General features: G+C 38.6%; 5 protein-coding genes across 14 annotated transcripts; 4 read left to right on the forward strand and 1 right to left on the reverse strand.

The window, feature by feature from the left end:
• Positions 1 to 20,629: 20,629 nt before the first annotated feature.
• Positions 20,630 to 40,691, reverse strand: rps6ka5 (ribosomal protein S6 kinase, polypeptide 5). The gene is made up of 17 exons (XM_056393527.1): positions 40,423 to 40,691; positions 37,112 to 37,183; positions 36,717 to 36,935; positions 36,436 to 36,551; positions 36,221 to 36,322; positions 35,839 to 35,922; positions 35,573 to 35,676; positions 35,326 to 35,476; positions 34,971 to 35,132; positions 33,486 to 33,611; positions 32,058 to 32,191; positions 30,973 to 31,066; positions 29,853 to 30,023; positions 29,342 to 29,533; positions 27,283 to 27,442; positions 26,900 to 27,063; positions 20,630 to 26,063 (listed from the first exon to the last, which is right to left on the reverse strand). The coding sequence occupies exons 1-17, from the start codon at positions 40,490 to 40,492 to the stop codon at positions 25,758 to 25,760; spliced, it is 2,427 nt and encodes an 808-aa protein (XP_056249502.1). The 5' UTR covers positions 40,493 to 40,691; the 3' UTR covers positions 20,630 to 25,757.
• A 2,227-nt stretch (positions 40,692 to 42,918) lies between these two features.
• Positions 42,919 to 50,587, forward strand: hadhab (hydroxyacyl-CoA dehydrogenase trifunctional multienzyme complex subunit alpha b). Its single transcript, XM_056393348.1, has 20 exons — positions 42,919 to 43,071; positions 43,805 to 43,846; positions 44,000 to 44,070; positions 44,153 to 44,286; positions 44,431 to 44,569; positions 44,663 to 44,782; positions 45,361 to 45,463; positions 45,626 to 45,748; positions 45,858 to 45,976; positions 46,189 to 46,245; positions 46,338 to 46,447; positions 46,743 to 46,877; positions 47,703 to 47,874; positions 47,979 to 48,065; positions 48,158 to 48,298; positions 48,554 to 48,622; positions 48,781 to 48,976; positions 49,113 to 49,227; positions 49,494 to 49,639; positions 49,814 to 50,587. Exons 1-20 carry the CDS (start codon positions 43,005 to 43,007, stop codon positions 49,957 to 49,959), a joined length of 2,292 nt encoding a protein of 763 aa, XP_056249323.1. The 5' UTR covers positions 42,919 to 43,004; the 3' UTR covers positions 49,960 to 50,587.
• Positions 50,588 to 50,717: 130 nt separating this feature from the next.
• On the forward strand, positions 50,718 to 57,287 carry LOC130180049 (kinesin-like protein KIF3B). The gene is made up of 8 exons (XM_056393347.1): positions 50,718 to 52,490; positions 52,594 to 52,695; positions 52,919 to 53,041; positions 53,436 to 53,554; positions 54,313 to 54,429; positions 55,231 to 55,345; positions 56,061 to 56,239; positions 56,392 to 57,287. Exons 1-8 carry the CDS (start codon positions 51,090 to 51,092, stop codon positions 56,540 to 56,542), a joined length of 2,307 nt encoding a protein of 768 aa, XP_056249322.1. The 5' UTR covers positions 50,718 to 51,089; the 3' UTR covers positions 56,543 to 57,287.
• A 155-nt stretch (positions 57,288 to 57,442) lies between these two features.
• Positions 57,443 to 71,534, forward strand: asxl2 (ASXL transcriptional regulator 2). Of its 3 annotated transcripts, XM_056393344.1 has the most exons (12): positions 57,443 to 57,624; positions 59,033 to 59,115; positions 60,100 to 60,208; positions 60,407 to 60,548; positions 61,866 to 61,984; positions 63,009 to 63,129; positions 63,437 to 63,496; positions 63,973 to 64,133; positions 64,365 to 64,461; positions 64,606 to 64,711; positions 65,597 to 66,329; positions 66,797 to 71,534. In XM_056393344.1, the coding sequence occupies exons 1-12, from the start codon at positions 57,568 to 57,570 to the stop codon at positions 68,621 to 68,623; spliced, it is 3,615 nt and encodes a 1,204-aa protein (XP_056249319.1). In that variant the 5' UTR covers positions 57,443 to 57,567; the 3' UTR covers positions 68,624 to 71,534. The 3 variants fall into 3 exon arrangements, with proteins under 3 accessions (XP_056249319.1, XP_056249321.1, XP_056249320.1); XM_056393346.1 differs by lacking the exons at positions 57,443 to 57,624; positions 59,033 to 59,115; positions 60,100 to 60,208; positions 60,407 to 60,548 and adding an exon at positions 60,923 to 61,129; XM_056393345.1 differs by lacking the exons at positions 57,443 to 57,624; positions 59,033 to 59,115; positions 60,100 to 60,208; positions 60,407 to 60,548 and adding an exon at positions 61,482 to 61,607.
• Positions 71,535 to 71,626: 92 nt separating this feature from the next.
• dtnbb (dystrobrevin, beta b) lies at positions 71,627 to 108,093 on the forward strand. Of its 8 annotated transcripts, none has more exons than XM_056393349.1 (20): positions 71,627 to 72,964; positions 75,248 to 75,293; positions 77,049 to 77,116; positions 77,401 to 77,481; positions 77,587 to 77,800; positions 79,862 to 79,947; positions 80,257 to 80,411; positions 80,523 to 80,628; positions 82,002 to 82,168; positions 84,976 to 85,100; positions 91,989 to 92,063; positions 96,441 to 96,531; positions 97,897 to 97,985; positions 98,453 to 98,566; positions 100,391 to 100,487; positions 100,898 to 100,918; positions 102,553 to 102,712; positions 102,969 to 103,058; positions 103,259 to 103,312; positions 103,942 to 108,093. In XM_056393349.1, exons 3-20 carry the CDS (start codon positions 77,050 to 77,052, stop codon positions 103,965 to 103,967), a joined length of 1,818 nt encoding a protein of 605 aa, XP_056249324.1. In that variant the 5' UTR covers positions 71,627 to 72,964; positions 75,248 to 75,293; position 77,049; the 3' UTR covers positions 103,968 to 108,093. The 8 variants fall into 8 exon arrangements, with proteins under 8 accessions (XP_056249324.1, XP_056249327.1, XP_056249326.1 ...); XM_056393352.1 differs by having other exon boundaries at positions 84,979 to 85,100; XM_056393351.1 differs by having other exon boundaries at positions 80,526 to 80,628.
• Positions 108,094 to 113,533: the final 5,440 nt, after the last annotated feature.

The following is a 113,533-nucleotide window of genomic DNA, read 5'->3' on the forward strand; positions in this document are numbered from 1 at the left end:
AGTGAAAAACTGTCATAGTATAATTAGTCATAAAAACGTCATAATATAGTAAGGCAAAAAAAGTCATGAAAACGACATAGTATAGTAAGGCATAAAAAGTCATAAAAACATCATAGTATAGTAAGGCATAAAAAGTCATAAAAACGTCATAGTATAGTAAGGCATAACAAGTCATAAAAACGTCATAGTATAGTAAGGCATAAAAAGTCATAAAAACGTCATAGTATAGTAAGGCATAAAAATTCATAAAAACGACATAGTTTAGTAAGGCAAAAAACGTCATAGTATAGTTAGGCATAAAAAGTCATAAAAACGTCATAGTATAGTAAGGCATAAAAAGTCATAAAAACGTCATAGTATAGTAAGGCATAAAAAGTCATAAAAACGTCATAGTATAGTAAGGCATAAAAAGTTATAAAAACGACATAGTATAGTAAGGCATAAAAAGTCAGAAAAACAACATAGTATAGTAAGTCACAAAAAGTCAAAAAACGACACAGTATAGTAAGGAAAAAAAAGTTTAAAAACCAACATAATATCGTAAGGCCTAAAAAGTCATAAAAATGACATAGTATAGTGAGGCAAAAAAAGTCATGAAAACGACATAATATAATAAAGCATAAAAAGTCATGAAAACGACATAATATAGTAAAGCATAAAAAGTCATAAAAACGTCATAGTATAGTAAGGCATAAAAAGTCATAAAAACGACATAGTATGGCATAAAAAGTTGGAAAAACGACATAGTATAGTAAGGCATAAAAACGACAAAGAACAGTAAGGCATAAAAACTGAAAATAAGGTCATAGTATAGTAAGGCAAAAAGAATAAAAAAAACGACATAGTAAAGTAAAGCACAAAATTCAAAAAAATGACATAGTATAGTAAGGCGAAAAAGTCATAAAAATGACATAGTATAGTGAGGCAAAAAAAGTAATGAAAACGACATAATATAGTAAGTCATAAAAAAAACCCCGATATGTTATAGTAAGGAATAAAAAGTCATAAAAACAACATAGTGTATTAAGGCATAAAAACAACATAGAACAGTAAGGTATAAAAAGTGAAAAACTGTCATAGTATAATTAGTCATAAAAACGTCATAATATAGTAAGGCAAAAAAAGTCATGAAAATGACATAGTATAGTAAGGGAAAAAAAAGGAAAAAAATGACATAGTATCGTAAGTCCTAAAAAGTCATAAAAACGACATAGTATAGTATGGCATAAAAAGTTAGAAAAACGACATAGTATAGTAAGGCGTAAAAAAGACAAAGAACAGTAAGGCATAAAAAGTGAAAAAAAGGTCATAGTATAGTAAGGCAAAAAAAGTTAAAAAAACGACATAGTAAATTAAAGCACAAAATTCAAAAAAATGACATAGTATAGTAAGGCGAAAAAATGACATAGAACAGTAAGGTATAAAAAGTGGAAAAACGGTCATAGTATAGTAAGGCATAAAAAGTCAGAAAAACAACATAGTATAGTAAGTCATAAAAACTCAAAAAACGACATAGTATAGTAAGGAAAAAAAAGTTAAAAAAACGACATAATATCGTAAGGCCTAAAAAGTCATAAAAATGACATAGTATAGTGAGGCAAAAAAAGTGATGAAAACGACATAATATAGTAAGGCATAAAAAGTCATAAAAACGTCATAGTATAGTAAGGCATAAAAAGTCATAAAAACGTCATTGTATATAGTAAGGCATAAAAAGTCAAAAAAACGTCATAGTATAGTAAGGCATAAAAAGTCATAAAAACTACATAGTATAGTAAGGCATAAAAAGTCATAAAAACGTCATAGTATAGTGAGGCATAAAAATTCATAAAAACGACATAGTTTAGTAAGGCAAAAAACGTCATAGTATAGTAAGGCATAAAAAGTCATAAAAACGACATAGTATAGTAAGGCATAAAAAGTCATAAAAACGTCATAGTATAGTGAGGCATAAAAATTCATAAAAACGACATAGTTTAGTAAGGCAAAAAACGTCATAGTATAGTAAGGCATAAAAAGTCATAAAAACGTCATAGTATAGTAAGGCATAAAAAGTCATAAAAACGTCATAGTATAGTAAGGCATAAAAAGTCATAAAAACGTCATAGTATAGTAAGGCATAAAAAGTCATAAAAACGACATAGTATAGTAAGGCATAAAAAGTTTAAAAAACAACATAGTATAGTAAGTCATAAAAAATCATAAAAACGACACAGTATAGAAAGGCATAAAAATGTCATAGTATAGTAAGGCATAAAAAGTCATAAAAACATCATAGTATAGTAAGGTATAAAAAGTCATAAAAACGTCATAGTATAGTAAGGCATAAAAAGTCATAAAAACGTCATAGCATAGTAAGGCATAAAAATTCATAAAAACTACATAGTTTAGTAAGGCAAAAAACGTCATAGTATAGTAAGCATAAAAAGTCATAAAAACGTCATAGTATAGTAAGGCATAAAAAGTCATAAAAACGACATAGTATAGTATGGCATAAAAAGTTGGAAAAACGACATAGTATAGTAAGGCATAAAAACGACAAAGAACAGTAAGGCATAAAAAGTCATAAAAAATCATAAAAACGACATAGTATAGTAAGGCAAAAAGAATAAAAAAAACGACATAGTAAAGTAAAGCACAAAATTCAAAAAAATGACATAGTATAGTAAGGCGAAAAAGTCATAAAAATGACATAGTATAGTGAGGCAAAAAAAGTAATGAAAACGACATAATATAGTAAGTCATAAAAAAAACCCCGATATGTTAGTAACGCATAAAAAGTCAGAAAAACAACATAGTATAGTAAGGCATAAAAAGTTATAAAAACGACATAGTATAGTAAGGCATAAAAAGTCAGAAAAACAACATAGTATAGTAAGTCACAAAAAGTCAAAAAACGACACAGTATAGTAAGGAAAAAAAAGTTTAAAAACCAACATAATATCGTAAGGCCTAAAAAGTCATAAAAATGACATAGTATAGTGAGGCAAAAAAAGTCATGAAAACGACATAATATAATAAAGCATAAAAAGTCATGAAAACGACATAATATAGTAAAGCATAAAAAGTCATGAAAACGTCATAGTATAGTAAGGCATAAAAAGTCATAAAAACGTCATAGTATAGTAAGGCATAAAAAGTCATAAAAACGACATAGTATAGTATGGCATAAAAAGTTGGAAAAACGACATAGTATAGTAAGGCATAAAAACGACAAAGAACAGTAAGGCATAAAAACTGAAAATAAGGTCATAGTATAGTAAGGCAAAAAGAATAAAAAAAACGACATAGTAAAGTAAAGCACAAAATTCAAAAAAATGACATAGTATAGTAAGGCGAAAAAGTCATAAAAATGACATAGTATAGTGAGGCAAAAAAAGTAATGAAAACGACATAATATAGTAAGTCATAAAAAAAACCCCGATATGTTATAGTAAGGAATAAAAAGTCATAAAAACAACATAGTGTATTAAGGCATAAAAACAACATAGAACAGTAAGGTATAAAAAGTGAAAAACTGTCATAGTATAATTAGTCATAAAAACGTCATAATATAGTAAGGCAAAAAAAGTCATGAAAATGACATAGTATAGTAAGGGAAAAAAAAGGAAAAAAATGACATAGTATCGTAAGGCCTAAAAAGTCATAAAAACGACATAGTATAGTATGGCATAAAAAGTTAGAAAAACGACATAGTATAGTAAGGCGTAAAAAAGACAAAGAACAGTAAGGCATAAAAAGTGAAAAAAAGGTCATAGTATAGTAAGGCAAAAAAAGTTAAAAAAACGACATAGTAAATTAAAGCACAAAATTCAAAAAAATGACATAGTATAGTAAGGCGAAAAAATGACATAGAACAGTAAGGTATAAAAAGTGGAAAAACGGTCAAAGTATAATTAGGCATAAAAACGTCATAGTATAGTAAGGCATAAAAAGTCAGAAAAACAACATAGTATAGTAAGTCATAAAAACTCAAAAAACGACATAGTATAGTAAGGAAAAAAAAGTTAAAAAAACGACATAATATCGTAAGGCCTAAAAAGTCATAAAAATGACATAGTATAGTGAGGCAAAAAAAGTGATGAAAACGACATAATATAGTAAGGCATAAAAAGTCATAAAAACGTCATAGTATAGTAAGGCATAAAAAGTCATAAAAACGTCATAGTATATAGTAAGGCATAAAAAGTCATAAAAACGTCATAGTATAGTAAGGCATAAAAAGTAATAAAAACGACATAGTATAGTAAGGCATAAAAAGTCATAAAAACGTCATAGTATAGTGAGGCATAAAAATTCATAAAAACGACATAGTTTAGTAAGGCAAAAAACGTCATAGTATAGTAAGGCATAAAAAGTCATAAAAACGACATAGTATAGTAAGGCATAAAAAGTCATAAAAACGTCATAGTATAGTAATGCATAAAAAGTCATAAAAACGTCATAGTATAGTAAGGCATAAAAAGTCATAAAAACGACATAGTATAGTAAGGCATAAAAAGTCAGAAAAACAACATAGTATAGTAAGTCATAAAAAATCATAAAAACGACACAGTATAGAAAGGCATAAAAATGTCATAGTATAGTAAGGCATAAAAAGTCATAAAAACATCATAGTATAGTAAGGCATAAAAAGTCATAAAAACGTCATAGTATAGTAAGGCATAAAAAGTCATAAAAACGTCATAGTATAGTAAGGCATAAAAATTCATAAAAACTACATAGTTTAGTAAGGCAAAAAACATCATAGTATAGTAAGGCATAAAAAGTCATAAAAACGTCATAGTATAGTAAGGCATAAAAAGTCATAAAAACGTCATAGTATAGTAAGGCATAAAAAGTTATAAAAACGACATAGTATAGTAAGTCACAAAAAGTCAAAAAACGACACAGTATAGTAAGGAAAAAAAAGTTTAAAAAACGACATAATATCGTAAGGCCTAAAAAGTCATAAAAATGACATAGTATAGTGAGGCAAAAAAAGTCATGAAAACGACATAATATAATAAAGCATAAAAAGTCATGAAAACGACATAATATAGTAAAGCATAAAAAGTCATAAAAACGTCATAGTATAGTAAGGCATAAAAAGTCATAAAAACGTCATAGTATAGTAAGGCATAAAAAGTCATAAAAATGTCATAGTATAGTAAGGCATAAAAAGTCATAAAAACGACATAGTTTAGTAAGGCAAAAAACGTCATAGTATAGTAAGGCATAAAAAGTCATAAAAACGTCATAGTATAGTAAGGCATAAAAAGTCATAAAAACGTCATAGTATAGTAAGGCATAAAAATTCATAAAAACGTCATAGTATAGTAAGGCATAAAAAGTCATAAAAACGTCATAGTATAGTAAGGCATAAAAAGTCATAAAAATGTCATAGTATAGTAAGGCATAAAAAGTCATAAAAACGACATAGTTTAGTAAGGCAAAAAACGTCATAGTATAGTAAGGCATAAAAAGTCATAAAAACGTCATAGTATAGTAAGGCATAAAAAGTCATAAAAACGACATAGTTTAGTAAGGCAAAAAACGTCATAGTATAGTAAGGCATAAAAAGTCATAAAAACGTCATAGTATAGTGAGGCATAAAAATTCATAAAAACGACATAGTTTAGTAAGGCAAAAAACGTCATAGTATAGTAAGGCATAAAAAGTCATAAAAACGTCATAGTATAGTAAGGCATAAAAAGTCATAAAAACGTCATAGTATAGTATGGCATAAAAAGTTGGAAAAACGACATAATATAGTAAGGCATAAAAAGTCATAAAAACGTCATAGTATAGTAAGGCATAAAAAGTCAGAAAAACAACATAGTATAGTAAGTCATAAAAAATCATAAAAACGACACAGTATAGAAAGGCATAAAAATGTCATAGTATAGTAAGGCATAAAAAGTCATAAAAACGTCATAGTATAGTAAGGTATAAAAAGTCATAAAAACGTCATAGTATAGTAAGGCATAAAAAGTCATAAAAACGTCATAGCATAGTAAGGCATAAAAATTCATAAAAACTACATAGTTTAGTAAGGCAAAAAACATCATAGTATAGTAAGGCATAAAAAGTCATAAAAACGTCATAGTATAGTAAGGCATAAAAAGTCATAAAAACGTCATAGTATAGTAAGGCATAAAAAGTCATAAAAACGACATAGTATAGTAAGGCATAAAAACGACAAAGAACAGTAAGGCATAAAAAGTGAAAATAAGGTCATAGTATAGTAACGCAAAAAGAGTAAAAAAAACGACATAGTAAAGTAAAGCACAAAATTCAAAAAAATGACATAGTATAGTAAGGCATAAAAAGTCATAAAAACGTCATAGTATAGTATGGCATAAAAAGTTGGAAAAACGACATAGTATAGTAAGGCATAAAAACGACAAAGAACAGTAAGGCATAAAAACTGAAAATAAGGTCATAGTATAGTAAGGCAAAAAGAGTAAAAAAAACGACATAGTAAAGTAAAGCACAAAATTCAAAAAAATGACATAGTATAGTAAGGCGAAAAAGTCATAAAAATGACATAGTATAGTGAGGCATAAAAACAACATAGAACAGTAAGGTATAAAAAGTGAAAAACTGTCATTGTATAATTAGTCATAAAAACGTCATAGTATAGTAACGCATAAAAAGTCAGAAAAACAACATAGTATAGTAAGGAAAAAAAAGTTAAAAAAACGACATAATATCGTAAGGCCTAAAAAGTCATAAAAATGACATAGTATAGTGAGGCAAAAAAAGTCATGAAAACGACATAATATAGTAAGGCATAAAAAGTAATAAAAACGACATAGTTTAGTAAGGCATAAAAACGTCATAGTATAGTAAGGCATAAAAAGTCATAAAAATGACATAGTTTAGTAAGTCATAAAAACGTCATAGTATAGTAAGGCATAAAAAGTCATAAAAACGTCATAGTATAGTAAGGCATAAAAATTCATAAAAACGACATAGTTTAGTAAGGCAAAAAACGTCATAGTATAGTAAGGCATAAAAAGTCATAAAAACGTCATAGTAAGGTAAGGCATAAAAAGTCATAAAAACGTCATAGTATAGTAAGGCATAAAAATTCATAAAAACGTCATAGTATAGTATGGCATAAAAAGTTGGAAAAACGACATAGTATAGTAAGGCATAAAAACAACAAAGAACAGTAAGGCATAAAAACTGAAAATAAGGTCATAGTATAGTAAGGCAAAAAGAGTAAAAAAAACGATATAGTAAAGTAAAGCACAAAATTCAAAAAAATGACATAGTATAGTAAGGCGAAAAAGTCATAAAAATGACATAGTATAGTGAGGCAAAAAAAGTCATGAAAACGACATAATATAGTAAGTCATAAAAAAACCCCCGATATGTTATAGTAAGGAATAAAAAGTCATAAAAACAACATAGTGTAGTAAGGCATAAAAACAACATAGAACAGTAAGGTATAAAAAGTGAAAAACTGTCATAGTATAATTAGTCATAAAAACGTCATTATATAGTAAGGCAAAAAAAGTCATGAAAATGACATAGTATAGTAAGGAAAAAAAAGTTAAAAAAACGACATAATATCGTAAGGCCTAAAAAGTCGTAAAAATGACATAGTATAGTAAGGCATAAAAAGTTGGAAAAACGACATAATATAGTAAGGCATAAAAAGTCATAAAAACGTCATAGTATAGTAAGGCATAAAAAGTCATAAAAACGTCATAGTATATAGTAAGGCATAAAAAGTCATAAAAAATCATAAAAACGTCATAGTATAGTAAGGCATAAAAAGTCATAAAAACGTCATAGTATAGTAAGGCATAAAAAGTCATAAAAACGTCATAGTATATAGTAAGGCATAAAAATGTCATAGTATAGTAAGTCATAAAAACTTCATAGTATAGTAAGGCATAAAAACAACATAGTATAGTAAGGCATAAAAAGTCATAAAAAATCATAAAAACGACACAGTATAGAAAGGCATAAAAATGTCATAGTATAGTAAGGCATAAAAAGTCATAAAAACATCATAGTATAGTAAGGCATAAAAATTCATAAAAACGTCATAGTATAGTAAGGCATAACAAGTCATAAAAACGTCATAGTAATAGTAAGGCATAAAAAGTCATAAAAACGTCATAGTAAAGTAAGGCATAAAAATTCATAAAAACGACATAGTTTAGTAAGGCAAAAAACGTCATAGTATAGTTAGGCATAAAAAGTCATAAAAAGTCATAAAAACTTCATAGTATAGTAAGGCATAAAAAGTCATAAAAACGACATAGTATAGTAAGGCATAAAAAGTCATGAAAACGACATAATATAGTAAGGCATAAAAAGTCATAAAAACGTCATAGTATATAGTAAGGCATAAAAAGTCATAAAAAATCATAAAAACGTCATAGTATAGTAAAGCATAAAAAGTCATGAAAACGACATAATATAGTAAGTCATAAAAAATCATAAAAACGACATAGTATAGTGAGGCATAAAAAGTCATAAAAAATCATAAAAACGACACAGTATAGAAAGGCATAAAAATGTCATAGTATAGTAAGGCATAAAAAGTCATAAAAACATCATAGTATAGTAAGGCATAAAAAGTCATAAAAATGTCATAGTATAGTAAGGCATAACAAGTCATAAAAACGTCATAGAACAGTAAGGCATAAAAATGTCATAGTATAGTAAGGCATAAAAAGTCATAAAAACGACATAGTATAGTATGGCATAAAAAGTTAGAAAAACGACATAGTATAGTAAGGCATAAAAACGACAAAGAACAGTAAGGCATAAAAAGTGAAAATAAGGTCATAGTATAGTAAGGCAAAAAAAGTAAAAAAAACCGACATAGTAAAGTAAAGCACAAAATTTAAAAAAATGACTTAGTATAGTAAGGCGAAAAAATGACATTGAACAGTAAGGTATAAAAAGTGGAAAAACGGTCAAAGTATAATTAGGCATAAAAACGTCATAGTATAGTAAGGCATAAATAGTCAGAAAAACAACATAGTATAGTAAGTCATAAAAAGTCAAAAAACGACATAGTATAGTAAGGAAAAAAAAGTTTAGAAAACTACATAATATCGTAAGGCCTAAAAAGTCATAAAAATGACATAGTATAGTGAGGCAAAAAAAGTCATGAAAACGACATAATATAGTAAGGCATAAAAAGTCATAAAAACGTCATAGTATATAGTAAGGCATAAAAAGTCATAAAAACATCATAGTATAGTAAGGCATAAAAAGTCATAAAAACATCATAGTATAGTAAGGCATAAAAAATCATAAAAACGACTAAGTATAGTAAGGCGTAAAAACCACATAGAATAGTATGGTATGGAAAGTCATAAAAACAATATAGTATAGTAAGTCATAAAAAGTAAAAAAAAATGACATAGTATAGTAAAGCATAAGAAGTCAGAAAAAATGACATAGTATAGTAAGGCATAAAAAGTCTTAAAGATGTCATAGTATCTAAAGCATAAAAAGTGAGAAAAGCCACATAGTATAGTAAGATTTAAAAGTGTCATAGTATAGTAAGAAAAAAAAGTCATAGAAAAGTCATTATACAGTGATGTATAAAAAGTTAAAAAACTATATAGTATAGTGAGGCATGAAAGCGCCATAGTATAGTAAAGAAGAAAAAGCAAAAAAAAGACATAGTATAGTACAGCCTAAAAAGTCATAAGAACATCATATTATAGTAAGGCATAAAAATGTCATACTATAGTAAGGCAAAAAGCATCATAGAATAGTGAGGCATAAAAAGTCATAAAAACAATATAGTATAGCAAGACATAAGAATTTATTAAAACAACATAGTACAGTAAGGCATCAAAAGTCATAAAAACATCATAATATAGTAAGGCATAGTATAGTAAGGTATACAAAATGACATAGTATAGTAAGGCTTAAAAAGTCATAAAAACAACATAGTATAGTAAGGCATAAAAAGTGAAAAAAACGTCATAGCATAGTTATGTATAAAAACAACATAGCATAGGAAGACATAAAAAAGACATAGTATAATAAGGCATAAAAAGTCAGAAAAACAACGTACTATAGTGAGGCATGAACATTTATTGAAACTATATAGTACAGTAAGGCATCAAAAGTCATAAAAAGGTCATAGTATAGTAAGGCATAAAAAGTCAAAAAACGACATAGTATGGTAAGGCTTAAAAATTTATAAAAACGACATAGTATATTGGGCAAAAAAACGACTTAGTATATCAACGCATAAAAATGACAGTATAGTAAGGCAAAAAAAAAAGTCAAAAAAAGGACATAGTATAGTCAGGCATGAAAAGTCATAAAAATGACATAGTATAGAAAGGCCTAAAAAGAACAACATAGTATAGTAAGTCATAACAACTACATAGAACAGTAAGGTGTAAAAAGTGAAAAAAACATCATAGTATAGTAAGGCATAAAAACGTCATACTATAGTAAGGCAAAAAAAACATCATTGAATAGTGAGGCATAAAAAGTCATAAAAACATCATAGTATAGCAAGACATAAAAATGTATTAAAACAACATAGTACAGTAAGGCATCGAAAGTCATAAAAACATCATAGTATAATAAGGCATAATAAAGACATAGTATAGTAAGGCACAAAAATAGAAAAAAACGACATAGTAAGGAATAAAAAGTCATACAAACAACATAGTGTAGTAAGGCATAAAAATAACATAGTATAGTAAGGCATAAAAACGACAGAACAATAAGGCATAAAAAGTGAAAAAAACGTCATAGTATAGTTAGGTATAAAAACAACATATTATGGTAAGGCGAAAAAACGACATATTATGGTAAGGAATAAAAAGTCATAAAAATGACATAGTATAGTAAGGCATAAAAAGACATATTATAATAAGGCATAAAAAGTGATAAAAACGTCATACTATAGCAACGCATAAAAAGTAATAATAACGTCATAGTATAGTAAGGTATAAAAAGTCACAAAAATTACACAGTATTGTGAGGCATAAAAAGTCATAAAAACGTCATAGTATAGTAAGGCATAAAAAGTCTTAAAAAGACGTAGTATCATAGGGCATAAAATATCATCAAACCGTCATAGTAAAGTCAGACCCAAAACGTCTTAAAATCGTCATAGTACAATAAGGCATAAAAAATCATAAAAAAGACATAGTATAGTAAGGCATAAAAAGTGATAAAAACGTCACAGTATAGTAAGGCATAAAAAGTAATAAAAACGTCACAGTATAGTAAGGCAGTAAAAGTCATAAAAACGACACAGTATTGTAAGGCATAAAAAGTCATAAAAACGACATGGTATAGTAAGGCATTAAAGGTCATAAAAATATCATTGTATAGTCAAGCATTAAAAAGTAATAAAAACGACATAGTATAGTAAGGCATAAAAACGACATAGAAAAGTAAGGCATAAAAAGTGAAAAAAACGTCATAGTATAGTTAGGTATAAATACAACATATTATGGTAAGGCGAAAAAACAACATATTATGGTAAGGAATAAAAAGTCATAAAAAGGACATAGTATAGTAAGGCATAAAAAAGATAAAGTACAGTACGGCATCAAAAGTCATGAAAAAGTCATAATATAGTAAGGCATAAAAAAGACATATTATAATAAGGCATAAAAAGTGATAAAAACGTCATAGTATAGTAAGGTATAAAAATTCATAAAAGCGACATGGTAAAGTAAGGAATAAAAAGTCATAAAAAAGACATAGTACAATTAGGTATAAAAACGACATACTATAGTAAGATATAAAAAGTCATGAAAACGACAAAGTACAGTAAGGCATGAAAAGTCACAAAAACGACATAGTATAGTAAGGCATAAAAATGACTTAGTACAGTAAGGCATAAAATATCACAAAACCGTCATAGTATAGTAGGGCATAAAAAGTAAAAAAAACGAAATAGTATATTAAGGCATGAAAAGCAATAAAAACGTCATAGTATAGCAAGGCATAAAAAGTCATAGAATACATTGTATAGTAAGGCATAAAACCACATGGCATAAAAACGACTTAGTATAGTAAGGCATAAAAATGACATGGTATAGTAAGGCCCAAACAGTTAAAAAATGACATAGTATAGTAAGGCATAAAAAGAAATAAAAACGTCACAGTATAGTAAGGCAGTAAAAGTCATAAAAACGACACAGTATTGTAAGGCATAAAAAGTCATAAAAATTACATGGTATAGTAAGGCATTAAAGGCCATAAAAATATGATTGTATAGTCAAGCATTAAAAAGTCATAAAAACGTCATAGTATGGTAAGGCATAAAAAGTCATAAAAATGTCATTGTATAATAAGGCATGAAAACGAAATAGTATAGTAAGGCTTAAAAAGTCCGAAAAAAACGTCAAAGTATAGTATGGTATAAAAAGTCATAAAAAAAACAGCATAGTATAGTAAGGCATAGAAAGTCATAAAAAGTCATAGTATAGTACAGCATTAAAAGTCATAGTTTAGCAAGGCATGAAAAGTCATAAAAACGACATAGTATAGTATGCCATTAAAAGTCATAAAAATGTCATAGTATAGTAAGGCATAAAAAGTCACAATGTAGCATGGCATGAAAAGTAATAAAAACGACATAGTATAGTAAGGCTTAAAAAGTCATAAAAACCTTATAGTATAGCAAGGCATTAAAAGTCAAAAAAACGTCATCGTAAAGTAAGGTATTAAAAGTCATAGTTTAGCAAGGCTTAAAAAGTCATAAAAATGTCATAGTATAATAAGGCATGAAAATGACATAGTATAGTAAGGCTTAAAAACATCAGAAAAAACGTCAAAATATAGTATGGTTTAAAAAGTCATAAAAATGTCATAGTATAGTATGGCATTAAAAGTCACAATATAGTAAGGCATAAAAAGTCATAAAAACGTCATACTATAGTAAGGCATAAAAATTCATAAAAACGTCATAGTATAGTAAAGCATAAAAAGTCATAGTATAGTAAGGCATAAATATTCATTATTAAAATGACATAGTATAGTAATGCATAAAAAGTCATAAAAACGACATAGTATGGTAAGGCATAAAAAGTCATAAAAAAGTCATAGTATAATAAGGTATGAAAACGAAATAGTATAGTAAGGCTTAAAAACTCAGAAAAAACGTCAAAATATAGTATGGTATAAAAAGTCATAAAAATGTCATAGCATAATAAGGCATAAAAAATCATAAAGTCAAAAAATATCATCGTATAGTGAGGCATCAAACGTTATAAACATGACATGGTATAGTAAGATATAAAAACAACATGGTATAGTAAGGAATTAAAGGTCATAAAAATATCCTCGTATAGCAGGGCACAAAAATATCCTTGTATAGTGAGGCATAAAAAGTCATAGAAATGTCATTTTATAGTAAGGAATGAAAAAGTAATTTAATGTTATGGCATTAGATTCACTAATGAACCTTATCTGCATATCTTTGGACCGTTGGAGGAAGTTGGAGTATCAGGAGAGAACCAACTTAGGCACAGGGAGAACATTCAAACTTTTACTTCTCCATACTGGTATTTTAAGTAAAGGATCTGAGTACTCTTTCTATGACTGTTTATCAAATACCTGAGAAAGATCAGTGATGAAGCTTATCTGTTTGAGACCACCTCAGATTTCACGGGGCCAAAGAGCCGCACAGAGGAAGGACAAGTAAACTGGCTCCGTTCTTTACAAACACTAGAGTGGCCATCCTCCCACTGCCAGTCCCTCACACAGAACCACAATTAAATTCTTCGCCCTCTCATTCTTCTCCTCTTTTTTTGTCTCTTGAGAAGACACCTCACTTGAGAAACCACTGTGGCTGCTTTTTAAAGGTCCCTGTGTGGCAGGGTGACAGAGGACACCACTCTGTGCCTTTTCTCTCATTTGGAAAGACTGGGTGAAATTGAAAAGGGGGTCCTCAGCTCCCTCCCCGAAGACCCTCTCTACCCCTGATCCCCCCCACCCCACCCCACCCCAAAAGCACCCCACTGTCCCCCGCCTCGGCCTGGGTGGACTCCCCTGGTCGGTTCTCAGACCTCCCCTGTCTGTGTGATACCAACAGTATTGTGAGAGGCTGACAAAGAACAGGAAGCCTGGGGGTCGGCAGGGCAGGCCTGAAGGTCAGCTCAATCAGTCTCTGTATGATGGATGCAGTGTGGGGGCCAGGTCACCTGAAAGTGCACCAAACAAGCTTGCCTAATGCATGCTCCCCTGACCTGTTCTTTTTGCAGCTCGTACACTCTCTCTCCCTCTCTCAAATACACACATGTACTGTCACTCTGTCTCTATGGATATATGTAGTTTTAAAAGATACTGTATGAGGGGTTTTGCTGGTGCACCTACATTTCTGAGCCACAAAACAGTACAACAGTACACAAATAGTGGGACAGGGACATTTGATTGCATTTTTTAGCCAAACAAATTGTTGTATATTTCAAATAATAAGGACAAAAAAAAAAACTAGAACAGACGTTCATAATAGTGATTTCAATGCACTGAAGTTTTAGTGATGTCTTTGACTTGTAAGTCACTTTGGATAAAAGCATCTGCCAAATGAGTAAATGTAAATGAAAATGTAATTAGAGCTTTTCTGATTATTAGCAAGCAAACGGAAACTGAAATATTAACACATTATTTATAAAACAAGCAGAATTAATTGTAGGACCCACAAAATAAAAGGGGAAACTAACATCAATCTGATCCAAGAGACACACTGATGTAAATTATGAATTATGAGTGTATCCTGTGGGCATCCCAGCAGCCTCTGCACTGTGTCATTGTGTGGGAGTGTGTGTGTGTGTGGGAGTGTGTGTGTGCACTGGGGGGTGTCCACCATCGTCATGGAGACCCCTGTGTGTGGGAAGCAGTCCAAACATGACAGGGCTAAGTTTACTGACTCAAGGTGACTGGGCTGAGGGCACAACAGCACACAACAGGGGGACAATGGCCGCCCCATTAGTGCTAATGGAGGACACATGTAACAGGATTAGGGTGAGGACACCTGGGGAGGGGACCACATGGGGAGATGGTACACCAGTCCCACCCATCCCCATCCCCAACCCCTCCCTGTCCTGTCCCACTCCATCAAACTTGCACAAAACTAGGAGTCAGCTGTAGTGGGACGGCCGCCTGCCCACCATGATGTGTGACTTTTTTACCCTGCACAATGTGTGTCGATTTTTCTGTGAGACCATCCAAAGAAAACTGCAGGGTTAATATAAAATTAAAAATGATGAGGCAAGATACTATGCTTCATTTGGATTTAAGAAACCATTTCAAAAGTAGTTAACACTTAATAGTTTGTGGAGAGGCTTCTTATATATATCTAAGACTTCATGTTTTTTTTGTGGCTGCACCGTTTCATCAAATGCAATATTCCAGATGTCGTGTGCATCATTTTATACAGATTTGCCTGGCACATTAAGTATATCTGTAAAGAATGTAATCATTGATAAACCTGCAGTTTCATCTCTTAAATCTCTATGGTTATTGTAGCAGTGTTAAAGGATTTACTGTAACATCTGGCCCATAAACAGTAAAATTGAAATGAATAAATTAATGTGCAGTGGATGACTTTTGGAAAAGCCTTCTTAATGTGTCTGTGCAAGTTCTCATTCGTCCAGGTCATAGTTATCTCTTTCTCAGATTAAATCGAAGGCAACTGGACTTGTATTTGTCTGTGGAAGACGTTTCCTCTTATCCAAGCGGCTTCATCAGTTCTTATGTATTGGTCTCTCTAGTCCGCACTAGTCTGACCAAGAAAGTGGAGTAGGACCCAGGTATTGTTGTTTTGCCTTCTTAATGTGCGGCATAGCCTGAAATCTTTAACAATGTGCTGACCAGCTGGCCTCCAGATCTTAACAGTAGATGCTTTTGCCCAAACAGAAAAGCTCCTTTTGCCCATCACTACCACAGTCACCCCCCTCGCAGCAATGTAAATCAAATGGAAATAAATCTGAGACAGAGGTCAATGAATCTCCATTGGTAGACTCTGAATCTGCCCCACTCGTTCTGCCCCTCCATCCCTCTCAGCTCATCCCTCATCCCCACTTTTCCGTCTCCCCCTTCTGCAAATTCCTGTACTCTGCCCAAGACGCCCAGTCAATTAATAAGACATTGTCTCCTCCCCTTGGAGCCCCTGCACAAGAGGCCACCCAGGAGCCGGCAGGCCTTCCTTCTAAAGCTGCTTCTCTGGTGGCCCCCAGGAATGCCAATCGCTTTGGGAACAGTCAGAACAGGGCAGGAATGGGGGGGGGGGCTAGATAATAGAAACAGCCCCATCATGCTCATGTGCTGGAGCAAGCCAGTCAAAAATTGGAGGGCAACAAAAGGAAATGCGTTCCACTCCCAAGGATTGGCACTTCACCCCTCTACAGTCCAGCCTAAACCCCGCAATGAGAAGCACACAAGCAAGAAGACACACACAAACAGACACACACACACATTGCCTTACATTCACTTCTTGCTGGTTTACAATAAACGTACCCCTCGCCCTAAAGCGTTGAGCCTAAAGTCACGATAGATCTGACCAAAACTTATACACAGGACTATTGGATTGTCAGGCCCTTGGGCGTCCCCATGCCTAAAGAGTTTAAGATGCTGACAATTTAACCGCAACATCCTCAGTTCAAGTCCAGTTGAGAAATTATAAGCTTCCTAGACAACAACAACAAAAATAATGCTTAAAAAAAGTCCTCCATCAACATTTTGTATTCATCTCTCAAACACAGCTATCCTCTCTGAGGAAACACCCCCTGGGAGGAGCTGTAGACAACTTTCCCTATGGCTGTTTGATTCTTGAATTGTAAACCTTTGGCACTTTAAGGGAGCCTTAATTATTGCTTTTAGGGTTATGGCTAGGGTTAGTTTTTTGGGTTGTCCCTCCCTCCATCCTCCATCTGTACATCCCATTGTTGTGAATATATCTCAGTAACACCATGAGGGAATTTCTTTAAATTTGGCACAAACATTCACTTGGACTCAAGGATGATTAGATTTTGGTGGTCAAATGTCAAGGTCACAATGACAGATTGTAGCCTTATTCTGATTGGTTGATTTTTAGCCGTGCTCTGATTGATTGGTTGGTAGGTGTATTTTGATTGGTTGGTTGGTAGGCTACCATCAGAATAAGGCTACCAATCGACCAATCAGAACGCGGCTACGAATTGACCAATCAGAATAGAACCTCAAATCAGAACGTGGCTTCAAATTGGCCTATTCAGAACAAGGCTACAAATCGACCAATCAGAACAAGGCTACAAATCAACCCTCCAAACAAGGCCACCAAACCACCAATCAGAACGCGGCTACAAATCAGATAAAAGCTATAGCACCATACAGGTAGCTAGCTAGCAGTCATGGGAAATCCATGCAGGTAACTTTTGCCGAAAAACAGTATTTCCGAACCTGACCACAAAAGACAGTTACAGAGTAATGATGAATGAAAAAACATAGTGTAAAAGTAGAACAAATATAAAAGAGTCATACAGTCAGGGAACAGACTCTGTGATTTCCATTACACAGCAATAATAATAATAATATAATAAAGTTAACTAACATTAGCCACATTAGCTAACAATAAGTCCAGACCATGTAAGTCTGTAGCAGCATTACATCAAACAAGGCTATGTTTTGTTGCTTCAACTGAATTTTTCATTTGTCAAAGGAAGATTGTATCATTTCTTCTGGAGCTGCAACAAACAACACATTTTAATCACTGAATGATCTGCCAGTTATATTTTCAATTGAATAATGAATGGTTTTGTCTATAAAATCAGAGTGACAAACTCTCAGCTCCAAAATCCCAAAATATTCAAATTACCCTAACACAAGACAAGGAGAAGCTGCAAATTCTCACGTTTGAGAACCTGGAACCACCAAATGTATGTCTATCTAAAATATGACCAGAACGATTAATTGATGTAATTGCAGATACATTTTTTGTCCATCGAACAATCGATTAATTGATTAGCCATTTAATCATTGCAGCTCTAATTTCCTCTTTTAGTAGTTGCATATGGTCTCACTTTAAAGCCACAATACAGTATGACATTTTCAACTATAGTTTGTTTCTGGCTTTGTGGCGGCAGGCAAAGAGCTGTTCATTTGCATTTCCATGGCTTCTTCTTGATGTCACAGTTATACATTTTGAGTGCCAAGTGCACTAAAAATGCCAAGTGCTTTCAACAACACCTTGTCAGAAAATAGGCAGACTAAGAGAATTTGTGAGTGTGAACATGAAAGAATGTTACTGACAGATGTCTTTTGGAAATATATAATTAAATAAGTTGACATGGATTAAAAGAAAAGTAAAATTGCCTCAGATTGTTGTCAGTGCTTTGAAGGACAAAAAGGGGTCTGAATTATGCTTCTAAGCAAAACAAAGGTTTTTTTGTTTTGACTTTTTACTGTTCCTTGAAAAAGAAAATGTTTTACAGAATTTTTTATCTTTAAATTTCAAAACTGCCTGTGTATCATTGTAGGTAAGAATTAGACTGTAATATGAGTAAATGAACTGACCACATCTTAGACTTCCTTTTGAGACTGAGGTAAAGGATTTTTTCAAATGTTTTTTGTCCTGTGTGTATTTTTGTCTTTCTTGATGTATTAGCTGACAGCCTCCTTCTAAAACTCTCAGCGATGGATTTTAGAGTGCAGAGCCTCCATCTGAATACTTGACCAAAGTATACAACACAATGTTTAGTAATGGATAGCATGTTAATGCAGAGAGATTTCAAAGAAAATAGGTATCGTGCACACAAACACACAAACACAGAGGACACACTGTATAATGAGTTTCTTCCTGCTGAAGGTCCATATTGATATCCGTATGGCAAAATTAGCCAAGCGAAAGTGCTCTGTAAGTGCACCATCTGTACTGTTGCATATATAAGCAATTGGGGTGAAACCACAATAAGTGGACTGAAAGCCATGCATAAAAAATGAGTTTTGTTTTTTAAATATTGTGCAGTAGTACGGTATCAACCTGCATACATCAGAAGCTGTGCAAAAGCCACCATACGCTTGGAAACATGACCTGCCGACTGACCTTTGTTGAGGTTACATCAGATTTGTGGATGGAAGAAGTACAAATAACACAGGGTTAAGGTAAGAGTATCACTTAAAAACCTATAAACAAACAAACAAACAAACAAACAGACAAACAAACAAACAAACAGATAAACTTCAGATAACAAGGGCAAATAATTCAGTGACATGTTTAACTTTAAATTAATTTACAATCAGACTGAATTGAATAGAAAATAGGATACATTTGCCATGCCTGTTTTTGATGCAACAGATATTTGGACAGAACTTTACTTTCTGTAACAGATGACCCCTCACCTTTTTGATGTATTGATTCAGACCCTCTCTGGTGACTACCTGACCAGGTCTTACAAGGAAATGATAGCTTTGGTTTCTGCATATCATCAGTTTTTTCTGACTTATAGAAAACAGTAGTGGGAGTTTCCCTGTTGTGTGAGACCTGCTCAACACCTATAACTCAGTTTTACCTATTTATGTTATTTTTGAGAACAGATTTATTTAGACTGATTCAGAACAGATGGATTTGAAAGTAGTGGTCATAGCCCAGCTGACCGTGAGCCAAAGAGCCTCCTCTACTGTTCGTATATGGTAGTACACAACAGCTAAAATTACTTGAAGCTGTACAGTAAATTGGTGTAAATAGAGCTCTAACAGTTAGATAATTGATTAGTGGACACAGAAAAGTAATCAGCATTTACTTGATAAATGTTTCATTTCTTTTTTCATTCCTTATTTTTTTGAGCAAAAATTATGAAGATTCGCTGGTTTTAGTTTCTCATATGTGAAAATCTACTGGTTTTCTCAGTTTTTCTATGATAGTAAAATTAATGTTTTTGGGTTTTGGGGCTGGTTAGACAAAACGAATAATATGAATAAGTCAGTTTTGGTTTTTTGATTCTCCACACAGAAGATCAAACCATTAATTGATTAATAGAGTAAGTAATATTGAAATTAATTGTTAGTGAAAATAATCAGTTGTAATAGCCCTGGTGGAGAAGAAATGTAATGTTTGATTTTTTTATTGCAACATATGACAAACAGTTCAATATTTTCTGAAAAGATTTAAAGACCCTAAAGCCCCTAACTTATAAAATAAAGATTTCTTGACGGATAAGACATTGAAGAGGCATAATTTGCAAACACAATGTTCATTCATAATTTCTCCACAAACAATCAATAAATCCCTTATTAGCTAAAGAGTTCATTCATAAAGACAATTCCAAAATCTCACAATTGTGTATTTGTTATATAATCTTATAAACAGATTGATCTTCAAATAAAAGAGACAGGAAACCTTTTGTCAGGTCCACTGCATGTGACTATTTTAATCAGAGCATAAGATTAATATAACTGGACATTTACAGTACTTACACTTAACTTTTTAAGTCACTAATAATCTTAATTTGGTTATAATATATATATATATATATATATATATATATAATATATATATATATATATATATATATATAATAATGGATTTAATTGTCCTGGTACATAGACATAAATCTATACTCCTGCTAGACAACATGAAAAATTATCTTTTAGGTTTAAAACAAATATATTTGACTCATCAGTGGATAAATCATAGAGGCTGCACAGGACATGTTCTCCTAGCGGTACTTTATTAAACGCTGCCATCTAGAGGTCTACTGCTGAAATGAAGTCTCCATGCCTGCTGACATGCCTTTCAAATTAGAGTCTGATTTTTAAATATGAAAAGGTTTGTACCTAATTTACTAGTCAAGACCAATAAATGAACAGGAAATCGTACATTTATTGTCCTTCTGACAACTCATACACACAAATCCTGGTATCACAAAATATCTTCAGTAATGATTTAAATACACTTGAAAATACAATGAAGCCAAAGATCTATTAAAAGACTCATCATGACTGGTTTCAGGTTATTAAATGTACAGATGTATTCAGCCAGCAAGAAAAGCATTTACTGAAGCAAATCAAGGTTTTTCCTCGTATTATCAATGGTGCGCCTGAAGACCTGAATGATGATGTTCACAGTGCCCTAAAAAAGCAGGTATGCACATGGTGTACCCTTGCAATAAGTAAAAGTACTGTCCGGTGTTGAGGTTTATATTAGATCGTATTGGAAATATTGGACAACAGCCATCAATAGAAACAGACATCTGAACCTGCACAAAAACAAAGTGGACATTCTTTTCTTTTATAAAAAAAATCAATGGCATGATTAAAATAACATACAAGTGCAAAGTTTTGCCCTTATAGCTTGATTGCGTGTTTTGAAACAGTTAAATATTGACCAATCTAAAAGGGTTTTACTGCTACAGTACTTTTTGACACGCCTCAGTAACAATACGAATCAACAAAGATTGAAACATTGACCCGAATCAAGCGGTAGCACATGCATGATGGTGACGATGATGGTAATGATGATGCCTATGGTGGCAGGTTGAGTACGCAAAAGCATCAGAAACTGAAACACTAAAACTTTTTCATGTAGCATTAATTTCTGTAACCAACATTACATAGATCAATAATGGCAGAGTAAACTAACTAAAAAAAGCTCAAGAACACCTTTGACCTCTCTGGACGGGGTGACAAAAAAAAAATTTCTGCATACAGAAATTCTGTATGCAACAAAACAGACAAAAAAATAAAATAAATAAAATTTCTCACTTACAAATTCTGGTCTAGCTTTGGCTTTTTTGTCCCAGCTTGTGAAATATCAGTCTATGAAATTTCTTCTGCACCTCCTGTATAATAGGAAAGAATGAAACTTTCTTAGTGGTGCTCGCATCATTGAAAATTTGTACTAAAAAAAAGGCAGAAACAGTGTCCCAATTACTCTGGAAAATCCACACACCACACTGTAAACAGTTATCATTCAAACTACTTTCTCGCAAAGAAGAAGTTACTGTTTACAGCATATTTTTGTAATTTTTGTAATCTGAGCAAACCGACCCTTTAGAGCAGTGGTATTCCAACCTTTTTTGTCTGAGTACCCAAACATTAATTATTAATCTGGATGTTATTTTACACTTCGTATGTTTAAATTCTGATACAAGACATGATCCTGCAATTGTTGATGTTTAGGCTTCATCTTACAAGTTTGTAGTTCTATTTGTGGATTTATTTCCCTCCTAAGAATTCTTTTTCTTTTTTTTTCAAATTAGCTGAGCTACTTTAGTAGTACCCCCTGAGGTATAAGTACTCCTGGTTGGGAATCACTGCTTTAAGGATCATATTATTATAACTCTTTGTGGAAAACCTTCTGTAGCACCACCAGGGTTTTGGCCATTTCAGCACCACGGACAGCTCCATATGATCCCATACCAAAAAGACCCACACCAGCCACATCTGTTCAAAATCACTTTCAAAGACAATAGCATACACCTCACTAAATGGCATGGTTTCCCATGCAAAATGTCACTTTCAGCTTTGGCAACCACATCAGTCTCTTAAAGCACATACATGAAACCACTCACAGAGGTACAGAAGCACACAGGAGCATCCCAAGCCTGATTCATTGACTCTCAAATGTACAACAGCAGTCACTGGTTTATACAAAACAGTTAACACTACCAGCCCTCTAATTAATGTTGCGAAAAAGTATAAAGTTATAGCTCATCAACCGGTGTGCTTTCAACCTTAAAAAAAAAAACAGGAAGCCCTGTAAGCAGACAAAGAACTTCCAGGGAAACAACACAAAAATGTATCAAAGACAACAGGACCTCAGATCAAAACTGGTCTCCCTCCCTCTTTCCTCAGAGTGGCAAGTTTGAAAATCAGCCACAAGAGACGCTGGTACTAAACCAACCCTTTCCTGTGATACACTGGTATTTTCCCTACAAAGAAAGTGAGCTGGGTCCCACAGAGGCAGTGAGTGGAGTACGGTATTTTCTTTGGAACAAACAGCACTGCAGCACATCAGCTAATAGAGCCTGGCTCCCAGAGGGGAGCTCAATATAGGACACTCTCTTTCCTCTTCCTCCACTTGAGCTATTAATACACCCAAACAAAAGAAAAGAGGCTTAATGAGGCAGCAACGGGGAACTCATGCGAACTAAGTTAGACAAGAGCTTTGTAGTGTTTAGCTCCAAGAATTCAAGCTTTTCATACGGGCAATGGATCCTACTTTGCTATATCTACTGTGGCTGATGCTATTGGAGTAAAAGTACAGTACACACTATGTACATCGCATTACGCCCTTTTAAGCACTACATTTGAACCCATTTTGTGAGGTCTTTTTTAAAAATGGCAAAAGCAACACAACAGTGAAGAGATGCATAGTTTTAAGCATGATAATGTGCTGGATATGAATATTATATATCCTGTGAAGAATATCTGAAGAGACACACTGTTACAAAATTATCTGTGCTAGAAACATCTAGAATATTTCACCAGTTCGACAAAACAAACACAAAACGTGATATATGACGCATTTTGTTGCATATTTGCATGAAAGGAAATATCTCATGCAGCTTAGAGCAGCTACCTTGAAGTTAATGCTTTGGTTCAGATTCAGAGTGCATTAAAATGGAAGAAGATGAGGGGGTGTGTTTTAATGCACACACTAGTCCAACTAAGAATTTGTATCCTAACCGAGCAGGAGAAACTGGTTCTGGGCAGCTTCACATGTTGATCACAAATACCCCTGTACAACAGAATACAGTATTTCAACTATTACCATGGATACAGACGAACACATACTTGCAAAAAACAATTAACAGAGCATGGCATTGTAACATAGGACATTACAATATTCAGCCTATTGTAAAAGGGGTTTTGGTGTTTACATCCATCACACTTCAAAGACTAAAACTTCAAAGTCCTGAATTAAATCAGGGATATTCAAATATGCAAGTAAAAAACTCACAATAAATCAAGTAAGAATCTGTTTTTTCAACAAAAGAAAAGAAGAGGCTGATGTTTCAGTTCACATCATGCACTGGGGACTTAATACTAACCGGATATCTGCCTCAAAGTGAGCGCTGTCACACAGTGCAAAGATCACCATTTCAGTCATGCAGTACAATACGGTAAATAGAGCAAAGGACAGTGTTGAAAGTAAAAGGTTTCTTTTTAGGCCTGTCCTCAGAAACTTGATGTTTTCTTAAAGGGTAGATGTTCTGAAGTGGTTTTAAGACTTAGGGCAGTGACACAAGGGGCAACTTTTTGCACTATACTGAATTAAAATACCCTCATGTATCACGTTCCTTAAACTCATATAGGCTCAATAATGACCCTTACTTGACTAAACTGCATTTTTTGGCACAAAGACTTTTCCCTTTCTGAATTATTTTGTCATCAGTCTGAAAAGCCACTTAAAGCTGCCCTTTGGCATCCTGGATCTCAGAAAACTCGACCTCAAACTTCTTGACGCATTCACCTCGCACTAAGCTGATCTTAATTTTCCAAACGGAGAATTCAGCTCAATCCAATTGGTCGTCTTGATAATCAGACAATTAAGTCTTCTACCACACAAGGCAAATCCACTGTTGGGCTAAATACTGACTTGAGGATCAGACCATGTGGAACAGCAGCAGTGCTGAGACTTGAAGCAGTCACACTCCCACATCAGAGGCAAAAATAAGTCTAAATATAGCTCTTCTTGTAGGGTTACATCCCCTCAGGCAGCTGTATTCCCCATACAACAATAAAACCACAGATTTGGCTGAACATACTAAATCCACATTTGGTTGTTTCTAGAAAAAGATGTTTACACTTTTGCTTCTTTTAATCCTTATACGTAAGGAAATTGGCTTTTTTTGACCATTGGACACAGATGCAGTTGAATCCCAAAATTCTCCAGGCTCCATAAATATTTTTAAAAGTCTGTGACACAAATTCAACAAACCATTAACCAGTGGCTAATGGTGTACAGCTCTTCTTGGCTATGATAATCTTACAATGTCTACATAACTTTGTCTCAACAACTGACTAGAACTGACTAGAAGCATTGATGTTTGAAGATTACAAAGAGATATGAACAACCATCTGACTACATGGAAACAGTCTTTTGAGCTGATAGGGAAAATAACATACACACATACACAAAATATCTTCTCTTTTTTTTAAGATTCACTCTATCCATTATTTCTTTTCAGATGGGTCTGAACCATAAATAAGTTAACAATATAGCTTATCATAAATAAATTTCAGTCTGTAAAATTCACATATAAATACCCTGCTCCATCTTGCAGAGACTTCCCAGAAAAGAGAAGTGGACCCATGTCACGTTACGCTGCAGCACACTGCATTTCTTCTCTCCCTTTGACAAAAAAATACAAAGCGTCCATGGTGTAAACACTACGACTTTCCCTTTAAAACCTCTGGAGGCATCGACAAAGACAGGTAAACAGAGCAGACAGAGCTGTGATCTTATAATGAGACTAAAGGTGTCTCTCCATTGTCTGTCTGGACCTGCGGCAGAAGGGCAGCCCTTTTCATTTTGGACACCGGTGACAACTTCTTCCTCGTCCAGTCCCTGATTCATACAGTCTGTGTGGGAAAGTGAAAGAGAAAGAAAGGGATAGGCTATTGCTAGTGATGATTGATTGATTGATACTGAGGTGACGGTTGCTGTTCCTGCTGCATGCTTGGTTTTGGAGACGTGCGGACGTCCATGCAATTGAGCCAGAGGCAGAGAGCTGCCAGGGACAGAGAGAAAGAGAAGAGAGCTGTCTTTACACCGGTCGGAGGCTTCCTGCTGTTCATGAAACTGTCTGAATCTCCCTGATCCTCTCCCTATCTCACTGTCCTTCTGAGAAGTGAAAGGCTGGATACGCTGGTTGGAGCTCAGAGTCCGTTCCCAGGGTCACGGGTGTGTTGACAGGGGTGATGAGAGGAGTGCTGCTGGAGGGCCGGGGGTTGGCGTCGCCCTCTGGAAAAGTCTTCTCCTGAGACTGGGAGGAGGAGGAGGAGGAATGGGTGCTCTCACTGGAACTGCTGCGGGTCTCTGTGCTGGTACTTGTCTTTTTCATCTTCCTCCTCTTGGCTAGAGGCGCCTTGTCCACTGTCTGCAGGCGGAAACCCTCCCGCTTACATTTGTTAAATGCCTGGGAACAAAACAAAAGGGGGGGTTGGTGAACCAGTTAAGATTGGGATTCACTAATCCATTTCTATCAGACCACAGACTACTGTGGCATTAAAAACAGCAGCCCACTGTAACTGAATGAATGTAGGGGTAGAGGAAACACAAAATGTTTATGACACTGACATAGAAACTCTAATTAATGTGGATTTTTTCCACCATGGCCCCCAATCCCCTTCATAAGGTCAGTATCAGCGCTAATATCATTGCATCACATCATTTCCCCATCTTCTCCACACAGTTTTAACTATATTTTGTCTCATCAAGTGAGTTTTTACCAAAGAAACATTTTTTCATGCATAAAACACTGATTTGAAACAATTCCTTCATCAACAGATGCAACAATTGATTATTTTCATTATTGACCAAATTAGTTTCTTGATTAATGGACTAACTGTAGTGAAAAATGCCTTCTGCAATTTCCTAAAGCCATAGCTGTTATTTTTCAAATAGCTTGTTTTGTCTGACGAATAGTTAAAAACTAAGTGATTATCAATTTATTATCAAATAAGACAGAGAAAAGCATCAAATCTGCAGCTTGAACTAAGGAATGGCTGGTATTCTTACTTAAGAATTTACTTAAACAATGAATCAAAATAGTTGCAGATTAATTTATCCTGTCAGTTGCCTAATAAATTAATCAACTAATCATTGTCAGCTGTACTTTGGGCAAATCTCCCAATATTGTTAATCTCTTTATTTTCTTTCAGGTTGATCAGTTTAAGAGCTGTACAGGTCATGGGCAGCCGTACGTTGCCAGTTGAGAAAGCCTGATCGACATGTAACAACATAATTTCTTACATTGAAGGTAGCTTTGACGTAAGTGTGGACGGAGGCAGTGGAGGAGCCAAGAATGTCTGGGGTCATGAGTGGGTTCGAGGACAGCTGGCTGTCGTCCTGGAGCCAGGCATTGTAACGGAGACCGCACATTTTAATCCTCTTGTTTGGGTCCACCGTCAGCAGCTCTGCAGGAACAAGACACAGATAATTACCTTTAGTGCTCTAAATACACCAGTGGAAAGGTGAGCCACAAGTGAGCCACAGAGAGGAAGTGATTTCCTCTTCGAGTAGTTCAGCCACTGTGAGCTACTTTGTGAGATAAAGGTTTAATCTTTGATACAAATGCTGATGCGTCATAGTTGAACCCACTGGGTTTGACAGTGAGTCACCAGTTCCATCATTACCTTGTATCAGGTCCTTGGCCTGCTGGGATACGTTTCTCCAGGCCTCTCCTTCGAAAGAGAAGTCCCCCTGTTTGATTTTTTTCATAATTTCCTCAGCACTGGTGTGGGTCAGGCTCTTCTCCTGACACTGAAAAGGCACCTGGCCTGATAGCATGGTGTACTGCAAACACAGCAAAACCACACTATCTGATATCAACACAACAGGAACACACACAGTTTCCAGGCTGAAATATCTACAGTGTAAATATGATTTACATTATTTGCTTGGTCAGTGTTGAAACAGAAAATCATGTGTCCTACAATGAACTGGGAAAGTAAGGAGGCATTAGTGTTAAAATGCATCTACTCTTTGAAAAAAAAAAAAAAAAACATGCTCTGAAAGAGCTCTTGACCAATCACGACTGTCCACGTTTCTCCATTGTCATGCTGCATGTTGTTGACCATGGTTGAACCAGCACTAAAACAGAAGAGCGGTCTGTGCTCAGCTAAATGAACAGGGTGCTCTCACCTTGGCCTGCTTACATCTGGCCCTAGATTTCTCATTAAAATGACAGTGGTTGGGAACAGCCCTTTTGGCAGTAGAGGATCTGTCGTGCCCTGATCTCGCCCCCCTCCCACTCTGTCTCGGCACACTTTGCTTCCAGGGCATTGTGCACACAGCTTGTCAGTAATCATTTCATCAAAGCTCCATGAGGCACACTACTCCCATATACCCCCAGGGGGCGACGGTGCGAAGCAGCACTACAGAGACCAGTCTCAATACGGATGAGTGGCCAACTACAGAAATCTCTCTCTCAACTCTCCACCCCCCCGTGTACCCTCTCCTCCTCCTCCTTTCTACCTCTCCTTTTAATTTTCCTCCTCTACACAGAAAAAGGTTGAATTAGGATGACATTTCCGCTACCAGGAAGCAACGTTTCATATGAGCTTTAACCAGCTCTGAGCGCCGGGGCTGGTGGCTTGTCATTCTGTGACAACAACACGTTTAACTGTGTCAGCTCACCACAGGATCCTAAAGGGTTGTAGCACTGAACACAAGAGGGAGATGAATATCATGCAAAACAGATTAACCAGAACATGCACACATATGCATTCATACATGTGCTCATGCATACACACAAACACACACACAGCCAAAATCAGTTAAAATAACAGCTGATTGCTTCATCAGAATGGCCCGCAGCAAAATGTTTAATCCATAAACTGGATAACATCAACAAATCAACTTTGTATGGAGCTCATGATTAAACATGAATTTGGTTTTAGAGAGGCTTCACTTAAAAAGTATTACGAAAAACAACTTTTAAAGTGGAGCTTGGAGCTGTGGATTTTGAAAAGACTTTTATAAATGGTAAATTTATATAATCAGGTCACTTTCCTGGGGCATTGTGCAAGGTGAGAGTCTAAAGTATGTTAAGATCACGCAGTCACAAATAAGGATGTTCCTGAATAGGGCTAATCAATGATCTGTTATTTAGTCCGTATTAGAGCCTGTGAGAGGCATCAGTGCCATCAAAGTGGAAATTTAATTTTGATGTGGAGCATAATTCTCTCTTAGTATCCCATAACTTTTATCCTTGTTATATCAAATATTAAATAGTGTGCTGTAAACATTCTGTTTCCTGGGTTCAAGGGTTAAAATACACTGAATTATTTGCCAAGACTGAAATTCTACAGCCCTGGTACTACTGTACTTTCTTTTTTCCGACAGACAGACTCCTGCCAATGTTCTACTTTAAAAGGTAAATCCGATTCTCCTTCCATAAATGTTTGCAGATTTGGTACATTATTGATTAACTAATAATTTCAGCTCTAACTTGAATCACCACCATCATTTTCAGGCAAAAGCATGTGTACAAGACATTATACACTAAAATACATTTACATTTTTTCAAGCTGAGGTAACATGAAATATCTGTCATTTTTAAAAAGCAGAAGTGTTGATATGTTTCTTTCCCCTCAGAATAACGTTGAGTTGAATAATGAATGTTTCTGCGACAGTTCAGCCACCACTATTTTGTTTTAACCTGAGCAGGTCTGTCATCCCACAGCCACTCACCAGAATGACCCCCAGACTCCACAGGTCACAGGACTCATCGTAGCCGTCGTATTTGAGTATCTCTGGCGCAGCGTACTGCAGGGTGAAGCAGGGAGTCTTCAGCAGCTGATTGTCTGGCGGTTTGAGGCGAGCAAAGCCAAAGTCTATGATTTTTATCTCTGAGTTCTCACTCTCGTCTGTGAAGAGTAGGTTCTGCGAAGCAATTCGAGACACGGACAGCAATCATTTCTTTCTGCCAAGCAAAACGGGTGCACTCAAGAGCTTACTAAATTGGACATCAAGACTTGTCTGGCCAGGTACTTTTGACCCATGTTAGGGTGAAACAATTTTACTCTTGTTTTGCAGAAGATTGCAGAGTCAGAATGACAATACGACAGATCATACAAAGTTCAGAAAAACACAGTAATTCTCTTTCAAAAGCTTATGATCCAGTCTGTCTGTATTCGTCACAAAGTCGCAATGTGTTCAGACACTAAAAAGAATTTCTACTCCCTGAGTGTACTTCCAATACCTCCGGTTTAAGGTCCCTGTGCACCACTCCTACGTCATGCATGTGACTGACGGCGGACACCAGTTTGCGCATGATGCGGCTGGCCTCTGTTTCACTGAAATGTTGCTTTCTGCGGATCCTCTCCAACAGCTCACCTCCACCAAGCAGCTCCAGAACCAGGAACGTGTGCAGCTACAGCAAACAGACACACACACATGCACATTTCTCATCAATCTCTGTTACACCCATTCCCAGCCTTTATTCTCTGACTTGCTCTGAAATAGCACAATGGGAGCAAACATTCCTTTAAGATTTGCAATAAAACAAATATTAACGAGTTTGTGTTAACCAATGTATCATCAATCTTGGTTTCACAGCCGGGATGTCAAGTTGAAAACAGCTGAATGTTAACATGTGGAACCGTTAGGATTTTTTTTTTTTGTTGTTGCATAATAAGTACAGCAAAAACAGACCATTCCCAATCCCATGGGGGTAAGATCAAACCATAATGGTGTTGAGTAAAAGTGAAAGGAGCCAAACAAAGTGGGAAGGGAATAATGTGTCTGGGCAGCGGGGTAGAGTTTCTCATTAGTGCTGGGTCTAGGGAACAAAGGCAGGACTCGGTTGAGGCGAGGCGAGGCAGCGCCGCTTTGATCTGGGTCACAGGCCTCTGAGATACAGTAATAACCCCACTGAGCTCATCAGGACTAAAGTGGTGCTCCTGGGCTTGAAGAGCCAGGGCTAATGAACCTGTACACAGTCAGACACACGGACACACCTTCCCCATAACTGAGGTAAGCTACATTTTGAACATACGCACGCTTAGTTTGTGGTTGAGTGTCTGGCTCAATTAGCAACACGAGTGAATCTACGTTGTTTTTATTCAGTAGTACAAAATGGGTGTTTGTACAGCTGCAGTTTAAAAATACGTTTGGTGCGAAATATCGAGCACACGTAGAGATGTTTATGGGACACTACATGAAAAGATAGAGAAAAGACCTCGAGGGCTTCCAGCATCCCCATTAATCTGCCTTGTTCCAGTTCCAGGACTTAATAAGGCTGCAGTCCCCACAGGCTCCAAAGAGGACCATGCAAAAACAGAGTTTCTGGTGGCAAATGTAACCGCTGCGATGAACCTCACCTGGTCGTGGTAAATTTCATGTAACTTGACAATGTTAGGGTGGCCATCACACAGCTTCAGGGCTGCTATTTCCCTCTGAGTTTGTGCTTCCATCCTGAAGCACAAAGAAGCAGAAAGGCAGGAAAATGTCATAAAATACAACATAAATACACACATGCAGAGTGAGAAAGTGACTTTTCAGAGGATTCTCCTTTAACAGGTTTTCAATTGGTCCTAACTGACTTACATATGAGTCAGTATAAGGCGCCAAGATTTTCTTTAAGCAAAGCAGAGACGAGAGAAAGACGTAGAGAAGAAAGTATCCCCAGCCATCCATCACCTTTTTTACTTTTAGAATGATACTTGTACAATACAATTCTTTGATAATAAAATGGGTTGTGTGGGGTTGGTATTTTCTTCTGCTTGGCTGTTTCCCAGAAACCACTTTTTCCTTTCAGAGACATTTATATAAATTTTTCAGAGCAGTTTTGCTCTGCAACCCCACACTGCTTTTTGACACAGACATGGAGAAAGTATAACTAATGCATGGTTAGAAAACATACTGGTGTTGTGAGTGAAGTGTGATTTACTTTCCTAACATCCCGTCTGGATTTGAGGAACATGTGTTTGTGTCAGGAGGATTGCCCCGCTGAGGCTCACTCTTACTAGAGCCATAATATTTGGTGCCACACAGTCAGTAGAGACATGTAGGAGTGTAGTGTAGGACTGTTGTCAACACACATGATTAAAGCTTATTTTGTAGCAGTTGCCAACAAAAACAACTCGCGTTGTGTGGGCAGAGGTGTATTTACATTTATTTGTATTTAACCATCATCTGACAACTTTACACAGTAACAGGGCAAATAAAATCTGAGAAATTATGTAATTAAGTCAAATTATGAAATAGTTTGCCTTCATTCGTTTCATAGAATATTTCTAATATCATACTTTTTGTAAAATTTTGTTCAGAGTCGGTTTGACAACAGTCCAATTTCTGCCATGGAGAAGAGCAGGGTGCCTGTCAGATGTATCCAGTCAAACTGTAAACACTACACAGAGCCAGAAGGATCTATGATGACAAACACGTCTGAGTGAGCAGGCTGTACCTCTTGCTGACAATTTTGACTGCATATTTCTGTCCAGTCTTCTTGTGTGTGCACCGTCTGCAGATGGAGAAGCTACCCTCTCCTAGAGCGCTGTCCTTCAAGTCCATCTCATAGCTCATATAGAAGGGTGAGTCCTGTTATGGGAGACAGTGGACCAAAAGAAGATCAAGTTCTGGTCAAATATAAATTTTCACTGACACCAAAATGTCCAATACTTGCAAATGACCTAGATGTTACTATGTCTTTCAAGTGAAATGTTTTCCTCGGTGTGATATATATTGATATGGGTAAATATAATCAGCTCTGATACACTCAGATCAAATTAATCCACAATTTATTTGAATATGATCTCAGCTCTCAGACAGCATTTATCTTCTCCATGGAGAATACTTTAATGTAGGCCAGTGGTACTTTGCTTGCTGGCCAATAGAGAAATCATGTCCTCAACACATTATTCTTATAGTACCATGTTAGTTCTTTCTCCACATAAAGACACAACTTATGTAGGTGTGTGTTTTTTAATGACATCAGGTTGAAACATCCAAGCCAACCTCACTCTTACACCCCCATCAATCTCCTGATCGTTGTGTTTCTGCTTATACATTAAATATTCCCTATTCAACATTCAACACGTTTTATGACGATAAAAAATGTTTGCTGTTTTAAGGTTATCACCACAGAGTGATCAGCAGCACTCTGTGGTGATAACCGTTTTATGAGGAACCCAGTAAACTTCTCCTGTTGTGTAATGCTATCAAAATGAATTTGAATTCTTTCCAGGTATGAATAGAGAACTTGAAAATTACCACAGAACTAGACAGAAAGTTTTTTAACTGGCTTTCTGTTTGCGACAGGAAACATCATAAGAACCAATAAAGCACAGTGAGCTGAAGTGTTATTGGAATTCTGAGCCCCTTTTGTTGCCTGATTGCTCAGCTGAAACTTCCTCTTTCTAAAGTGCGTAAGCATTAGAGGATGTAAGCCAAAATTATATATATATATATATATATATATATATATGTATGTGTGTGTGTGTGTGTGTGTGTGTCTTTAACACTATGATGATTATTTATAACAAATATTGAAAACAGTTAAGTTTGTGAAACAGCTCTACTTGATATCACTTAAATCAACAGAACATATCTACACCAGCAGATACAAAGGATGTTGATGAGAAAGCCTGAAACTAAATGAGTGCAGATAAAGCAATGCACTGCTACCTTCTCAAAAAGCATTATGTTGCAGGTAAAGGTTATGAACAAAATTCAGTAAATCATCAGGCTGAAAACTGAATCTGAGTGTAGTAAAACAAGTACAGTAGAAAAATATCTAGTGGAATGGAGAGGAAGGAAAAAGCTCATCTGTCTGTGACAGCAGCCATTAGCTTAAGTGTGTTTGTGCAGGGGGATCCAAGTCCATTTATCTTACCTTCATCATGGCGCTGCGGGCCACCGCAGCAGAGCCCGGCCTCTCAGAGCCCCCACACAGCTGGACAGGGTCATCCATCACCACATTCCTCTTGAACAGGATGGAGGGGGCCATGAAAGAGTAGCCCTGCACAGAGAGACACATAAACTCTTGATGTTTAAATTTCACTAAGACATAAAGCGAGGGCTGGAGTGTATAGACAGAGGAAAAGGAAACTTCTATTGATGCAGTTTGCAGCCTAAGAAAAACTGCAGCATTTCTATACCACATGTATAGACATTAAGTGTCTTTTATATCTTTCCATATTTACTTTGTAACTTGAAACTGTTGTGCATTTTTACCCAAATGTATCTTTGCCAAACCAGCCTGTCAGCTCCACAATAAGCCCAATTCAGTTAATTTATGAGTGACAGCGGCTGTCCAGCTGTTCCTATTGTTAGACCTGTCATTGTGAAGCGCTGCCTGCATAATTCCAGCTGTGAGAAGCCCAGAGCTTTGAGCTGGCATTAATCTCTCTCTCTCCCTTTTTCACTGACACACACACACAGCTGTGTGGTATGTAGTGACAGCCATGGATGGACGGAAGGATGGATGCTGAATGAATGAGATGCCCTAAATTGCCGGGCTTGAATATTTGATTGCTCTGCTGTGAAATTACATCTTGGCGCTCTTAATGCAATTTTAATTTTGTTTTGTGAGGCACTGTGGGGGAGCAAGTGCACGGTTTAAAATTGGGATTGCTGTCGTTATCTCAGAGATTGCTAGGCTTGCAAATTATAAAGACCACAAAATTTCAGACTATGTGAATGGCAGCTGAGAGCGAAAAAAGCCAAGATGAAGTTGGCAATCAAAGACTGAAGGCGTAACCGAGACAGACGTGGTGATGCTCTCAAAGTGTAACCTTTTATTCCATGAGAGAAGCCCGTTAATGGATCTATTGATCTACCGAACTCAAGGATCCAGAAGGCAATCAGAGTTGAAATTTCATGCAATACATCAGACAGCCATCAGCTGGCACGGAGCTGTGGGCCATATTATGGTTCAAAGCTACATCAAAAATAGTCATTCACATCTGTTACTTCAATAAGAGCTGCATATGGCAGCAATTACTTCAATAAAAGACCCTTTAGTCAATTTGAATACCAATGCACACAGACAGACTCATGTTGACTTACAGCAACCTTTTGAGGACATTCAAAACTTCACTTGATTACTTCAATTGCTGTGGAGTATGTCAAATATAGTCACAGACAAAAAGTGGATAATGTATAATGCAATTTTTCATCCGTGTCAACATTTCACTCTGCCTGCACCCAAAGCCCAGACAAACATCAGCACAAAACGGATGCAAATATCAATGTTGTCCTGTGCAATGACCTGTGAGGAGAACAAAGGAATATTCCTGTCTGTAAACAACAAAACCATGAGTCACAACGTAAAAAAAAAAAAAGTCTGGTTTTCTAACATCCCTTTCTTCTCTCCCACCTGGAAGATGCGGTCACAGTTCTGAGGCAGAGCTGCAGGGGAGTAGGTGGGGTCCATCTCTGTGAACTCGTCTGCAAAGTTGCTGACGTCCAGCTCATCCCGAATCACTGGCTTGAACGGAGCAGGAACCTTCTTAGCTGCCAAGTCCTCCCAGTTAATTTTCTAAAGTGAGTTTAAAAAACGAAAAAATATTGGTCTGGTCAGTCCCAATCCTTATTCACATAGTTTATACAAATACTCAGATTTCCTAAATGCCGCTCAGTGAAAGAGGCCCCATTATGTAAAGTTACAGCCCACTCTGCTATTGGGTTCTTCTAAACATTGTGAAATATTCGAGACAGGCAATGAGATCCACCTGGTAAAAAGGGTGTTTCTTTACATTCTCTGCTCCATTAGGACCTGAACCTAATCTCTTCTTTGGATCTTTGATGAGGAGTCGCTGGATGAGGTCTTTGGCCAGTGGTCCCATATCTTTGGGGAAAGGAGGATCCTTCTTTGAAATCCTCCTGTGATATGTGAGACAGACATGGTCAGTGCTTGTAGAGCGATTATAAATATGGGCTAACTGAATACTGTGGCCGTTGATCAGGGAGAATCCATACTTGGCAATGTCTGTGTGTGAGTTCTCATCTCCATCAACTGTGAAGGGTGATCCGCCAGTCAAAAGCTCGTACATCAACACGCCGAGGCTCCACCAGTCCACTGCCTGGAATGCATGAAAGCACCCACCCGTGACTTAGACTTAACAGAATGAAAGCCAAAATCTCACTGGAGAGCGCACACATGCAGGAGAACAGAGGATGGGGGAGTGTGGGCTGCTTGATTGGATCGAACAGACGACAGCATAAAACATAAAACTACAAATTACCTTGTCATGTCCAGATTCTCCTCCCTCCACAATCTCTGGAGCCATGTATTCAATGGTGCCACAGACAGAGAAAGCCCTTTCCATCTGTTAAAAAAAAAAAAAAAGAACACACACACGAATGCATCGATGGACACATTTCAGAAGCCAAATATGACACAAAATAAATAAAATGCCTGCAAGTGACCAGGACTATGACAGAACTGTCCATGATCTCAAATCAGAAGTGTTTCTCTATATTTTCAGGGCCTTTAAGGGAAAAAGAAAAACCTCTTTTTTCTCTTCTTTCTAATAAGTCAGTTTGAATTGTAAATTTGGCTTCCAACAGCTTTTGCACTCCTTCCTGAAAAGTTTAAGGATCAAGAACTGCGTTGACATACTGTACCTGATCAAACTCCTTACTAAGGCCAAAATCTGTGAGAACTATATGACCATTTGAATCCAGAAGAATATTCTCAAGTTTCAGGTCCCGATAGACAATCCCCAGCTGCAGCAAGAAAAGGACAGAGGGGTCATGATGTGTAAAAGATAAAGCATGTAAGCAGTACATAACTTCTGAACAGACAAGAGAGGTTGATTGTGTTGAATTTACAGGGTTACCTTGTGTAGATGCTCCAGTGCTGACACAATCTCTCCACTGTACAGGGCGACTTCTTGTTCCTTAAATCGCACCCTTTGCACCAAATGTGTGAAGAGCTCCCCACCATTTACGTAATCTGAAATGAAAGATATCATGTATGTATATAAATTGACTTTTCCACTGGTTGTTTATAGAGATTTATTCAGCTGCTTAAAATCACTTTCTTTCACTGACAATCAATAACTATTTATTTTACAGGTATAAATATAACACAAAGTGGAAATGTGAAAAATATGCTCACCGAGAATGAGGTGCAGCTTGGTATCCGTCTGGAAGGCATAGTGAAGTGTGACGAGGAATGGAGATTGGCGGATGTGCTCCAGCACTTGCCGCTCTGTTCGTGTGTGTTCAGCAGTCTTTGCCTTTTGCACAATAGTGGCTTTCTTCAAAACCTTCATGGCATACAGCTTTCCTGCATCATGACCACTCACTTTCCTCACCAGGAACACTTTGCCGTATGCTGGTAGTTAAAAAGACAGAGAGCAAAGCTCAGTATAAAGCAAAGGCTTGAAGAGAAATGACTGGTAAGACATGCTTTTATCTATTCTAAAAACCCACAGTATTGGATGCCAGACTGTCATGCACAGTCATGTGAATGTTATATTCTGTTCAACACAGACAGACAGTTTGACTCACCTCCTGTGCCCAGCACCTTTAATAGCTCAAAGTTTTCAATGCCCACCCGTTCTACATGGCCTGTCAGGTTGGCTGAAGTCAGGGCAGAGAAAAAAATGTATGCTTTTTATTACTCAGTTCACACAACAAGACAAACGTTGCTTGAATGACAAAATACACAGATAATCTAATAAATTCAAATAACAAAATAATATATCAGCAGATTGCATTTATGGCTTTAAAGGTAACTTATATTTTACATATCTACAAAAAGATATATCTATGAGTAACTTGACCTGGAAAAGTCCCTGTTCCACATTAGGTATTAGGTATTTTACCACTGACTGACCACCTCAGGCTAATCTGGGACATGGGAAATTTCATGTTTATATTCACTGCACTGACAGCAATGAGCATGTTTTTGACTGCAGTTGCTGTTTGCAGTTGCATTATAAATCTGCCACCTACCATGACTGGTGGCACATTAGACAACTCCCAGGGGAATTAGCATAACTTACAAGCCATTCACTGATAATAGTGAAATACTATGTAGTAAAACCAAGACATTAAAAACCTGCAGAGGTACAAGTTGTAAATGCAGGCTGTACTATAAAAATACTAGTACTATAAAAATATAGGGTTCATTTTTAAAAAATAAGGTCTTTAAACCTCCTTTAATCTTGGTCCTCACCAGTACAGCTGTTCCTGCTCCTAAATGATAAAAGGTGAAAAGGTGCTTGGTTTAACCAGTGAGCTAATGAGCTGGCATTTCAGCAATAAAATGATCAGCCTGTGGTCAAAACCAAAGAATACAATCTCATTGTCTATTCAGTGCTGTTGAGATAGCCAAGTTGAAAACATGTTTGAGACTGATCACCTGTTTTTAGCTGTTGTTTCCAACAGCTGCGGACCTTGCATGCCCACCAGAAGGCACATTACATCACCTTATATGTCTCTATACTTTTTGTTTTGGAACTGGTGCCTACCCATTAATTATGTATTCTTATATTTTGATGCAAAGAGAGTCTCACACATGTGGCTTAGCGCAAACTTAAAACTAAAAAGGTTGGACAGGAATGCTTTAAACTAGAGGATCAGCAATGTAATACACTGGGCCATTTAAGAAAGTCTAGGTGGTTAAAGTGAATGCATGGTCAACATCAGCACACTGGTAGCATTGGGCATCTTGGAATGGTTAAATTACTTAATAGTCAAAAATGTGCAAATACTGCAAGGAGCATGTGCATAATCAGTAGACTTCCTTCATGTAAACAAAGATTAAAAAAAAAAAAAAAAAACAAGTTTTGAGCTAAAAAAGCTGACTTACTCTTCTTGACTCTCACTCAAATTTGCAATAGTATAAGACAATCTTCCATGCAACTGCGAGCAAACATGCTACATTAACCAGCAAAAGGTCATTATCTTCCATCAAGATACTTTAGTGAATTCAGCAAACACTGTCACTGACTTCTTGTGTCTTTCTAAATCAAGGTCTACCGGTTCAGTTGACTGAGCATAGCACGCTCTTAGACATGCATATCCATTGTAGTGAACACGTTCCTTCTGTCTCACACTCTGGAAATAGGCTACTGAGCAATTAAAGCGGCTGATTTCATCTATGCATGTCTCTCCTGTTACACGCAGGAGAAGAAATGCTGAAACTATTAGGTAATTCAAGTGGATACTGTGTCATTTCAAAACAACAACACTGTCCTTCAAATTTATGGTCAGAGGTTCAGATTGCATAACACCCTTGTCAAGCTCACCCTGCCAAGGCCAAGTTTGATTTCGGTGTTTATTAATAGACTGACAGAGGTGTCAAACCAGATGATGCCTTACTGCTTGACAAAAGGAACCTCTTCCGTTTACAGGAGGGAAAAATCTATGTTCCTCAAAATAAAAAATTTCAACAAACTACCATCCTTTAGGAAAAATTTTATCAATTTCTATTGTGTAAAGCATTGACAAGACACTATAGCGATTATGTCCACTGTGGTATACTTTTACAATTTTGCAAACACAAATCCTTGATATCTTGCAGGAAGATTAGCACAGAAAGGCATACTGATCCCCTATGTCTTGATATTGCCAATTTGCTTGAAAGGATGAACTTGTTGGCAAAAATATGTTTTAAAAAAAGTCCGACCAGTTCTGAATGGGCTTAGTTTGTATGTTTGTTTTTATTTTACTATATTGTCTCCACTGGGTCAAATGCTACTGCAAGGGTTCAAAGTAAGGTGAAGTTGATACAGCGGTTAAAATGCTGTGTGAAATTTATCACAGAAAAACAAGTGCCAGTGACAACTAGACAGACTGCATATTTAGGGCAGGGCAGTAAATGGGGGTGCAGCATATTCATGTTGCAGCCTGAAGAGCAGCACTGTGTTATTATAAACCAGTTACAGCTGAAGCAGTGTCCAACTTCATTCAGCAGCTCTCTGCATTAAATCAGGAAGACTCACCACTCTATTCAACACAACCACCCCCCCTGAAGTCTCAATTATAAATAATGGGAAATTATAACAGTAACTTAAACTGTGTTTGCTGTTGATTCTTTTTAGAGTCATGTTTTGAGATGGTGCTGCTACATGTCAACACTACTCCTCGTACCACCATTCAGCAAACTGATTCCAGCAAAAACAACATTCAGCACAACCGTCAGTTTCACCTTGAGGATGATATAGATTGAATAGTGTAAAGTTAACTAGGCTAGACAAGAGACAAATGCATTTACCTGTCTGTCATTATTACACGAGCCCCAACAGCTGAGGTACACCTCTGTACAATGTGCAGACTGAAATCAGGGTAACGTTAGCTTTTGCGACTTGACAGCACTGCAGCTGTGTCTGCTCTGCTCTCGCTACGGAGAAGTTAGCTGTGACCGCTAACAAATCCAGGCAATAACAGGAAAACAAACTCATTTAGTAATTAATGCTAAGTTAAGGCGTTGACAGTGGCATAAACTTGGTGAAATCTCTGTCGATGGTCGGATTTTATCTTACACGTTAACAATTGGCTTAAGCTAATGTTATTACCTGGGTTGACCACGGTTATTAAGTGGCAGTTAGCTAACGTTATGGAAATGGTTAGGTAACAGAGTTAGCAGTAACGTTACAAGTAATGAGGACAGTCGGCTAACGTTAGCCTTCCTTTGCCATTTTTGGACTTGAGTAACGTTAATGTTAGCGCCCACTATGAACGCCCATTGACAGTGACAGTTTGCTCTTCCGAGCTATCCAGCTAACGTTTCTCCCCTGACACGTGTCTCCAAAAGCTAAATGCCAAATGAAATGTACTGCATTAAGAGTTTATCCAGTTCGCAGCTAACTTACCATTTTTCAGCTCATGTTTCACAGTAAACAGGTCACCTTCTCTGGAAGATCCCTCCATCGGGGATGGCATCGTAATTTCGTGCTTCAAATATGCTTTTCAGACAAGGTTAGGATCACCTCGCAAGCTTTTTTGCAATAGGAACATGCAGAAACTAAAATACACAGCAAGAAAATTAAACGCCAGTGAGTTTTGTGCCAAACTTGACAAATATTTAGGCAGAATGTTGTTACCAAACCTAGCAGCCAGCAAGCCCAGAGGAAACACTTGCTTCTTCCAGCACACCACAACTACCACTACCTTCGCAACCAGGCCAGTCCCTCTTCGCTCATTGGTGTTGCTATGTGAAAGTCCGACCCCTGATTGGTTATTTTCGTGGTAGCGACACATAATCCCGCCTTCCTCAAAAGACTGGTGCTGCCTTCAAATGTGCCTCGTACAACATTATGTCAAAGGTCAGAAGAGTAAAAATTATAGTGCAACCAATTGCACATAAAAAGATACTTCCCAATTCGAAAAGCCTCGTAAATATAACAAAACAGTGCTTTGGTGTCTTTTGATTTATTTCTCAAAGTACGCTAAAAGTGGTATGAGTATAGTGCTGGCACATTGGTGCAAAGTAACTTCACTGAAGTACAGGGGCGGAGCCAGACATAGTAAACATTTGGGGCTTAGCCCCAACTTCAGTCTCTATGCAGGGGACGTGCTCCCCAAGGGAAATTTTTCCCCAGTCTTAGCAGCTACATGCATTGTTTACTGTATCAAGCCTTTTGTACATCATTTGGGGAAAACATAAAAGTTGCCCAGGAAAAAAAACATCAAGAGCTTGTATCATATTTTGAATCTATAATTATTCTCTGTCTCCATCCTTCTGAAACCATAACACAACAAATTTTGACAATGACTAATTTCCACAACTGCCACACGAGAAGAGGCACAATGTCTGATGTTACTATTTTGAATTTACATGAGGTGGGGAATGAATTAGCATAATTCACAATTCACAAATTTAATGTTTAGATGAACTGTAATATTATCCTGATCACTGTTCTTATTTCCTCCTCTTTTCTTCTTCTTTCACTCTCTTAGCTCCACTCATCTATCCCTGTTCTCCACTTAAGGAAAATATAAATGTCAATGTCCTTCCCTCAAATCTTGACTGGCTGAAGGGTGGGCCTAGACCTCCAAAAGTCGATCACCACCTCCTTGGTCTTGGAGGTGTTCAGAAGGAATACTTCTATATATATTTACTATAAGATTGTATATGGTGGTAGTTCTTGTTACTACTCACCAAAACAAAAATTATACAGTAAATGAGTGAATAAATAAAATGTCATAACAATAAAATTAATTTTCATGGTGTAGTCTCATCTTGTTATACAACCCTCTGTCAAAGGATAAATACATGAACCTTGTAACATTTCCTTTATTTAGTATATATTATGATATATTCCTTAATATTACCACCTGTAAGAGATAAATTGGCTGTTCCAGTGACTGTACAGGACTAATGAAGATAACTGCCAACTGATTATAGCCAACGTGTAGAAAATACTAATTATGCTGAAAGCAAATGGACTGAATGATTACAATAAACTCAATGGAAAAGAAATGACAGACAGCAGTTATCTCTTTATAGGTTGGATGGGTATGAAATGTGCTGTATTTACAATGCATTGTCCCAACCCTGGGGACAGTTGCAACACGGATCAGGGATGGTTGCAACATACATTAAAAAAATACATTTAATTTCACTAATTAACTTTTTTTTGTGTCTATAAGCATAGTATTCTGAAAATATGCATTGTTTTACAGTGATATTATAGTGTTATTTATTTATACAATAAGAGTATAGTATTTTTATTTAATAGTGTACTGTAAGATACATTTCTTACAAGAGAGGAGAAGAGGTCTGTGTAATGTAGTTCACCAATTTGTACACAGGGTGTCACCTTTGTGCTGTGATCAATATAGAACATATACTAGGTCACTCAGCTGCAAGCTATTGATAGATGGAAGGTGCAGGAAAAAACAGTTTTAGACAGAAAAGGACCACAAGAAAAAAAACCTGAGGGGAGATTATGAATAAGTTTGAAGCTGAATAATGATTTTGAGATACAGTATAATTTTATTATTATTTTATTGCTTTAATGTTTGAAAATGTTGAAGTTTGATTTCTGCCTCCACCTTGTGGTAGTATGCTGCGATTGCTTTAATTTAGTCTAATAATTTTTTTTTAAAATTAGAACTGTAATGACAATAGTGTTTTATATGGAATAAAAAAACACAACTTCAATGGCACAGTCTAACAAAAAAGAGTTTACATTTAATTGCAGGTTAAGGAAGTGGGCGGGCTAAGAAGCATTTTGTGGTGCTTGAGCGTCCAATGAGCTGCGAGTTTTTCCGCGTTAGCCAATGGCATTCGGGTTTTTTAATGAACACCAATCAGCGTCTGGTCCGATTGAACCGGTTTTCAGGAAGTAGCGCACAGTCACCAATCTTGCTTTCTTACCAATGATAGCACACTGACACCAAGCTAGTTAGCTTCACTTCAGACCGCAGCTGACTGACCTCCGCTCCCAAGATGGCTGGTGTTCGAGCCCTTGGTGTTCTTTCCAGATTGTCATCAAGGAGATATGCTCTCTTCATAGGTAGAAATTGCATGTGGTTTGGTTTTAAAGTATAAAGAAAAGCAGCGCGTGGGGCGATACGGAAAGTACGGCGTATGCCAAGTGTCGTAGAGGGGTGATTAGCTTGTTAGAGTAGCTGTTAGCTCCGAAGTATGTTATGCAGACATTTGTGACAGTGCACCATAAAACACGGTCGTTTTGTTTTTTCAGCAAACGTATATCTCAGTGAATGTTTGTTTGAAATAGTCATTGACAGTTGTACTTTTTATTGTACATCTTGTTTGAAACTTCTGGGAAAACTTGCTATCTATGCTAGCTAGCTGGCTGCTATGGATTCACGTAACTTAAGGGAGGGAGGGGTGACTCTGGAAATAAAAGTTTTAAACCACACTTTTTGCTTGTGCTTTCGTCTGTACGGTGTACCTGTCAGGGCAGTTTAGACAGGGTTATGACAGTTCAGATAAGGGTTTGAAGACTCGTGCCATTCATTCGCCATTGTGATGGCCACAGTGTGTCTCTGTGGTAGGCGGAGAATCTAGGTGAAGGGTCGTTTTCCACTGGATTACTCAGTATGGCCGAGACCGGCTGAGGTCAAGGCAATATTATGTGCACGTCTCATTTACATGTCATTTATGTTGTATAAGGACATTTTTTTGGTTATATAGTGTTTAGTGTTTAATATAATGCTCTTGAATTACTAAACATGTTAAGATATTGACTGTAGTTGTATTGATTCTCATTTTCCTTTTTACAGGCAATAATTTTCGCACCTTCTCGGTAGCTCCTGCCATGCAAGGTAATCCAAAAATCACCATACATTTATATAGTATATGTTTAAAAAAAGGTCACCCTGTCCAATAATGACTACTCTTAATATAGTATATGTTAAAAATAAGTCACCCTGACACAATTATTTTCTCACTGCACATTATCTTCCCTTTATTTTTAGCCCGTACACATGTGAACTATGAAGTCAAGGGCGATGTTGCTGTTGTACGGATCAATGATCCTAGCTCCAAGGTGGGAGCTCATTTAAAATGAAATCTGACAATTTTCACTTCAGGGTTCAAATGTGAACCTAATGGTGATGTCTTCCCTTCAGGTTAACACGCTTTCAATCCAAATGCAAAAGGAGATGGCAGAAGTAATGGATGAGGTGTGGGGCAACAATGCTGTTCAAAGTGCTGTCCTCATCTCCTCAAAGCCAGGATGCTTCATTGCAGGAGCTGATATTAAGTAAGAGAAACATCCTTAAACTCACTGCCTGTTTTGAAATGTGCGCCATTAATCTCTTTCATAGTCTCTGAATGACATGCCATAGAGGTTTGTCATGTCCTGGATTTTCTGGATGTCTTTTAATACACTCTCCATCTGTTACAGTATGATCCAGGCCTGCAACAGTGCAGAGGAGGTCACCAAACTTTCTCAGGAAGGGCAGAAGATGTTTGAGCTGATTGAAAAATCTCCAAAGCCTGTCGTTGCTGCTATCAATGGCTCTTGCTTAGGAGGAGGCCTAGAGGTAAACATTTCGGCAACCAACTGTATGTTTGACTCCACTGGAAATATTTGATTGATAATAATGTGCTATCTTATCGTTCGTTTTACATTTCAGTTTGCCATTGCCTGCCAGTACAGAATTGCAACAAAGAGCAAGAAAACAGTTCTCGGTACTCCTGAAGTAATGCTGGGTCTTTTACCTGGAGCTGGTGGTACTCAGAGACTCCCCAAAATGGTTAGTACTGAAATTCTATTCCTATACTCCCTCAATTCAAAGAATATTTGCACATTGTTTTTTTGCAACATTTTTACCATTATTGATGAGTGTGTGCGCGCCTCCCAGGAGATTGCTATTCCTCAAAGTTCCATTACTTTGCCTCACTGTTTTAATTACTTGCTCTTTAATCAAGTACAAAAACCACAAAGTATGTATGATGATGATGCAGAGTATGGTGTGTGAAAGCATCCTATAGTAGTCATATTATGGTTAGTTACATTAGAATAACACTTCAAATGGCTGTAATGCCAAATAAGCTGGTTAATGCACATAATTGGTTTAAAATGTTTACAAGCATCTTTAAGACCCTGCAAACAGATTATCCCCCCCTGCCCATCGTGTCCAGTTTTCAACAACTCTGTCCTTCGAAGCAAAGGATTATGACTAACTACAATATAACCTCGGTTCAGAATTTGGAAAGAAAATCACATTTTTCACTTTTTTCATCACACACTTTTTTATGGACTATACACAGCACAACACTGTCTTAATTTTGATAAGAGATCAGTTTACAGATTTTCTTTTATTACCTTTAGGTTGGGATACCCAGTGCCTTTGACATGATGCTAACGGGAAGAAATATCAGAGCAGATAAAGCCAAGAAGATGGGGCTCATCGACCAACTTGTGGACCCTCTAGGTAAAAAGTTAGTCTTAACTAAGCACTGAACTGCCTTAAATTGGTAGTTTTTAAGTATTACCACCTGTACATGTTGTAATCTGTGCACTTTGGTCAGTTTGTACTGTGCATGAGTTGGTATTTAGGATCAAAATGATTGTGTTATTTCTTCTTGTTTTCTAGGACCTGGCCTGAAAAGTCCAGAGGAAAGAACAATAGACTACCTCGAGGAAGTTGCCATCGAATGTGCCAGAGGAATCGTCAACAAGAAGATCCCTCTCCGCAAAGAGAAGGGCAGGATGCAGAGTAAGTTGGTTCTGCATTTATTGATTATTTGACTCTTTTGTAGTCATTTGAATTAGTTTTGTGATTAATAATAATAGTACATTAAGGAGTTGATGTTCTTTCTCCATAGAAATTCAAGACTACATTATGAGCTTTGGATTTGTCCGGAATCAAATTTACAAAACTGTCCATGGTAAAGTTATGAAGCAGAGCAAAGGACTTTATCCTGCACCCCTGAAAATCATTAATGTAAGTAAAAGCTCCATCTAAGCAATAACTTCATATTTGAAAATTTGGATGCCACTGGGAGAAATTTAAGAAATGAGCTTGACTTAAAATTTGTAGTAAAAGGAGAATAACTTGTTTGGGAAATCCTGTAGTACACTTCCTGTCGCTTTTCTTTTCTCTCATATTTCACATGACTTTAAATTTAAACGTCATTTGTTACCGTTTTCTCTCAGTGTGTGAAGACTGGAGTAGAACAAGGCCCTGTTGCTGGATACTTATCTGAGTCTCAGGTAAGGTTTGTCGCCCTGTATCATTTGTAAATTTGGTATTTACAGTAGTGCCCCGTGTAAGTGAACATCACCAATTTCAATGTTTGTCACAGAATTTTGGTCAGTTGGCGAGAACCTCAGAATCAGGGGCCCTGATTGGTCTCTACCACGGTCAAGTTGCGTGCAAGAAGAATCGCTTTGGAACTCCTGCAAAAGAAGTGAAGTAAGCCACTTTCACATACAGAGCTTGTCTGTGATTTGGGACAGTTAACACATGTTCAACTTAAACTTGACATTTCAGGCCAGTTTGTTTGGTCATAGTTAAATACTTAGTTGTCAGAGATACAAATCCAGGTCTGGTACTCATGTTGACACGTCTACGCTTATGTCAAACAGTATCGTGCATCTTTGCTTTGGTCTAAATGAAGTTTAAGGATCAATCTTCATATGGTTTAATATGTTCTATACCTTTTTTTTAGGTGGTAGATGAATTGTCTGTCTTTGTTGTTTACCATCAGGACTCTTGCCATCTTGGGAGCAGGTCTGATGGGAGCAGGTATCGCCCAGGTTACTGTGGACAAAGGTGTGCACACAATCCTGAAGGACACCACTATTTCTGGACTGGCCAGAGGAGAGCAGCAGGTTTATAAAGGGTGGGTTCTCTGACAATGATTTATCACATCCCACACCTAAATATTAGTTGTTCTGGTCATTAAGAATGTTACTTACAACAGATTAAGGACCCTATTGAACTTATATGAACCTTTATGTTCATTCATCATATGCAAATGACACCAGACTGCTGCAAAGTAATCTCATACAATACTAACCGCATCAGACTGGTCCACTATGACTCAGTGTTCTCTAGTTTAAGTGGGAGACATCAGATTACAGCAGCTCATTAATTGTGTTTGCCTCCTTTACAACTTCCTTTTTAGGCAAAAACAGCATTTCATGTTTTATTCCTGTGAACCCTGTTATGGTGCAAATGATGTGTCACATTTTACAGTATGATGTGAAACAATAGAAACTTGGAAAAAATAGCATTCTATTTATTTGGTCATATAGAGGACTTCAACCTTTTTATTATTATGTATTTCTCTCATCATTGTAAAGTTGAATAAAAACCCACAGCACCTGCCTCAATCATCTCATCCTTCGATATTTCACCTGCTGCAGCCCTTTGGCACTTTGTGCTGCTGCACCTACATGAACCAAAATAGCAGGTGTGCTTGGAGATGCCTACGCAGTCCATGCGGCTAAGACCTGCTGCTTTGCATGTGTTGTTGTGCTTGCATCGATAAAATGGGGCCATCCTGACTTTAAAAACGGGTCTCTAAATGCAGTTACAGGTCTAACGACAGTAGGTAAAATATGATAGTTGTAGTTGTAAATTTTGTCGCATAAACATGTTGGAACCATAAATGTGTATGCATGTTTGTACGCTGATGAAACATTTTAATTTTATTCCTAACAAGGCTCAACGACAAGACAAAAAAGAAGAGCATCACGTCATTTCAGAGAGACTCCATACTGTCCAACCTGACCGGCCAGCTGAATTACGGCGGCTTTGAAAAGGCAGACATGGTTATTGAAGCTGTGTTTGAAGACATTAACATCAAGCATGCTGTCCTGAAGGAGGTGGAGGCTGTAAGTGTGACCGAAGAGGCTTAGGCCTTAATTACAAAGAGAATGTACCCACAATAGTTTCATAGTTTAGCTGTGACTTTGAGCTAACAAACATCTGCCCGCAGGTGGTCTCCCCTCACTGCATATTTGCCAGCAACACCTCTGCTCTGCCCATCAAGGACATCGCTGCTGCCAGCAAGAGACCAGACAAGGTTTGTACTTAGGAGCCTTGTGATTTAAAAATCCCTGATTGCTTCTAAATGAAAAGGCACTGTGTTGCTGAATATTTTCTCTGTTTCCTCAGGTCATTGGAATGCACTACTTCTCTCCAGTCGACAAGATGCAGCTGCTTGAGATTATAACCACTGATAAGACGTCAAAGGACACTACAGCCTCTGCTGTGGCAGTCGGCCTGAAGCAGGGCAAAGTCATCATAGTTGTTGGGGTCAGTGTTTTTTTTTTTTTTTTTTTTTTTTTTTTTTTTTCCCTGTAAAGTGACCTTGTAAGACTTTTAAATCCCTTATTAAATATTCACAAAGAGACAACAAATAACTAACAATGAAGTTATAAGTGGCTGAGGGTGATTCAGCCAAAATACTGATCACAGCTTGAACTAATGACCACCATGAGTCACGTGTTGATGCATGTTAATTGTACCAATATTTCACAACAACAACATTTGACACAAATGTCTTTGCAGGATGGACCTGGATTCTATACAACAAGGTGTTTGGCTCCAATGTTGGCTGAAGCTGTACGAGTACTTCAGGTTGGTAGTATTGCAGTACAAAAAGCAGCTGTGAATGAGTATTTATGTACGCTGTACGTATGTATGCTAAGTTGAACAAAGCATATACATACCTTTTAGGATATCTGTTGTACATACAGTATACCTAATTTAATAATCTACCCATGGTGCATTTACAGGAAGGGGTTGACCCCAAGAAGTTGGATGCACTCACCACGAGCTTCGGGTTCCCTGTGGGTGCAGCCACACTGGCTGATGAAGTTGGTATTGACGTAGCCGCCCATGTGGCAGAGGACCTCGGCAAAGCTTTTGGCTCTCGCTTCGGTGGTGGAAATGTGGAGGTTCTGAAGACCATGGTGGACATGGGATTTAAGGGTATGGGTGGTCACATTGAAGGATTGTGTCACACTTAAGGTTGGATGAAGTATTTCATCCATTAATTAATGTGAGCATGTATTGTATTTAATCCTTGCTCCCTCACCCCCACCCCACCCCCCCACCCCCCACCCAGGCCGGAAATCAGGAAAGGGTTGCTACATCTACCAGCCAGGACTCAAAGTCAAAGAAGTCAACCCAGACATCGGAGACATCCTTGAGAAGTTCAGGATAACACCAAATCCTGCTGTGTAAGATGACACTGGACAATTGCAGAACTAACAACGCAGCAGTTGAAGTTGCACTATTAACCTTGTCTTATACAAAACTACTATTATTAGAGGAAGTCTAAAAGCACATGCTTTTAACCTTAAATTTTTTCTTCAGTTGTTACTCATAAGAGGTGGAGGTGACAAAACACAACCCACAACCTATTGAGCTTTTGATTATATTTTGTTAAATTTTTAATCGTTTAACCATTGAAATACTCTGTTCTTGCATGCGAATGTTTTTCCAGCTCGTCAGACTCCGATGTGCAGTACAGACTCGTTTCCCGATTCGTCAACGAGGCTGTGATGTGTTTGCAGGAGGGTATTTTGAACAACCCCTTGGAAGGAGACATTGGGGCAGTGTTTGGGCTGGGATTCCCTCCCTTCCTCGGAGGTCAGATTTCAACCTTAGTCATGGTCATCTGAGCAGCTTATGCTCAGTGTCTCTATACTCTTGTCAGTGGAAAGAGCATTACCTCCCCAAGGGCTCTCCTTTTGTTCTATGTTTCATGTTTCATGTTTCATAGCGTGTTCTATCTAATCTAATCTAATATCTTACTGCTTCCAGGACCTTTCCGTTTTGTTGACACCTTTGGTGCCGACAAACTGGTGGAGAAGATGAGGGCGTATGAAGCTGTCTACGGAAATCACTTCACTCCATGCCAACTCCTGCTGGATCATGCAAAGGATTCTAGCAAGAAATTTCACAAGTGACCGACTCACCGCGCGTGCCAGTAGCTCATAATAAAGCCTGCCACATGAGTGGAGGCAAACATACTGGAGATACGCTCAGTTTCCAGTTTATTAGGTACACCTAGCTAAAACTAGTATCATGCAATCTGTCTTTATAACATTCAGCATTTGTTGAAACTGTTTCTACTGTATGATCATTTTGCATGACGCAGAGTGTGGTGTTGTATAGCAATAACATAGAGGTGCCTCTCTTATATAGCCTCCAAAGTGACTGTACAGTTGAATCAACAGACTCTCTAAAACAGTGCATTAGTTTTAGCTGGGTGTACCTAATAAACTGGTAACAGAGTATATTATCTGCAGAAACATGTTTTTTTTATTGTACTTTAACATTATTGATTTACATGATGGTGTATAGATTAAGGAGCATAAGAAGCCTAATTATTCACGCATTGCATTTAAAGACACTGCAGAGACAAAGGAATTAAAATATTTTCCAACTGGCAAATAATTTGTCAGTACTGATGAATGTCTATCAATATTCTTCAGCAAGTGTCATTACTTTTTTGTACATTAAAAGATTTTCTGGCCTGGTTTGAACGGTGATGTAAATGTGAAGCTTGAATAAATGTTTTGTTATTGAATCAAATTTGGTTTTCTGATACTTTTTTCCCCCCCTCTCTTGGTGCGTTCAAGTGCTGCTTAGATGTTGAGGTAATATATCAAAGATTACATTACATTAGACCATCGCTGAGGACCAGGAGAAGATTTGCTCAAATCCAATTCGTCGCGCAGGTCACATGTCTGGTTTCCATTGTCCGCAGAGCAGGGTGTGTACCGCGGGGAGGCTGTGTGGGCTGGGCCGGGCTGGCTGGGTGTTTTTCTCCAGCAGCATCCCTATTTAACATCCTGTGACATCGCATCCTTTTCTGGAAGATGCTCGGGGCGGAGGAGACGCCGGTTCGTGTGGATGATCTAAGCGGCTCAGAGTGGCTCACATGAGGTGTGTATGTCGCTCTCTGCTGCACCTGTACAGAGAAGGAAAGGCGCTAAATTGTAGCCACCGCCCGAAGATGATGATGATGATGATGACGGTGGCCTTTTTAATATGGTGAGGATAGTTATGCTTTTTCTCTCATTTTTGACCAAAAATGTCTAAAAGCAAACATTGCGAGGCGGTCAGGGTGGTGGTCCGCTGCCGGCCGTTCAACAGGAAAGAGGAGACAGCTCAGTGTGAAAACATTTTGGACATTGATGACAAACTGGGGCGGATCACCATCAGGAACCCTAAGGCACCACCTGATGAGCCGATGAAAGTGTTCACGTTTGACTCTGTGTATGGCTGGGAATCAAAACAAAGCGACATTTATGATGATGCGGTCAGACCTCTGGTGGAGTCCGTGCTGCATGGCTTCAACGGGACTATATTTGCCTACGGACAAACGGGGACAGGTAAAACATTCACCATGCAAGGGGTGTCAAACGACCCAGACAAGAGAGGGGTTATACCAAATTCATTTCAGCACATTTTCACACAGATCTCCAGAACTCAGAACCAGAAGTACCTGGTGAGGTCATCGTACCTTGAGATCTACCAGGAGGAAGTGAGAGATCTGCTGTGCAAAGATAACAACAAGAAACTGGAGCTTAAAGAGAATCCGGACTTTGGGGTGTATGTGAAAGACTTGTCGTCAGTGGTGACAAAGAATGCCACTGAGATCGAACATGTGATGAACATAGGCAACCAGTCCAGGTCTGTGGGGTTCACCAACATGAACGAACACAGCTCTCGGTCTCATGCAATTTTTGTCGTAACCGTGGAGTGCAGTGAGGTAGGGCCAGATGGCGAGGACCACATCCGGGTTGGGAAGCTGAACATGGTTGACCTGGCTGGCAGCGAGCGCCAGAGCAAGACAGGAGCAAAAGGGAAGAGAATGAAGGAGGCAACCAAAATCAACCTGTCTCTCTCAGCGCTGGGGAATGTCATTTCAGCTCTGGCGGATGGCAAGAGCACCCACATCCCGTACAGAGACTCCAAACTGACCCGCTTGCTCCAGGATTCGCTGGGTGGCAATGCAAAGACTGTCATGATAGCAACAGTGGGGCCTTCGCAGAAGAATTTCAGTGAATCCCTGGCCACACTCAGGTACGCCAGCAGGGCCAAGAACATAAAGAACAAACCTCGGATTAACGAGGACCCCAAAGATGCCCTGCTGAGAGAGTTTCAGCAGGAGATCGCACGCTTGAAAGCCCAGCTGGAGGAGCAAGGGATGCTTGCAAAGGAGAGGAGGAGGAGGAGGAATAGTAGAAGACTGAGTAAAAGTATGGCTGGGATGGAAGAGGAGCTCCTTAAGGAGAAGGATGTGGAGGATTGGAAGGCTGTGCAGGAGGAATCAGATTTGAAACAGTACATGAAAGAGGGAGGCATCCCCAAGAGTCTGACCTGCCAGGGAAGCAGCGAGAAGTTAAAGCCCCTGAACGAACACAGGAAAAGTGTGGAGGACATGCAGTGGGATCAGGATGCTTTGGAGAAGATCATAGAGAAATATAAGGTACCGTGCCTTGTTATTAAACAGCACAGTGGCTGATAAATGTGACTCCGGTGGAACAATAAAAAATTTGCATAAATAATTTATTGTGTTTCTTTGTTCACAGACGATGGAGAGCAAGCTGTTAGTCGGAGGAAAGACTATAATTGATCACACCAATGAACAACAGAAAATGCTTGAGCTGAAGAGGCAAGAGATTGCAGAACAGGTAATTTGCAGTTAATCAAAACAATAATGATTTAAGTCATTCTTTCCCAAAATTAAATGATATAAAGTACATTTAGTGTTACTTTTCAGCTCAAGTTTAAACAAGTATAATTGTGGCTAGTCTGAAGTTACACACAAAGATGTTTGGAACCTAGCTGGATTTTTAAGGGCGTACTCCTTATATTAAAATTGAATTGAGCTACACATTTGTCTGTGATTTGCAGATCAGACGAGAGCGAGAGATCCAGCAGCAGATGATGCTGCAGGACGAGGAGGCCTTAGAAATGAAAGAAACCTTCTCCTCCCTGCAGCAGGAGGTGGAACTAAAGACAAAGAAGCTGAAGAGGGTAAGATGACTCACACACACCCATGTGCTCCGAAGTCATCATTACAAAAGCTCAGCCGCTGATGTGTTTTAAGGATTAAATCATTATTTAATTAGTTAATCTTATTTGGAAACAAGGATCTTTTTTTAGAGAGACGTCACCAGGAGAGGCGGCACTTGTGAGTCCATGTCTCTCTGGACAGACCTCTTTTTTTCTGGTGTTTGCGAATAATTTCATTTCTCATTTCCAGTAGGTAGTGAACATTTTTTCCACTTGCGTCAATTAAGTTTAAATTGTTTCCATGAATGCCTTGTCAGTTTCTGTTACAGCTCCACACTCTGACTCATGCAAACATTTGTCCCCTACTTCTTAAAATGACACACACTAGTAAATGATATGTCCCTGCTGTGTACAGTTGTATACCAAACTCCAGTTGGTGAAGGGGGAGATAAAAGATGTCATCGATGAACACGTCATGACCAGACAGGAGCTTGAACAGACACAGAATGAGCTCACCAGAGAGCTAAAGTACAAGTAAGTTCACTGCCCACATCGATAAATCCACACAGGTACATAATGTCACGTCTTTCGCATTACTGTGTGGTTTTCCTATTTCAACATAATAATGCACGATACATGTTGCACATATTCATGCCCACATCGTGGTGTAGGTTCATCACATGCAGGGTTTAGTTCATATATTTTGAAGACTGCCAAGAATCCAAGTAAGGTTCACCCAACACTTGCTATAATGATTCTTTATTTGAATGACAACACCTTTCATGCAAATAAGTGAAGCCTGTTTGCCTTTATCCAAGATTATAATAATTCATGAATTTCCCCTAGGAGATAAATAAAGTATCTATCTATCTATCTATATGCAATAAATTACATCGTGGTACAGCCGAGATGTATATTAACATTAAAATATTAAACTTTTTAAACCACGTCTGCTGTGCGCTGAAATATTTTTCAAGAATTCAAGAGGCATAACTACATAACTCTGAGTATGTGAGAGATTCTTGCCTCATCAGGGTGGGGTGGTGGCATGAAGCCGGGAGGGATCTGTAAAGTGTAACTAGTCAGGCACAAACTTCTAATTTGTTCAATGGGCTGTGAGGTGGCATTGTTCAAAAAATCTCTTGCTATTACTGAATTTGTTTACGTTTAATTGTGATTATTAACATGTATAATTCTGCAGAAGTTCAATTTTTTCTCAATACTTTTCTTGTGGTATGAATGAAATACTGCGGCTGACCTCAGATGACACATACTTGTATTGCATATTGCAGATATCTCTTAATTGAGAATTTTATACCTCCCGAGGAAAAGAACAAGATTATGAACAGGCTGCACTTTGACAGTGAGGAGGATCAGTGGAGACTCCAGCCGGTCCTTCCATCAGAGAGGTCAGTGAATCCATCTCACATAGCTGACATAAGATACTGCAAGTGGTACATTAAAGACAGACAAAAAAAAAATCCTCAAAACCAATTGTAAATCTGTGACAGATACAGCCATCTAAAAAGACCACAATGCAGCTGTAAGGTACATTTTATCAGGTGTTAAGTCAAGGGTGCATATATTCCTCCTTTACAACTGGAAAAACATTAACTCTATTACAGTTCTTTTGACCTCCATGTATCACACCTGAATGCACCTGCACTTTCCTGCTGTAAGGGCTGTCAGTCAACTGGGAAATGTAGGAAGGCAGTAACAGGGGTATACGTAGATAAAGCTCACTTGAAGACCTTCAATAAAATCACAGATAGATGATACAACAATTTATGTGATTATAGGATCTTTCAGATTGTTTTAAAAAATAAAGTTTTTTGCGTTGTAGTAAGATGCTGCCACCAGGGGATGGCAAAGTCAGAATTTATGAGACTCACATTAACAGACTGTAAGCTTACATAATATGGATAATTTATGTATTTTGCTTTTCCAAGAAACAGATATCTTCTTTAATCAAAGGAGACCAGGCAGCCTGGCCTCCCTGGTTATTTATTTGTTTTACTGAAACACTTGGAAAGCTGAGTTAAACATGGCATAGGGAAGATAATAGGAGTGTTTTTTTTCTGGTGGGAGCTGATCCGTTGACCAAATATAGGGCCTTTGGGGTTACAGAAACTTGTGTCCGAACCGCTAAGCAAAGCCTTAAGTGTATTTAACTGAATCCAAACCCTTCCTTTCCCATGTCTTTATCTCAGTGCACCCACTCAGGTCAAGAGAAGGCCTCTCTCGGCTGTGGGATACAAGAGGCCAATCAGCCAATATGCACAGATGGCGGTTGCCACGGCAACTGGGGCCCCATCTAGATACCAGGTCAGTGCTCGGGCATTCACGAGGACAGTTGGGAAAAGTACAGCAAGAGATGTGAAATATTAGTCTCATTTCCATGTTCAAAGACGCCTTCTTAGCTGGAGGATGTGAGGATGGTTGTAGCCATGGAAACCTTTCACAGTTTAAACTATTGCATCTTTTGTTAGTGAATAATCAATGTAATGTCACAAAGCAGATACTGTAAACTCTCAAATAAAAGGCAGCACAAATAATAGAAAAAGGATTAAGTCTATTCCAATAAATAAAGGGGAGGGGGTTGACAGTAGTTACCTGTACTAAATTGGTTCATATACAGTAATAATATAATTGTAAGTGAATGTAGGATCATCTGCATTTTAACAGCATTGTTTGTGACAATAATAACAATGATGTACCCATGCTTTGGTCCACACTATGTTGCTCTGAGTTTAAAAAATTCAGATCGAGCTTACTTTGCAGTGTGTTGCTGAAGATGTTTCATAATAGATGTTTTAAGGAAACGGAGCTGATTATGCACTGGAACAGATGGAAGAGTTTTGTTTGAAACTGGTTGAGTAAATATCGAATTTGCCTTTACAGCAAACAGATGGGACCAAAAGTTAACACAGCAAGTCGGAGCATAGCAGAAAACAGGGAGGCATCCCACAAGACAAAAAATGCCTTTGTATTTGAAGTTGTGTTATTAAAACTGCGACTTTACTGTCATCTCTTCTTACAGGCTGAGAATATCATGCTGTTGGAGTTAGATATGTCTCCACCAACCATGTTCACCTTGAACCTTAATGGAACCCACCTGGAGAGGGCTTTCTCTCCACGGCTGATGCGGGATCTTCTGGTGAATGTTCCAACTAGAGAGAGGCCCACTTCCTCATCACGGGTCAGGAAATCCCAATCCTGGTGAGAGAGTAGCTGGGAAAGTCTCAGCACGTGGTGAAATCCAATGTAGATACATTAGGTCATTTTGAGATATGGTACCTTAACAAATCAAACATATTGGATCTTTAATAATGACTAAGTCTGTTTTTTTAAAAATGTTTTATGGTCTCTAGGTATCAGGCACCGCAAGCAGCATCTGTCACATCATCGTCATCCTCCACCACTCTTGCATCAGGATCTCAGAGCTTCTCTCCCTCTCACAGACAGAGACCATCCTCTGCTGCCTATCTCCCACTGGGAGGTCCAGTTCAGACAAGCCCCTGATATGTGTTGATAGACCTGTACTGTAGGACCGGCCTTAGTTCAAGGTGGCACCAAGTACCCCAGACTGGCCAGGGGGCAATTGGGAGAGGTGTGGGGAAATTATATGCCTTGGTTATAAATTTATTTCTCACTTTGTTTCTTTATATTTTTGAGTAAGAATTACTTTAGTAAGCATGTGTGAGACCATAAAGACAAAACATTCATTTCCAAAGAACGTCTGTTACATAAATGCAATGGAGAATCTGTGAAGCTCTTTCACTGATCTTTCCTTGTTTGCTGGCTTTTTCCTACTGTTGCCTGAATCATGCAGTTTCTCTTGGCTCACACTGGCCTACCCAAATAGCACAGCTAAAACGTCTAGGTTTGATATACAGTAAACTGTTGTTGGGAATCTTTTAAATCTTTATTTTTCTTTATTTTGTTTTGTTTAATCAATTATTTACCAAAAGAAACACTTGAGTCTCCTTTTTTCTTTATGTAAAAGACTACAAAGTGTATCTGGTGTATCTTTGCCTAAATAGTAGAGGGTGATTGGGGAAGTGAAGGCCCCACCTAATAGGGGCCACCCTTGTTTATCCTGTATGCTTGATGAATTGTTGCTTGAATTTGTAGCCAATGTAATTGTGAGCCACAAATGTGAAGAAAGCTTGCAGTGCTCTCTTGATTAGCTGCCTTATTTTTCATAGTTGTGAAATCGTGCAAAGTCCATTTGCTTACACATGAAAATAAACAGACTGAAAAATTATCTCGAATTGCCTACTGTATTTTCACCAAGAGCTGCGGTTATGCTGCAGTTTTCCTGTGATCCTGGTCTTAATTGCGGTTGACAGCTAAAATAAATATATGTGGGAAGCCTGGACTTTGAGATGACATCTATATACAGTAAGATGACGTTTCCTTCGGAGTCACATGACTCTTTACAGTAAGTCCAACATGGCAGACGGAGTGGATCTTACGCGGTAACTAAAGCAACATTTCAACCGAAACAGACAAATTCAACACTACTCTGCAACAAGGCATCCACAATGAGGGAGAGACAGAAGAAAAAGAAGGGGAGGACGTGGGCGGAAGCCGCTAAAACGGTATTTTGAGTGTTATTATGTGCCGTTTGTTGTGGTTGTTTTCCTTGAACGCTCCCACTTGTACAACTGTGTTTATGAGTTCATGACCTGCTGGTGAAGACGAAATGTTGCGTACGCCGCGCAAGGCCTGTGTTGACGGTTAGACAATTTGAGAGCCGCTGTCACTAGCTGTCTGGCTCTGCTTATCCGTCACCGTTCAGCGTAAATGCAGTGAAATGAATCTCAGCTGCGAGCACCCAAGCATGTTTGCAAAACCCTTCTGTGTGCTGTGTCTAGACGGTACTGGTGACATGTATGTCACGCTTTTAAGTCGAATAAAGTAACCGTGAAGTGGTCACGTCAGTGTTGCGTGCTAGCCAGGTTAGCACGCTAGCTCCTGCTAATGCAACTCAGTTCGTTAACAACTTTGTTTGATGCCAGTTTCTGGTAAAACACAAGCAAACACGCAGTGTCCGTGTTTCTCTAAAGTTGCCTTAACTACATAACAGATGATCAAATTTGTAAATCTACTACATGCCAACGCCTGGCGAGATGCAGAAATGAATGCTGCTAGCATCCAAGCTAGCTGTCTACCGTAGCATGCTAATGAGTACAAATTCTCAAACTCCCAGCAACTATATCACGATTAAAGTGTAACGTTATTGTTTGTGAGGATGTTAGCTGTTTAGTGATGCATTAGCTTCGCCGATTTAACTATCGCAATTGTTTTGCTTTTACAACCTAGCAAACTCCATAAATGATACATTGTAAAACCTCTAACAACCATAAAGTCCTGTTTCTCTGAGATGCTCATCATACTATAATAATACAGACTTATACGAGCAGCCTTCACAAAAAATATGCAAAATAAAAGCGACATTTTTTGCTCCAAACCAGATGTTTTTTTTTTTAAATAATGGAGGGAAAGTTTCTGCAGTGTTACTGTAGAATGAGATACTCTTGTTGACATGTTTTGCTTTTAGCTCATATTAAAGTGTTTGTGATCTTGCTGCATCCCCTGTACATATTTTAACATATGACAGTGTTTCTTGGAATGACTGTACCCTTGCCTTATGTGAAAATTACAGCTTTGTAGTTGACCTACTGTTATTTATTATCAGCATGGTTCTTTATGTGCATTTGGCCCTGAGAGCTGATCAGCATCATGGGAGATCTCAATCTAAATCTAATAAAGTTAAAAAGCCACAATGTTTGTAAAAGATCTGTGGTCTTGATTATTCTGAGCATCACATCCTGCTCTTTCACAGCCAAGGGAATTTGTAGGCTCCATAGGAACTTGTCAGAAAGCTTCAGTATGTGAAATCTCAGCCTTCAGCTGAAGTTGCCTTGAGACCATGTCACATCTAATGAAAACCACTCTGAGGAGTTGTGTCATGTATTTTTTGATAATGATGTTTTGTTATTGTAGGTTTTGGAGAAATACCCTAACACGCCTATGAGCCATAAAGAGATCTTGCAGGTGATCCAAAGAGAAAGGCTTAAAGAAATAAGGTAAATATTTTTTTCACGACAGCAAATGCCCTTCTGTTAGGCGACATTTTCATGAGAGAGGGAACACTACAGTATCCTCCCTCGGTTATTGATTGCTCATGTACTTTTCTTTCTCTTGATCACATAGTCGTAATTAATAATTGTTTCATTTCTTTTTGTTGCATTGTCACTGTTCTCATCCAGAAGGTAAGAAAAAGCTAGCCCCCACCCCTTACCTTAACAAACTCACTGCAATGCCACTGTTTGGTTTTACTCTTTGCATGTTATTAACAATAACATGTCCTATGTTCAGTTGCATATAGACGCAGTGTTAGACTCACATTTGTGCTTTTACATAGATGTTGTAGAGCCACCTGTTGCATAAATATATATTGTATATATGTATCGTTGTATTTTCCAGTATTGTAAAGTGACAGCTGATGACATGGTTTTTAATTTATAGATGGGAAAGTTCAGTACTGTTACATGATATCATCCAAAAGAATTTAACAGCAATGTAAATTAATGACACAAAATATCTCTCAGATTTTGGCCAGCAAGTTTAATTTACTAAATGAATAACAGATGTTGGTTGTTCTCTAACTCATTGAATTTCTTACTAATCAGTACAAGTACGAACAATAATTTTACACATCTAGATCTCTTGCATGACTGAGATGAAGTTTGACTGAATGAGTTATGATTTATTATGCAACAGACATCTTTATTTTAGACCAGTTTAATCTGACAATATCAGTCCCTCACAATAATTAGATTAGCCTTGAGTCAATTTTATGCAACTGACTCCACATAAAACTTAGAGCAAACTTCCTCACAACTATAGTGATGTGAATCTGAATTGAACTCACACATGTCCTCCTGATGCATGACAGCAAATTTCTTCCCAGACATCAGACCAGCCTTCACCCTTCTTGCGTCTTTCTCCCAGCTGTCTGATTTATTGGGGAACAGATGTGTAAATTGTGTTTTTCTCTCATGACCCAGTGGAACCTCGCCGCTGGCATGTCTGAATGCAATGCTGCACACAAACTCTCGTGGCGAGGAGGGGATCTTCTACAAAGTTCCAGGCAGAATGGGAGTCTATACATTAAAGGTTAGTTAGACACAAAGCAGATTTCATCACTCTGCCCTTCAAGGCCAAAAAATGGCGAATGGACTAACAGACGTAAAAGATGGGTCTTTTATACTTCAGAGAGTTTATTTTTTCTTATTTGTCTCTGGCTTTCTCTTCCAATGCTTCATCTATCACATACAAATAATATACTGTATGTGCTCCATTTTCTTTATGTAGAAGGACATCTCAGATGTGGCAAAGGAGCTGTCTGAGGAGGGCTCTGAGGAGAGTAGTGACAATCTCTCTGACTCCCGAAGCACAGAAAACAACAGCAATGCCATCACTCAAGAGGGGAGGAGAGGAAGGTGGATGCGGAGAGGTATAGTGGATTGTACACAGCCTCGTCAATAAGAGTTTGTAGATCACTGCGTCACTTTAAGTAATTTCTTTAGGAACAGTTTACTGACTACCTGATATGTTTATTGGCTTATTCTGGAATCACCATTCAGTAGTCATAATAGCATAATTAAATGGTCATATAATATTTATTGCATATTTTAAAATAAATAATAGTATATCATTTCATTTGACAAATGCCTCCATTACTTAATAGGTAAAATCCTTATTCCAGGAACAACTTTATTTACATTATTAAAGAGTAAGGGGCTTCTTTCTTGTTGCAGTCGACAGTAGCTTAATAATGCAATAAGTAAGGTGCAGAGCTCTGTGTATTAGCAGATTTTTGTTGATTGGTTACCAGGCTCTATTATGGCAGCAAGAGTTGACGCCCCCTTCTCAACCGTTGTTTAAAGTCATTGCAGAAATGCAGGAAACCAGCTGAAGTAGCAGTAGGCGAGGCTAGTTGAAGGAAAGTGGCTTCACCACAAACATAAATTACTCCATCTTATCACAAAATATTTCCTGGATTACACTGAGCATCAAACATGATAATAGCAAAAGGTGGGTTTTATCTTTTAAACAAACATGCTGTGTCCATAATGCCTTCCGTGAACCGTCAGCAGAGAAGCTGCAGGCTGCGCATGACCATCGCATCACAGCAGTTCTTGCTCTTTTGTCTGGCTGTGAGGTCAAATCATTGCTTTATTGCAAATTGCACACCTGATTGTGCCTGATTGCAGCACAACTTCGGAGAAAGCTTTTTGTCAAGTACCAATTATTTTGTTTTCCTCAGGCTGTGCTCTCACTGACTTTCATTATTTTTCTCTGCCACTCGAATATTTTAAGTGACTGTTAAAACAGGAAACTGTATTTTTTCAGTATGACCCGTGACCACTTCCTGATTATGCACAAGTTAGAAACTGCCAAGCAAGTGGGAGGACTCCGATATTGTTTTATTTTTGTACTAATCAATGCAAAGAACCACAAAGTCAAATGCAAATTCAGTGCCGTCGAGAAAGAAACGAGCTGAAATGCTACGGTATGTAGAAAAGATGTTTTATTAGAAAAAGACAGCGGACAGGTGGAGGGGAGGGGGTTGTTCTGTGCAATCTTCCTATTGAGATGTTCAGCCCTTTTTTAGTAATATGATATTTTAGCAAGGAAATGTAATCTGCTCCTTTGTGCACTGTGTTGGTTTCAGTTTCATCAAAACAAAAGCATGATGTGATAAAGTCTATACACCACCCTCAGGAAGTGTATTTTGTAACATCTGCTCTGTGCTTTTTCTATTTCGTAGTTCCCTCCAAGCTGCAGTCGCAGCCGTCGTCTCCGCAGCCTCGATGTTCGTCGCCTTCTGTTCCCACCAGTAAGCTCATCTCTCCCTCGCAGAAACACAGCAAGAAAGCTTTGAAACAGGTACTGGAAAAAGGTTCTGTATTTCTTTTTATTTTCTTTTTTTTAACATGCATTTAAGTTGTTTCTGAATGGAGTTAAGATATTAACTAGTTGTGGAAGCACACATCTCATGTTAAACGAGTTCCTGCCACACCCTCATACTCGCATACACCCATAAAAATCCCTGCCACCCCACTCTGCGACATACAAATACATCCTTATTAGGTATAATAATGTTTCTATGTATTTTATGTTGCAGTGATTTATCAAGTGTATATTGAATCCAATCCATGTCGTAATACTTACTCATACTCCTCTGCATTTAACTCAACTTTACGCTGACATGTTTTCAGTAAACATGTACATAAACCATACTGGTGTTCCAGCAGGCGCTCATTATCCTTCCATTCCCTGTCTGTTCAACATCTTGTGCTGATTATTTAAAAACAATGAGGCGTCAGGGAAGAATGCCTATAGCTGGTTTTACAGTATTAATGTTCTCATAATCCACCCGTTCGACATTTTCCTATTGGCTGCTTTGTGCCTTTTGTGTTCCATTTAATTAGATTTCACTTGATTGCACAGATTGTAATTCACTCCATCTGTGCTGGTGTGGATTTTTCAGCTCTGGAAGACCAATTTGTATTCATTTATCGGGCGTAGGCAACAGTAGAAGATGGCAATATTGGCAATATTAATAAATATTAGTGTTTGAGGGACCTATTGTGTATTTTCTTTCTATGATTTCCTATATATTTCATTCAGATCAGACACAAAACGCTCAGTGGGTTGTCTGAGATTGTTTCTTTAATCATTTGATATTGTTTTTTGAGGTGATCAGACTTCTTGACAGATTTACAACAAGGAGGTGATTTATGTTGGTGGTATGCAACCTATGTTTCATTGCTCTGCTGTTATTTAGCTGTTATTTAACCAGGCAAGTGGCCCTGGTGGAGTAGTTGCAGGGAAACGAAGGGTTACACATATTCACGCTCTTTTTCTCATGGTTCTGGTTATTTGTTCCTTCCTTATTTTGCTCGTTCAGGCCTTAAAGCAGCAGCAGCAGAGAAACCAGCGCAGACAGGGGGGGATGCCAACCACCTCCAGTCCCAGACTGCTTCTGAAAACCATCAAAGATATGGCTGACAACATTACTACAAAGACTGGTAGGCAGCAGCTATTATATTGTCAAATACATTATAAAATGAGGGACTGAGGAGTCATTTTCATTCAGTTTGTATATTTTACTAGTGTTCATTGAATGATATTATACACATTTTTGAAGATAAAAGACTGATATTGATGCAGTTTTTAGTTATTGTCCCGGTTTTTCATAAGACAACAACAAAATGTTTTCATTATTCAAACATGACTCATAATTGGCCACCTCAGTGTGGAAACTGAAACAATAAGATCTTTGTCCTGCAATTTCTCAAAGCTTTTCCTTCTGCTCCTGTTCCTCTGTCCAAACAGACTTATGCCATCAAGTCGTACCCAGGAAAGTCTCCCAGAGGGCAGGTCGCCTTAGTGCAGGTAAGTCATCTGCTTTTATTTAATCGAATGGTTTGGAAATTGTGGGCTGGAGATTTTTCTTCAATTTTTCTTAATGTGAACAAATACCATGAAAAAAGCAAAACCAATGACGAAGCAGACTTACTATCAGGTATTGTCCTTGTTGTCAAAGTCTAGAATAGCATATACCTCTTTGCCACAGACATCCACTATTGTTCAAACACTATTAAAAGGATACCGTTGCATGTGTGTTAGTAGGAGCTAATATGACAGGTTTGTGCAAACCTATGCGTGTGTGCTTGCTTTTACCTAGATGAAATTAAATGCATTATTTCTAGATGTGAAGGAACAAGTGAAATGATCCTCCATTAGCAGAAAAGAAGAAGTAAAACAATTGATATAACTACATTTGCAAGTAAATTTCTCAAGATATCACCTGCATGATAGAAATTCATTTTTTGCACTGCTGCACATGTCTTTCTTGTTTTGTATTGCAGGGCAGATAAAACGGACAAAGTGTAAAATAGATGTGGAGACTCCAGACTCTATTTTGGTGAACACCAACCTGCGGGCCATCATCAACAAGCACACCTTCTCAGTCCTGCCCCCAGACTGCCAGCAGAGGCTGCTCAAACTTCTGCCAGAAGTTGACCGGCAGGTGGCTCTAAAATTATACATACTTTTAATGCTTCTTTTTTTTTACATTGTGCAGGACTAAATTTAGAGAGTGTAATATTACTGCATGAGATTTCTGTCAGTCATCATCTAATTTATTGAACCATCTCATAAAATGTTAAGTCTTTAATGTTCACTGATTTCTGTCGATGTGCTGCTGCAGTGATGGTGCTTATGATGATATAATTCATAACATTGTGCTTCCTCTCCCTAGGCTTGCATGGACGGCCTTCTCAAGGTCACTAGTTCTGCCTTAAACAATGAGTTCTTCACATCAGCAGCACAATCTTGGAAAGAGAGACTGGCTGAGGGTCAGTACAACTGCTTCCAACTGATAATAACAGCACTCACTTCACATTCAGAGAAACATTATGTCACCAAGGTCCAGTGTGAATACACTTGACGAGTTTAATATAATTTTTCTCTTTTAAATTACGTAACTGTTTTCTTTACAGGGGAGTTCACTCCTGAGTTGCAGCTACGAATGCGTCAAGAAGTTGAGAAGGAAAAGAAAGTTGAGCACTGGAAGGAGGCCTTCTTTGAAAACTACTATGGTGAAAAGTAAGTTCTTCTTTATGATTGAAAATCTTTATCATTTCTTAATTATTCATATTTTCCAAATGCCAAAAGACGGTTCTTTTCGAATTGAATCATCTATTTGTAGGACCTTAAAACAGTAGAATGGCGGTCTTGCCCTAATTTTTTTTTCTTCACGTCACCAAGAAGAATATCTTATTTCAGAAATCCATTGTTATTAAACAGTAGCGTGTTTGAAAGGATTATTAAGAGTTGAATGATATTCTAAATAGGATCTAAACACCACGCTCAGCTCCCTCTCACATTACAGGAGGAGATGAATACTTGCTCCGATTTCTTCTTGGAAACTTAAGTTATTTGTAGAATTACAGTGGAATTGTTCACACCATTGCATCACATTTTATTGAATTGTTTTGCATCCAGCAACATCACATTTATTCAAGACATGGCTAAATCAAACTGAATTGATCTGTTTGCTGTTTCAAAAACTATGTAGATTCGGAGGCTCATTGTTTGTGTATCAAGGTGCCGATCGAGCAGTAAGTCAGTTTGGGTGAGATGAAAGAGAGTGGATGGATTATCACCAGTGACCACACTCCCCTTATCTCATACATCATACAGTACAAGGGCACTCATTACTCAGCAGGAGAATTGATTTTATTCATTTGAAAAAATTTTGTGTAACTGCAGGTCAAAGTGGTCACAAACGTGGAGAGTCTTTTATAACTTTCATTAAAAAAAGGATAGAAATACTATAAAACAATCACCAAACTAATGTATAGTGTTTGTATGTTTTCAGCAATTGTCACACTCAAAGTTCAACTTTATGTTTATTCCTAACAGTTCCTCTAAAAGCTCAGTGTTTTATAAATCTCTATTTATTTCTTTGTCTTCCTTCTTTTTCTCTAGTTCTGGGCTCAGCTATGAGGAATCCAAAGAGCTGACAAAGACTGATCAGAATCAGGAGTCTGTCAGGCCCCAGTCTCCCCGTCATCAGACAGGACCTGCCGCTCAAGCACCAGAGGAAACCAAGGGCACAAAAGACAGCAGACAAACTGATGCCGCTGCTAAAGACATGAAGCCAACGCAGACATCATCGCAGGAGCCGCTGAAGGCACCGCCTGCTCAAAAAGAGCCAGTCTCCACCACAGAGCCCATGAAGACGCGGCGCTCGCAGTACCATGAGGATCGCAAGTTGAACACAGTGGTACAGACTGAGCCAACACCTGCAGTGAGAGCACCAGAGGTGGAGAGGCGGATTGAACGAGGTGCAGCAGGTTCACTGCCTGATAAGGAGCATAAAGAGGAATTGAAGGAGGAAAAAACTGAACTCCCCCAGTCGCCTGTGAAGAAGAGCCCTCCACCAAAGGCTAGTTCAGAGTTAAAAGAGGATCAGACCACGTCTGTGGTTAAGCCTGCTGAGGAGAGCGAAGAGGTCATCTCTGAGCCTGGTGGCCCCTCAGAGCCTCTGAAAAGAAAATCTCTCAGTGAGATGGAGGGTGAATTGACACCAGAGAAGAGGCCCCGTATGTCCTCAGTTTCCTCAGTGTCTTCAGTCTCTTCCGTGTCTCCCCCAGCATCATCCATATCCAGCCCTGCTACACCAACGCCAACGACAAATCAGAGGGTTCCACCACTCAAGGTAGGAAAGTTAAAGCCTCCTCTGATCTGTCTATCTTTTTGAGTATCAAAAGCTCACTACTTGTAGGCTTGAAAGGTGGCTCTGACAAGTTTTTCGCTTGCTTCTTTGCAGAGAGCAGCAGCTGTTGTCAGCTTATATTTCCAGTAGTTAAAGTGGATTCCAATGGCAACCCAGAGTCATGGCAAAAATGTGTAGAAATTTCTCCAACCCCTCCTGCAGCATAATCCTTGTCTTAAGCATTGATCTCTATGCTCAGAATGTTCCAAACAGTCTTGGATTCCTCAGTAAATCCCTAAATTTTCTACTTGCAGCAGAGTTTTGTAGCTGTGAGAAGGTGATAACGTGACACAAACGTAGTGCATCTTGCTATATTGTGAGGAGACTTTTGGTTGTGGGAATTTTTCTCGTTTACTATATGTGCATATCTAGAAATAAACCTCTAACATCTCTTTCTTTTCACTTCGCAGATCCCAGTGTCACGAATTCTTCCCATTCCTGTGTCACCCAGCCAAGTCTCACCCAGGACTCCTCTCCCCACCCCGCTGAGCAGCCCGGGCCGCACTGGTGCTCGTACTTTGGCTGACATCAAAGCCAAAGCTCAGCTCGCCCGAGCACAGCGAGCAGCGGCTGCTGCGGTATCATCTGCATCTAAAGGAGCAGTGCCGGGCCCGGGGCCAGGAGGAGGCAGTGGTGAGCTGACACAACCATCACCTAGCCCCAGCCCAACATCCCCACAGGCATCAATCAGGTTAGCAGCCACCAGCAGCAGCAGCACTCAGAGTAGTACAACTCCTTCTCACCCACTCGACTCCTTTGGTCAGCTTAGCCCAAACGGTTCTCAGACATCTTATTCAAGCAAACCTGATGGCATGCAGAAAGGTCATTCTGCGGGTCCTGTCGGTACAGGGCACCATAGCATTCTAATGAGTTCAAACTCAGCACAATCTTCATCTGTGCACACTCACATACAGGAAAACCCATTTCTTATTGGATCATCAACCAGGACCAGCTCCTGCATCCCTGCTAACAACCCGCTGGTCACTCAGCTTCTGCAGGGCAAAGAGGTTCCGTTGGAGCAAATCCTCCCAAAACCGCTGTCCAAAGTGGAAGTAAAGATGTCAAACTTACCCTCTGGTAGTAAGGGGAAGGCGTCACACTCTGCTGAACAAAGGGTTGATAAGCAGATGTCGCACCAGTTCAATACAGCAGGACGAGCTGGAGTCTTCCCAGAATACTCGAGACATCACAGAGAGCTTCCTGACAAGGAGACTCAGGAACAGATCCTACAGGCTCTAATGCAGAGGAAAGTCCAGCAGAGCCAGCCTTACGGTGGATTGGGTCCTCAGCACCCTCAGTACAGAGGCCATCAACTGGTGCGTGCAGAAGAGCATCAGGACCAATCCAGGATTTGTGTAGGCTTTTTGGGTCGTAAGAGGATGCCCAGACCCGCCATGACAGGACATTACCTGCTCAATGTGTCCACATACGGCCGAGGACCAGAAAGTAAAAGACTGCTCCAGTCTGCCATCCCAAACACGTCTGTGTTTGGTTTAAAAAGGGAAAGCATAGAAGGAGAAGACACAGCTAAAGAAGAAGAACCAACCAGGAAAGTTTTCTCTCCTGTTTCTGGGGTTAAAACAGAGCAGCAGAGATACTCATTAACCAAGTCTGAAGAAGCAGCGAGCTTTCAGCATTGCTCCAATGTAAAGACTGAGCCTGGATTAGAGGACAGTGCAACTAGTTTCGATAACAACAGCACCAGTGCGACAGCCAAAGACACCAGCTCTTTTTCTCAGTCACACCGAAGGCACCTCGAACCCTGCAATAGTAATCAAGGAAACTCCGAGCCATATCTTACCCCAGTGGACCCCAGTCACCAGCGGCCGCCTGCCTTTCAAACCCAGAGAACGCTCGGTAATCAGGAACCTGTGGTAGCGTCATGCTTCGGTGGCACTATCAGCATGTCCGTACCTCACACTTTGAACCATAGCACTGCAGGCACCGGCTCTTCCACGTCATCATCAGAGGCTGACGGCGGCAGCGTCCACGGGAGCGTCATGTCTTTCTCAGTGACCGTCACCACCATACCTGCCGGTCACTCGTTAGACCACGGTAACCAGGGTGAGCCCTCGCCTGAACAGTCGTTCATCGAGGGCTCCAACATAGAGGACGTCCAGTCTAAATGCTACTGCCGACTGAAGGCGATGATCATGTGCAAAGGGTGTGGAGCCTTTTGCCATGATGACTGCATCGGCCCCTCGAAACTGTGTGTCTCATGTTTAGTGGTACGATGATATGAAATCAGAATAACCAGAAGATATCGCGGTTTGATCGGTATTGAACCAAGGCACAAAGCAGAAGCAGGTCATTCAGAATCAGTGCGGAGTGGAGTGAAGCTTATTAGCAATGCTCCAGACAAATCAGCAGCCTGCATGTATGTGCTCACTGTTGGAAAGGCAAGGATTTACACTGGATGGTCTTTTGTTTCACCAACGTCTAAGAAAAGTTGTTTTGTGCAATTGTTTTGGTAGAAATGTCAATCAGTTTTCAATCCGATCAGTAGTCTGTCAGATGTGTGACAAATATAAAATCTGGCAATGTTTGCACTCGGCTAGGATTAGTGTTATATATTTTTTAAAATATATATCTATATCTATATAGATATAGATATAGATATATATCTATATATATATATATATATATATATGTCTGTGTGAGAGTGTGAGTGTGTGTGAGTGTAGTTTTTAAAAACGGAGGGAAAAATGAATGTTGCTATTTTTGTAGAACATAATGACTGTTGTGTTTTAGACTGACACTTTTTATTATTGGGCCTAATCAGTCATGGTTTAAAGGCAAAAAAAAGGGCGCTAATGATAATCATTGGTTGTAGAGTACCTCCTATTTGGCATTTATGCACGCATGGCAGGGAAGTGCAACTTACAGTAACCATTTTATATAAAAACTGTACATTTATTACTGAACACACTCAGATTTAAGAACTAGAAAAAAACATGTATAGTTTTAGAAAGAGAATTTAAAAGGAATTTTGAATGATACTTTATAAAAAATCAACTCGTGAGAAATGCACATCACATCATTTTTTTGACTAACAGTTACAGGGCGCAGCACTTGAAAACCACCTGGAGATAAGGTAGTAACTGTGTACAGCACTTCAAACACAGGGAAAAGAAGAGTCATTTATATGTATATAAAAATGCCTATATGTTCCTAGAAAATTGAGATCTTTTCCATTCCAGGGTAAGATCTAAACAGATTCCCACAGATCTAACGATCTAAAGATCTGTCTGAACCTGAATTTTCTCCCCAAAAAGCCGCTTTGTAAATATCGTCTCCCTTGGAATGGGGTTTCTTGTGCTTGGGCATCTGTATAAATAGATCAGCAGTGGCAACGTAAAAGAAAGAAAAAAAACACTCATGGCAGTGTGTTTTTTCACTGTAAATATTTGCTCTTATATGGTATATGCCTAGATGTAGAAAATTTATTTTATTTTATTCATGCAGCACACCTTGCTTGAGCATATCCAGCTCTTTATTACAAAATGATTTTTACTGTGGAAAGACAATAGAGAAAAACAGTAAATTAGCTAAAAGCTAAAACGCTAAATGCTTGATCATATAATGATTAAGCGCAGCATGATTAAGATTTGACAAACGATTTGGAGGTACAATATGACACCGATTAACAGGCAGGTGAAACACTTTTTAAATGGCCTTTTTCCTCCATATTAATGTGGTATGAAGTTTTGTAAGCACAAAATAATACTGTATCATGTTTATATACTGTACAATGAGTGTGTATGTGATGTACAAGGATGAACCAGCACATTTGTGTGTGTTGTTACAAGCTTGTAGGTGCTTTTATGACGGTGTTGGCACAATTTTAATGCTTACTTTACCACATATTAACATGCAAAAAGGCCAATGTGAAGTGTTGCCTCAGTAGATTTTTTCGGATGCTCATGCTGAATGCAAATAAAGACGCGTCATTTCTATTTTGAAATCTCCTGGAGGTGCAGCGTTGGCCTGTTTTATAGCAATTATCTCCATGGTAATATGCCAAAGTCACCTTAAGAAAACAAAATAATCAGAACTTGTTTTTAATGTCTGACTAGTTAATCAAAGTAATATATTTTAATTAATATATTTTAATATAAAAAAATCTATTTGCTAATTGTTTTTGACCAATCAACAGGGTATTTACTATAATAATGTATTGGCTGTCCGTTTTTTCCTATAATTTTGTTCAGACTGGACAGACCACCATACAGAGAATAACTTGACTTTTGTAATTCAAATTGCCCAGGTATCTGATACTCTGTATGGCCCAGGTTTTAAAACAATCCATTCATTTATATTTTTCCATAGAGATGTTGTCTAATGTGTGTATCCTTCTAGCTGTCTACATTTGTGTCATTACCTTATCAAAACAAAAAGATGTTTTCAGATCACCAATTTTTCTTTTAGGTCTGTGGATTAATCCCAAGTCAATTTTTTAAATGTATTTGTGATTTAAAAAAAAAAAAAGAAAAAAAAAAGGGGGGGGGTGTCTTGTGGAAAATTGGTTTTAAGATTGTAGGGCTAGAATCTGAAGCGGCTTCCACATATTTAGTATAGTTGTTTCACTAAAACTGGTGTACTAGTATTTGATTCTGTTAACACAAATTTGATTTACCCCCCCACCCCATAAACATTTAGGTCTTTGAATGTGATTTTAGGAGGCTGAATTTACTCACGTAGAGTCGGGGACTGGACTGCACCGCAAAAAAAAAGAAGAAAAAAAAGAAAGACATTAACACAAACATTCAATCACAACCCAAAAGGCAGCTGAAATCTTTGTTAATGAGGACTGAAACATGAGTCAGGCAGCAGTCCCCACTGTCACTGAAGTTACCTGTTGTGTGTGTGTGTGTGTGTGTGTGTGTGTGTGTGTGTGTGTGTGTGTGTGTGTGTGTGCATTTAGAGGAACAGTTCATATAGAATTGGCGATGGGGAAAACTGTCATGGGCGATCACCACCATTTTTAAAATGTCACGGTTTGTCACTAGGTGAATTTGTTTAATATGTCTGTGTCATTTTGTCTCCATTTAAACTCCGGGTGAATGTAATATAGTAATCAGCACTTGTAAACAAAGTGTATTTTATCAAAAGTTATAGACTATTATGAATAAATAATGAAAAGAAGTATTTTCTGTGCGTCTTTGCCTATCTCACACAGTTTACTCATCACAAGTACTAAGCAGTCTATGGAAACAGTTGTATAATGTCCTCTGTGGCTCTGTGGAGAGCTTTCCAAAGTTTGGAAAAAAAAAAACTCTATTGATCTCCATCTGGAACCTTTTTAAAATTTAAAGCCAGAAAGTTTCAAACTGGAACTGAATTTGAAAGAAGTGGCCATATAGGAGGCAAGGTTGGTTTAATACAGTGCATTCAGAAAGTCTTCAGACCCCTTCGTTTTTCTCACATTTTGTTATGTTTCAGCAGAAGGAACCTCCTGCAGAGCTGAGAGACTCGATTGTTTTGAAGTACAGATCTGGGGAAGGATACAAAAAAATTTCTGCTGCGTTGAAGGTTCCCAAGAGCTCAGTGGCCTTCTTAAATGGATGGGGGAATTTTTATTTTTTTATTTATTTTTTTTATTTAATATAACATGAGGCTGCAACCTAACAAAATGTGAAAAACTGAAGGGATATGAAGACTTTCAGAATGAACTGTATCTGGTTCTGGAAGTGATTATTTCCCATAGGGAATGTCAGGTGACTCCCACTACTGTGGAAAAGAATAGTGATATAATATGCAACGTCATTTAATTTGCTTTTGGATTCTGGGTCAATTTTGGATTAAATCAGCAACTATGTTCCAGTTGCAACGATGAACTATTTTAAATTTGTTACTGCTCTGGTGAGGCTCATGGGTATTGTAGTATTTAGAACCATCTCTCATGCCAAACCTTCAAACATACAAAACATGATATGATTTAAAATAAAATCAACTGATCACTATAACCCTATAGGGCCTTGCATTATTGTTTAGTAACACTGACGAGATCAATAAAAGAAATGTATTTGAACAGGGAGACTCTCATACAGATGCCACTGAATTGCATTATGGGAATTGTAGGATTCAGTGTAAAAGGATATTTCTGCCTCTCAATTCTGACCAATTTTTTTTCTTTAAATCTGCATCTTGTGAGTCCTCCGACTTTATAAGTGCAACATTAAAATCTGGAGTGCCCCTTTAAATTTAAGTCAATCTGTGGTTCTTGTTCATCTCCACTTTACTATGCCCAGGATCATAATTCAGAGTAACAGCAGCAATAGTAGTAGCGCGCCTTTAACCAGCGTGCGTGCGCACATGCGTAAAGTATAGTAGGTGGCCGCGCATGGCATCTCCGAGCCTGCTGCTCTGCTCTGCCGTCCTCTGCCGCTGGGTCGCTGATGATGCCGAGCGGAGCGGGGCGCTCGTACATTTCTATGTGCGGCTACAACCGCAGTTCCCAAGACTGAAGTCGAATGAAACGGGAGAGGAGCTTGAAATATGACGATGGATGGTCCGAGCCGTTTCTCATCGCTCGGACAGCTGTAACGTTGGCGGACACACGCGTGGATTCATCAAAGGTGAGAGTGCGGTGGTGAATCACGGAGGAAATATCCTCCTTAATTCACCCTGGACCACTTATCCTCCCCATCTGATGCTGATGCTGCTGCTGCTGCTGCTGCCTCTGCCGATGATGATGGTGATGATGATGCTCTAAACGCAACCTGCGTGATTTTCCTCTGGTAAAGGCCAGTTCCCTGCTATACCTCTTATTCGACTGTCGAGACAGCAGTGAGAAATGTAAAGATGCAGGTTTGCCATTGTTTCTTATCCAAAGACAAAAATATGGGCATCACGACGCACCGTTGCCATTGCGGAAATAAGGTAAATAGGCATTTAAATCAGCAATATGGCTGCGTTTGAGCTCTACCGTCGCTTCAGAAGTGAATTTTAAGTGTTGCAGGGCTCCTCGGTGCGAGGATTGAGGCTCGTAGAAACGGAGAAGTGTATGATGTCAGCGGAAGGGAGATACTGCAGTAACCGAGTCCTTATGTTGACTCCCGTCAAAGGATGTTGTCATTACCTCGAAGCTGCAGGTGCGGTTACAGTAAAATGCACCTTTACAGGCCTTTAATGATGATCACAATCAGTATGAGCTTATGATTATTTTTGTGCAACTAAATCCCATGAAGTCAGACCTTTATCGCACAGATTCTGGTCTGTGCCTTTGAATGTGCTCTCATCTGTGAATTCATCTTGTCTATGAATTATTAAGAACTTGTGCCTTTTCCCTTATCTTTTATAAAATGATAAATGTACCTAGTAGAGCTGCTGTCATGCACTGCTCACAGTTCTTCTGCACATTGCCTGCCAAAGCAAGGCCTGAGTTGCCTACTCATGAATTTCTGCAGTTACTTCACAGGCTGAATATTTACAATGAACCATTGTGTTGTTTTGCTGACATGTGTCTGCTGGGTCTCCCACTGCATAGCAAATGTTTTCTAGCCTTTCCCCAGACGGTGCACTGGTGCTCCTCTGACTTATCACCCGTTCAAATGCTCAAACACAGTTTCTGTTGCATTGCTTCGGAACCCTTTTGATATGTAATGAAGCCGACCAAGTTTTTCCCCAACTGCCTTATGAGCCCTTAATCCTGCCCGGGTTGGAGTCAGGAATTGCTGCCTGAACTACAAAGAGCCACAGTATAGTTTCAAAGCACTAAAAAAGCTGTTTGATGTGGCACAAAGTGATTTATTCCGACCTTAAAATGCAGCTATATATGCTGGCTGTGAAATCAGCTATCATAACCAGAGCTGAAACAATTAGTCGATTCATCAGTCGGTTAATAGGCAAATATTTTGATTCCCAATTCATGGTTTCAGTCCTTTTTCAAGTAAATGTGCCAAACATTCTCTCGCTTCTGTTTCTCAAAAGTCAGTAATTTGTTTTATCTGAGTGCAAAATGAATTTATTTGGGTTTTTGTAACTGCTGTAGAAGAAGTCACCTTGAGCTCTGGGAAATGGTGATTGTCATCCTTTCACTATTGGAGAAAAATAATTATACGCCAATGAAAATAATCATTAGTTTCAGGCCCGATCATACCTTGTTGTTTCAGCTGCTAAATGAATGAATGCCTCACTTGAACAACACAGCACTTCAGTGGATGACACCCTTTCAAAGACCCTGTTACCAGCAATAAGAGCCACCCAACAACACAAGCCGGAGTTGTAAGTTAGAGTGGAAAGAGGCTCTGTCATAACGCTAGAGATCAGTGTGAGAAGAGGTGTGTCTGTCATACAAGGTGTGATGCGGAAAAAAAAAAAAAATGTAGAGAAACCCGGCCGGTCTGCTGACTTCTGCAAAACATTGGTTTCTTTGCTCACACTCTGTTGGTCAGCTGATCCTCCCCGCACCCCCGTGAACATGCATGTGCTCCAGACTTGTTTCGGGTGCTCGGATCCTCGGTCCAAGGCTGCCCGGGACACCCAGCGCTCATCAGTCATTGGCCAGCCGTAATGTGCTCTTTGTCTATCATCATTAAGTGGTTCCTTTGCAGCTCAGTCGGTGTCATTAGCCCACAGGATGCAGTCACTGCTGAGCGGGATGTCATGGAGAATTATCATTTGCACAGACCACGGGCGCTGGAGTGTTCCCCAGCTAGCTCACCAATATCTCTACAGGAGGAGAGAGAGTGGAAACAAAAGCACAAATTGAGAGTTAATGAAGTCCTTGAAGGAGGGAGGGGAGGTGTTAATTACTTATTTAAAAGTCAGCCACATTTTGTCAGTGGGCTCTCATAGTAATGGTTATATCAAGTCGAAAGGCACCCTCACTAACTCTTAATTTGTCTTTCTCTTCACAGGGTCGAGCTAAGGGCTGCACTTTGTTTGACATTCAGCCAGTAACAGGTAAATTCTTTAAAAAATTGTATTAAAATCAGATAAACAATGCTGAAGTTATTACTCACAATTTATTTGTCATGTCGAGAGCAAAGGATACAATTTCCCTGTACATTAGACTACAAATTTATGCCGCTAATGTGTTGATATTACAATGAAATATCTTCATTTCATAAGAACACAGGGTAATATCACTGTTAAAGAGCAGCTGAGGATATCTCCTTCAAATTAAAGTGTCCACTGCTCAAGAATAAATGACACTTACTCTGAAGAAATGACTTCCACCACACCATTAAAAGCCCTGATGGCACTTTTTGTAAAACCGTAGACAGAAGAAATCAATAAAGAAAAAAGAAAAAAAGATTGTTTCAAAGGGAACTTGTCTTCCTCAAGTATGAGTATTAAGTTCAAACATCAACAAAAAAAAGGCTCCAACGTTGAATCCTTTTGGAAATCATCAACACAATTTACAAGTTGAAATTTAATAGATTCTTTGGTATGAAAGAGACGGTCGCTCTCTTTGTTCCTCCACACATCATCTGATACCTGAACCCAAAGATTAAAATCTTTGTGGATAGCAGTGTTATTCACTATTTTTTTCTTTTCTTTTTTGATCTTTGTGCAGTTGCAGATTGTCAGCACAGTTTAAATTAGGGGTTTGACATACTGGGAAAGGCACCTGTTTTCTGTCTTTCCGGTTTAGTTTGGCCAAGACACAATTGACACAACCAGGAAATAAACCAGCACAAAACCCCCAACTTTTTAAAATTTTTTATTACATTTTTGGATACATTTTGGATTAAAAAAAAAGAAGAGAGACAACGTGGTAATTTCATGAGCTTTACAGCTGCTGATAGTCAGACTTTGTAACAGTTGAACAGAGCCAGGTTAGCTGTTTCACCTTGTTTCAACATGCCTTTGAGCTAAGCCAAGCTAAGCTAAGCTAAGCTAAGCTAATCGGCCGCTGGCTGTAGCTTCACATTTACTGTACAGACACAAGAATGGTATCAGTCTTCTCATCTAACTCTCAGCATTAAAGTGAATAAACCTATTTCCCAAGATGTTGAACTACTCAACATTAAATTTTCTTACTCGCTGCTAAGTTTCTTACATTTGTTGTGGATTTCCATGACGGTTACTGTATAAACTGTGCCAAGATTCAAACATTCAGAGACACTTTAACTTTAAAAAGAATTATCATTTACTTCTGGTTTTCATTGGCCTGAAGTGCTGCCCACATCTCCATCCGCAAAATGGCAATTCAGACTGGTCATTGCTCTGCTAGGTTTTCATTCTGATTAAATTACCGGTGTACCGTCCATCATCTAAAAACAGCCGAACCAAGCCTCACAATCTATATATCTGACAAAGCAAGTGGGGTGACTAACACAGCCCTTGATGGACAGGAGAGATAATAAAGATGGAAGAACATGCTGTATCCTGTTCCTACACCAGTGTTCAGGAGCTCATCTGTGCATTTCAGCCACTTAGCATGACCACATTAGAGATCACTTATCTGTATTCCTCCACTGATGAAATAATGCACACATGAAGACCAGACCCCTCTGAATGTTAATTTATGAGGTTTATGTTAACACTTATTTTTCCTGAAAGCATTTTCTTAAACTGCATGCATGATGTGTTTGTCTTGCATGGTATCTGAGTGATTTCGGACAATGAAAAGGAGCTGTGTGTTGCATTTGTCGCCATGCTGCTGTGTGAACAGTGAGCGCTGCATGCTCTCTGCTGTTTGATGTGCCACAGAATGATCGAGGAAGGCAGTAAACGAGGCAAGGCCATGGTGGAGAAGAGGCAGCTCTTCATGGAAATGAGTGAGTCGACTGAGAGAAATCTCTTTTCACTATTCATAGTCAGCACCGGCTCATGTAATTCTCTGACTGGCTCGAAGTAGCGCAGGAGATGCGTGGTCCCTCACACGTACATTGTAATTCCTCCCACACAAAGGCAGCGATAGTGTTTAAATGTGCTTTCAGAAATCCTGATTGTGTGTTTAAGATGTTTCATTTTGTTTCGTTGAACTGGACAGGCTATACATTCCTCTGAGAGCATATTGTGGGAAATGTATTGAGACTTTCTATGTGTGTTTGTCTTGTAGGAGCTCAAAACTTCGATGTTATCAGACTGTCGACTTATAGGACTGCCTGCAAACTCCGGTTTGTGCAAAAGAGATGCAACCGTAAGAGCATGTTCCTTCCAGCTGTTCTGACACTGTGTAACCAATAGAAACGTTTGTTCCTAAATTGCTCACAGTCTGTCTGTTTGCCCCCCTCCCTCTTCACAGTTCATCTGGTGGATGTCTGGAACATGATCGAAGCCTTTCGTGACAACGGGCTCAACACATTAGACCACAATGCTGAGATCAATGTGTCACGGCTGGAGACTATCCTGTCTTCCATCTACTACCAGCTCAACAAGCGGCTGCCGACCACCCACCAGATCAATGTGGAACAGTCCATCGGGCTGCTGCTCAACTTCATGGTGGCCACCTATGACAGGTATGAGGCAGGTGGTGAGTGCAGAGGAGCACCACTCTCTGTAGGCGCTGATCATCCGTCAGAATCACTTTTTCTGTTGTTTGGGTAGAGATGGTGCAGAGGCCATATTAAAGTTACTGAGGGCTGAATGTAAACACACCTTGGAAGCTAACAGACATGTATTTAGAGCAGTGGTCCCAAATCTTTTTATCTTGTGGCCCCAAAAAACAGCTATGTGAGCCTTTATCACCGGTTACAAACAGTATGTTCCTGTTAAAAAAGTTACTCGCTTTCAACCTTACACTCATGCAATTTGATCATGTGCATGTAGTTGTGTGATTTTGAGTGAATATTTTAATATTTAGATTTTTCATAAATTATATATTGAGTAAAATGTTCTATTACATTCGCTGCGGCTCAAGGAAATTTCTTTTAACTATTTGACTAAAACACTTACATTGTTTATTTATTAAGCAAAAAGAGTCAGAAACATTCAGTGGTTGTAGCGTCTTCAGAGTGAGGATCTGCTGTTCTCCCTTGTCTTATATTTCAGTGAATTGATATCTTTAGGATTCAGATTGGTCGGACAAAAACAAAACTTTTTAAGATGTCACCTTTGACTCTGTTTTCCCTATAATAAGTTCCAAATATAGGAAATTACAGACCTGTAAAATACAGAACTAGCATTTTATTTCCCAAAACGAAAGTCAAAAGCCCTTCCCGCACTGCCAGAGATAAAATTCTAGTGGAGAAATACTGAATTTGTTTATAATATTTTATCATCTTAAAAGTAGTCAAATTTGAATATATTGAGTGTAAAATACTGGAACATAATAAATACTGTCCATGTGTTCATTTTATTGTAGACTCTCAAGGTTGCTAGAAGCTCCAAATTTACAAAAAGGCACATGAACTTCTTTCATGGAAGCTACTGCAGGCTTGAGCCTCACTGTACAAACTGATATCTTGGCAATAAGCTGACTGATGTTGGAACAAATACACATCTTCTAGCTTTTTCCATCACACCACAGATAGAAAAAGGTGCTATCAGCTCAAGTATCCCTGGTGATGCTTTACTGTATATCCGTCCTCTTAATGTGGCGCTGCGCTCAAGGCCCCAGACACTGTGCATCCTGGAGCACCGAGGTTTATTACTGACCGTAAAGCTCCCTCTCATTATTGTACGCTGTGTGCTCGGATTGATTGGCTGCTTGCCCTGTCCATTCATGGACCTCATTCACTTGGTTTACTTTTATCCGTAAGGCCACTCTGGTCCCGCTCCATTATTATTCATGCTGCTGTATCTCTGGGAAACTTCGTGGAAATGACTGACTGTGATCACAGGAAGTGGTTTCGCTATCTTGTCCCTGAGGTCCAAACTGAATTAGGCAGAAGAGCTTTCATGTACCTCTGCTCGGAAGCCAGAGCTAAATGAATCTGAAATGAAAGAGCTGGTCTCTCTTGGCAAGTTAAAAAGATTTTAAAGGGTCTTGAGGCAGACTAATAATGACCCGAATATAACATATTAAGATGTGATTTAAGGTTTAGTTAATGATTTTTGACATTTCAGGCCCTAATGGATTCAACACTGCTATTACACTGATTTGTTTCAGTTAAATGCTTACCCATATGAATTGCTGTATGTTGTATTTATCATAGTACAAATGTTTCTTTGGGTCAGCCTTTTAAATGATTAAGCTCAGCATTAATTCTCATCTTAAAGAAAGATTCTGCACAAAAACAGATTAATATAAAAATGCATCCTACTTTTCACTGTAACCTAATTTCTGATTTGAATGGTCATAAAGGTGCAATGTTTATCTGCAAACATTATATTAATATTTATTAAAGCAAACAGTGGCCACTGTGGCCAAAGGTGACAATTATGGTAGAATGTGAAAACTTAGTTAGCTAACATTAGCAACCAAAAGCTATAGTCATACCAGGCAGAGTAACGCATTGTATTGCTACTTTTAATTTATAGGACAAATAATAAGACTTTTATTATGTTATTATGTTATTTCTCCATCAAAAGTCACTTTAATGTACAAATGAAGTGTCACTTTTTTTTCCTCCTTGCAGTGAAAGCCATGGGAAGCTGACAGTTTTCTCAATGAAAGCAATGCTGGCAACAATGTGTGGAGGGAAAATTGTGGACAAACTACGTTGTAAGTACATATTTTATGACCTTAAATATAACACGTCAAAATATTTAAATGTAATTAGCTGCATTTTTTAAAAATTTGATTTGTCCTGGGTAGCTGAACATGCTTTGTTTTCCAGGGACAGGTCAAGTTTTAATGTAGTTGCTCAAATTAACCACACGAGGGCGCTGTTGGAACACGCATGCAGAATTCATTTACTCTCTTAACTGCTGAGTATATTCACTGTGGATCAGTAGTGCTTTCACAGAAATGTGAGGAGCCTGTTTGCAGTGTTGTTGCTGAGAATGAAATGTGACAGTTTCTGTCTCTCAGATATTTTCTCACAGATCTCCGACTCGAGTGGAGTCATGGTGTTTGCTAAGTTTGATCAGTTTCTTCGGGAGGTGCTGAAGCTGCCCACAGCTGTGTTCGAGGGCCCTTCATTCGGCTACACGGAGCATTCGGTGCGGACATGCTTCCCTCAGCAGGTAGGATCCTTGAACACCCTGTCCTCTTCTTCTTCTACTTCTTCTCCGTCTTCTTTTAAATTTGTAATAATGTACATTTCTCACTGGACACATGTTTGTGTTTGTATCCAGAAGAAGATCATGCTGAACACATTTTTGGATGTGTTGATGGCAGATCCTCCTCCTCAGTGTCTCGTATGGCTGCCACTCATGCACCGACTTGCTAATGTTGAAAATGGTAAGTTCTGGCCTGAATGTGCGGGCTGATTTAGTAGTAGATGTACATAAGTTAAACTGTGCATCCATGTTGGAATTTCAGCATTTGAACATTCAAGTCCCTCATTTGATTTTTCTACATTTGAAATTGACATTGTCCAATGACTTGATATGAATTTCTATTCCTTAAGACTGTCTTTACCAACCAGTTTAACATGTACCACAAAGTGTGGTTGTAATGCTGTAGACAGGGTTTAGCTCAGTAGCTCAGTTCATTTGAAAAAATAGAAATTGTGATTTAGTTATAAAATATTTGTCCCCCATATTTATGTTTAAGAGGAAAACACATATAGGATTATAGATGCTACCCACTATATAGAGCTACCCACTGTCAACTGCATTACATGAGATCATTTTTTATTGTCACAATAACGAATAAACTACAAGCTGAGAGTCAAAACAGATTGCTAAAAACAAAATAATTTAACTGATAAATGGTTGAAACCTCCAGCTGCTGCCACAGAAGTAGTTCCCCAAACAGACGGAGAGAAAGAAAAATGAAAATCATCTCATCTCTCATGACGGATGTTGTTGAGATAAAGGGGTACTTGAACGTCGTGTAGTGCTGTGGGCAGTTTTAAAAGAAGTATTCAGATCCTTTTCTTCAATAAGTTCGTACCAGTGTTACAGTGTAAAAATAATCCATTAGAGGTACATGTTCTGCAAAATCCCACTCGTGTAAAACCTCAGAACTACTATCAGCTAAATGTACTTTAAGTATCAAAAGTACATATGACATTATTGGCTTGTTAGTACTGATGCAGCAATGTGTAAGTAGCATTTCACTATTGCAGCAGGTTGAGGTGGAGCAATATTCACAAGATAAATCATAGGGAACCTGAGATGACAAATTGGGCTACAGAAATGTTTTTATCATTTTTTGGACTCGCTCATCACACACAGGCCAAAATGTTAAGGAACCTCTAGTTTAATCTGTATCAATATGTTAATTTATCATTTATCATTTATATTTTTTCTTTTTTTTTTTTTTTTACGTTAAATCTTAATCTGTAAAGTTACCATTAATTATATCTGTCAAATAAATGTAGTGGTGTAAAGGCAAATCCTCCCTCTCAAATTTAAAGTAACATAAAATGGATATACTAAAGTAAAATTTAACTTAAATACATTTCTAGAGTTAATCTACTTCGATACTTTCCACCACTGATTGTGGCGGGTATGTCAGATATTAAAGGTTGGGAACCGCTGCTTAAAACTAACTGCATGCAGAGGTTTTTCTTTTTCAGTGACCCTGTAAGAAGAGATGTCACAGCTCGACTGAAAATCCTGTCTGTGTTGTTGTTGTTGTTGTTGTTGTTGTTTTTCATCGCTCAGTCTTCCATCCGGTGGAATGTTCATATTGCCGGAGCGAGAGCATGATGGGTTTCCGGTATCGGTGCCAACAGTGCCATGGCTACCAGCTTTGTCAGAGCTGCTTCTGGCGTGGCCATGCCAATGGTCCCCATAGCAACCAGCACCAGATGAAGGAGCACTCATCCTGGGTAAGGCAAAACCTTGATCACTCACAATTTCTGTTGTTCCCTTTTCTAAACAATTCAAAAGTCAATACCTCTCCATGAGAATGATTTTACAACATAGCAGACTATTCAACCGTCCTCCTACATTTCCTGTCCTCTCAAAGCAATTCAAGAGGGGTTTTATGGGGTTTTAGTCATTTTGGCAAATTAAATTGTATTGATTGAATTCACCATGTTGCCGCATTCCCCCGAAGCTCGATCATTATGTTATAAATCGAAACAAGGGAAGTCATATGCGCTGAATCCCAAATCCAATTCCCATCCCACTCGTTTTTGTACAGAGCAGAATGATTCGGCTCGTGAAGCCTCAGGACCGGAATGACTTGCCTGAGTGCATGAAAGACAAAACTGTCTGACGAAAACATGATGACATTTATGGTGAAGGTTAGGTTTAATCTGTTCTGGATGTTTTTCCGACAAATTTGTGTGAATCGAATGTCTATGAAACACGTCTGTGACATTGTTCACCATGTCATCTGGTTTCCAGCTCTCATAAACATCTGCAATGTTTGGTTTTGGCATTTGGCAGCATTTTCAATTCACCTCTGTTCTGATTATCTGGCAGTACTACTGGCCAAAGAAAATATGACTGCTCATTTAGGAGTCCATTGCTGTGTCACCTCCTATCTGCCACCAAGTTCATATATATTTGTATGCATTGTATGGGCAAAGCAATTTCACGCACGAAAGGAAAATTCAATGTGCTTTACATTAAAATTCATACAACATGTATAGAAGAATATAATAAATAAAATATGTAGTATAAATACATCATGGACACAGTTGCAGTTGATCATTGGGCAGTTTGGACCAAAGTAAATAACAGCACCATATTATTCTCAAAAATTACGACAAAAAATGAATAAAAAATTTGTTGCATTTATGGTATTTACTCCACTTTTTGCTTGAAATACAACAATGCAGTGTTTCACTTTTGCTTCATGTGTTACTTACACATATGCAACAACAGCACAAAATGCTGAAACACATCAGTGCTTCAAACTCTCAGTTCACTTCGCGCTCAGATGTGGCTCACAGCTATCAGCACACCGTGCCTTTTCATCACTGTAAAATTTACCCCAATATACTGTAACGATAGGCCAAGACATGACATTTCAGATGAGATCCTTAACAATCAACCCGCCGTAAAGGGTGCAGTTACTTTCTATCATGATATTCTAGAGGTATCTAGTGATAAACTGCGAGTAGCCTGGGAACAGGAACTCCAGAGGAATGTGCCCCAGGAACTATGGCAGGAAATACTTCACAGTATACAACGTATTTCATTAAATGCCAGACACTTTTCAATTCAATTCAGAGTTGTGCATAGAACTCATTATACCGAATCCAGACTCTGTGCCATTTTCCTGGGGATGTCTCCTCTTTGTGAGAGATGTAAACAGGAAGTAGGTGCACTCATTCACCAGCTTTGGTCCTGCTCAAAACTTGAAAACCTTTCAGTCACTTATTGTCGATTACGTGTCAAAAGCCTTTAAAAAAAAAAAAAAACCCCAGGCCCAACGGTGGATATATTTGGCCTAATCTCTACTCCGTCCTCTTTAAACAACTATGAGAAATGAGCCATTTCTCTCTGTACGCTTTTGGCCAAACGTTTAATTTTGCAGAAACAAACCCTAAGTCCCACATTTGAGAGCTGGCACACGTGCTTCACCTCAATATACACTTATCAACAGGGAAAATATTTTTCACAAGACTTGGCAACGCCTTTTTGACGGATGGGAGGGAATCGGCAGGACCTCCACCTGACAGCTGAAATAGTGTCACTTGAACACTTTCTTGTATTCTGATAAAAAATACTGTCTGTGGAATTCAGCTGCGTATACCGACGTGTTTGTGTGTGTGTTTTTGTTTTGTTAAACATAGCATATTTTGAGTTCAATATATTTTAGACGCAAGGGAAGAAATGTTTACACAGTGGAAATGGACTTTAGGGAACTTCCCTCCTCTTCATCTTGTCGAAGTATTCTAAAACAATAGTAGCTGGTAACTTTCTTAAGATGTTTCCTTTTGTGCATGTTTTATTTATTTGTTATTTTTTCCTAAATGGTGAAGCATGCTACACTGATCATCCTGCCTTAAGGAGCTGCAATGATTAATTGATTCATCTGACTTTTTTGTTGTTAGAGGACTAAAACTTAAAACGTGTTTCAAAGACTTTTCTAACGTCCCAGGAACGTGACAGATATTGTTCATTGTCGTAGTAATTATCACTTTCTGGCTTGTAAATATAATTCATAGTTCACACAACATCCGAGATGCAATTCAGATTTTTCTCTGAAAGCTCTGATATATCTGACTTGGCACTTAATAATGTGGAATCACCTAAAACCTGAATTTAATGGACATGGTGTTATACTGTCAGTGCACAGAGTTTTCAACCCTTAAACAAACAACTCAACCGTCCTCAGTTGTCTGATGTTGGAACACATGTAGTAAACATTTTTCCCATACATCCCATGTGACACGAATGCAGCATAATGGCCGAACTGCATTACAGATTTAAGGCTGTAAGGCAGTTTGGATTACAGCCGCCAACAAAACTGCCTGTGAAGTAGCAGATACAGACCCTTCCTGAGTGTGCACAAACTGCTGCTGATCCACACTTTTGACACAGTAAACAAACTGTTGACCTAGTTATGTAAATGGCTTCTGAAGCAGCTTAAAACTGTTTCTGCTACTCCAACACGATGACGGCAGCGGATACAACAGACAAGGTGACAATAATTTGTTTTTCCTGCCTCTCCTCACAGAAGTCTCCAGCCAAAAAGCTGAGTCATGCAATCAGTAAATCTCTAGGCTGCGTCCCCATCGGAGAGCCTCCGCATCCTGTGTTCCCCGAGCAGGCTGAGAGACCACAGGAACTCACCCATACTGTGTAAGTGCCATTCCCAAGACATTTGTTACCACTGGTTGTGTCATTAATGAGGGATACCCAGCCGATTTGTTGATTAACAGTACAGCAAGGCCCAGTGTGCTCATGATCTATAGTCTGTTCTCGTCATGTAACTGCCTCCATCTTTTCCGTTTCGCTCTCTCTACATGACTGATAGAGTGCCAGCTAAGATGTCAAGCCCCTGATTATTTGCTAACGCGGAAATGCTGATATACTACACGGTCTCAGAGGCTGCCGCCGTTAACAGCATAGTCGTCCTCATCAGTCTGTTGGCAATGAAACGGGGACGATGGTATAAATCTCACACTCCAGGCTTTGAAGCTCCTAGAAGTCATTATAGGAAATGCATTATATTCTGCTGCTGTCTTAAACCCTGCACATTCATTTACATTTCAGTTGAAAAATGGTACGATTTCCATAATCAATTCCAGCACAGAGATGCATCCGCAGTAGTCCACATCGCTAAGGCCACTTCATATTTTTCTCATCATTGTTGCACTGAAACTCTGATGCTTTTGGCCTCCACCAAGACACAGTCTGATGATGTTTCAGATTTAAAAAAAAAAAAGTGATAGGACCACAGGAAATCTCTCAACTTTCTCATTGGAGTTTCAACATTTCTCATAACTCATTTCATAAAAAAATCCCATTCCATATTCCAGTCACGACCATAAATATAAAGCTGTCTGTATATGCTTTTGCTGCTGGCAAGTGTCAGTGAGTAATTGATCGTGAGCTAGATCATGGGGGGAGAAAGTAGCTCAGTGAATGCCAAGAAAAACAGACCCAACGTAAATATATCAGCATGATTTCCTGTTTTAATGCGTGATAGATACCATCATCTTTGAATCAGTTCTCATATCCAGGCTCAGCCCACTGGCGGGAGGATTTTTTTTCTGCATTGTGCCCAAACTTATGCATTTAAGATGAAGTCTACATTTGCATAAATTTACAATTCATCACAACGTGGAGAATCAGCTGTCGACCTGGATGTTTTTTTCCCAACTGAGAGATGAGGCGATTGGATTAGCCTGCACGGTATAGGCTGTCTAGCATGAAATTACATCACACAAGTAGATTAATATTGATTAAAATAGAATTTGTGGCTAAAACTATTTTGGATTACGTCTCTCCAGTGCCCTCAGCAAGCAGTAATCCGTGTCGTTTTTTTTTTTTTTTTACGATGTTGATTATTTCAGATGATGGAGGCCCCAAGAATATTGACTTTGGTCCATTTGGGGCTCTTGGTTATATTGGATTTTGTAGCACAAAGGCCTTTCATTATAATTCTTTTTCTCTGAATGATTTTTCCATGAAGGGTCCTGTTTGAGTATTTTTTTAAAGACAGATATGTAAGTTATTTGCAGAGGCGGAAAATGACTGTACTTTTACTCAAGTATTGTCTGAAGTACTTCAGTACTACTGGTACATTTCAGAGTGTTCTTTTATCACCTCTACAATTATCTGGCAGGTATAAGTACTAGTTACTTTTCAAATTAAGATTTTACAATGGAAAAAAAACACATGAGAAGCCTATATAATATGACGTATTATCAAAAATCAAACCAGTGGTACCCTATAATTTTGGCTTGTGACAACTTAAAAAAATGTGAGTTGTTAGCACTTTTACCAAAGAGACATTTCTCCTTTAAACTTGTCAGATGGTTTCATTTAAATAACTTTTAGCCCTAATAGGTCAAATGATCCAATAATAAACAAAGCAAAGATTACAGAAGAGTAAAAAAAAGCTGGTACTTTTATTTGAGCAAATATTTCTTCCACCTCTGGTTATTTAACAGACAACGTATTTCTCTGTGGTATTTCTTAAATGGAATTTTTGGGGCAGAAATTCTAGGAATTTCTTGTCGTCATGTTCTCCTTTAAGACTTTAATGGACGAAGTGCATTGTCATGCTCTTGCAAATGGCATTTCAAGGTTGGTGGCACTGTGTGTGTGTGTGTGTGTGTGTGTGTGTGTGTGTTCACTGACTTTTAGGATAATGGATGTGACTGTTGACCCCTGAGACTTGTTTGTAGGTCCCTCTGTCTCTATTGTTATGTCTGACGCAGGGAAGTTATCTACCAAAAGTCTCCATCTTTGATGATGGAGAAAAAAAAGAAGCTATTTGTGGTTCCAGATGTATTTATTCTTTTATTTGTGTATTGTGATTAAGTAGCGCCGCTCATCAACCATGCAATGAAAAGATGTTTTTAACCTGATTACCTTTCAAAATAGGAATTCATCAGCAACTGCCATTCTCTATTGTGGTGCCATATTTAACTGTGCATGTCTTCAAAATGAAACAGGTATATTGGCAAGTCATTTTCAAAGAAAAAATATGCATATATGCAGCAGAATATTACAGAAAATGACACATGATACGAGATTGTAACATTTAAAGGATGAGAGGATTGTTACCACGTTCGTATCTGTTAAGTATGAAGCTTCAGCCAACATCTGGTTAGCTTAGCTTAGCATAAATACTTGAAACAGGGGGGACACTGTTAAGCTGGCTCTGTCAAAGAGCAACAAAATCCACCTACAAGCACGTCTAACGTTCACAAATTACCACGTTATATCTAAAAACGAAATCTAAAAATGACAACGTGTGGTTATATGTGGGTTCGATGAGAAGATTAATACCATAAACCTTGTTGCTCTGTTGAATATGTAGCTAAAGCTAGCTAGGAAATGTTAGCTTGTTTTAGCCTAAACAATGGAAATAGGGGAAAAAGCTACCAATAAAATTTTAATGAGCTATTTGTAAGTTTTGCTATCGCTACATGGCCAACGTTAGCATCAACAGTTGTTTACTTGCCAGTCTAGAAGAAACGTCGTAAGTTTAGCATCAAACTTCATTCCTTTACTTGCCAAGAGCTGTCTCCAGTGATGGAAAGCAATGTCAATATTAAGCTCGTCTCTATCATGTCTTTTCTACTGAAGTTAACATGCTAATAAGCTAGCCCAGGTTCATCTCCTCACTTTCCGATAGCAACTCATTGTAGCCTCCAATCTGCCCTGATTGACGCTGCTCAGAGGGCGCATTACAACCTCTTGTCTTGTAAATACAATGATGGCCAAACCTCTTGTCAAGCGACAATCGCCACCACCAGCTCCCAATAAGGAACATGTTTGGCAGCAGAGATAACTTACAAATAGCACTTTTAAATGTTATATCCCAGAAGTTTAACAATCCATGCAAAAACCAATGTGTAAACATGTTGATAAGTGAGCTTCAGAGGTGCTGGTGGGTGGATCTTATTACCTGGCCAGCAGGCCAAAGCAAACATTTCCCAAAAAGTTGAACTATTTCTTTAAATCCAACTGTAAATCTTCTGCACTCTTTGTAGCCATGAGCCATGAGGTAGAAGAACTGGCACTAATGGAATAATTCCCATTTGTTAACAGTCGATTTCAGAGAAATTATGGGTGAATACTGTAATTATCTGCCTACCGTTCCCATGTTGATTTGCCTGTTGGCTACAGAAATCTTCCCACAAACTGGATCTCTCAGATAATTAGTCACAGGAAAACTGCCAAACCTCCAATTTTGTTCTACTTTGACTCCATTTTATTGATGATACATAACACCGAGAGGTATGTATTGTTGGTATTCTGAAACTAGCGCAGCCAGTTGCCAATCCGGATGAATGTTGTCTGCGCAGAGGTGTTATTTCATGTTGTACACCAGGAGACATCCATCAGCATGGTCTCTCAGGTGTGTGTGTGTATGTATGTGTGAGGGGTGACTAAGTGCCTGTGAGTGAGTAATAATGGCAGAATCAGGGTAGAGTGTCAGGTTTGATCAAAACTCCCAAATCGAACGGACATGAGACTCCCAGTCGTCCAACCCCCTCGCGTCGTCTCCAGACAAAGTGCAGCTATTCTGATGCTGTTTTGAAATATTTACTGGCATCTGAAAGCAAAGACTAACAGCGAACTGAGCTGTGAATTTTTCCCCTCCACTCAAACTGTCAGTGAGATTCTTGGGGATTTGTGTTTTGGAGAGGAGTTATAGGTTTGAGATGCACCGTCTGTCTCAGGAACTTTAAATCTATGATACGGCTTCTTACCTTCAGACTTAGCACCGCTTCTGCCAAAAGACTTAAAGCATGGAAATAGTCTAAAAGTTTGAAAAAAAAATAGGCATCTTACCTTACTTAGCATTAATGTGGAACACACATTTGGGCGTCAGATTCTCAGTGCCATGTTTAATATTTAGCAACCAATTTTCCACCCTCTATATAATCCCCAGAAATCCCTTAACATTTTAAAAATGCCTTCCTCTGTTTTACAGCTTTTTTATTCTCCGGGTCAATGCAAATTCCATCAGTGTCATCAAAATGGGAGAGGGCAGGCATGTAATTCACTTTTCTGTGAGCGTGATCCATTGGGTTTTTATGGCCAAGCTACTGACAGCCTCGCAGGGAAATAGGAGCGCCGTTGCCAGCAGGAGAGGATGCTTCATGTTTGGGTATTATTTTTAGCTGGCTGAGGGCGATTGAAGGCAGCCATGCATCCGTCGTTGTCAGAAATAAGGTGAATGTGTTTGTGTGTGTGTGTGTGTGTGAGAGTGGGAGCGTGTGTTTGTGTATGAAGCGCCACCAGACTTAATTTTCCCCCTGAACCTTTGCCAGCTGCCAAGTGCAAGGAAAGGGTGTTACATTGTCATTCGCTGCACACAGGTAGAACGAGGCTTAGCGCATTGCAGACTTTGATCTCATAGTTCCTAAATGTTATGTCAACTCACTCCCGTTTGACCTCCAGGACACTGGCTGGATGTCTGTGCTTGGACTGTGTGTCCTTAATCAACATCTCTTCAGCCCGTGAACCACAGGGCTGCAGATGCTGATGTGAATGAGTTAGAATGAATCCAATTTTTTAGAGGGAAATGAAATACAGCTACTCAGAGGTTTTTACGTAAGAAGAAGCTCTTTTTTTATTGCTCCCTACTGCGTAAAAGGACTGATGATTATTTATAGAAGGATAGCTGTGAAGAGCTTTGACTTATGTGACTTGCTGAAGGTAATGGGGGAAGAGTTGAGATACAGTATGGAAATGTATAGTTTACTATCTATAGTAGAGGCTGTTTTACTACACATTTTTCTCCTGAAGGGATGAGAGTAGATTTGTGCTTTTTTTTTTTTTTTTTTCCTTTGTAGAGGTTGCAATTGAGGCATTTTGAGCAAATGTCATTTCCCTAATTTCCAGGGAGTGTGATAGCGAGAGGTGAAAGGACAGTCAGAGCAGAGAGCTTCAGAGAGACAGAGAAGAGGAGAGCGAGAGAGAGAGTATGTGTGTGTGTGAGACAGAGAGAGAGAGAGAAAATCTACGTCGTCATAGAGTCACGTGACCGCCGAGTTTCCTTGGAGACAGCAGCAGTGTAGTACATTGAGATGCTCGCCTGCTCAGTTGAGGGCAGGTTAGGCATCTGGCAACAGCAGCAGTTGGATGTATTTTGCCAGCCAGGCAGGTGCTTTCTCTCCTCACAGAGGTAAGTGTGATGGCTCGGGTCTCACCTTCTGTCTGGAGCTCACCTTCAGGGTGGATTACTCTAACATAATGAGCGTTAAATGAGAGGCAAACATTTTACTTCTCTGCTTCTGAGTGAGACTACAGGGCAACATGTGCAGCTTGGAGTAGTGACAGTTGCTTTGCTTGTTATTATATTATCGCATGAAACATGAGAAATTAGCAGGATTGTGTTTGTGCAAATTGCTGTAGAAACTAAAAATTAGGGTTGATGAATTACTCATGTAGGACCGTCCGTGGTTTTCTATTGAATCTGTTAGGCTCGTCCTGAGGGAAATTTAAATGCAGCATGTCTTTAAAAAGAACATGTTAACCCCCTTGAGCAGCCACATTAATGCAGGGAATATGTTACTTTAGTTTGTGAAGAAAATAACACTGCAAATTATTTGGAAACAATTGGTGATGCAAAAATCTATTTTCTGTTTTGTTTTTAGTGGCACAGTAATATTCAGAAAAGACAATGTGTGCTGTTGAGGCACTTTGTGACACTGTAGAAAAAGAAAAGCTCTCAGTGCTTCATGCTGATAACAGTATTCTGCACAATGTGGATATAAATAGTTTGATTTGGCAAAAAAAATAAAAATGCTGATTGGACAAATACACATTATAAGCTGTTCAGTGCTTTGCCTTTTATGTGGTAATGAGAGCTTTAAATAAAACAGTCGGTTACAATAGGAATCGGGGCTGATAATTACAGGGAGACACTGTGTGCAGATCGAGGAGATGCAACTACAGAGACATGGAAATCAAGTGCCGTCGTGAGTGGCTGCTATGTTCTGTGCCGGGTGAAGTGTGAAGCTGAGAGCACCTGAGATGTGCAGGGAGATATTTTGATCCGTTAATGAGACTCTGTGGTCCGGGCTGCGATGAGCTCGTCGGAGGCCACTGATTCAGCCGCCAGATGGACCCCATCGCTTTGTTTACTCTCACAAATTACCTCCCACAATGTCACCTTTCCTGCTTTTTCACAGACTTCCAGTTTAATTAGATTTTCTTGTCTGCTGTTGTTGCCTTTGCTCATGTTAATTAGGTTTAAGCTAATGGCCTAAAAACATCTAAATTGCCGTTCCCCTGGAAAAGTCAATTATTTTGCAAGAATTTGAAGTTAACTCGTGTACAACATGTTGCCTGCTTTGTGCACCGCACTCAGTAGTTTGTTATGATCTCTACCTGCCTCCCCTCTCACCCTCTCTCTTTGTAAAGTTGGATTGAATTGAAGTCAGGATCGCTGATTTATGAATATTAATAGAATGCAAATCCCCCTCCCTCCATTCCCTGGTGACAAGCACCACAGGCCTCTGCAGTGTAGCATTAAAGACCTCTAATCTTGTCTTTTAGTCAGCCGAAACCAGTGGCCAACAACATGAACGACACAATGCTCATGTCCTCCGGGGCACCTACTCCCACCAAAAGGTAAGCACCCCCCTCCCCCCCAAGGCATGATGTCTTTTTTTGAAGATATTTACTGCACAGAATTAGGTTAACGTTTGTCATTATTACCCCTAAAACGTCAGTTTAAGAGACACACACCCAAACAACATAAGTCCTTTTAATCACACACAGAGCGCGGTCTGTGCTCAGAATAGGTGACATATTCTCTCTCATCAGTGGCAATAACAAGAATAGCGCAACAAATCAGACTACAGATGTTATTTGTTCCCTCACACTTGACACACATTTTTTTGCGTCTGAGCAGCGTGCCCTTGTGAGTGTATTTTTAGAGGAAAATTTGTTACGCCGTCACAAAGGGTATGTGAGCTCTCCTACTTAAAGGGCTGATTTGACAAATAGATTATGATAGAATTGGAGCCTTATCGTGTAAGCAGATAGCGGGCGAGGGCCCCGTGAAAGCAGCCTAATTGTCCTCTCATTCGAGAACCTTCTCAGTTAAAGGCCACCTCTATTATTATTTACACAGCGTGGTAATGAAGCATTGTGATTATATGAATTCGATAATGGAGAGCACTCTGAGGGGAGCTGTAATGTATCTGCACTCTGTCCTGCAGGTCTGTGCTGGGTGAATTTTTGTCTTTCTTTTTTGTACAGTATCTCTCTCTCGCATCGTTCCACCAATTTGTGTTTGCAAGACGGTCCTGCTCGGGGACTCAGGGCTTCCCACAACACATTAGAAGGGAGGAGACATCACTGTCTGCTGTAGACAAATAATAGAGGTGTGACCGACCACCTTGTTTAAGATCGGGCTCTTTGTTTGACATCCAAACAAAGGCTTTTGGTAGAGAATTCAGAAAGAGCTCGAATGGCTGTTTTTTCCACTTGTGCTCCTCTGGGCAGGGTTATCATACAGTACACCAAGGACCCAGGCAGCCGAAGGGCAGCGTGCACACTGCAAAAAATGTCCATCGCTGCAGGAATGAGGCTTAAAATCTGTAGTTTTAGTTGTGAAAGTCTGCCAAAGGGTTGGGGTCACGCCATTATTCCCCTTACTCCACGCAACAAATTGACATTACATTTTGAAGAAAGTGTAATCATCTACCTTCGCTGGAAGATTTTCTGTCTGCCTTTAGAAAAATGAGATGCTAACAATCAATACTAGATTAAGTTTGTTGCGGAGATGAGCATTTTGTGCAGTGTTGTCTCCGAGGGCTGACAGGATCAAGATTAGAGCGGGCTTGAGGGAAGCTGACAAGATAGGGACACCCGAGGCGGTAAACGATGCCTTGCGTCCAAAACCCGTGGAGGTCAGTGGAAGACATCACGTGTTGCGGCATGTACAAGTGGAAGGCGACGCTCTCCTGAGGTTTGTTTCACTGTGGCAGTAATGAAGAAGCCTGATAACCTTTGTCTTGACATTTTGCTCTGTGAGTCAGAGCTGCTTTGGGAAGATGTCATGCACTGAGGATGCTGTTGCCTTGAGGGGGGGCATAACAACTACAAAGCTGCCATATTTAGGGCAGAAATTGCGCATTAAGCCACCGTGACGCCTCCAAAATAGGTTGTGTTGAGCGTCAGTGTGGATACCGGTAGATAAGGTGTTGAATGTGGAGGGAAGGAGCAGGTTTCACTTAGGTTTGGTTCCAGTGAACAGAAGGCCAGTTGCTACCAGGCTTTCTCTCTCTGTGTCACATTTGGTTTGTGAATATTAATCTATTGTTATAATCAGCCTGCACTGGTCTGCCTGCTTTCTCATTCTCATGGCCTATGAGTCAAAGATGCCACTGCTGAATAATGCAAAGCTCCTTGTGGCTCTGCCTCATTTCAAGAGCCTCAAACTGAAAAGCAGCACCGCCGCTGTCTTTGTTTGTTTACCCTTTCAAATTCCACTTTTTCATAAGAGAAGGAATCGCAAAACACATTCATGACTGTGTGTGTCAGCGCGGAGTTGAAACTGAATGCACTCTGTTTGAAAAATAGTGTGTGTTGTGCTTCCAGCCTCCATCACAGTCTGCGCTCTGATACTGTCTGCTCTGCTGACATGGCATCTGTTCCCTCCCACCTCGCTCTCTCTCTCAGACAATCGCTCATCACTAGCCGCCCCCCCACCCCACCCCACCCCACCCCACCCCACCGCACCCGAGGGCAAACCGGCACCGCGGTATTTATTACCTGTTAGCCATGCAGAACCACGGCAGCAGCGGATCAAATGAAATGATAAAAAAAGAAAAAAAAGAAAATGCTGTCTTGAGCTTCATGAGATAGAGAGGATCATTTTTAAGCAGCACACCATCATTGAATGAATGTAACTGGAAGCTGAGACACAGAGACGGAGACAGAGACTTTAATGTGGATCTGTCACATCAAGGCCAATACATGTGATGAGGTCAGTTTCAGGGCTGATACAGATCTGGCAAATTGGATCTGTCATTATGTTTTTATTGGTTAAGTTACAATATTAAAAAAATATATTATTACTTATAAACAAATCAAATATACTATATATTAATATAAAAATATTAACTAGTCTGAGTGTAAAGTTAAAGTTTCCATATTTTACACTTTTCCGGTGTTTTGATATATAATACATTAGAAGATATATTTGGCACTCTGAGCCTCTCTTCTGATTGGCTGATTTCTGAGTGATTGAATCCTTCAAGGTTGGATGGTGGGTCTGAGTGGGCGGGGCTTGGGGCATGGCTGAGGGCGGTGGCTGCTTTGTGTGACATCACAAAGTTACAGAAGTCCTGACAACTCATTTTGATGCTCAGTCTCTGAATATGGGCTGTGTGCATTTTTCTGTGGACTGAGCGCTTTGATACTATATACATGTGTGTGTGTGTGTGTGTGTGTGTATATATATATATATATATATATATATATATATAAAAAGACACGGACATCTCACTTTATACAATATGGGCCCTTCAAAAGTACCATGAATTCTGCAGTTAGTAACAAGATGCTTCACCTCTCTGGATGATCTCTGGCCTCTCAGAGTTTTGACCTTAAGTTTAAGTGTCGTAAGTTTGGTCAGGACACAGTGTTCAAGAGCATCGTGTACCCACTTCTAACAAAAATGAGACGTGTTGTGTCTGAGATATTGTGTATGAGTGAAAAAAAAACACTTCACATGTGCAACTAAAATAAAAAAATACCTGGGAAAGATGCCAGTTCAGGAGGGCTTCAAGGCAGTTCATGCATCTTTGTCCAAAACTTGGCACCGATCATCAGGTATTGCCAGGAAACTTCCAGCCAGGAGCAGCTTCTAGTCTGATAGCCTGGAGATCCAGACATGTGGTCCAACTCCGGAGGACCGTGTAGGGTCACAGCTTCTCCTGAGCCAACCCGAGCAGCTCCTTGGCGTCTGTTAATGTATTACTTTAATCCTGCGAGAAACCTCGGGCTCTGTCGATGCTTCAGCCCGAGGATGAGGCTGTAAATTATTTAGAAAGTGTTCCATTTAAAAAGACGTTTTTTTGACAGCCTCCTCAAAACAGACGCTTTGACAGTTTGTGGAGTGATTTCACTTTTTCCTGCTGCAGATCAACTGAGCTTTCTTCAGTCAGGTGACGTTATCTTGCCAAAAGTCGGATGATCTGCAGAGTATTTTTAGATACCATCACTGAAATAAGAAAACTCTTGAAACAAACAAGGAAGGAACCGGGGCAGCTAAAATTATTTCATCACACTGGCAGCTTTATTTTTATTTTTTATTTTTATCTTGCCCTGAGAAAGATAAGATTTTAACACAAATGTTGATTAAAAGGCTGGTTTGCAGTGTTTTTGGGGCCTGGGTAGTGAACCCTGCGGGGACTGTGGTTGTTGGTGCAGTGTGTTTGAAGCCAGATTGTGTTTAATGATCTTAATCATCGTTCACTCCCTATCCAGAGATTTAGATAGCACCCAGCACCATTTCAGCTCTCCTTCACTCCTCATTTCAGGCTGCATACCGAGACAAGACAGCCTATGTCCTGTCGTCTGTCCACGCCATATGCCACGCCCATGATCATTGAAAGTCTCATGCCGTATTTGACATTTCCAGTCAGCGGTGAAATGGCCAGAACGGACATTGGCACGGTCACAAATGCATTTGGCATGCTGCATTCTCTCTTAACCATCTCCATTCATTGTTATGACCAATTATCTCAGACTGTCTATCAACACTGGACTCAAAGCCAAGTGTCATAATATTAAGGTCACCCCAATTCTAATGTGTGTTTTTTTATGCAAATTCTTTTACATAAGCACTTTGACTGTACAAACTTTTCCTTCTACTTACATAAGAGCTTTTGACATTAGAGTCAGTGTTGCTGTATATATATATGTGTGTGTGTGTGTGTGTGTGTTTGTGTGTGTGTGTGTGTGTGATGTATCTATCTCTTTGACTTTGGGCAGTGTCTTGGAGAGTCCCAGCCGGCTAGATGAAGAGCACCGCCTCATCGCTCGCTACGCTGCCCGCCTGGCAGCCGAGGCGGGCAACTCCACAGTGAGTGTCTCGCAGAACGCCCTGTGGTGGACTTCAGTCAACCTGCATTTCACGTTTAATGCTTTGACTGAAGTTATTGTTATACATTTCATTTCATCTGTGGCTGGAGAACTTTGAGCGTTGAAGCCGCAGCTTAGAGACAATCGCACTTACAAGTCAAACTGCGCAGTAGTCAGCCATAAATAATGGGGAATGGAAAAGAAGAGGCAACTTGTTTTTCCACAGTTTCACTTGTTTGATCCTTTTTCTTGAAACAGGATGAAATAAGAAACACGTGTCATCGGCTTTAAGGTTGTAATACTTAAGGTTTCAGTCCTGGTTGATTTCTATGGTCAACACGGGAACAGCAAATAGAGTGTAATACAACAGCAAACAGTCCTTAAGCAGCTGCTTTATCGGAAAGACAACAGAGGAGCATCTGGTGGATTTGTGTGCAGTACACTAAAACAAAACGACAAAAAGTTGGTCAATAATAACTGAATCTGATTTCATGCTGCACATGACACGAGGAACAGGACGCGGCAGAGGGAGTTGGTTTTCTTGCTGAGGAGCTGGACGTGTGCAGCCTGTCGCACGAACAGCTTCTCTTTCTTGTTCCATTAATCACTTGCAGAAAATAAAAAATGATCCGCTGTCAAAAAAATGTCCAATATGACTGTTGACAGTCAGCACTAACCACGGTGACAAATGTCATTGCATTGCGCCAGTTGCATGACTTTAATGTGAAGCAGCTGCAGGAGGAAATGTTGGCTGTAAACAGAATGAACAGTAAAGAGAGGATGATTTTATGAGATTAAATTACTGTGTTACATGCGTGTATTGTTTTCCTGTGAACTCCCCACGCATAAGTAGGCAATCTGAATCCAGTGTGTGCATGGCGGACTCTGCCACTAACAATAAAATACTATACAGGGAGGTAATAACTGAATGTAAATACATTCAATCCAACCTCAAATAAAATCAAAAATTTAATTTGGTTTAATAAAAATCTGAAGGATTACAACTTTAAAGGTCTTTAATTTGGCCTCAAATTTTAAGTATTTCTTTATAACAATAAATACTTGTGACTAAATAAGTTTAAAAAAGGCATTCTTATATAGAATATTTTTTGATTGACAAAATAAACTTGTAAGGCAGAAAGTATTAATGTGGGGTTACGTTTAGGGCTTAATTGGATTTTTACTTCGCAGTCTGACTGTAATGTGGAAGGCTAAAGGAAAGCAGTGGTGACCTCAGGTGACTCCTGTTTATGCAATGACATAATCAGTCTCCAGCTGAGCGTCATTACTACTTACTGTGGTCAGGAGGTAGCTGCTGGTGCTCCACTTTTGTTTTTAATGCCACTCTGATAATTTTGTTTTTCAGCAACAATGTCCTCCAACAGATCTGAGTTTCAACTTTGATGCCAATAAGCAGCAGAGACAGCTGATTGCAGAGCTGGAGAATAAAAACAGGTACAATTCATCACTTAGACATAATTTATTTATTGGAAACCAATCATAATTTTGGACTGATTAGTTGGCTGCTGGTTGTCATTGGTGGGACTATGTACATTTACTGTAGCTACTTTATGTTTCTACAAAGTATTGTACTTTGATGTGACAGCTGTAGTTATGCAATGAAGCACGATGTATAGAATAATAAAAGAACCAGTTTTAACATTAGACATTTTGACATTAGGAGATTGATAGCACTCTAATATCTGACGGGTAAATATAAGGCTACAGCATGCAGTCTATTAGCTTAGCTTAGCATAAAGACTAGAAACAGGGGGAAACAGCTAGCCTGGCTCTGTCCTTTAACTTGAGTTGAATGCAGGACTTGTTTTTACATTACTGTGTCACTCCTTCACTTTTAATTAAAGAATCTCAGTTCTTCTTCCACCACCCTGAGCAGTTAACCGGTTGTCTGACTTATTCAGGGAGATCCTCCAGGAGATCCAGAGGCTGCGTCTGGAGCATGAACAGGCCTCTCAGCCGACCCCAGAGAAAGCCCAGCAGAACCCAACGCTGCTGACTGAACTGCGGCTCCTCAGGTATCACTCCTGCTACCGCACCACCACACCACTCACAAGAGCATCTTCCTCCCAACGACAGGAAGACAGAGCGATAAATATTACGGCAATCAAGTAGTAAAAGCACTGGAGGGCTGGTGTATTTATGTTGGCTGAACTCATTCTTCAAGTAGAAATAATGTCTTCCTAATTCAGGAGGGTGTTTTTGAATTAGCAGCATGGGCATTTATCATGCTGGCAGGACGCTGAGACCCTTGGGTTCATTTCTTGGAAGAGACTCACCCTGTGAGGACATGTTACAGCACTTGTTGCCCTGAATGACTCCTTGTTTGTCTTGTCTGCTCTAAATAATGAGTCAGCACTGAGGTTTAAAGGTCAACAGCTGTGACAAAGTTAAAATGTTATATTCATCTAATCATTTAAATCATAAATTACAGGCTATCCATCAATATAAAGTTATAGCAGATGTATTTGAATATTTTTCTCAATGTCAATATCCTCACACCGACTCCTCAGCTTGATAAAGGATTGTTGTGTGTAAAGGAAACTAATTATATGTACTAGTAGAGAAGCAACAGTAAAATAAATTGGTTTATGTCACTGGAGGACACAATTATTCCAGTTATTATTTCTCCCAGTTTTAATTAAACATATTTGGAAGCATTATGCAGCCCGCTGAGCCTGTGTGTGATTCAGGCTTTAGACCAGGATGTTATCAAGTGATAACTACTTTATCACAGACTGTGGACTGTGTTTGGAGCCGGGCTGGACAGCTCTGATATCGCCCTTATTCAGCCCAGAGACACAGAACAGAGCACAGATGTTTACACTCTGCAGATGTTTGTGAGGTTCTGATAGGAGGACTTCAGCCAGAGAAATTGCTACAGTTCTTCTCTGAGGTGTTTTTTCAAAATGCATTTACACACCGTGGACACCAGGGGGTGATAATACGACAGAATCTTCATACTCTCAAACTCAAGATGACCTGAGGGCAGGTTTTTCTCTCCTCAAGGAGCCAAATGAACATCGCTGGAAAACAAAATACTTTTTTTCCAGCAATAAATTTAAATTTAATAATATTTGAAGCTGAGCAACTCGTCTTCCCCCCTCCTCTCCACTCTACCTGTCACACTGCTCTGTACATGCATACGTGAAAAAATAATCTTGAAATGGTCCAAATCGATCTTTTATGTTCATTTAGAGATATTTTGGTGCCAGGTACACCCCAGTAAATCAGAGTAAAGCGATTATGTTGGTTTTACAGCTGGGTTCATCCAGCAGCTCGCTCAATGTTAAAAACATTTTTATGCTCCAATATTAATTTAAAAAATGATAGTCGAAAAAGGAAAAAGTAGGTGATAAATGTAAAAATAAAAGGCTGGAGAGAAATCACAGTGGGAAAAAAAATTGTGGGTTGGACCCCCTGCTTTAAAGGGACCAGGTCGGATTTAAATGTCACTTCTTTTTAGTGGTGACAGATTAATGAATGTATTTGTGGCAGTGACACTGGTGCAGGTAAAAAAGAGAAATATTTTAATACTAAATCAGAACATCAGGAGCCCAGGGCAGTGCTGCAAATAATGCACACGCCACATGACTCAGCACATACAGGGAACACATGTACATGTGAAATTCATTTGCAGACATGTGCCTCCGAACTCTTCACAAAAAAGGAATAGATTCACCAAACAATCAAGGCATAAAAAGTTTTTTGGTGTGAACAGTATCATGTCAATTTCGTCATCAGGAGCAACTGCTTTTGTGTTTTATTACTGTCAAATCCAAGTAGCGCTTCTGCCCTTTGTTTTTTAATGCTAATCCCTAAACTCTTTCCTTCTGCTTCAGACACAGGAAGGACGAGCTGGAGAGACGCATGTCAGCCCTGCAGGAGAGCAGACGGGAGCTGATGGTGCAGCTGGAGGGGCTCATGAGGCTGCTGAAGGTAAGACGATCACCTGATCACCTGAAAAGGCCTCTGAATCAGTATTAATCTCCTAAAATACACATGCATACACAGTAAATGCAGATCTGCTGTTCTTGTTGAGCGTTTTACAGCGTTTGTCAGTGTTAATCTATCTTGCACAATGTGGGTTTTAAAGCTTGGTGGCATGTTTGATGAGATGAGATGCTGACATGTTAAATTCTTCAAAACCACGACACTGCAGCAGTCTTAAGTTATGTTAATGTGCCGTATGGTGCATGCAGATATCCCTTTCTTCTTCTCCTTTCACTGCTTTAATTCAGTTGCTCTCACTCTTCTTGCTCTCTCTCTCTCTCTCTCTCTCTCTCTCTCTCTCTCTCTCTCTCTCTCTCTCTCTCTCTCTCTCTCCGCTTACCTTTGCTGGCTGATAGGATGAGGAGCAGAAGCAGGCTGTAAGTTGCCCTTAATTCAGTTTGCCAGGCTCAATACCTGGCTCTAGTCACAGCACTTAGTTTAATGCCTCTATACACCCCCCTTCACGCAGATGTGATTGAAGTTTTTATAATAGATTTTAAGAAGGATGTTAGGAAAGATGATAGGATTCCACAAACTAACTGGGTTACTCTGATCTAGTCCGCTTATGCAGGCTACTGCTTCACTTATTCGCTAGTCATATTAGAGAGCTACAACCAAAGACTGAGACACAATCTTTAAAACCAGGCTTCTCATGTCCGCGGTCCAAACAAGTCGGGAGAACTGTGTTTTTCTTAGCCCCGAATGTCAGGGACCTGTTCCTTTCATCGGCACTAACAACCTCCCTTCTAATGTGACTGCAGTCTGGCTGGCCATCTGCTGCCTGGCTCCGAGCCATCGACCTGGGCCTGCTCAAGTCCCAGAGACACACAGTGATCCTTTCTCTGAGATATAGCTCCCGACTCAGCACAGGCCCCAGTCGCTCACCCACACATGGTTCTCATTACCCCTCGATGCAGTAAAGGTGCACTATAGAGACACAGAGTATAGCCACCCAGTATAGGATTACCAGATTTTCTTGCCTTCATACCGTTGTTTTTGTTTGTTCTCCCTAAAAGGATTAAGATCTTTCGGTCACATCTGTGTGTGTGTGTTTGTTTTAAGAAAGTCACCTTTAAAAGCATAAAGGTCATCTCTTCTTAAAGCTGCAATCTGTGACTGCACTGCAGCATCTTCCATTGAAACGCAGTCCTTCCAGACCTGGCTTTGTTGATGAAGAGATTAATTGGATTTAAGTTGTTTTTTGTTTTCCTCTCTATCAAAATCCCAGATTCACTAAAGGTTTGCACTTGGAAGACTAGCCAGTATGTACGAAAATACCCAGATAATTTATGTTATTTAACTTTGCACTAGTGAGGATAAGCTTGAACACACTCACAAGCAAACACATGGATGATGAATGTATCTCATGCTTTTGATGCTAGTCAAGATTATGACCAACTACCCTCAAATTGTTTTTAATAAAGCCATGAAAACTGGCATATTGACTCATCTATTATGACTACACTTGAGTCAAAAGGAACAGCTGGACATTTTAGGAAACATGCCTCTCTGCCAAGGATAGATACCACTCTCATGTCTGTACAGTAAATACAAAGCTACGCTCAGCAGTCGGTTAGCGTAGCTTAGCATAAAGACTGGAACCAAGGGGAAACTGCCAGGCTTACTCTGTCCAAATGTAGTAAAATCTGCCTAGCAGCACCTTTAATTATCCTGTTATATGTCATTTGATTTATCTGTACAAAAAAGGCACAGAAATGAAACATTATGGTTCTGTACAGTCACAGGAGGGGTATTGATCTTCTCATTTTAACTGTCAACAAGAGAGCGAGCAAACATATTTCTTAAAACTGTAAAACTATTACTTTAACATCTTCTTCAAGATTGATTGAGGTGAAAGAAACCTGTATTTTGATCTGACGGATTAAACAAAAGAGAAGCAAACAGAACATCCAAATGTCAGGGAATACAGTTAATATCACATTTTAAAGATGAAACAATTTGCTGATGATACTGTAACTATAATGGCTGTATTTTCTTTTTCATCTTGCAGTCCCAGTCTGGAGGCTCCCCTCATTCCTCCCCCAGTCATGGTGCAGGCTGCTCCATGCCCATGCCCATACGCTCCACCTCGGCTGGGTCCACCCCGACTCACACACCGCAGGACTGCCTGGCGGGGGTGGGAGGGGACGTGCTGGAGGCCTTTGCTCAGGGTGAGTCTCAACCAGCACTTGAAACAAAGAGCATTCATTACAAGCTCATGCAAAATGTACCACACACTGATTAATTCATGTTGGTGTGGAAATAAAACATGTTGTAACAGTAACATTTCTGTTATCAGTGATCAGTGATCAGTTTACAATGTGCACTTCAACTGCCTTTGCCTGTTTGTTCTTCCATATGGTTGCACTGAAAAACCAGAAACTACATGTGTTGTTAATTTGGTTTCAAAATGTCTCCGTTTCCCAGGTGTACCTAGAAATCTTCGGAATGATCTATTAGTTGCTGCTGATTCAATCACAAACACCATGTCGTCTCTGGTGAAAGAGCTCCACTCGGGTTAGTCTATAACACATGTTTTATGATATAAGTCTATTTTACCATCTGGATTATGTTTCCTGGGTTTGAGTCTTTATTAAACAATTAATCTTGCTCTGAATTTTCATCATTCTCACACCTGCTTCTGATATGGTATGTATTGAGTTTTACATCGTGACCGAAAGCATCGATCACTGACATTTGGGGTTTTATTTTTAAAGTAGATGACGGGGGAGAGGACGAGGAGACCAACATGAGGAACGGCGGGGACAGAGGTGAGTCTGGGTTCATGCTAATAACAGTGGTTTCCTAACTAAGTCTTTCAAAGCCAATCATATGGCAGTATAGATAGCACATACAGTAAGCCACGCAAAATAGAATGTGTGTCCATCATTAAGATCGGCTAAAACATAAACATACAATATTTCCTTTTTTTTTTTCAGCTGAAGCAGTGTGAAGGACAAAAAGTAGGAACTATAATTAATTAATATTATGTTAAACATATTTAACTAAACTACAGCATTGTTGACTCAAGATAACGAGATGATTAAACAAGAAAATGACGCGATAAGAGGATAACGAACTCATGACCTTGAGATGATGTGATGAAATATAATTATTGCCATCATGACCATAGAAACAAGCTGCCTTTAACTACATTAATTTTCGACAACTAGAAAACTGATATCAACTGCATTGTTTTATTTTTCAGTATTTGGTCAGGAGGAGTGGGTTGCAGCAAATATATATATATATAATATCTCAGCAGCCAATAATATACACGTTGCACTGTGGCACATTGCCACAGAGTCATTTATACCTTTTTTTTTTTTTTAATACTAATTCAGCCAGGCTGTGCAGGCTGTCAGCGACACTAAATTTGCTCCTCTGTGTGTGTATCCAGGCACAGTGAGAGTACAGAAGCACTGAGGGAAAGAGAATACCATCCCATCCTGTAAGGACATACGGTCATCAGCTGGGAAGAATCAGTAACAACAACAACAACAACAACAACAACAACAACAACAACCCTGGCATTAGCACGTAGAGTAATGCATGCTGTAATCTAACAGGATTTCACTATGTGAAAAAATTGTTTCTTCACACCTTGCAGGTAGCAAGATGTGTCTAATTAGCAAGTGTGTTTGTTGTCCTGTAAACAAAAACTGCTGTAATTACCCAATGATTTCCCTCATGACTGCTAAGGAATGGCTTGCTGTGCTTTGTCCCCAAACTGTTCCACTGCAGCAGGTCATTCTGTATATAAGATACTGTAAACACATGACCTTGGGACACGGTGATGACCTCCCGTCACAACGTGTTCCCTGTCATTGCTTTTGTATGATTAGCGCTAGTATTTCTTTATTTCTTTTCTTTCTTTTTTTCTAAATTATTTTTGCATGAAGTTGCACTCATGTCTGGATTTAGGTACTGTACCATGCTATGCCAGCTCTTTGTGGGTTTATGATGACAGCTGGGGTGTCAGAAGTGTCCTGCCTCAGAATTCATGCTGAGTGTGTTTACTGCACATCCACATTCTGTAGCTGGAGTCTGAGGTCAGCCAGGACATGCTGCAGTCTCACTTAAAGGAACAGTTCAACATTTTTGGAAATACATTATCCCCTTTAGACGAGGGGATCAATATCATTCTCATGTCTGTCTGTTAAATATTGAGCTGGAGCCAGGACGTGGTTATCTTAACTTACCTTAAAGACTGGAAAGAGGCGAAAACAGCTAGCCCTAGACTTCCCAGGGTCTTGCTGTCGCAGGCAACCAGCAAAACTCAAGAAAGTCACTGCATCCAACTAAGACAAAGGCATATAATTCCTCGTAAAACCACAACTTGTTGTTTTTATACTTGGAGATATAACATGTTAACAAGTGAGCTGTAGAGAGGTGCTGGTGCAGATTTTTAACTCTTAAATTAGCTGTTATCCTGTTTTCAGTGTTTTCAGTTTTTATTTATTTTCTTTTTAAAGAGCCATGTACAACGTGCAATACATGTTGCCATTTGATGTTTTGTATCAGAGTTAGTTTAAAGCTAGTTTTTTAAAGTTTATTCTGTTCTGGACTGTAGGTCAGCAAAATACGCAATCACCTCCAACTTGGGCAAAATGTAATGAGCCTTTTTACCATTTTATGAAATTTTCTAGGTTAAAATATTTTTAATCAATATGAGGACATAGCGAGCTGTCAAGTAGCGTAGCTTAGCACAAAGACTGGAAACCAGGGAAAACAGCTAGCGTGGTTCTGTCAAAAGGCAATAAAACCCACCTATTAGCACCACCAAAAGCTCAGTAATTAACATGTTATATCTTTAATCCGAAGGATAAAAACAAGTTGTGGTTTGGGGTGTTTTGTGCCAGGCTATTTCTTGGCCAGGCACAGTGATTTTGTTGTCACCGGGAGGTTGCCAGCCAGGCAACACGACCCCCTGTAAAACCACAACTTGTCATCTCTACACTTTACAAAAGAGATTTACCCAGCCCCTGCCTTCAGTCTTTATGCTAAGCTAAGCTAACTTGCTGAAAGATGTTGTCCCACATTGACCTCACAGACATGAGAGTGGTATTGATCTTCTTATCTCTTGACAGACGCCAGGACACCAAGGAAATTTATGGTAATATCACTTCTATTCTTGTGTCTAGCTGTGTCCATTATTGCAGTATGAAGATACAAATAAAAAGCTGATGTCCATTCTGACCTTAACCAGGAAAATATGAGCTGTTCTCCAGAATACTGCCTGCATGTAAACACACTCAGTGAGTCTCATATTGTACTGCTGCTGCTACTGTGCTCTCAGAGAGCCACCCTTGCAAATAAGAGGGCTGTGCGGTTAAGAGAAACCGAGGGGCTACTCCAAACACAATAACGAGCCGGGTCTCATTGTTTCCTCCTGATGGAAACTTAACTGAACCACCTGAAGGGCATTGTAACACTCAACGCAGCACGGTGCCTCCTTCCAAAATACACTGACTAGTTTGTAGTCTCAGTATTTATTGTTTCAAGTGTGGGGAAGCACCTCAGGATGTTTAATAGTAATGAATTAGACATTGCGTTTTAGTTGTGAGTTACAAAATGAACACTTATACAGTATGTGAGGATGTAAGGTAGTCATAAGCAAGTAGGAAATGCTTTGATAGCTTTATTTAGTTAATAAAGGAATATTGAAACTGTTTATGTGCAATGACAGTAGGTGCTCAGGGACTGCAGAGCTCTTCTAGGTGAAATGTGGTAGTGATTACTAGAAAAGTAAAAGGTCGATAATGATTGAAAATGAAGGGTTTCTTTCTAAAATGCTGTGTTATCATGTGGGAGAAATTCATTACAAGTCAGTCTTTCAAACTGCTTGTTGTAAGATTTTGTCAAGGCTTCCTAAAGTTAGGTCATTTTATTTTAATTTCACCAGTCAATTTTACTCATTTTGGAATGAAACTCTTCAAATATTTAGAGGAAAACAACAGCAAGTGATTAAAATGCTGGGTTAAAGAATGTTGATTCTAAGAAGCAGAGAAGTTTTTCTGAAGTGCTATTTGGTGAAGCATGTTGTGGGGTATAGTTTGTCCGTGTGTGAATTTGTGTCTTTCATGGAAATGCGAAAGCGATTTGTTTGTCACGGAGGTAGCTGTCAACCAGACAGGTTTATTTTGAGTCAGACAGAGATCAGCTCCACATTACCTTTACATTCTTGTCTTCTGGTTCAATGTTTTTTGTCCTTCAGGGTAGCCATTCATCTCAAAGTGAAAATGAGCTACGTCTGGTTATGTGGTGGTCTGGGAGCAGTTTCAGAATTATGTAATAGGTCGAGTCTGACTGAACTAAACCACAGAAAGTGTTAGTTTTTTCTTTATATTATTTGTACAGTAAGCCCATCCTATAAGCTAAGTATACGGTTTCAACAACCTTTTACACTGTGTCAAGAAAAAGAACAAAAAGAGGCTCCTCCTGTTATTGTCGTTCTAAATGTAATGTTTTCATTCAGTTCTCTGTTCTGCTCTATGTCGCCATTATTGTTCTTATTCTGGTTTACAGTATTAGTGGAGTATCGTCATTGTAATGAGTTTGTCGAAACGCAGATTCACGTGCACTGCACACTCACTTGCATAGTTGCCCAATTAATAATTCATACAAAGCGGGACTAAAAACTGAAATACCACAGTTTAAGATTCTGTGACCACTGCTGTCAAAAAAGTTTATTTTATTCAGCTGAAAAAAGGTCCAGAAATGACTAAAATGCAGAGGTAAAAATTTAAGCAGTTTCTGTCTTCCCCTTCCTTCTGGCCACACATTTGAATGCAAAACTTACTTTCTTTTTCCGTTCTTTCAGTTTGTGCCTGTAGCTGTTCTGTAAAGTGCTGTATAAAGTAACCATTCAGCAAATAAGATGATCTATCAGCCTTTATGTCGGCGTTTTAGTCTGTGACTTTGTAGAGATTTTATTCATTTATTTAAAGTGTTCTGCAGGAAAATTACGCTCAGCCTTTACATTTGTGCCAAACTGTTTGCAGACATTGTGTGTCATACAAATTACAGGTATATATCCAAGTATATCTGCGTTAGTATGTTGTTGTTGCCCATAGTTTATTCACAGAATGCCTGGAGATGTTCACATTTAATGGTTTCCACTGCTGGAATCTGCTGGAAAAAACTCACATTTACTAGTTAATAAAGATAGAAAACACATTCCAGATCTACTGATACACAGTCACTGATGTCATTTAAACCAATGCAGAGGCAATACTATATATACCCTGTCAGACCAAACTCGGGGTAATACAAATAAGACACAGCCGGTCATACAGAGGTGCATACATTGTGATCCTTTTATTGTTTGCAGAGAGACAACGTGCAAAGAGGACAACCTCGACGACAACGCTCCCCTGATGTTATTTATCTATGTATGTGTTCTGTATGGTTATGCTTCTGGTACATATTTGTTTCTCATGTTGATTTTACAAAACATAGTTTTATGTCACAAAGCCACTGTCTTTTGTAAATAAATCAAATGTGAGATATATTGAAAAGATTTAAAATATGTCTCTGACTTGTCATGTTATTATTGCTCTTGTGGTTTTTTATTAATCATCACCAAACACTTACTCAATGTTACTTACTCACTTACTCACACTGTTGTTCTTAAGTCTAATTTTGAGACACTTACTTTAATTTCTATTATCTGCCACTTAAACTATTCTTACTTTACATCAGGGGGAAAGGGTCTACTTTTATTCTCCTGACAACTGGAGTTACTACTTTCTTAGCAAATTTAAAATTTCTGTCAAAACGTGGTCATGTTATAAAAGATGCTTTATTACATAATAAACTACACAACAACATATGAAATAGTTAAAATGAGCTCCACCTCAACCAGCCACAAAGTTTAAAAATGCTGCTTACACATAAATGCATCAGTAATAATAAACTAAAATAATGATAATATAACATGACTGTTCTGTATAGTGAGTACATTCACTTTTGATGACGTCTGATGGAGTGCTCTACCATCGACCACTTTTACTTGAGTTACAGATTTGAATCTACTTACATCATTGTCATTCATAAAGTCACTTCATAGAATATGGGAAATAAAAGTGACAGCTATTGCATTCATATCTTATGAAGAGAAAATGATTTAGAAAAATAAGCACCTGATTTTGCCAATTAGGATCAATACTTCATTAATTTAATGAGCAAAAGAATGAAACAAGGTTTTGACTTACCTAGTAGTAATATTGGTAATTAGTATTAGTAAATAGTGGGTCATTTTTGAGGAACTATAATTACTTTTACGCCACATAGTACTTACACTTCACTAAATTTCAATAGGAAATGCTGTACTTCTTTACATTAATATTGTTTAACAAATGTAGATTTTTTTAGTATTCAGAATATATAATTCTAGCCTATAACACTCCATTCTGCTGCATAATAAGCACTTTTTCTTGTGATAATTTAAGAAATTTTTATTGATATTTCTCTGCTTCCACTTTTTATATTATGACATTTCAATGACTTGTTATACCTTAATATGATGTGACGTTTTCATGCGTTCTGATACTACGACATTTTATGCCTTTTTATGACTCTTTATGCCTTACTATACTGTGACGTTTTTATGACTTTTTATACATTACTAGACTATGTCGTACAAGATCAACCGGCTTCAGCTTAATGCCAGCAAAACAAAGGAGATGATTGTGAACCCCAGGCGGAAGACATCCCACTTCACACCAGTGAACATCCAGGGACTGGACATCGAGCTGGTGGAGAACTACAAGTTCCTGGGGGTTCACCTAAACAACAAACTGGACTGGTCCACCAACACCCACGCTCTCTACAAGAAGGGTCAGAGTGGCCTTCACCTGCCGCTTTTTTACTTTTTATGCCTTACTATACTATGTTGTTTTAATAAATTTTGAATGCTTTACTATACTATGTCGTTTTTATTACTTTTTACCCCTTAATATACTATGATGATTTTAAGACTTTTTATGCCTCATTATACTATTAGGTTTTTATGACTTTTTATGCGTTACTGTACTATGTCATTTTTGACTTTTTATGCCTTACTATAATTTGATGTCTTATTACTTTTTAAGCTTTTCTATACTATGACGTTTTGGTAACTTTTTATGCCTTTCTGTAATATGAGGTTTTTAAGACTTTTTATGCCTTACTATACTATGTTGTTTTAATACATTTTAAATGCCCTACTATACAATGATGTTTTTATGACTTTTTTTTGCCTTATTATACTATGTCGTTTCTATGCCTGACTATACTATGTCATTTTTCTGACTTTTTATGCCTCACTCTACTATTACCTTTTTATGACTTTTGATGCCTTACTATACTATGTTGTTTTAATAAATTTTAATGCTTTACTATACAATGATGTTTTTGTGACTTTTTATACCTTACTATACTATGTTGTTTATATGACTTTTTATGCCTCACTATACTGTAATTTTTATTCCTTACTATATCATGTCGTTTTTAAGACTTTTTATGCCTGACTGTATTATATTGTTTTAATAAATTTCAAATGCTTAACTATACTATGAGGTTTTTTTTTTTTTTTTTTTTTAGATTAATTTTATTAATCCCTCAACTGGGAAATTCACTCACCACAGCAGAAAATAAACATCTATGGAATAAACATCTATGGAAATATACATCAAAAATACACCAAATATACACCAATATACACCCAATATACACCAATAAATAAACTATTGACTTTTTATGCCTTACTATACTATGTCATTTTTAAGACTTTTCATGCCTTACTATAATATGAGGTTTTTATGACTTTTTATGCCTTACTGTACTATATTCTTTCAATACATTTTCATGTCTTACTATACCATCTCGTTTACATGACTTTTCATGCCTTACTATACTATTACGTTTTATGCCTTACTATACAATGTTGTTTTTGTGACCTTTTATGCCTTATTACACTATGACGTTTTAATGCCTTGCTATATTATGACATTTTTTTATTTTTATTTATAATTATATTATTATTATTATTATTATTATTATTATTATTATTATTATTATTATTGTCATTAATAATTTTTTTGCTGAGGTGTCATGCAGCTGCTTCTCTGTCCTGCCAGAACCTTGTGGAGAGGGTGGTTGGTATTGTCCAAGATGGCCTGAATCATTGCATGTGTCTCTCCACAACAGCAAATCTATTTTTTGTATTTGTGGAAGGTGTTTTGTATTTGCAGATTACAAATTTAAGCACAGATTGTCGATCTGTTCACACAAATAATACTGAAACAAATCTACCTCGATAACCTTTCCTGCTTCACCCACAAATCTGATACAAAAACAAACTGACCTTTTTTTCCCCTTAGGTATCAGACACTCACAATGAAGGAAAACTATACAAGTTAGACGAGTAAGACAGTCTGACCTATCAGCATCCTCCTCTGATTTCTGGGAAGAGACAGAGAGGTTCCACCGGCCGGCAGCACACTGCTGCTGTCTGTAGGTCATGAGGCATCGTCTTGCCTCTGCTGTGGCTGCTGTCCTCAGATGAACCACAAGGTGCCATTGATTCTATGAGAAAGAGGAGACGCTTCTACTTCCAGATCAGTGAGCCTCATTTGACCTGCTGCACACACATTTCCTCTCCTTCTCTTTGTCCCTAGATGGCCCTAATCTGCCCCACAGGGAATTGCTCTGTGAGCCTTAAACCCTCTTGCATTTGGCAACCTGTAACATTTATCTCACTGTGTCTCCGTCTAGTGGGCATGCATGGGATAGATATGTTGGTTGCAGTGGTTAGGCTGCTGAGGGGATGGTGATAATGGAATGAAGGTGATATGAGATTTGATATCTTTTTCTAGCTGCACTTTAGGAAATGAACTGGAGATGAAGAGCCAGATGAAGGCTTCTGCTCAGGGGATAAAATCTATGTGGCTGTACTCCCACATCCGTTGTGACATACATATAGATTGACGGCCAAATAAGAGATTAGTCCAGTGCACCCAGCACTGTGACCGGTTTGATTTTCCTATTACTATCAGTACATGGTCAGTAAGTCGTTGTCATTCAGTAAAATTGTGCAAAAATCATCTCTATGGCAGTGTTTGCATCCCTCATTCTTACATGTTGTTCAGCAGCTACATCACTGCCTATTTGATTTAGTGAGTAGTCCAAGAGATCCCAAGTTAAAAAGCTTAAATACTGGGGGAAATAGAGAAACAAAAGAAGCCAAGTTGACTTTGGCTGTAGCAACATTATCAAGAACAGAAACTGCAGGTTTCTTTTCATGTATGTTTCTCTTCAGTTTCTGTTGTGCAAATGAAAAGTGCAAGATGACCAAACTTCAAGTGTTCTTACACACGAAAGGCGCAAGACTCTCAGTCTAGTGTTCTGCTATATTTCTGATATGACTAATGTGTTTGCTTGATGAGCGTTATAATTTTTTTTAACTTCCTGCCAGAAGTTTGTGTATGTTATGCATTAGCCTACATGTTGTTCTGCTCTGAAAAATTCTGCAAGTGAAAATCTTGATAGCTTTATAGTATAAAAGCTTATAACATTTTCTTTTTATTGTTTCCACATGAATCAGTCAAATTATTTGTCATTGCGGGAGAAACACAGGTGGAACTAATAACTTTAATGATGGCTCTGCTCCAGCAATTTAAAATGTTATTAGTAACACCTGTGTTTGACAAGTCAACATGTCTTTGTATTAGGATTGTATAGGAAAAACTGTATGTATCCCTGACTAGGATGTCAAATACACAGAACAATATGAAGGAGTTCTAGTAATGACAAACGTGGGCAAATGTAATCACTGCACATGTGTTGCAACAGATGGGCTGTATGATTTAATACACTGCCCAAAAAAATTAAGGGAACACTTAAATCACAAATCAGATCTTGATGAACAAATTACTCAAGATGAAAATCTTTACAGATAATAATTTTTTAAGAACAAAATAATGTAACAGCAGTCAATGGAGCCAAAATTATCAACCATATCAACCCATTGAGGGCTGTTTTCACAGAAAATGAAAGTGAAAAAATTTCTCATCACAGGTTGATCCAATTTGCGTGAATTTCATCACGGCAACCCATAATGGTATTCGGTAGTGTGTATGGCTCCCGCGTGCCTGCATGCACTCCTGATAACGTCTGGGCATGGTGTTGATGATTCGGCGGATGGTGTCCTGAGGGATCTCCTCCCAGAGCTCCTGGATATAGACTAATATAGACTGTAGAATGCTCTGAGCAATAACCGTAGAAGGCATATGTTGCACTTCACTAGGCCCCAAAACTCGCTTGAGGCATGAAGTAATTGCATGGCTGCTTAGGGCCCCACAACCACCAGGGGGCCCTTAAATGAAGCAAATTAAAATGGGAAGTCTCCCCAGGTTCCTGTGGTCATTTAAAGAACATTAGTGCAGGTTTGTTGTATATTTGTTGGTTGTGTAGATTTTATGGCCTTTTCAAAAGAAAGAAACTGCACTGCCTTTCAGTAATTTTAAATGTAGTGAAATATAATTCATTGATACTTTACCCACTGACTGGAAACAAGAAAATATAAAACTGTTGCCTTGTGTCCTGCTTTGTTGTGTTACTTTTTAGCACACCACATTTCTACCAGTGTTATCTTTCAGTATCACATAACACTATAAAAAAAACAAAACAAAAAACACTGTATGGCAATGATTTCCACTTTCCACCTCATGGGTGCCTTTGTGACTGTTGTGTGACCATGTAGTGCACATGAAGGAATCAGTGGTCAATGGGGTCAAACACATTTTTCTTAAGGGTCCAAAACAGGTAAAAGCTCTCCATGTTTGGCCTTCACAGTGGCACCTAATCATTGTACGAGGTTCCATGCAGGGATGTACACAGACTCTAAATAAGTGTAAATTAGAGAGGGGCACGCCACTTCGCACAGGCAAATTAGGGGACATTAATTTGTCCAGTTCTGAAATGAAGCATGGGAGTTTTAAAACTGGGTG

The sequence above is a fragment of the Seriola aureovittata genome, chromosome 13 (genome assembly GCF_021018895.1).
Source record: "Seriola aureovittata isolate HTS-2021-v1 ecotype China chromosome 13, ASM2101889v1, whole genome shotgun sequence".
NCBI classification, from domain to species: Eukaryota; Metazoa; Chordata; class Actinopteri; order Carangiformes; family Carangidae; genus Seriola; species Seriola aureovittata.

What these genes read in the sequence shown, in the direction of transcription:
- asxl2 (XM_056393344.1), top strand. Translation starts at nt 57,568, where the DNA reads ATGAGGGAGAGACAGAAGAAAAAGAAGGGGAGGACGTGGGCGGAAGCC. An exon ending in GGGCGGAAGCCGCTAAAACG is followed by an intron (nt 57,625 to 59,032) that starts GTATTTTGAGTG and finishes TTGTTATTGTAG; the next exon opens with GTTTTGGAGAAATACCCTAA. An exon ending in TGCCAGAAGTTGACCGGCAG is followed by an intron (nt 64,134 to 64,364) that starts GTGGCTCTAAAA and finishes TCCTCTCCCTAG; the next exon opens with GCTTGCATGGACGGCCTTCT.
- LOC130180049 (XM_056393347.1), top strand. Translation starts at nt 51,090, where the DNA reads ATGTCTAAAAGCAAACATTGCGAGGCGGTCAGGGTGGTGGTCCGCTGC. An exon ending in CCGGTCCTTCCATCAGAGAG is followed by an intron (nt 54,430 to 55,230) that starts GTCAGTGAATCC and finishes TCTTTATCTCAG; the next exon opens with TGCACCCACTCAGGTCAAGA. An exon ending in GTCAGGAAATCCCAATCCTG is followed by an intron (nt 56,240 to 56,391) that starts GTGAGAGAGTAG and finishes TATGGTCTCTAG; the next exon opens with GTATCAGGCACCGCAAGCAG.
- rps6ka5 (XM_056393527.1), bottom strand. Translation starts at nt 40,492, where the DNA reads ATGCCATCCCCGATGGAGGGATCTTCCAGAGAAGGTGACCTGTTTACT. An exon ending in ACTGTGACCGCATCTTCCAG is followed by an intron (nt 33,612 to 34,970) that starts GTGGGAGAGAAG and finishes CTCTCTGTGCAG; the next exon opens with GGCTACTCTTTCATGGCCCC. An exon ending in GGCCAAGGACCTGATACAAG is followed by an intron (nt 27,064 to 27,282) that starts GTAATGATGGAA and finishes TTGTTCCTGCAG; the next exon opens with AGCTGCTGACGGTGGACCCA.
- dtnbb (XM_056393349.1), top strand. Translation starts at nt 77,050, where the DNA reads ATGATCGAGGAAGGCAGTAAACGAGGCAAGGCCATGGTGGAGAAGAGG. An exon ending in ATGAGGAGCAGAAGCAGGCT is followed by an intron (nt 100,919 to 102,552) that starts GTAAGTTGCCCT and finishes TTCATCTTGCAG; the next exon opens with TCCCAGTCTGGAGGCTCCCC. An exon ending in GGTGAAAGAGCTCCACTCGG is followed by an intron (nt 103,059 to 103,258) that starts GTTAGTCTATAA and finishes TTATTTTTAAAG; the next exon opens with TAGATGACGGGGGAGAGGAC.
- hadhab (XM_056393348.1), top strand. Translation starts at nt 43,005, where the DNA reads ATGGCTGGTGTTCGAGCCCTTGGTGTTCTTTCCAGATTGTCATCAAGG. An exon ending in CACCCCTGAAAATCATTAAT is followed by an intron (nt 45,977 to 46,188) that starts GTAAGTAAAAGC and finishes GTTTTCTCTCAG; the next exon opens with TGTGTGAAGACTGGAGTAGA. An exon ending in ATTCCCTCCCTTCCTCGGAG is followed by an intron (nt 49,640 to 49,813) that starts GTCAGATTTCAA and finishes TACTGCTTCCAG; the next exon opens with GACCTTTCCGTTTTGTTGAC.